This window comes from Ambystoma mexicanum, chromosome 1q, assembly GCF_040938575.1.
Source record: "Ambystoma mexicanum isolate Mex_15411 chromosome 1q, UKY_AmexF1_1, whole genome shotgun sequence".
In the NCBI taxonomy this organism is placed as follows: domain Eukaryota; kingdom Metazoa; phylum Chordata; class Amphibia; order Caudata; family Ambystomatidae; genus Ambystoma; species Ambystoma mexicanum.
This window is the reverse complement of record NC_090922.1, coordinates 873,827,315-873,971,493: the sequence shown is the minus strand read 5'-3', so window position 1 is coordinate 873,971,493 and position 144,179 is coordinate 873,827,315.

Below are 144,179 nucleotides of genomic sequence, written 5' to 3'. Positions count from 1 at the left end.
TTGCAGAGTGTGCCTGGGATGGCAACACTTTAGCTGATTAATATGGACCCACTTGTCTTCCCCCTCTGCCAAACTGCCCTTGGAGATGCGGATCTTGTAGGCGACTGGGGAGATCTTGTCTACAATTTCAAAAGGTCCCTTCCAAGTAGGCAGAAATTTCTGCTGTTTGGCCTGGTTTCTTTGGAAATTGTATAGATGAATCCGGTCTCCTACATTGTATTCTTTCCTGGTAGTTTTCAAATCGTAATGGGACTTAATGCTATCAGCTGATCTTTCTAGATTCCGCAGAACATAGGCAAAAGCATGTTGAAGGTGCTTTTGTAAATTCTCCACATACTCGTGAGTGGTGGCGGCATTGATTAATGTCTGCTCTTGGGTCCTGTAGAGCAAATGCTGGGGAAGCACCATCCTGCGTCCAGTCATCAGCTCAAATGGTGACATTTTAGTTGCAGATGAAGGGGTAGATCTGATGGCCATTAGGACCAGAGGTAATCGGATATCCCAACTTGGCCCAGAATCTGCCACAAACTTTTTTAAGATGCTCACAATTGTCTTGTTATAACTTTCTACTGCCCCAGAAGAAGCTGGTCGGTAAGCAATGTGTAGCTTCCTTTTAACCCCCAGTATCTCCCACATCTTAGTCATTACTTTGCTGGTGAAGTGGCTACCTCTGTCTGACTCAATCCTTTGGGGTAGGCCAAAACGCGAAAAGATGTGGTTGATAATCAGGGCAGCTGCTGTTTCTGCCTTGCATTTTGGGGCCGGGAGACATTCCACCCATTTAGCAAATAAACATGTCACCGTCAACATGTACTTATTTCCCCTAGAGGAGCGAATCACGGGGCCTATGAAGTCGACTTGCAAATCTGACCATGGCAGTGTCATCCCCCTCTTTTGGAGAGGCGCACGGTGTGTGAGGGATGTTGGCTGAAATTGTGCACACACCAGACACCCCTTCAAGTATTGGTCGAGGTCCTGCCTCATGTGTGGCCAGTATGCAACCTCTCTTAAGATCTCAAGTGTTGTATGAAACCCCCTATGACCGGCGGTGGCCGCATCATGGGCGTGACTCAACATCAGGCTTCGGAATGAGGTAGGGGCCACCCACTGATCATGGCCAGTTTGGGATTTCCTTACCAACAAACTGTCTTGGATTCAGAACATTTTTGGACATTTCATCAACACTCTAAGGTCCTCTTTCCCAATGTAATCGGTATCCGTCAGGGGAAAGTTCTCAGGGTCCTCAATGTGTTGGTAAAACTTCCCAATTATTGGATCCCCCTTCTGAGCCGTAATCAAATCAGCATCTGGGGTCTCCTTACTCCATTGTGCAGTTGAAAGATCATTGTGAGCATTTGTCTGGGACCTAGTGATAGCAGTGATCTGGATTTCCCCCAACAGGGACTCAATCTCTATTAGATCCCCTTGGATGGCCCCGGTCTTGGCCAGCTGATCAGCTAAGTCATTTCCAGTTTTGTCTGGTCCCTCTACTTTGGAATGACCCTTGATCTTTTTCCAGTAGATGGTCATCCCGTTCGAGGTGACCAGATCATCAATGTTTTGAATTAACTTCCCATGTTTCAAGGGTTTGTTATTAGCACATAACATGCAAACAAAGGGGGGTCTGGGAATCTCTCTACCAGCACGAACACAGCCCAATGACCTGTTCTTGGGTGAGTAACCCCTGGCAGAGACTCTACCAAGTCTTTAGCTCACTGTCCTTTTCACAGAGAAGAAATTTCCCCGCATATCAGCCTTTGTCCTGCCCAGGGGCAGTCCAGCGCCGAAATGCTAGGCAATTCTCCTCTGAACAAGAGTACCATCAGTAACCCCATACACGTGTTTCAGCCTTGTTGGGCATCATCAGTGAGGTGAAACTGTTGCCTCTCTAAGAACAGTGAACAAGGGGTCCACGTCTGGATTGCCCTGTTAACTTAGGGTGAAACCCAAAGTTAATGTATGCAAACAAAGGGGGTTCTGGGAATCTCTCTACCAGCAGGAACACAGCCCAATGACCTGTTCTTGGGTGAGTAACCCCTGGGAGAGACTCTACCAAGTCTTTAGCTCACTGTCCTTTTCACAGAGAAGAAATTTCCCCGCATATCAGCCTTTGTCCTGCCCAGGGGCAGTCCAGCGCAGAAATGCTAGGCAATTCTTCTCTGAACAAGAGTACCATCAGTAACCCCATACACGTGTTTCAGCCTTGTTGGGCATCATCAGTGAGGTGAAACTGTTGCCTCTCTAAGAACAGTGAACAAGGGGTCCACGTCTGGATTGCCCTGTTAACTTAGGGTGAAACAAAAAGTTAATGTATGCAAACAAAGGGGGGTCTGGGAATCTCTCTACCAGCACGAACACAGCCCAATGACCTGTTCTTGGGTGAGTAACCCCTGGGAGAGACTCTACCAAGTCTTTAGCTCACTGTCCTTTTCACAGAGAAGAAATTTCCCCGCATATCAGCCTTTGTCCTGCCCAGGGGCAGTCCAGTGCCGAAATGCTAGGCAATTCTCCTCTGAACAAGAGTACCATCAGTAACCCCATACACATGTTTCAGCCTTGTTGGGCATCATCAGTGAGGTGAAACTGTTGCCTCTCTAAGAACAGTGAACAAGGGGTCCACGTCTGGATTGCCCTGTTAACTTAGGGTGAAACCCAAAGTTAATGTATGCAAACAAAGGGGGGTCTGGGAATCTCTCTACCAGCACGAACACAGCCCAATGACCTGTTCTTGGGTGAGTAACCCCTGGGAGAGACTCTACCAAGTCTTTAGCTCACTGTCCTTTTCACAGAGAAGAAATTTCCCCGCATATCAGCCTTTGTCCTGCCCAGGGGCAGTCCAGCGCCGAAATGCTAGGCAATTCTCCTCTGAACAAGAGTACCATCAGTAACCCCATACACGTGTTTCAGCCTTGTTGGGCATCATCAGTGAGGTGAAACTGTTGCCTCTCTAAGAACAGTGAACAAGGGGTCCACGTCTGGATTGCCCTGTTAACTTAGGGTGAAACCCAAGGTTAATGTATGCAAACAAAGGGGGGTCTGGGAATCTCTCTACCAGCACGAACACAGCCCAATGACCTGTTCTTGGGTGAGTAACCCCTGGGAGAGACTCTACCAAGTCTTTAGCTCACTGTCCTTTTCACAGAGAAGAAATTTCCCCGCATATCAGCCTTTGTCCTGCCCAGGGGCAGTCTAGCGCCGAAATGCTAGGCAATTCTCCTCTGAACAAGAGTACCATCAGTAACCACATACACGTGTTTCAGCCTTGTTGGGCATCATCAGTGAGGTGAAACTGTTGCCTCTCTAAGAACAGTGAACAAAGGGTCCACGTCTGGATTGCCCTGTTAACTTAGGGTGAAACCCAAAGTTAATGTATGCAAACAAAGGGGGGGGTCTGGGAATCTCTCTACCAGCACGAACACAGCCCAATGACCTGTTCTTGGGTGAGTAACCCCTGGGAGAGACTCTACCAAGTCTTTAGCTCACTGTCCTTTTCACAGAGAAGAAATTTCCCCGCATATCAGCCTTTGTCCTGCCCAGGGGCAGTCCAGCGCCGAAATGCTAGGCCCCTTGCTCACTGTTCTTAGAGAGGCAACAGTTTCACCTCACTGATGATGCCCAACAAGGCTGAAACACGTGTATGGGGTTATTGATGGTACTCTTGTTCAGAGGAGAATTGCCTAGCATTTCGGCGCTGGACTGCCCCTGGGCAGGACAAAGGCTGATATGCGGGGAAATTTCTTCTTTGTGAAAAGGACAGTGAGCTAAAGACTTGGTTGAGTCTCTCCCAGGGGTTATTCACCCAAGAACAAGTCATTGGGCTGTGTTCGTGCTGGTAGAGAGATTCCCAGACCCCCCCTTTGTTTGCATACATTAACTTTGGGTTTCACCCTAAGTTAACAGGGCAATCCAGACGTGGACCCCTTGCTCACTGTTCTTAGAGAGGCAAAAGTTTCACCTCACTGATGATGCCCAACAAGGCTGAAACACGTGTATGGGGTTATTGATGGTACTCTTGTTCAGAGGAGAATTGCCTAGCATTTCGGCGCTGGACTGCCCCTGGGCAGGACAAAGGCTGATATGCGGGGAAATTTCTTCTCTGTGAAAAGGACAGTGAGCTAAAGACTTGGTTGAGTCTCTCCCAGGGGTTATTCACCCAAGAACAAGTCATTGGGCTGTGTTCGTGCTGGTAGAGAGATTCCCAGACCCCCCCTTTGTTTGCATACATTAACTTTGGGTTTCACCCTAAGTTAACAGGGCAATCCAGACGTGGACCCCTTGCTCACTGTTCTTAGAGAGGCAACAGTTTCACCTCACTGATGATGCCCAACAAGGCTGAAACACGTGTATGGGGTTATTGATGGTACTCTTGTTCAGAGGAGAATTGCTTAGCATTTTGGCGCTTGACTGCCCCTGGGCAGGACAAAGGCTGATATGCGGGGAAATTTCTTCTCTGTGAAAAGGACAGTGAGCTAAAGACTTGGTTGAGTCTCTCCCAGGGGTTATTCACCCAAGAACAAGTCATTGGGCTGTGTTCGTGCTGGTAGAGAGATTCCCAGACCCCCCCTTTGTTTGCATACATTAACTTTGGGTTTCACCCTAAGTTAACAGGGCAATCCATACGTGGACCCCTTGCTCACTGTTCTTAGAGAGGCAACAGTTTCACCTCACTGATGATGCCCAACAAGGCTGAAACACGTGTATGGGGTTATTGATGGTACACTTGTTCAGCGGAGAATTGCCTAGCATTTCGACGCTGGACTGCCCCTGGGCAGGACAAAGGCTGATATGCGGGGACATTTCTTCTCTGTGAAAAGGACAGTGAGCTAAAGACTTGGTTGAGTCTCTCCCAGGGGTTATTCACCCAAGAACAAGTCATTGGGCTGTGTTCGTGCTGGTAGAGAGATTCCCAGACCCCCCCTTTGTTTGCATACATTAACTTTGGGTTTCACCCTAAGTTAACAGGGCAATCCAGACGTGGACCCCTTGCTCACTGTTCTTAGAGAGGCAACAGTTTCACCTCACTGATGATGCCCAACAAGGCTGAAACACGTGTATGGGGTTATTGATGGTACTCTTGTTCAGAGGAGAATTGCCTAGCATTTCGGCGCTGGACTGCCCCTGGGCAGGACAAAGGCTGATATGCGGGGAAATTTCTTCTCTGTGAAAAGGACAGTGAGCTAAAGACTTGGTTGAGTCTCTCCCAGGGGTTATTCACCCAAGAACAAGTCATTGGGCTGTGTTCGTGCTGGTAGAGAGATTCCCAGACCCCCCCTTTGTTTGCATACATTAACTTTGGGTTTCACCCTAAGTTAACAGGGCAATCCAGACGTGGACCCCTTGCTCACTGTTCTTAGAGAGGCAACAGTTTCACCTCACTGATGATGCCCAACAGGGCTGAAGCACGTGTATGGGGTTATTGATGGTACTCTTGTTCAGAGGAGAATTGCTTAGCATTTTGGCGCTGGACTGCCCCTGGGCAGGACAAAGGCTGATATGCGGGGAAATTTCTTCTCTGTGAAAAGGACAGTGAGCTAAAGACTTGGTTGAGTCTCTCCCAGGGGTTATTCACCCAAGAACAAGTCATTGGGCTGTGTTCGTGCTGGTAGAGAGATTCCCAGACCCCCCCTTTGTTTGCATACATTAACTTTGGGTTTCACCCTAAGTTAACAGGGCAATCCAGACGTGGACCCCTTGCTCACTGTTCTTAGAGAGGCAACAGTTTCACCTCACTGATGATGCCCAACAAGGCTGAAACACGTGTATGGGGTTATTGATGGTACACTTGTTCAGCGGAGAATTGCCTAGCATTTCGACGCTGGACTGCCCCTGGGCAGGACAAAGGCTGATATGCGGGGACATTTCTTCTCTGTGAAAAGGACAGTGAGCTAAAGACTTGGTTGAGTCTCTCCCAGGGGTTATTCACCCAAGAACAAGTCATTGGGCTGTGTTCGTGCTGGTAGAGAGATTCCCAGACCCCCCCTTTGTTTGCATACATTAACTTTGGGTTTCACCCTAAGTTAACAGGGCAATCCAGACGTGGACCCCTTGCTCACTGTTCTTAGAGAGGCAACAGTTTCACCTCACTGATGATGCCCAACAAGGCTGAAACACGTGTATGGGGTTATTGATGGTACTCTTGTTCAGAGGAGAATTGCCTAGCATTTCGGCGCTGGACTGCCCCTGGGCAGGACAAAGGCTGATATGCGGGGAAATTTCTTCTCTGTGAAAAGGACAGTGAGCTAAAGACTTGGTTGAGTCTCTCCCAGGGGTTATTCACCCAAGAACAAGTCATTGGGCTGTGTTCGTGCTGGTAGAGAGATTCCCAGCCCCTCCCTTTGTTTGCATACATTAACTTTGGGTTTCACCCTAAGTTAACAGGGCAATCCAGACGTGGACCCCTTGCTCACTGTTCTTAGAGAGGCAACAGTTTCACCTCACTGATGATGCCCAACAAGGCTGAAACACGTGTATGGGGTAATTGATGGTACTCTTGTTCAGAGGAGAATTGCCTAGCATTTCGGCGCTGGACTGCCCCTGGGCAGGACAAAGGCTGATATGCGGGGAAATTTCTTCTCTGTGAAAAGGACAGTGAGCTAAAGACTTGGTTGAGTCTCTCCCAGGGGTTATTCACCCAAGAACAAGTCATTGGGCTGTGTTCGTGCTGGTAGAGAGATTCCCAGACCCCCCCTTTGTTTGCATACATTAACTTTGGGTTTCACCCTAAGTTAACAGGGCAATCCAGACGTGGACCCCTTGCTCACTGTTCTTAGAGAGGCAACAGTTTCACCTCACTGATGATGCCCAACAAGGCTGAAACACGTGTATGGGGTTATTGATGGTACTCTTGTTCAGAGGAGAATTGCCTAGCATTTCGGCGCTGGACTGCCCCTGGGCAGGACAAAGGCTGATATGCGGGGAAATTTCTTCTCTGTGAAAAGGACAGTGAGCTAAAGACTTGGTTGAGTCTCTCCCAGGGGTTATTCACCCAAGAACAAGTCATTGGGCTGTGTTCGTGCTGGTAGAGAGATTCCCAGACCCCCCCCTTTGTTTGCATACATTAACTTTGGGTTTCACCCTAAGTTAACAGGGCAATCCAGACGTGGACCCCTTGCTCACTGTTCTTAGAGAGGCAACAGTTTCACCTCACTGATGATGCCCAACAAGGCTGAAACACGTGTATGGGGTTATTGATGGTACTCTTGTTCAGAGGAGAATTGCCTAGCATTTCGGCGCTGGACTGCCCCTGGGCAGGACAAAGGCTGATATGCGGGGAAATTTCTTCTCTGTGAAAAGGACAGTGAGCTAAAGACTTGGTTGAGTCTCTCCCAGGGGTTATTCACCCAAGAACAAGTCATTGGGCTGTGTTCGTGCTGGTAGAGAGATTCCCAGACCCCCCCTTTGTTTGCATACATTAACTTTGGGTTTCACCCTAAGTTAACAGGGCAATCCAGACGTGGACCCCTTGCTCACTGTTCTTAGAGAGGCAACAGTTTCACCTCACTGATGATGCCCAACAAGGCTGAAACACGTGTATTGGGTTATTGATGGTACTCTTGTTCAGAGGAGAATTGCCTAGCATTTCGGCGCTGGACTGCCCCTGGGCAGGACAAAGGCTGATATGCGGGGAAATTTCTTCTCTGTGAAAAGGACACTGAGCTAAAGACTTGGTTGAGTCTCTCCCAGGGGTTATTCACCCAAGAACAAGTCATTGGGCTGTGTTCCTGCTGGTAGAGAGATTCCCAGACCCCCCCTTTGTTTGCATACATTAACTTTGGGTTTCACCCTAAGTTAACAGGGCAATCCAGACGTGGACCCCTTGCTCACTGTTCTTAGAGAGGCAACAGTTTCACCTCACTGATGATGCCCAACAAGGCTGAAACACGTGTATGGGGTTATTGATGGTACTCTTGTTCAGAGGAGAATTGCCTAGCATTTCGGCGCTGGACTGCCCCTGGGCAGGACAAAGGCTGATATGCGGGGAAATTTCTTCTCTGTGAAAAGGACAGTGAGCTAAAGACTTGGTTGAGTCTCTCCCAGGGGTTATTCACCCAAGAACAAGTCATTGGGCTGTGTTCGTGCTGGTAGAGAGATTCCCAAACCCCTCCTTTGTTTGCATACATTAACTTTGGGTTTCACCCTAAGTTAACAGGGCAATCCAGACGTGGACCCCTTGCTCACTGTTCTTAGAGAGGCAACAGTTTCACCTCACTGATGATGCCCAACAAGGCTGAAACACGTGTATGGGGTTATTGATGGTACTCTTGTTCAGAGGAGAATTGCCTAGCATTTCGGCGCTGGACTGCCCCTGGGCAGGACAAAGGCTGATATGCGGGGAAATTTCTTCTCTGTGAAAAGGACAGTGAGCTAAAGACTTGGTTGAGTCTCTCCCAGGGGTTATTCACCCAAGAACAAGTCATTGGGCTGTGTTCGTGCTGGTAGAGAGATTCCCAGCCCCTCCCTTTGTTTGCATACATTAACTTTGGGTTTCACCCTAAGTTAACAGGGCAATCCAGACGTGGACCCCTTGCTCACTGTTCTTAGAGAGGCAACAGTTTCACCTCACTGATGATGCCCAACAAGGCTGAAACACGTGTATGGGGTAATTGATGGTACTCTTGTTCAGAGGAGAATTGCCTAGCATTTCGGCGCTGGACTGCCCCTGGGCAGGACAAAGGCTGATATGCGGGGAAATTTCTTCTCTGTGAAAAGGACAGTGAGCTAAAGACTTGGTTGAGTCTCTCCCAGGGGTTATTCACCCAAGAACAAGTCATTGGGCTGTGTTCGTGCTGGTAGAGAGATTCCCAGACCCCCCCTTTGTTTGCATACATTAACTTTGGGTTTCACCCTAAGTTAACAGGGCAATCCAGACGTGGACCCCTTGCTCACTGTTCTTAGAGAGGCAACAGTTTCACCTCACTGATGATGCCCAACAAGGCTGAAACACGTGTATGGGGTTATTGATGGTACTCTTGTTCAGAGGAGAATTGCCTAGCATTTCGGCGCTGGACTGCCCCTGGGCAGGACAAAGGCTGATATGCGGGGAAATTTCTTCTCTGTGAAAAGGACAGTGAGCTAAAGACTTGGTTGAGTCTCTCCCAGGGGTTATTCACCCAAGAACAAGTCATTGGGCTGTGTTCGTGCTGGTAGAGAGATTCCCAGACCCCCCCCTTTGTTTGCATACATTAACTTTGGGTTTCACCCTAAGTTAACAGGGCAATCCAGACGTGGACCCCTTGCTCACTGTTCTTAGAGAGGCAACAGTTTCACCTCACTGATGATGCCCAACAAGGCTGAAACACGTGTATGGGGTTATTGATGGTACTCTTGTTCAGAGGAGAATTGCCTAGCATTTCGGCGCTGGACTGCCCCTGGGCAGGACAAAGGCTGATATGCGGGGAAATTTCTTCTCTGTGAAAAGGACAGTGAGCTAAAGACTTGGTTGAGTCTCTCCCAGGGGTTATTCACCCAAGAACAAGTCATTGGGCTGTGTTCGTGCTGGTAGAGAGATTCCCAGACCCCCCCTTTGTTTGCATACATTAACTTTGGGTTTCACCCTAAGTTAACAGGGCAATCCAGACGTGGACCCCTTGCTCACTGTTCTTAGAGAGGCAACAGTTTCACCTCACTGATGATGCCCAACAAGGCTGAAACACGTGTATTGGGTTATTGATGGTACTCTTGTTCAGAGGAGAATTGCCTAGCATTTCGGCGCTGGACTGCCCCTGGGCAGGACAAAGGCTGATATGCGGGGAAATTTCTTCTCTGTGAAAAGGACAGTGAGCTAAAGACTTGGTTGAGTCTCTCCCAGGGGTTATTCACCCAAGAACAAGTCATTGGGCTGTGTTCGTGCTGGTAGAGAGATTCCCAGACCCCCCCTTTGTTTGCATACATTAACTTTGGGTTTCACCCTAAGTTAACAGGGCAATCCAGACGTGGACCCCTTGCTCACTGTTCTTAGAGAGGCAACAGTTTCACCTCACTGATGATGCCCAACAAGGCTGAAACACGTGTATGGGGTTATTGATGGTACTCTTGTTCAGAGGAGAATTGCCTAGCATTTCGGCGCTGGACTGCCCCTGGGCAGGACAAAGGCTGATATGCGGGGAAATTTCTTCTCTGTGAAAAGGACAGTGAGCTAAAGACTTGGTTGAGTCTCTCCCAGGGGTTATTCACCCAAGAACAAGTCATTGGGCTGTGTTCGTGCTGGTAGAGAGATTCCCAGACCCCCCCTTTGTTTGCATACATTAACTTTGGGTTTCACCCTAAGTTAATAGGGCAATCTAGACGTGGACCCCTTGCTCACTGTTCTTAGAGAGGCAACAGTTTCACCTCACTGCTGATGCCCAACAAGGCTGAAACACGTGTATGGGGTTATTGATGGGGCTCTTGTTCAGAGGAGAATTGCCTAGCATTTCAGCGCTGGACTGCCCCTGGGCAGGACAAAGGCTGATATGCGGGGAAATTTCTTCTCTGTGAAAAGGACAGTGAGCTAAAGACTTGATTGAGTCTCTCCCAGGGGTTATTCACCCAAGAACAAGTCATTGGGCTGTGTTCGTGCTGGTAGAGAGATTCCCAGACCCCCCCTTTGTTTGCATACATTAACTTTGGGTTTCACCCTAAGTTAACAGGGCAATCCAGACGTGGACCCCTTGCTCACTGTTCTTAGAGAGGCAACAGTTTCACCTCACTGATGATGCCCAACAAGGCTGACACATGTGTATGGGGTTATTGATGGTACTCTTGTTCAGAGGAGAATTGCCTAGCATTTCGGCGCTGGACTGCCCCTGGGCAAGACAAAGGCTGATATGCGGGGAAATTTCTTCTCTGTGAAAAGGACAGTGAGCTAAAGACTTGGTTGAGTCTCTCCCAGGGGTTATTCACCCAAGAACAAGTCATTGGGCTGTGTTCGTGCTGGTAGAGAGATTCCCAGACCCCCCCTTTGTTTGCATACATTAACTTTGGGTTTCACCCTAAGTTAACAGGGCAATCCAGACATGGACCCCTTGCTCACTGTTCTTAGAGAGGCAACAGTTTCACCTCACTGATGATGCCCAACAAGGCTGAAACACGTGTATGGGGTTATTGATGGTACTCTTGTTCAGAGGAGAATTGCCTAGCATTTCGGCGCTGGACTGCCCCTGGGCAGGACAAAGGCTGATATGCGGGGAAATTTCTTCTCTGTGAAAAGGACAGTGAGCTAAAGACTTGGTTGAGTTTCTCCCAGGGGTTATTCACCCAAGAACAAGTCATTGGGCTGTGTTCGTGCTGGTAGAGAGATTCCCAGACCCCCCCTTTGTTAGCACATAACATGCCTCTGGTTTTCCAATTAAACAGGTGCTCCACGAACCCGTTCCGTACATAATCTGAATCTGTGATTATGACCAGTTCATGGAGTTGATGTTGGACAGCAGTGAGGATGGTCTGATGCACAGCCATCAACTCTGCCACCTGACTACTTCTTGACCAATTTTGTACCCAGCGGAGGGTTCTGGGGACACATTCACCCATGCATTCCCTACGCCGGCCACAAGTTCTTTTTCCCCGTTGTTGTCAACATGGTAAGAGCATCCATCCACATAGACAGTGGGCAGTCCCTCACACTTGTCTTCTTCAAAGACTTTGTGTGGGGAATTAAGGTATGCCTCCATGTTGTCCTTGATTTTTAGACTTTCGTCCTCGAGACAGTTTTCTCTGGCACAATCATGCAAGTCAGCCAGACCTTGCGCGAGGGGACTCTTCTTGTTTTGGCCATATCTGACCTCCACAGGAAAGCCTTTCATTGACAGAATCCAGGAAGTAATTTGGGAATTACTCTAATTTCCGGCCCGAATTCTGTCACTTTGGAGATATTGCAGAGGCTGGTGTGGAGTCTCCACTATGATGTTTTCCCCCTCGATAAACGAGTGGTAATTCTTCAATGCCCACACCGTTGCCAGGAGTGCCTTCTCACAATCGTTGAATTTTTCCTCCACAGAGGATAAAGTTTTGCTTGCATAGGAGATTACTTTATTGACCTTGTCATGCTTTTGATATAATACCGCAGTCAAGCATGTATTAGAGAACCCTGTCTCCAAGAAAAACTCCTTGTTTCTGACAGGGTAAGCTAGGCAAGGCGCTTGTGAGAGGCTTCTTTTGAGCTGTCTTACTGCCTCGGATTGTTCTGGACCCCATTCCCACTTGACCCCCCCTTCAAGAGATGAATCAGGGATCTGGTGATCTCTGCGTAGTCCTCAATGAACTTTCTGCTGTAATTGGTCAGTCCAAGGAGGCTCCTTAGTTCCCGCAGAGTTGTGTGGTCTTTCAGTTTCTGAAGTGCTTCCACTTTCTTTTCCTGGGGACAGAGACCCTGAGGAGTAATCTCATGCCCCAAGAAATTAACACAGGCTCTACACCACTGTGCTTTCTGAAAGGAAAGTTTTGCTCCGGCAGCCCTCAACTGTGTCAGAACATAACGGATCTCCGCTATGTGTTCCTCCACAGATGAACTTTTGATGAGGACATCATCTACATAAACCAGGTTACCCCTCGCACCCAGGTCGGGCATGGCCTTATGTAGGAAAATTTTGAATTCATTGAGGAGTTGAGGTATCCAAAGGGAGTCCGGGTCCATGTGTACTGCTGGCCCCCAAAGGTAAAAGCCAGCTTGTATTGGTCCTCCCTACTGACACGCATGGTCCAGTATCCATTGGTCAGGTCTATTGCAGTGAATACCTGTGACCCCTGGATCTGGGCCAGCCCTTGGTCAATGTATGGAAGAGGCCATTGGGAAGTATGAACCTGTTTCTTGAGCTCCCTAAGGTCGGCACAGAGTCTCCACTGGCCATTTGGCTTCAATATTCCCAGCACTGGATTATTGAAGGTGCTGTGGAGTAGACGGATCATTCCCCGGGACTCAAGGTTCTTATTTATTTCAGTCAGGGACTCAGTGGATGCGAGAGGCAAGCGATATTACTTCACAAACACTGGAGTCACGCCAGGGTCCATGGGAATTTTTGTTGTGTGGATGTCGGTGCGAACACAGTCATATGAGTGTACCGCAAAGAGATCTTGGAAATCAAAGAAAACTTGTTTCAACTTTTGCTTCTGTTCCAGAGTCACACAGGCATCAGCTAGGTTGACTCTCTCTTCCACCATCTGCCTGAAGCCAGGAAAGACTTCTGGTTTTGCTATTTCAGCGGCCTCCTGCAGCTGGGTGGAAAAGTCCCTGGTCAGCGTGCTGATTTGGACTGGAGGCTTCAGGTGGGAAAGTCAGCCATCATGGACCTGGAAAATCACCTCATCCCTTCTGAAGTCACAAGTCACATATTCCTTACCATAAGGGCAGGAAGTGTACACCAGGAAGTTCCCCCCATGCCGGGTAAAGATCCTGTCTGGTGTTGTATTGTCATCGCTATCACTGTCAAAACAGTCCTTGGGGATTGGTCCTAACAGTTAATTTCCTAAATCAATGGAAAAATGTCAGTCATCAACCGCCATTCCAATAATGGTGCCTGCGGCTAGAGTAATACTCTTTAAGTCGCTGTTATCCACCTCTATTGGAATGGTGTCATGTTCTATGTTGACGAATGGTGTTGGGTTTACACCCAACCCTTGCTGTTGGAGAGAAGTATTTAGATGAATATAAGCCTCAGGGTTTTTCAATTTTTGTCCTCTTTTAACTTTCACTTCCAGGGAGAATTGTTGGGTCCTTTCTGGGATGGTGACTTCCTCTTTAACCTGAATTTCAACTGCATAATGTAGCAATTGAGCTGACCTAAATGCTTTTTCTGGATCATCAAAGCCCATGGGATTATCCACTAATCGGGACCAACTTTGAAGTTTATTAGGTCCAAACTAATGGCAAAGCGATTGAGAATGTCACTGCCTAAGTAAAAGGCGTCAGTGACGTATCGCACGACCTAACCATTATGGACTATGCTCTTGTTGCCAATGGAGATTTTGAGCATACACCTGCTTGGCAGGAGATGTTTGGAATTGGGTGTTTCCAGATCCATTTCCCATTTGTCTATCAGTTTGAATGTGGAAATGGCTGGATCTTTTGGGAGTTGGCGGAACATGGCTTCACTGATGAAGCTCTTACCGTTGTTCACACACACTCGGGTGAGAACAGAGTCCTTCCCATCATTTAACTGAACAGGGATGAACAACTGTTCTCCAATTTGCTGAATATCAGCCAGGCTCTGAGCTGATTTCACATCTTTCTGGACTTTTGAAGTGGGAATGTCTGATTGTGGATTAGTAAAGTGTGGAATACCACCTTAAACTGGAAGGAAGGTTGATTTTCAGAAATAGAGAGGACCCCCCATCACCAGTCTGTTGTCCTACTGATATTACTGTCACGTCTGGGAATTTGTTGTTCTGGAAGTGAAATTCTACTTGGTCAGATTTTTGTTCAACCATGTGGCAGGTGCCGTTTAAACTAACATGGTTGATGCTCTGTTTTAATTTTATTGGTCGGCTAGTCTGGGTCCAGAGGACCTTGTTTACACAATCTATTAGGGGTGACAACCTTCTCAGGAGGTCATTCCCTAGTAAACAAGGGGTGCCCTCTGGAGTCACTAATATGACCGGGTGTTTCACCTTGTGTCGCCCAATTTTGATGTCCAAATCTGCAGTCCCCTCGACGGGAATTTCCTTCCTGTCAAAGTTCTGAAGTTGTCCAGGAAGAGAGGTGAGAGGAATTCAGTAATTCTCCCCCCTTCCTTCATTTAGTTCATCAAAGGCCCTTTTGGACAGAAGGGTAGCTTGGGATCCAGTGTCCACCAGTGCCAAAATTGTAACCTGCCCCTGTACTTGCACCGGGGCATAGTATCTTCCCTCCTTCTCCTCAAGGGGGCACAGATAATGCACATTTTTGGACAACTGGTGGGCTAATTTTCTGGTTTTGGACATTGAGAGAGAAGAGATTTGGGCAGAGTTCGGAAGGGAGTTTTGGGAATCTGAAAGAAAATGTTGGCAATTGGATATTGATGCGGTTTTGGGTTCCCCTGGTTCCGGTTCTGGGCCGCCCCCCGCCCTTTTTGGAGGCAGTCACCAGGATGGGTTTGAACCAGGGGTTTTCAGTATTGTTGGTTCTGGGATAGAATGATGGGTGGCGACAGCTCAATCCCCACATCTACCCAGTCTATGGATGCGGTTTTGGGTTCCCCTGGTTCCTGTTCTGGGCCGCCCTTCCCTATTTGGAGGCAGTCACCAGGATGGGTTTGAACCAGGGGTTTTCGGTATTGTTGGTTCTGGGATAGAATGATGGGCAGCGACAGCTCAATCCCCACATCTACCCAGTCTGGATTGGAATCCCTTGGGACCCATTTTTCCTTGGGAGGAGTTCTCCCATCTCTTAAGGAGAAGATCCTTTTCCCAGGATCCTCTGAGGATCCCTCTCCCTCAAATTGGAAGACCTGTACCTCCTCCACAAAATGGGTCTGTTTGGGTCCTTTGTTTCTCCTACCTCCTCTCTGCTCCTTGGGTGGCAGACTTTCAGGGGTAAGAGATTTTGTTTCCGGTTCCTGGGTTTCCAGGGGCTGTTTACAAGTGGGGAAGGAAGCTTCCTCCAAGTATTTACATCCCCCTTCCCCTTGTTCCTCCTCCCTGGGAACCGGTGGGTTATCGGGGTGCTGCCCCCGTCATTGTTCTGGAGCACCAGGTCCAGAGTTTGGGGTATTCTGCGCTGGCATGCTCATCTGAGGGTTCTGTGGAGCTGTCTGCATGTGACCCAGATCCCGTGTCATATTTTGGACCTGGCGCTCTAACTGTGAAACCCGCTCAGGCTGATACAGGGTTCTATTTTCTGCCCTGTGCTGATCCCGGGAAGGGTAGCTATCCCTTCTCTGGTAGTACCCCGGGTTGGGAAGATTTGGGTACCCCTCCACCCTTGGCCTCCCATCTCCCGGATTAGGTGGTCTGGCCTCAGGGAATTGGGGAAAGAAGGATGGATGATTTTGGGGCTGGAAATTGGGTGAATACCTGGGAAAAAAGTTCTGCCCAGGGTTTGGTGAATTTTTGCCCTCCTGTGGGAAGTTAGGAGGGAAGTTCCCTGGGTTGGGTGCCTGGTTGGATTCCCCCCTTGGGCTGGAGGAGTCCACACATACCCCAGGATGGGTCAGTTTCCCTTGTAGCTGGGACTTACATAGTCAGGGGAGCGAGGGACCCCATTTGTGGGACTACCTCCTTGACTCCCTGTCTGTGACTGGCCCGAGAGCCTTCTGGGCTGAGAATTATTCAGTGCAGGCAGGTTTTTAGACCCCCCCATCTCCAAATCTAAAATGGGGGCAACCTTTACCTATGCCACCTTGGCAGCAGCAGGGGTGCTGGTTGATTTGGGGCTTTTCTGGGCGTTATTTTTATTTTCTATTGGGCTTCTGCACCTCATAGATCCGGGTAGCCTGTTCAATGGACCAGTCTAGTGACCTTTTCTCATGAAAATCTCTCACTAGCTGGGTCATGATGTATTTGGGCAAGGCATGGAAAAACGTATTTACAAATTTTTTGCTGTCCGTGCGCACCCTTCTGGTAGTCTGCGCAAAAGCACGCTTCAATTCCTGCACAAATTCTTGTGGGGCTTGATCCTCCCCACATTGCAAATTGTAGGCTGCCTTGCGAGCCTCTTGGGAATTTCTGTGAACAGAAAAATCTTTCAAGATGGCCGCCCTATATGTGGACCACCTTGAATGGTTTTGGTCCTCCAGCCCCGCAAAGAAACTGGAGTATTCTGGGGAGAATGTCCATTTGACATACTGAATGCAGCTACTGCTGTCCTTCAAATGGAAAGTCTCCATCATTTGCTCATAAAGCTCCAAGTGTTCCCAAACAGAATACTTGGCGTTCTTGTGATAAGGGGGAATGACACTCCTTATTGCCTTAATCTGTTTTAAGGGGTCCTTAAGCAAGGCCCTTTTTGCCTTATTGGCCTTTTTGGTTCAGGTAACCCTGGTCCATTCATCCTCTGACTCAGAAGCACTGCTCCCAGAGGTGCCCGTCTGATCTTCCAGGTTTTCCCGGATTCTGCGAGCCTGGGAATGGCTGGCAGAATGTGGGGACCTGGTCTCCAGTGTCCTGTGACGTTCAGAGGAGTCTTCAGATTCCTCCTTGCTACCAGGATTTGATGAATATCCCCCCCACTGACCTAACTGGGAAGAGGTTTTCAGGATGCCCTTAGTGGGCCTACTCTCCTGGGGTTCCCCACTAAATTGCACTGTACCTAGGTGCCCATACCCGGATGCCCGCCCATCCATTCCTGGGTGCTACTGGCCTATGAGCCCCATACTTTTGGCTGGATAGTAATCTGCCATCCCCGTGGCCCTGGGCTCATGTGCGCCATGGGACATGGGGGTGGCAGAGTCCAAAGACTGGGAGAGAGGAAGGCCTCTGGTACTAGGGCTCCTGAGGTTATGCTCAGGTGTTTTCCTTTCCCAGCTAACCTCATCTCTATCAGCCCCTGCTCCCTGTTGCCATGCAAGAGCCTGTGCTTTCAGTTCCTCAGTTAAGGCCTTACTAGGCTCTATCAGTCTCTCCTGCATGGCTACCTGTTGCTGGAGCCTATCATTGTCCTGGCAGAGAGCCTCATTCTCTCTCTGTGCTTCCTGAACAGTCTTGGAGTACTGGGCCAGTCTTTGCTGCAGGAGGGTTACCTCCAGAGTCCCATCCCTATTGGCCTGTTCCTTTCTTGCCAGAGCATCTTCCACCCTCCTGGAGTGCTCTAACAAGTTCTGATGCTCTTTTTGGAGGTCACCCAGTCCCTGGAGGGCCAGGTGATTTTCTTCAATTTTTTCTTTAATTGGCAGACGTCCTGGCCTAAGGTGTCCCTTTCCTGACTAAAAGCCTGCATCTGTGCCGCCAGGTCGTCCCTCTGCCTTTGAAAGGCACCAGCTCTCTGGTGCTCCTGATCAAACTCTGCCTGGGTATCCAGGTATTTCAGAATCAGTTTGTTGCTCTCTGCCTTCTCCCTATCTAGATGACTTTGCAGGGTGGCTACCTGCTCTGTGCATGCCCTGTTGAAGTCTAGTTGTTGCTCCAGCTTTTTCTGGCTTTGCAGTAGGGAGTCCAGGCCTTCTTGGTGCTCCTTCTGCAAGGCCAGAAATCTGGTATCCTGGTCAGACTTTTCCTGTTGCAGGATACCCATATCCTCTTTTATTTTAATGATATACTGCCTACTATCATTTTCTGACTCCTGGCTCCTCTGCAGCCTCTGCTTGGAAGAGACCAGGTCAGATTGGGCCTTCTCTAATGCCATCAGTTGCCTATTTGCCAGATCTTGGCCTTCAGCACATTTGTCCTGTATGGCTCCCATATATAAATATAAATATGCCGCTACCCTGGCAATCTTGTTGTGCTCATCCTTGGCCTTAGGGGCCATATATAGTTCACTCAGGGCCACATGTAAGGGACCCTGAACTCTCCATGTATCTGACCCATTTACAGTGACCTGTTGCGCTATTGCCTGCAACCACACATTTTGGTCCTGTTCAGTCCACTCATCTCTCACAAATAGTTTATGTAAGTGGTGCTCTCTAGCTATTTTCATACCTACCAATGTCGTCATTCTGGAAATTGATTTCCTTCCTGATTTACAGAAGTTAGTATTTTATTTTGCAAAACAGACCGATTGCTTGGAGGAGTGTTTTTACAGTGTAATACAGCGTGGTGATCCAACAGGATTTATGTATCCTATCAATTAGCAGACTGTATCAAACTGCTCAAGTGGTAGATCTAATCCAGATGTCCTGGTTCGAGCCCCCACTCTGTTAAGGGACTTCAATTCAGCACTCCAACTAAGTCAACCCCTGGTCTGGGATGCCCAAGGGAAGCCCTTATTTATATATTTTTATGACAAGTTATAATCTGGATGATGAACCCTTATATAACCCTTATATATATAACACCCCTCTCTTAGAATCCCCCTGACCTCACTGAGCCAAGAAGTATATTTGTTTTGCAAATTAACAGATTTATTGAAAAATTAAACAAGATATATATATCACACTTTTATAATAAATTAATATTTGATATCACACTTAAGAATATGACAGTGGATAATATTACAATTGTACGCTTATTTAATTACTTAGGAGTTGGTATAGAGAGGATAAGGTAGCTGAGAATGCTTTTATGGATTCAAGGAAATGCAATGGTGGAAAAGAATGCAGCACAGAAATAAATTAGATGGTTTCAACAAGAGATAACATGATCACTTTTCCCCTTTTGACAATTCACTCCCCCCCTATGCAATATAAGGAGATGGAAGGAAAGCACACAATTTTCAGGAATACAAACACAATGCAATACACATTTCAGTTCTCCCCTAGCCAGCTTAGAGCACAGGGATGATTTTAAAACACAGGCAAAAATACTTTAAATGTGATTTGCAAAGAAGTGAAAATATGCTAAAAATGATTTTAATTCCCTATAGGAGATTCAGGGTAGGTGACAGCTATTTTGAATTAGTTCAGGTCAACCCTATCAGTGATTCATGAGGGATTATTAGGTTGAAAACGGATTTCAGCAATGCAAAGCAAAAGACAGCGATTTTTGACAGGTGGTGAAATGAGCTAGTTGCAATTCGCAGCACTTTTTATGAGTGTGTTGAGCGCGATTACGCAAAAACTCTAAGGAGTAGGAGGTTTAGGGCCTGTTGGAAAGCTGAGGATCGTAGCTTTCAAATGAAAGTTAAATCTCGTTCCTAGCACATGCAGTTCCAAAGATACAGACTATTTTGTGAAGGTAATTTTTCAGGAATTAAATAAGTATCAAAGAAAGGTAAATGGACCTGGTTTCGCAGCATCCTAACACCAGGGCGAGGAAAATAGCAATCATCGGGGGAGGAATTCCCAAGGATGTCTGCAACAGACTCGTCGATGATATCTTCAGAAAATGACATTCTAAATATAGCATCTTGGAACACCAGGGGATACGTACACCTTACCAACTCTGAGAGCAATGATCTCAGCCGCTATGACATCATATGCCTCCAAGAGACTTGGCTGTGTGAAAAACCAGCACTCGATGGATATTGTATTGAACTATCCCCGGCCCACAAAGGTCCACTTGGCCGTCCATCATCAGGCCTACTTACAGCGATCCGGATTGGCTCGGGGGTTGAAATCTTAACGGTAATAAAGAGGACGTACGAAATTTTGGCAACTCTGACTACATGGGATTCTAGAACTCTCAAGAACAAGCCTGGAACACAAGATGCGGTAGCTATAATAAACGTGTATTGGAACCCCCAAAAGACCTCAGCAGAAAATATTTGTAAAGAAATAACAAACACAATTGATGAAATTGCTATTAATTACAAATCCTTCGACATTATGATCTGTGGTGATCTTAACGCCAACTGTGCAGCGCCCATTACGAACCAAATAAACCCATCTACAATCTCGAATGCGATAAATAGGGGTGTGACATGGAACAGAATCATGAAATCTCGCAATATGTACAACTCGGCCACAGTGACGAACTCCGAAACTTTGCTTCCAACATGGGAACGCGACGCATCTGTGGCAACCCTGGATTACATTTTCGTCTCCGATTTTTTTCACCGTAACATTGTCTCTTTCAGTGTTACTAAAACTAAACAGAGCGATCATAATCTACTACATCTAAAACTCAAAAATAAGGCGATTGCATCGCAATTTTACATTCCAGAAATTGAGACAAACTCACAACACACCCGTTTACGAATGATTGCTTCAGATGTCTCCAAACTGAAAACTCAGTTTACAACCCTAATCTCGGATCGGACAGTGCAAGATGATGTGGCCAGATCAAGCTACATTCCTCTTCTTGTGGCCTTCAAGAAGCCAAGAAAACCACTGAATTTGCACTTGACTCAGCACACTCACGAATATAACGCAACGCTGGTTTTAAAGCGTAGAGCTCTACGGAAAAAAAGAAGAGAAGCTAAAATCTCAAATCTTTCATCACTTTGGGATATCCTAAAAGTGGAAACCAGAAACTACAAACAATGGTTGAAACACTCAAGAAACCTGCTATATCAAGCTGATGCAGAGGAGATGCTGAAGGCATTAGCTAACAAAAAGTCTCGTGACTTCTGGACATTGATAAATAAATCAAACAAGACATCAAATTCACATATGATAAATCCAGTTCCAGAGGTAAACTGGAATGCACACTTCACGATGCTGTTCCAACAACCGGAAGAAAACAAGGATGCGTTTATTAGAGAGGTGGAGTCACCATGGGTGGATTTATCTGACGTGAGTGACATCAAACTCACGATAATGAAATTAAATTCATCAAGAGCTGCGGGACCGGATGGCCTAGCAAACTGCAACTTAAAGGAACATCCAGATGAGTGGTCTAACCTCATCAGTGCAATCTTCAATCTATGCAGAGAACAAAGAACAGTGCCGGATTCATGGTCAAAAGCTTTGATCGTCCCTATTTTCAAAAATGGATCAAGAGCGGACCCTGCGAATTACAGGCCGATAGCTCTCTTGGACGTCATCGGAAAAATCTTCGCCTCCATGCTTCTGTCTCACTTTCGGAAATGGGCGCTCTCAGCAATTTGTTTTGATCCTTTACAGACTGGTTTCCAGAAGAACGCAAGCACCAGCGCAAACATCATGTGTTTGACGTTACTCAAAGAAAAAGTTCTGACTGGTGGTCCTCGAATTTTTCTTGCTTTTGTCGACCTATCTCAGGCCTTTGATCGAGTGGATAGGCAGAAACTCTGGGTAAAATTGAAGACCTGGGACTGTCCAAATGAAATCTTGGAACCCATAGTTAGCCTCCATACCGACACATGTATAAGAGTCCGCCTAAACAACGTAGGCCTCTTATCTAAATCCATCCCAACATGTCGTGGGGTAAAGCAAGGCTGCCCTTTGGCCCCGGCACTGTTTATATCCTTCTTGGGAGATTTTAAGGATAGTCAAAATAACATCAGAACATTTCCGCCTAAGATAGGTGTGACACCGATCCCAAGACTGCTGTACGCTGATGACCTAATTCGACTTGATCTAACCCAGGTGGGTCTCCAGCGCCAACTGGATAATCTGTCAACATACACACAAGAAAATAACCTGGAGATCAATAAAGCAAAAACTAAGATATTAATCTTACAAAAAACTGCCACCAAAAAAAAGTAGAGGTTTCATTGGCATCTCAACGGAACACAAATTGAAGTGGTAGACTCATTTAAATATCTGGGTGTCCACCTGGATACATCGAAGAAATCTGGAAGTATGCAAACCATCTTATGGGCGAAAACTAAAAATCTCACAGCACAGTTAAGATTGGTTGATCGGAAATATGGAAAGTTCTCACTTCAACCCGCTATAAGCTACTATAAAGCTAAGATTGTTCCATCACTGACTTATGGCATGGATGCCACACTCTCCATTCCACCTTCAATCTGCAAAAATTGGAAGGCCATATATGGAGAGCTGTCTTGGGTGTTCCAAATTCAACGCCGATTGCCCCAATCAGGCGGGAGCTTGGCCTACTCTCTCTGAAGGCCGTAGTGGATCATAGTTCTCTGCAACTATACAGGAAAATCATTCACCCTGAGAGTCCTAAAATCTACCAAATAATGGCAGCAGAACTGGAAAAAGGAGCAAATCAAACTATGAATCAGTGGGCCGCGGATCAAAAACAAAAACTACAGCAAATAGCATGTACTCAAGCAGAACTCAACGAAAATCCAACAAAGATAAAAAAAAAACTTGAATGTTGGGACTGGATCAATACGATTGATTTGGCTTCATCGTGCAAACTCCTAGTGCACCTTCCTTTGAATTCCAACAAACTAAAAGAACCGATGGCGTACTGTAAGAAATATCCCGACAAGCGACTGATGAGAACCCTTTTGAGAGCCCGTCTAAATGTCTTACCGACCGGAGAAATCTTAGCGATAAGAGCGGGTGTGGAGAAACCACCCTGCAGACTATGTGCAAATCCAGATGACTCAGAATCTATAAAACATCTATTGAGGAGATGCCCAGCTCTTCACCAGGCCAGGAGCACCTACTTCACCCCCCTGACGGCTACATCATTTGTAGGGAATGAAGATATTTGGTGGAAGCGCCTAATTACAGGCGAAAAGACTCGATGGCACATGGCGACCACTAAACTTTTAAACTTAGCTTTGGAAAGAATAAAACTTACTCCGGAAATTAGGATCTAGATGCACTGACAAGGAAGTAAAACGCAAGGCTTGAATCATCTATCAGGCAACATTAGAAAGGCTTTCATTCAGTCCAGAAAGCGCTCTTGTAAAAATCTTTTAATGATTAAATACAAGTAAATAAAAAAATAAAAAAAAATAAAAATAATGATTCAGAATGACAAAATGACACTTTTACAGGTTTAAGATCGGAGAATAGACACACAATTCTATAATGCAGTTCTGGAAAGGTTGAAATGGTGTGAATCAGATTATTTTAGACTAGAGATTGGTTCTGGCACAGTTTTTAGGATACTCACTCCTAGTCTTGGAAGGAATGGGCCTCCGTCACGGATCTGGTCAACATGTTTAGCTCCGGTTCTCTCGCCACGGACGGTCTCTGGTACCGGTTCTGCTCACAGCGATCTGGGTCAGCTCTGCTCTGCTGGTCTGGATCTCTGGTTCCGGCAAAAGTTCTTGGCACTGCATACAGCTCTGCTTTCTGGGTGTTTCTGGCACAAGGTTCTAGGCCAGAATCAAACAGCTCGCCCGGCTGTTGAATAGTTTGGTTATGTTGCTGGATTCTGAGGCCTGCTGAGAAGGATTCAGCTTTTGGACTAGGCCTCTCTGCTGCAAGTTCTGAAATCTGGAGTCTGGTTTTCTAAGTTCTGGTTCTGGAGTCTTCTGGATATTGTCTGGTCTGGCAAAATGCTTCGCAAGAAATCAGTTTGAAGGGGAAAGTGAATGCCCCTTCCTGGATCTTAGTGGCTCTTTTTATGTGTTTTGAAAGTGGGTGGGGAGACTGACTTCCTATGCCCCACCCTCTCATGATCCTGATAGGCTAGAGAAAGTAGTGAGTCAGGATGAGTCAGAGTGATGCTATTTTTATGGCTGGCTGAAGTCCCTCCCCTTTGCATTTACTTAGAAAAATGATTTTCATAACCACACATGCTTCCCAGATGCACAAGTTGTTGAAATTACATGTACACATCACAGATGAATTAAGGTACATTCTTGCCCAACTCTGATCTTCCTAAGAGCTTGGGTTCAGAAATGACAACTTATTTTCGTTTTTGATTGGTTTTCCAATATTGGACTTTTACCCAAATTTACACAGAGGTACACCCCCCTTCTGGGCATATTACAGTAATTTACTAGGTCTCTAGCATAAGCACAGTGTCTGTAAGATTAATAAATAGCGGGGTTCGGTCCCAAAACATCGTACGGAATTGAGTTTAGACTCAAATTGTAGGTACATTTTTCATATTAAGGATCTCCAAATTGTACATTTCTGTCATCTGGTTACAATTAGTTATCAGTTTTCTTATAAAACATTTATTTGCCTTCAATTAAATTCACAAAAGTGTCTGGGTCTGCCCCCATAAGCTTGGTGAGTCAGATGGTCACATGTCCTTCCTTCCAGGCAGAGCACTGTTTACAGATACACATCAAATCAGCATATTCTATTCAATTGAAAGAGCCTATTGTGTTGTTTCCTGCAGGCTGCAGGGAAGTCCCCTCCCTCCCAATCAACAGGGCCATGTGATATCCTGGGCTGCTGCTGGGAAGGGCAGGTGTGAATGTTTCCCATGGACAGGCAAGTCTTTTGAACTGTTAATTGAATTAAGCTGCCTTTTTGTGAGGGCCTGGGAACAGCAGGGGTTGAGAATTATCATTAATCAGCAAGCCTTTGAAGTCCCAGCTAGCTCAGTATCCTTTTGCAACTCCTGAAATACAGTTCTCCTATCAGAGTTTAGATCGCTAACGCCGGTTAGTGTCCAATGCCGGTACTGCACCTATTTTTGGGAGCTGTCTTGAATTAATACATTTAAAAAAGAAAGGATTTTACTTGATCGTATATGATCCTTGCTTGACATGGCATTGATGTGGATCTGCATTAGAGTAAGGTAGAACACTCAACCAGAGTTGGATTTTTGTTTAGTGGTTTCGTGCCCATGATCTTAGAAATTTTTGACCTTAATAAAACACATTTTTGAACAGCTTTGGGTGCAACCAAAGGATGGGTCTGGGAATTGTCAAAAGTGGATGGTGGCTTATCTGTCAGGTTTTCTTTGCACTTTTTCTGGTGGGCAGCATTGCTTTTTCTAAGTGGGCAGCATTGCTTTTTATGCTCCCAGCAACGCACAGTGATGTTGTAGGGCTCGGATGCATGCTTGAAAACATCCCACAGCCCCACTCGGAATGAGGCACAATCTCTTATGATGTCACCCCTCTACCTGTTAGCATCCCCCTTGGCTTTGTCCTGGGCCCCTTCTCTTTACACTAAATAACTCTTCTCTAGAGAAGGGCATCTACTTCTTTCCATTCTCTTATTGCCATTGATAGAACATCGTATTTGCAATTGTATAACGCGGGTAGCTATTCCAAGAACAAACCCTAAGCCAGGGTCACCTTTCTCTACTGTCTGAGACCAACAGCATATGCTCGTATAAGGAAGAGAAAAGAGAAAATGTAGACACAAACATAGTGGGCCTCATCACGAGTTGGGCGGTAACACTGGCGCTAATAGCGCTGGCGCTATCTGCCCTACCGCCAAACCCACCGGCGCTCTTAGCGCCGGATCACGGTTTTGGCGGATTTGGATATCCCCATTGAGCCCATTAGGGAATGCCCCATTCCCCATTGGGCTCAATGGGGAAATTTCGCACTTACACTGCCGGCGGATTTCCCGCCGGCGTTATGAGCGCGATTTTCGGCGGATTTCCCCCAGCTCAGAGCTAGTTGGTCAACTCTGAGTTTCCTAGGGGAGGGATGCTGGTAGAATGGCCGGCTGAGGCACTGAGGCAATCACAAAATATTTAAACTGTGGAAACAAGGCTGGTGGGCTGCTGCTGAAAGGCCTTTGCAGATCCTGTTCTATTTGTGGCTTCCATTGAGTTAGCACATGTGGTGTCACCCTTGTGACGCTTGCACACTGTATCATGATTGCTCAGACTCCTTGGGCTACTGCATGGTCAACAGTGGATTTGCCTTGTTCCGCCTTACTGTGGCCTTCACACTGCTGCCTTCACTATCACTCATTCACTTATTTTCTCATTCCTATTGATTCACCCATTTTTACACTCATGTATCTATCCATACAGGCATATTTCATAATACAGTCATCTTTTCATATATATTCACGCTAGCAAATGTCTGCAAACATTTATTCATTGATACATCTTCAAAATCTTTCATTCATCTCTGAAGTACTATACCCATGTCGATGTATCAATCCTTATAATCTTTTATTCATGCGTCCATTCTCACTCTCATTAATTAATTCATACACACCTTCTGGATGCTCTCTCCGCTCTCTGCCTTCCCCTAGACCCATCCCTCATCTGCCTACATCTGTTCCTTTTCTAGGTTATACAGAGTTGAGGTAGAGATGGTTACTGTTGAAACCATTTTTAGTTTGGACTATTAGGTGGCACTGAAGCGCTACCTTTAAATCCAAAACTATTGCCATTAACAAAAGAGCTTCAAATATGGGCTTTGAATGAGGGTTTTGAATGGAGATGGCATTTGAGGATGGATATACAGTTAGTATCCCTTTCATTCCCTGCCCAAAGCCAATGTACTCCCTATGGCTAATCCCACCCATTCCTGTCCATCTTGGAACTTTTTGATTTTGTGTGAGCTCTTCCATTGGGGCAGCCATCTTGGATGACTGTCTCTAAGGTAGCTCTCTGGAAAACAAGCTGGCCATCTTTGAATGGTAAATATGCCATGCATCTTCCAAATAAAATGATACATTGTTTAATATAGCTAAAGTAATTGGCATTTGGGAGCTTGTTTTGATTTGCAATTACTTTAAGGCTAGTTTTGGTAAGCTGCCACTATGGTGACTTGTTTTGTTCTGAGGGTGATACAGGGAGCAACATTGAGGCAGGTCATCCGACACACTCCAGCACCATAAGGCAACTGGCAGCATGACCGCTGCAATACTCAGCTAACGCTACATCATGGAGACCTTCACTCGTCTTGTCACAGCGGCACATACACAATCTGGGAATCTGCCTACACGTGAACGTAGCGTCTCGGCTAAGGAAACAAGCTCACCATGTGAATCTAGCCTCCAGAAAAGTCACAACGCCACCAGCTGTCTGTACACGGACCACCTTGTGCATCTGCCCAACTATTGCCCTCTATGCCCCAGGAATGCTTATTCCACAGTAAAGACGGGATGTAATGATTGTGTACTTCAATTATGGTGGTTTTGGGATGTATGCATACTGAGGCCCAAATCTCTGTTCTCTTACTGGAAATGCACAATCCTGCCCTGATCACTGGTTTGTGAGTGGGTGTCGAGGTTCTGCTTTTCAGCTGATTGGATGGAAGTTTTGTGTTTTGAACCACTTCTCTGTTAAAGTGGGACTTCCAAAGTGAACTTCATAATCCAGGGGCCTGCAACCTGCAAGTGCAAGACAGTAGTGTCACCCAAAATTACCACTAAATAAATGGGTGTTAATGGAACAGCATAGAATGGTACTTCCCTGGCACCGGATGAACTTTCATTATGAACATACAGTTTATCATGCCTGTGCATTATATCACTATGATAATAAATGCAGATTGTGCTTTAGTATAACCTTGAAACTTCAGCTGGCTGAAAGATGTAAAATAAGCATGTGTGCATGCAGGTCATTGATAGCCTCTGCAACATGACCACAAATCACTCTAAAGCAGCTGCTTAGGAAAAAAAAGCTAATAAGATGTCCAGTGGGTATAAAACATGACAAAATGGAGTCATCAAAACATGTCTGCTGTGCACAAATTTGCACTCTGTGCGAGTGTTCCCTACCTTTGCAGCCACTACATTATAATGGGTCATCATAGCACTGCACATTCAACTGTACTATTTATATGTAGCTGTTGTTAGTTGCATGATGCATATAGTAAAGTATGAGACAAACGACCTTACCATGACAGACATACCAACCATCCCATCTGTTAACCATCCCTTAATTCATTTAGAGCAGGGGTGTATAACCGAAGGCTCTCCAGATGTTTTGGACTACAACTCCTATGACCCCTCCCCATTGATTATGCGCAGTAGGCCTGGTGGGGGATCTTGTCCAAACATCTGGAGGGCAGACACCTGATCTAGAGGACACTGCAAAGTGGCAACCTCCACTTCTGCCAACAGAAACCGAGAAGACATCCCACAGGCCGTTGGTCCCTCTGAAAAGCATGGAGGGGTGTGCTATGGTGAACCACCCGCCATGCACCTCATGTATCAGAGTCACCTGTGCATCATTTCAGTGTAGACTTTCACTATAGAGAGGTTTGTATGGGAAGCCGTTCAGGTCAAAATTACACCTTTGAGAATATGACATATTGAAATGAATACAGCATGCAATGAAATGAGTAAGGCATACATTGAGATGACTATAATACGTATCGAAATGAGTATAATGTGTATTGAAATGAGTATTAAATGTCTTGAAATGAGTATGACATACACTGAAATTCAGTGAATAAGACATGCATTGAAATTAATATGACACATGTTGAAGTGAATACGATATGCAATGGAATTAATATGACACCCATTGAAATGAATATGACATACGTTGAAATAAATATTACACCCATTGAAATGAATATGACACACGTTGAAATAAATATGACACATGTTGAAGTGAATAGGACATGCAATGGAGTGAATATGACACCCATTGAAATGAATATGACACGCATTTATTGAATAGGACATGCAATGGAATGAATATGGCACCCATTGAAATGAATATGACACACGTTGAAGTGAATATGACACACTTTGAAGTGAATAGGACATGAAATGGAATGAATATGACTCACATTGAACTCAATGTAATATGCATTGAATTTATTATACCATGCATTGGAATGAAAAAGGCATGCATTGAAATAAATATGACACCGATTGAAATGAATATGACACACGTTGAAGTGTATTGGGCATGCAATGGAATTAATATGACACTGATTTAAATGAATATGACACACATTGAAGTGAATATAACATGCATTGGAATGAATATGACACCCGTTGAAATGAATATGAGGCACGTTGAAGTGACTATAACATGCATTGGAATGAATATGACACCCATTGAAATGAATATGACACACATTGAAGTGAATATAACATGCATTGGAATGAATAAGACACGCAGTGAAATGAATAGGACATGCATTGAAATAAATATGATACCCATTGAAATTAATATGACAAATGTTGAAGTGAATAGGACACACAATGGAATGAATATGACACCCATTGAAATGAATATGACACACGTTGAAGTGAATATGACACATTGAAGTGAATAAGATAAGCAATGGAATTAATAAAACATGCATTGGAATGAATATACCATGCATTGAAATGAATAAGACATTCATTGAAATAAATATGACACCCATTGAAATGAATATGACTCATGTTGAAGTGAATGTAATATATTTTAAATTGATATAACATCCATTTGAATGAATAAGAGATTACCTCCATGTCCCTCTTCCTCTTCACAGTACTTACCTTTGAGTACGTTCCGTGCTCACTTTAACTCTTTTCTTTTCAAGCTGGCCTCCTCCAATTGGAAGGAGTTGCCAGGTGTTATAAGGACTTTGGTGGTCTTCAGGTCTTCGATCCAGCGGAAGGATGTTCTGGAACGGACAGACAACCCCTCAGCTTTGGCTTACATCAACCATCAGAGGGTACAGGGTCCCGCTCTCTGGAGGATCTGGCTTTGTCCATTTGGACCTGGGCTGCGGCACAACTGGTCTCCTTGAGAGCGGTATGTATCCAGGGGGTGGACAATGTGACTGCGGACCAGCTCAGCAGGCTGTTTCCGGCCTCAAGGGAGATGTCTCTTCGTCCCAAGGTTTTTCAGGAGTTATGCCGGTTGTTCGGGCATCCCTGGATGAACCTATTTGGATCCCCCTGCAACTCTCAAATTTCCTGATTTTGCTTGAGGACTCTGCCCCCTGGGGGTTGGGGGGGTGAGCTCTTCCTTTGACTTGGCCCCCAGAGCTACTTTATGCCTTTCCTCCAAATCCCCTGATTCTGCAGATCATCAGCACAATCAGATAATTTCTGTGCGTGTTCATCCTGGTGGTCCTATACTGGCCTCAGAGGGGGTGGTTCCCAGGCCTTCTGGAGATACAGTTAGCTTCTCCTTGGGTGTTGCTCAGGTGGCCGTCTCCATTGCGGGAGGTCAATGTCCCTCTTCTCCTCTCTCATCCGTTGTGGGTTCTGGAAATGGAGAGGAGGGATCTCCTGGCATTAGGCCTTTCAGCTGCAATGGCTAGGATGGTTCAGAGGGCGCATCAGTCCTCTACACTTAAGCCCTCTGACTGTCATTGGGCTAATTGTCTGGCTTGGTGTTACCTGAAGTGTGTCCTGGCACTGGAGTGTGGCCTCCCAGACATTTTGCAATTTCTTCATGAAGGGGCGGAGTAGGAGTTGGTGGGTTCTACTTTCTGTTCTCAGTGGTCTGCCATTCGGGCTTTCCTGGTTTCCTGGTCCTCTCCAGTAGGGTGCGAGGCTCCGGTCTCAACAGTCTTGAAAGGGGTAGCAGGTACTCATCCTTTGGGCTCAGTTGGGGTTCCCTGTGGGACCTTCCTTTGGTCCTGTCCATATTGCAGAAGCCTCCATTTTAGCCCCAGGAGGAGGTGGAGATGAAAAAGTTGACGCTAAAGACTACCTTCCTGATTGCCATTACTTTGGCTCAGCATTTCAGGGAAATCAGGGCCCTCTTGCATAGGCAACTGTTTCTGGTGGTCCACGAGGAGGCTTTCGTGCTGGGCTGTGACCCCTCATTTGTGCCCAAGGTCGCCTCTTGGTTCCATTGGTCTGAGGAGGTGGTTCTCTCGGCTTTCTTTATTGCTCCGTCCTCTCCTAAGGAGCAGGCTTGGCCTTGTCTGGATGCCAAGCAGGTGGTCTTACATTATCTGTCCCATAGAGAGTCCTTTTGTCTCACTGGTCAGGGGGCAGGGAGCTGTGGTCACCAGGCTTCCATTCCAATGATTAGCCTGTGGATTAAATCTTTGATTCTTTGAGTCTGTGGGTCTCTGTACTGCAGGGTGGGTCCAGGGTCGGTCCACAAGCCTGCGGGGGCTACCTTTGTTCGATATTTGCCAAGCTGCCACATGGGCTACACCTAATACACCTAATACATTAATTCTATACTACCAACTCAACGTGGAGGGGCTCCAGTCTTCTTCCTTTGGCAGCCAAAGGAAGTAGACTGGAGCCAACCAGCCCACGGCAGTAATCCAAAGCCTGGACATGGGAACCTTCATTCAACGGGCGGAAAGGAAGAGTAAGACTAGTCTGGTATGGTATAGTATGGTAATGTTTATTTGTAAAGCGCCTATACACAAAACATGTGTTTCAAAGCACTCAAGGAGGGAGGGAACAAGGGGAAGAAGCAACTGTCATTTAGAGTCCTTGAATTTCTGAACGATACAAATCTGCACAGGCAGAGTAAGTGCATATAATACAATTAACAATGTAGATGACAGCAAACAGGTCTGACGACAATTCTGCAGTTTTTCCAAGTGCATTGAGGCGCCACCATGCAAGGAGGGGACAAGGGAAGACAGATGGATGAATTTTCATGGCATGGTATGTTCAGATCATGCAAGTGCAAGACAGTGCAGGATAGGGGAGGTGGGTGGGGGAGGACAAGTGCAGGGGGGAGGGGGAGTCCAAGTGCACCCAATCAGTAAGAAGCTGAGGTAAGTGCTGAGAGATGCCACTCTCATGGGTAATTGACCAAGTGCAGTAACAATGAGGCAAGTGTAAGGCCCAGAGGCAAGTGCGAGAGGACTGGCGAGGGTGCCCGAGACCTGTGAGACTCTGAGGTACGCCTGGCGGCCAGTCAGCAAACTGTGAAGAAAAGGAGGGAGAGAGGGATAGAGCGGAGAAAGAGGTTAGTAGGGTAGAGGGATAGAGAAGGAAGAGGAGAAGAGGAATGTCTTAAGGAGTTTCTGGGACTTAAGGAGATCAGGCTCAAGACGGAGGGCAGCAGGGAGGCCCCTGCTGAGTATAAAGATCTCCCTCCAAATCTCTGCTTGGAGAACCAGCTCACTCGCAGAAGGTTGGAGGTAGATGAGCAGAGCGCTCAGGAAGGAAAGTATTTAGGTAGGCATTGTTGCAGATAGGTAGGTCCCATGCCCCAGAAAGCCTTGTGGACAATGCAGAGGGTCTTGAACTTGATCCTTGCAGACTCAGGGAGCCAGTGGAGGAATTTCAGTGCCGGAGAGGTGCGGTTCGTGGGCTTGACGCCAAGTATAAATCTTGCATTTATGTTCTGGATGAGTTGCAGAGGGCACAGAGCAGAGGCAGGGTGGTTGAGAAAGAAGTTATTGCAGTAGTCCAGCCTTAAGAGAACCAGGGCTCTGGAGACAGTGAGTCACTGGGGGAGGGTGAGAAAAGGAAAAGTATCTCTGAGGAGGTGCAGCTGGTAGTTGGACTTTTTAGAGATGTCCGAAATGTGAGTTAAGAAGGAGAGAGTGCAGTCGAAGATTACCCCAAGGTTTGTTTCCTCACAGGTGGGTGCAGGTACAGGGCCAAGCGAGGCTGACCAGAAAGAGAGCGGGAACATGGGAGCAGGAATCCTGATGTGAACAATCTCAGTCTTACTGGCACTGAGGCAGAGGCAGCTTGCCGCACACCATGGCTGAATTGCGGACAGACAGTCAGATATGAGCAAGTTATAAGAGGTTGCTCAGGGTAGCCTGAAAGAGAGTTGCGTGTCATCAGCGTAACACTGGAAGTTAGACATGAAAGTGACCATCACACATGCCAGCGCAGCCATGTAGACATTGAAGAAATAGGGGGTTAAGTTAGAACCCTTTGAAACACCACAGGTTGAAAGAGTGATAGTAGAAAGAAATGACCCAAATTCCACCTGGGATGGACGGTCGGAAAGGAATGAGGTTGCCCACACCAGAGCATGACCTGTGATTCCCATGGTTTCACAGAGACATGCAATCGGGATGTGGTGGTTTACCATGTCAAAGGCAGAGAAGAGGTCAGTAAGAATGAGGACAGAGGGGTGTTAGTGTCGAGATTTAAGAGCAGGTCTTCACAGGTATTCAGAAGAGCGGTTTCCGTGCCTCTGTATGCTTTAAAGCCAGACTGATGGTTGTGGAGGCAACTAGCAGATTCAGTGTTGAGGGTGAGCTGAGAGATAGCGAGCTTCTCTAAGAGTTTGTCCAGGAAGGGGGTGATAGAGATAGGGTGGTAGTTTGCTGATATGGAGGGGTCGGCAGAGGGTTTCTTATGCAGAGGGCGCACAATGGAGTGCTTAAGAGAAGATTGGAACACTCAAGTGGCAAAAGAGAGATTGCAGAGATCAGCCAAGGCTGGAGCAAGAGAGTCAATATTCTACTTAATGGTTTTGGAGGGGCAGAGGTCCACCTGTGTGGATGAGGCCTTCATAGATCGGACTTGTCTGGTGACATCATCAGGTGTAATGGGATTGAGAGAAGAGGTAGAGTGGCAAAGGGAGCCTCCAGAAGTGTTTGTGTATGATGTGGTGTGGAAGTGAGAGAGAAAAGGATGTCTTGGGTTTTTTCAGTGAAGTGTGCCGCCAGGGCCGAGCAAAGGTCTTGGGTGGGTTTGACAGAGGAGGAGGAGGGGGAATATTGAAGATTACCAGTAAGTAATCTGAGTCTAACCTCTATGTCCCTCTTTCTCATCCAGGTACTTACCTTTGAGTTGTACCAAAGCAGAAACAGGAAGGGCGCCCATGCCCACCACAAAAGACACAGATACCAAGGGTAATGCAAAACCCACCCAACACCAATTTATTCAAGATACAGCAAAAAGTCAAAGGCATGCTGACCATGACTCCTATCACCACCTCAACCAGATACAGCCTCCAGAACACCCACACCAAAGGAAGTAGACTGGAGCCCCTCCACATTGAGTTGGTAATGCAGAATTAATGTATTAGGTGTAGCCCATATGGCATCTCCGCAAATATCCTACAAAGGTAGCCCCCGCAGGCGTGCCCAGGAGATGGTCACCCCTCTTGTGGACCGACCCTGGACCCACCCAGCAGTACAGAGGCCCATAGACTCATAGAATCAAAGATTTAATCCACTGGCTAATCACTGGAATGGAAGCCTGGTGACCGCAGCCCCCTGCCCTCTGATCAGTGAGTTAAAAGTACTCTCTCTGGGACAGATAATGTAAGACTGTCTGCTTGGCATCCAGACAATGCCAAGCCTCCTCCTTAGGAGAGGACGGAGCAAGAAAGAAAGCTGAGAGAACCACCCCCTGAGACCAATGGAACCAAGAGGCGACCTTGGGCACAAACGAAGGGTCACAGCCCAGCACCAAAGCCTCTTCCTGGACCAATAGAAATAGTGGCCTACGCAAGAGAGCCCTGATTTCCCCCAAATGCTGAACCAAAGTAATGGCAATCAGGAAGGTAGTCTTCAGCGTCAACTATTTCATCTCCACCTCCTCCTGGGGCTAAAATGGAGGCTCCTGCAATATGGACCAAAGGAAGGTCCCAATTGGGCCCAAATAATGAGTACCTGCTACCCCTTTCAAGAGCGTTGAGACCAGAGCCTCACCCCCTACCGGCGAGGACCAGGAAACCTGGAAAGCCCAAATGGCAGACCACTGAGAACAGAAAGTAGAGACCACCAACCCCTTCTCTGCCCCTTCATGAAGAAATTGCAAAATGTCTGAGAGGCCACACTCCAGTGCCAGGACACACTTCAGGTAACACCAAGCCAGAAAATTAGCCCAATGACCGTCAGAGGACTTAAGTGTAGAGGACTGACGCGTCCTCTGAACCATGCCAGCCATTGCAGCTGAAAGGCCTAATGCTAGGAGATCCATCCTCTCAGTTTCCAGAACCCACAACGGATGAGAGAGGAGAAGGGGGACATTGACCAGCCGCAATGGAGACGGCCACCTGAGCAACACCCAAGTCCTCAAGCAAAACTAGGAAAGTTGAGAGTTGCAGGGGGGTGCAAATAGGTCCATCAAGGGATGGCCGAACATCTGACACACCTCCTGAAAAACCTTGTGATGAAGAGACATCTCCCCTGAGACCGGAAACACCCTGCTGAGTTGGTCCACAGTCACATTGTCCACCCCCTGGATATGGACCGCTCTCAAGTAGACCAGTTGTGCCGCGGCCCAGGTCCAAATGGACAAAGCCAGATCCTCCAGACGGCTGGACCCTGTACCCTCTGATGGTGGATGTAAGCCAAAGCTGAGGGGTTGTCTGTCCATTCCAGACATCCTTCCATCGGATCGAAGACCTGAAGACCATCAAAGTCCTTATAACACCTGGCAACTCCTTCCATTTGGAGGAGGTCAGCATGAAAAGAAAAGAGTTCCAGTGAGGTAATCTCTTATTCATTCAAATGGATGTTATATTAATTTTAATATATATTACATTCACTTCAATATGTGTCATATTCATGTCAACGGGTTTCATATTCATTCCATTGCATGTCCTATTCACTTCAATGTGTCATATTAATTTCAATGTGTGTCATATTCATTTCAATGGTTTCATATTCATTCCATTGCATGTCGTATTCACTTCAACATGCGTCATATTCATTTCAATGGGTGTCATATTCATTCCAATGCAAGTCTTATTCATTCCTTTGCATGTCTTATTCACTTCAATGTATGTCATATTCACTTCAACGTGTGTCATATTCATTTCAATGGGTGTCATATTCATTCAATTGCATGTCCTATTCACTTCAGCTTTTTTGTCATATTCATTTCAATGGGCCTCATTACGACCCAGGCGGTAAGTTACCGCCTGGGCCGTGACTTTACCACCATGGCGTAAAATATGTTTACGCCATGGTGGTTGGCGGACTTACCGCCCCATTCTGACCTTGGCGGGGCGGTAAGTCCCCAATCCCCATTTACCCTTCCCCATTCCCATTTTTGCCCCTTAGGGCATAATGGGAGTGGGGAAGGCGTTAATTACGGTGGCGTAATTAACTCCATGGTCCCTTAGCGCCATGGATTTTAACACCTGCTAAAAGCAGGTGTTAAATCCGCCATGGCGCTAAGGGACCTCGTACTCAGGCGGTAAGGGTCGGCGCTGTTTACGCTGCCGTAAACCCCTTACCGCCTGGGTCGTAATGAGGCCCAACGTGTGTCATATTTATTTCAATGCATGTCCTACTCATTTCACTGCATGTCTTATTCATTCCAATGCATGTTATAGTCACTTCAACGTGTCATATTCATTTCAATCGGTGTCATATTAATTCCATTGCATGCCCAATACACTTCAATGAGTGTCATATTCATTTAAATTGGTGTAATATTTATTTAAATGAATGCCTTATGCATTCCAATGCATGGTATATTAATTTCAATGCATGTTACATTCACTTCAATGTGAGGCATATACATTTCAATATGTGTCATATTCATTACATTGCATGTCCTATTCACTAAATGCATGCCATATTTATTTCAATGGGTGTCATATGTATTTCAATGCATGCCCTTCTCATTTCAGTCCATGTTTTATTCATTCCAATGCATGTTAAATTCACATTAAGGTGGGTCATATTCATTTCAATGGGTGTCATATTCATTTCAATGGATGTCATATTCATTGCATTGCATGTTCTATTCACTCAACGTGTGTCATATCTATTTCAATGTGTGTCATATTCATTTCAATGGGTGTCATATTCATTCCATTGCATGTCACATTCACTTCAACGTGTGTCATATTAATTTCAATGGGTGTAATATTTATTTCAACGTGTGTCACATTATTTCAATGGGTGTCATATTTACTTCAACGTGTGTCATATTCATTTCAATGGATTTCATATTCATTCCATTGCATATCGTATTCACTTCAACATGTGTCATATTCATTTCAATGCATGTCTTATTCACTGAATTTCAGTGTATGTCATACTCATTTAAATACATGTAATACTCATTTCAATACATGTTATACTAATTTTGATACGTATTATAGTCATCTCAATGTATGCCTTACTCTTTTAATTGCATGTTGTATTCATTTCAAAATGTCACATTCTCAAAGGTGTTATTTTGACCTGAACGGCTTCCCATAGGTTTGTCACGTATAGGATCTACAATTAGGCCTCCTAGAAAAGCTCTGAATCGCCTATGTTATAAAGGATTGACAAACCGCAAATGAGGTGTGTGGCGTTCTGAATAAAACTATTTTCTAGTTCATACAGTGGCTTGGAAAACCAAAACAACATTACTTTCTCTGTCCCATTTCCTTTCCTATATGAAAGGGGGAGACTGGGATGGTTCAGAATCGGCCATGATCAGCACATGTTTAAAGATGTGAAGGCAGGTGCTCTGTTGCCAGTCTTTAGCTTCTCCTCCTAACGCACGTTTTCATGACTTCATCAATCTTCAGGGAGGCTGAGTTTCTTTGTTTTTTCAGGCGGGTCTGCATTTCTGTTTCAGGTGTGACAAGTTAATTAGCTCTGAGGATTCTGGTACTTTTATTTTTCGCACTTGATTTTGCTGGCAGGTGACTGGAAACAACTCCCTCCATAGCACAAATCTTCCCCTTGATAGGGGGAGGGGGAAAGCCATGGTTGTAGCTCTCCAATGTAAGGCATGATGGCCCTGCTGCACTGCCTTGTGAGCCCGGGACTCCTGGAACAATGTTTAAAGATGTGAAGGCAGGTGCTCTGTTACCAGTCTATGTTCAGCACGTGCCATGCTCCCTGGTGAAATCCTGTCACTCAGTACAGCTTGATTGGCCCGATAAATAGCCCCTGCAGCAATCTGTATCTGGTGATATGACATCTGGGGTTAGTTACTTCTGGCTTGTTACTTTGGAAGTAAATAAATGTCAAGTGTTTCCTCCCAGAAATGTGTGGCAAGCGGGAACGTGGTTGGTGAACGGAGAAAGGCGCGGTGAAGGGGAGCTGTAAAAAGGAAAGGGGGCAACTTGTATTAGTAATGCACCTGCCATGCTGTGTCTGCATGCAAGCATAGCCACTGATACGTTCCATCTGGGCTCTGGTCAACAGAAAAGAAGAGCTGCAGCAATGCAGAGACAAAATCCCCAGTGGTTTCCAAAAACAGTCTGTTGGTGTGAGTTGGAAGGCTTATGTGATATGCACTTTCAAAATCATGTATCACCTCATCGTCCCTCTCCCTCGTCCCAGTACTCGTTAATGATTAAGTACTGTGATGAGGAAGAGACAGTAGGACTCAGAGGCATTAGTGAATTGCAGTAGTAATAGTACAATGAACATGTTCTGCAGCAACGCTGTAAGGCTCCAGGATTCGAAAATATAGTTAGAGTTGTGAAGTTGAGAGCAACTTTAAAAGATCCCTTACACACATGTATATTGTAAATGTCTGCTTCTAAGGTTGATGTCAATTGAATGTACTTAACTTTAAATTACACAGATTTTTTGTTATTTAGACTAGATGAAGGCTGATTTCAGCACATTGTTTCTGGCACTTTAATAAACCACTGTTACAAAAAAAATGTAATTGCAGTGAAATGCTTTAAAAATTGCCCACAAATCAATCCAAATGTGTGTAGGGCTCCGGAAGTGTGCGGTTTGAGAACTGACAGAGCACGTCTTTTAAATGGGGGCATGTTTAGGAAAGGCACATTGCAAGGTAAATGCATTAGGTCTGTTCCACAGGAATTACTGCCAGATTCAGAAACCAACCATTACTCAGTCTGGCGGATTTAGTGCCAGATCACGAGTGGCGGTATGCCAGTGGAAGCCTAAATTATTGACGTCTTTCGACTCCATGGTGATTTTTCAGATTTACTGTGGGTGGTAATCCTGGGTAATTGGGCTGAAACTATTGCACCAGAGTACAGGTAGGGAGAAATGGCATACAAGGATGGACGCAAAGCTTGTAGGTGTTGTTTGGTTATTTGCCCACTCATTCACTTCCCATGCCCTGCTAATCCCTTTGGCCATGCACAAAGGGACGTCATTTCACCAAAATGCCTGGGGTAGCGGAAGTGACATCACATGACCCTTGAGATCTGATAACATTCCATAAAGTGATGCAATTTGACCCCATCAGAAGTGACATCATGGGAAGCGATGGAACACGACCTTTCACCCCTTGACAAAACAGGACGTGGCATCACATAGCATTGTTTCTAAGTACACTACGAAAAATATGGTTACGATATCACTGGTTGATATACATTTCATACAAGAATGGATAACCATATGTATCATTTCTAAGGGTAGCAAGGGAGACGACAGGGGTAGCATGGGATACCTAAGGGGTTGCAGGGCTTGCGATCCCTAAATGACGTCCCTGGATTCCTACCCGGTTCCTGCATCCCCTCATGCGTAAAATACCTCTCATGGGAATTATTTTAGCTCGTAGGTCTGCCTTCAGCTACTAGTTAAAAGCACCATGCTTGTCCTTCAGCGAAGTCTTGTTAAAAACAGCATTGTCATGTTTGTCTTGTGTTTAAGTAGCAGGTATTTGCCAGGCACTGCTATTAGATGCCCAGGTATTCGCACCGTTTTGCACCTGCTACTACCAATGGCCAGTTAATACCTAACGACCTTTCCAATGACGACAAAAAAAGCCCAAACAATTGGCATTGCCAATGCTTGTTGTCTTTTGGGTTTAGCAGAGAAAAGGTTTGATTCTGTGTTAGTCGGGTTTGATATGAATCAAACGTTTTGATAGCTTTCGTTGAACTGACTGAAAATAAAATGCTGAGATGGTAAAATGCACACCCTTCCAAAGTCCCAGACATGTCTTCTTCAAATGGTGGTCACACGATAAAGTAATGTAAAGCTTTCGAACCAGCATATCCAGTCAGATTTCAATCCCAGCTGGGGACCAATGCTACACTGACACTGGTGAAGAAGGTATTGTTTAAATTGCTCAACTAGTTCAAAACTGTGACATCAAACAGTGTTACCATATAATAAATCATATCCAATGTGTTTTGTGTTACAACAGTCTACAATTTCTTTGTGCTGTAATATGGCAATTCTTTATTCAGCGGATGATGGGAGTCCATACTAAATGCAGGAGGGGAGATACATTGGAGAGTGATACAATGACGTCAGTCAAATACTAAGTTAAACTGGAGATTAGCTTGTAATAGAGAGAAAATAGAGATACTGAGTGAAAGAGTACTCAATGGATGGACTCACCACATGAGGTGTAGCATTATCTTGTGCTATACTATTGGCAAAACAGAGAAAGAACAGACATGCATTTATTCTAGAGAGCAATGAAATGGACTGGGAAGGCACGGACATACAATAAAACCAGATGGGAAATCGTAGCTCAGCAAAATGCCACTAAAAGAATTATCCGCAATGTTGAGTTTAGCGGTGGAAATATCCAAAATAGGTTTGGTGAATGCGAGGTTACTTGAATTACTTATATTGTCAGTAGCTAGTTTAAATGTTGACATGACAACCCGAGCAATCTCCCTTCTTATCGAGTCAGGCGGTAGCCGTGCCGGAAAAACCGGCAGTCTGCCGCCGGACTGGTAATTCTATTCTGCCTCTGTGACTGCCGGATTCACTGGGTCATTACAACCCCAGTGACCCAGTAATTCTGGAGGCGGAATTCTGTTATGCCCCATTGCCATGGAGTCCCATAGGACTCCATGGGGATGGAGGCCATGGAATCACTGGTTCTGTCTATGACAGAGCCAGTGTTTCCATGTCCGCCTGCAGGTGGGTGGTGTTACTCCCACCAGGTCAGACCTGGCGGCAGTGACACCTCCCATCTGCAGAACTCGGAATCAGCCGGTCCGGAAACAACGGTGGCAGCGGATTTACTGCCACCATTGTTTCCGGACCAGCAGATGTGTAATGAGGCCCATTGACTTTTGGTGCATCGCCTTCTCATGCTAGACCTCCCCTGCATCTCGTACTCAGGGTGGCCCTGAATCATGCTGTGCCCATTATCCTCTCGAATCCTTACATACATGTTCTGTCCCCTGCAACATTATGTGTTTTACTGACCTATGCACTGTATTCGCTCTCCCCTTTGCTTCTCCATTCTTTTTCACTGTTTTAATCTCACTTCCCCTCTCCTCTCCCTTCTCCCTCTCTACTCCCACTCTCCCTTACTTTTTCTATGCACTTACTCTATCAGAATTGTCCCCGGACCTAGTATGATAGCAACAAATGTTTGTTTCCTCCCCTTACGTGTTTTCCCCCTCCCCCTCCAGCAGTATCTGAAATGTTGTGAGGCCTTGTACAATAGTCGCTTGTCTGTTCCCTTTTCCCTCACCCCTGCCCTTCCTATGTTCTAAGCTAAGCTCTTGCACTATCTGAAATGTCGCCAGGCCGAGCAGGAGAGTTAATTTCACATTCTTTCGTTCACGGCCTTGTAAGAATGTCATTGTATTTTCCCTTGTTCCCTCCCTTGCCTTGAAGCGCTTTGAAACACATTGTGTATAGGCGCTATATTAATAAACTATCATTTCATTTAATCTAAAGCCAGCAAGCATGTTAATGAACTCACCCCGACATATAAAGATTCCCCTTATAGGACCTAGTAAAGACATTTAAAATTGGTTTATGACTATGTCTGGCATGATCTCTGCTACACGTGTGAAAGTCAACCTTCTGGCCTATGAAGTGTAAGGAATATTTGCCCTTGCACGCTGTCAGTAAATGCAAAAGAAAATGAGGTGCTGAGAGGGGCTATCTATTATATTTGTGAGCACCAGCTTAAAGTACTCGCTGAGCTGCTATGGTTATAGTCTTTCTGCATTGTATGAGCAAGCCCATCTGCTATGTTCACAGGCATGCATTCGTCAAAGTACTCACCCCTCTGCCAGCACCGGAACTAATAATTGCTGTGTATTGCCTTTACCCATCAGGTCGCCTGAATCGAATCACTGTGGGTGAAGGCTCACATTTCTTGGCATCATCCAGTGTGGTGTGGGCATCTGAAGCATAGAAAAGTTTCTCCGCTTTAAATCTACTCCTTGCCCTTAATTCGGCAGCAGGAGGGGAGCATGACAGCAGCAGGACCTTAGTCCATTGAGAGAAGAGACCCAGTGAAAGATTGCAGAGTTCAGTAACTAAACTCATGAGTCCTGCACATCATTGTCTTTTGAACCATCACCATTGACTATGCTGGCTAAGACTAATGGGGGTTGTAGTCTAAAACATCTGGATAAGCAAAGGCTGTAAATACTTGGAGTAGATATTTCAGCAAATTCACACTAAAAGACCATCCTCCACAGGAACTTTTACAAGCGATCCAGAGGCTGGGAAGTAATATCAAATCACAAATGGGATAATTCCTTACATTAATTTCCATTGAATTTCATGGGTGAGCAGGATCTTATGGTATGAGAGAGTATCATATGTTTAGTTTGGGCTATTAGGTGGACCTAAAGCACCACCTGTAAGTCCAAACTATTGCATTAGAGTACATGTAGAGAGTAATGGCATATGAGGAGGGACACAAAACTTGTAGGTGTTCTTTGGTTATTTAACCCACCCATTGACTGCCCATGGCCATGCTAATCCCCATGGACATTCCCACCCAGTTCCCTTTCCCCTACCTGTCCAAAACACCTACTCCTGGGAACTCATTTAAGCTTGCTTAATTCTTGCCTTGCCATCAAACTTTGCACTCGGAGTGCCTGCTAGTGTTTTTTTTCATAGCAGTCTTCTGATAGTTAATGGCTCTTATAGATGTAAACACGTGCTGCTGGTGAGTACACATTTCTTAACCAGGTTTGCCTTCAGACACTATGGGGCTCATTATGAGTCTGGCGGTAACCGAGCCGCAAAAACCAGCAGTTTACCGCCGGACTCGTATTACCATTCCGCCTCCGTGATTCCCGGAATCACCAGGGTATTACGACCCCAGTGACCTGGTAATTCCAGAGGTGGAATTCGGTAAATCCCCATTTCCATGGAGTGCCATAGGACTCCTTGGGAATGGGGAAGTGGAAACACCAGCACCATACTGTAATGGTACTGATGTTTCCACGTCCGCCTGCATACGGGTGGTGTTAAACCCACCAGGTCAGACCTGGCGGGAGTGACACCTCCCGCCTGCAGGACTCTTAATCAGCCAGTCCGGAAAGAACGGTGGTGGCGGATTTACCACCACCGTTCTTTCCAGACCGGCAGGGTCGTAATGAGGCCCTATGTGTATTCTTCACTGAAGTCCTATCAAAAGCAAGCAGTGGCAAAGCCAACAGTTATGGCTTGTGTACAGCTGTTAGGCATTTGCCAGAGACTGCTATTAGATGCCCAGGTACTCGGACCTATGTTCTCACCTGCTACCATCAATGGACAATTAATACCAATACAGCTGTGCTTGGTAAGTGCCATTCCCATGACTACACAAAAGCCCAAACTGTTAGCATTACCAATGCTTGTTTATTTGGTCAGTCAACCAGAAGGTTGACATCTTGTTTTGTAGAGCATAATAGTTTAAGGGAGGATGATATGATATGATAAGGCATGTATAACGCGATTGTACACAAGTGTTTCTGGGTGCCACAAGAAAGGGAGGGAAAACATAGGGAGGACAAGCTAAACAATCCTACTAGGCCTTGTGTCTTTCGAATTATGCAAGTGCGACAATAGAAGTGCAGGGGCAAGGAGAGGGGGGAGTGCGATCAGGGCAGCATGGCCCTGAGTAAGTGCAGCCAAGCCAGTGCGGCTCTGGGTAAGTACTAGGCGGCAGGGGGGCTGTAGGGTTGCAGTTACAGCCCCTAAGTGCATGTTGGGTCAGGAGGCAGTACAAAGGGAGGCTTGTCGTGGAAGGGCCTGGTACCCAGTGAGACCCTAAGGGAACCAAGCAACCAGTCGGTGGAGCAGACAGGCAAGTTAACAAGGGAGCAAGCAAGAGAAGGCAGAGGAGAAAGGGAGGGTCTTGAGCTGCATCCAGAACTTCAGGTGGTCCGACTCAAGTCTGAGAGGGTCAAGGAGGCCGTTCCAGAGGGAGGCAACTGCAGAGGAGTGAGATCTACCACCACTCTCTGCCTGGAAAAGTGTCTGGCCCTCAGAGAATTGGAGGTAGCTGAGCGAAGGGCTCTAGAAGGAAGGTATTTTGGAAGTTGAATATAGTGTGTGCCCCAACCTCAGAAAGCCTTGTGGATGATGTAGGGGGTCTTGAACTTCATCCTTGCAGCCACCGGGAACCAGTGGAGAGATTTCAGGGCTGGATAGATATGGTCCCTTGGCTTGAGGCCAAGGATAAGTCTTGCAGTCCGATTCTGGATTAGTTGTAGGGGCGAAGAGTAGAAGTAGGCAGATTGAGAAAAAGGCTGTTGCAGTAGTTCAGCCTGGAGAGAACCAGGGCTCTGGAGACAGTGAACCTCTGGGGAAAAGTGAAAAGGGTAGAATACCTCTGAAGAGGTGCAACTGGAAGTGGGTCTTTTTAGGCAAGGTCCATGATGGGAGTAGAAAAGGTGAGAGTGGAGCCGAAGATGATACCAAGGTTTTTTTCTTCACAGGAAGCCGAGGGTGGAGGGCCCAAGGAGGGCAGCCAGAGTGAGAGAGGGAAAGCGGGAGTAGGGGTCCCAATGAGAAGGATCTCTATCGTATTGGCATTGACGCTAAGATATTTGGAGGCACACCAATCCTGAATCGCAGATAGACAGGAATGAGCGAAGTAGGATAGGAGGCTGAGGGAAGCCTGAAAGAGAGCTGAGTGTCATCCACATAACACTGAAAGTTAGAAGAGAATGTGGAGATCAGAGGGGCCAAAGGGGCCAGATAGATATTGAAGAGCCATGGTGAGAGGATAGAGCCCTCAGGGACACCAAATGTGGAGAGAGAGGTGGTGGAGAGAAAGGACCCAGGTTGGACCTGGGAGGGACGGTCCAGAAGGAAGGAGATCCGCCAAACCAGGCCTGATCTGTTAAACCCAGTTAACACAAAGTCAGTTGATCAGGGTGGCGTGATTGACCCTGTCAAAAGTAGAGGAAACATCAAGCAGATGAGGACATAGGGAGAGCTGAAGTCAGGGTTAGGGAGCAAATCTCCACGTGTGTTCCAGAGAGCAGTTTCCATGCCTCTGGCTGCTCTGAAGCCAGATTGATGGTCATTGAGGCAGCCAACAGATTCAATGTGGAGGGTACGCTGTGAGATGGCCAGCTTTTCCATACGTTTGCCAAGGAGAGGAGTGATACAAATATGGCGATAGTTTGCCAGACATGTAGGATCGGCAGATTGCTTTTTTAAGAGGATGTGCACAAGGGAGTGCTTGAGGAGAAAGGGGAAAGATCCAGTGGCAAAAGAGTGATTGCAGAAATCAGCCAAGGCTGGAGCAAGGGTGGCAATGTAGTTCTTAATGATTCTGGAGGAGCAGAGAAGCACCTGTTTGGATGACACTTTCTAGAGACATCGACAGGAAATAGGAAGTGGAGAGGAAGAGGAGGCCAAAGGGGGCCTGAGAGAGTTAGAGGAAGAGGAAAGTGGTTTAGTGGTGAAATGAGAGGCCTGAGCCTTACAGTGGGCTTGGGCAGTATCAGGAGAGGTGGAAACTACAGTAGGATTGGCTAGCTCCTTGCAGATTTGAACAGGTTTGGCCGTGTTGATGTAGGCCGCAGAGATGCAGGCTTGGATATGGACCCTCTTCTTGAAAAGGACTGAGTCTGTATTGCCTTTGTAGCAGGAAGCAGGCCAATTTGTCAGAGGATGCACCCAAAGCCCTCCACTTCCTCTCATCAAACCCTGTACTTGCGTTTCAGGGCGGCAAGGTCAAAGTTGTATCAAGAGTTGCACTTGGAGGTAGGCTTCAGATGGATTCTCATGACAGGGGCAAGGATGTCCAATATGTTGGAGATGGTTACAGGTCATTTGGTCGAAAATAAATGGTCGACAGGACAAATGGTCGACGCAATTTGGTCGAAAGACAAATGGTCGAATTTTTTTTGTTTTTTGTATTTTCACTTTTTATTTGTTTTTTTGTTGGGGGGTCCCCTCCAAAACCCCTTTTTTTGCTAAAAAACCCTTTTTTTTCCTAAACGAAAACCTGAAAAATATATATATAAATAAGAAAATTCGACCATTTGTCTTTCGATCAAATTGCATCGACCATTTGTCTGTCGACCATTTGTCTGTCGACCAAATGACTGGACAGCGTTGGAGATAGAAAGTTGCATGTTAGAGAGGGCTGTGTCAGAGTGTGAATCAGCCGCAGAAGTAGGTGGAGGAGAGGAAATAAAGGCAAAGGCGTCAACTGATACACGCCTCATGGGCCGATTGACTAAGAAAGAAGGTGGCAGTGCTGGTGTAGGCTTTGCTTGATGGGCAAGAAGTTTCAGGTGAGAGGAGAGCAAAATGTGGTCAGTCCAAGAGAGAGGGGTGGTGAGAGGGTTAGAGAGGGGGATGTCTGAGGAGATGAGAACATCCAAGTTGTGTCCAGCAGAGTGTGTCAGACCAGAGGGTAGAATGGAGAGAGAGAGTCACTTAGGTTGCGGAAGAGCCCAGATGAGGGACTAGAACATCCAGGTGGATAAATAGAAGTTGAGAGGCAGAGGCAAGGAGAGAACAAGAGAGGTCAGCCCAGTCTGAGAGGAAGAGGGTGACCTGGCCAGGTGCCCCGCAGATGGTGGCCACAGTCAGGGAAAGGCCAGGAGAGATAAAGAGCCTGCAGACTAGGCATTCGAAAGAGGAGTAGGCCTGCATGGGAATGACAGAAGCAAGGACCCACTCCCTAAAGATCAGGGCCTCTCCTCACTGGGGGCTAGTTAGTTCTGGGTTTAGGGAGGATGTTGTAGCCCTCAGGGATGACAGTGTCAAAACTTGTGACAGAGCTGGCCCTGAACCATGTCTCGGTGAGTGTGAGGACATCCAGGTCAAGGTCTTCAAGGAGGTGGAAGATGTCAAAGGAATGTTTGACAGCAGGGCGATAGTTAAGAGTTGGTATCTGGAACAGATTGCCAGATTTGAAAGATGTATGCAGTCAGGTGCACCCAGCTGAGGCAGCAGAAGGTCCAGAAAGTGGGCAGAGGAAGTACGCGGAGGTGGAATAGAGGCCAAAGCGGAGAAGGAGGTGGGTGCAGAGAGGCGGCAGCGAAGGAAGGAGGTGGCACAGGGGTGAGAGAGGGGTTAGAATAAGTCGCAGGAGAAGGGAGGAAATTGACAAGACTTGGGAAATGCCCATCAAGAAGGAGGAGATTGGACTGAGACCCCAACCATGAGGTTACCATTTAGATATACATTGATGATAGTCTTGGAGGATTGGAAGGGGGCCACAAGGACCTCCCACCGGGTTCCACCATTAATTGAAGAGGAGGAGAAAGGAGAGAGAACAGAGACCATATGAGGGTTCCTTAGGACTGAAGAGGAAACGACAAAGAGGATGTTGGTGATAGTGTGTCTGGAGGAAGCGCTGATGTGGGTATGACGAAGGAGTCAGGATCCTGGTACCACCACCCCTCCCACCAAGTTCATGACAAGACGGAAGGCCAGAAAACACTGCAATAATCCATTCTGTTTCGGACAAATCCCAAATGCACCATGGATCGACAAATACACTGAGAGATACCCACTCAGCCAGCCAAACAGACCAAGCGCGGTACAAATCTATCCATGCGTAGGAGAAGAGCCTGAAGTCATGGTCAGAGACACCTACATGGACTGCCTGGACTAGACACCAAGAAGGCATTTTACTGATGTCACTAGAGACAACATGACATAGCTTCATTAGACATGAAGTACATGTGCAGTCTGCACTGCACCACACAAACACACACTCAAATACATGAAGAACATGAGTGCACTGTTCTATAGTTGAGAACAGATACATATACATACTGTCATTGCTTTATTATTTTGTCATTAGCCAAATACAGTAATGTGGAAACTGCAAAGCAAAAGAGATCCTGTGCAAAGCTTGCAGATGCTTAATGCAAATAACTCTATGGAACTGCAGGAGCAGCTATAGAACCTGACAGAGCCAAGTGTGACTAACCTATGGAGAATGAAGTATAACATAGACAATGTAGAAACCGCATCATAAGGTTTAGGAACATTATATCAGGCCTCAAATCAATGAGCAGTGGACAAGCTGAGCCGATTCAGACTGGACAAAGAGCAAGACATGTGAGACAGGGCCCAAACCCAAGGCCAAGAGATAAACAAACATTCCAATCCCAATATGACAAAAGGACCAGCTGCAGAAAAATTGAATAAATCCTCATCATCAAGAGCGGCAGAGCTCACTTTTGTGGTCCCTAGACACATGGTACAGCCAAATGGAACAATTAACAGTTTTTCAGAGAGGGAAGAAGAAGCCAGTCTCAGCAGCAAGTCACAGATTGCTACAAATGTTGCTACCGGTAGGAGATATTCTAATAAGACAAAGGTAGTGTACACAAGTTACAATACAGACATATAATCATTCACATTACCTTGAAGAGGTACACTGCTAGCTGAGAACTCGATCGAGTCTCAGGCCTGGGGGGAATCAGCGCTAGCCAATCAGAGTTTAGTATCCAGGGGTGGATGGTGAAAGGGCACAAACCAATGGTAAGCCATCTACTCTGCAACAATGTAGTAGATACACATCATGGGGATGGAACAGGCCAGCCACCTGACAAGTAAGAGCCAGTAGAATAACAAGTATAGGTGACCATATAGGTTATTAGACTCCTGATGGCCAATCCCACACATCGATAGGTTTTTCGAGAAAGGCCCAAGTAATGACAGAGGAGAAGCTGAGACGTACTGGAATCCACCTGTATTCTTGTATCGATCCCTTTTGGTTTTATTTGCAATAAACCGCAGTTTGAACTTGCCGTTGACGGACTGAGTCTTTGGTGTACACTGGGGGAGGAAGTTGGGCTCTCCGAAGTCCGCAGACTTCCAGCATCACTCTGGCATACCTGGGAGTTCATTCCCAACAAGTTGGTAGCAGAACTGATGGTTGGCTGTGCCAGCCCGGCGCAAGGTCGTCACCGCTGCCGCAAACCTGAAAGGCTGTAGGACCCTCCCATATTTCGAGAAGATGGGGAATGCATGCCAGTGGAAAGGCCTTCAGGAGCCAGCTTGGAAAATGTCCTCCCCGAAGTCAGTGAGGAGTGCAGGTAGACCAGGACAGGGAAGTGGGCACCTTCTGGGGGACACAGAAGCCGAGCAGTGGCAGCAGACCACATAGTGTAAGTATTGACCCAGTCAAATGGCAACTGTGTGTTTGAGGGACGGTATTGAATATTGTGGAGTATTGTTTAGTATCGTCGAGTATTGTCAAAGTATTTTCTAGCATTGTCAAAGTGAGTAGCGACAGGAGCAGAGGTAGATGTCTTTTTTCTATGTTTAGGGCACATTTGAGTTTATAGGTAAACGGTTCTGTTGAACAACCAAGACCATTGACTCAAGGGTGCGGATGATAGAAGTATGTAAATAAGTGGATTTCCTATGGGTTGGGCATTCTAGTTTGGGTGATAGATGGTAGTATCCCTGTAAGGGTTAGCAAGGGAAGTTGGCCTAGATTGTGGAAGGTGAGTCGACTTATTAAGTCTCCTGGAGTAAGACGTTTTGCACGCAAGGCGATGCAGTGGGTACAGTTTGATCACGAGAGAATATTGGTATACTCTGCCTGGAGGCGGGAAGACAGCTGTGGGGATTTGTGCATTTTGGGAGTAACGGGCCATTAAAGTGTGCGTACAATATCCGACTTGTTAGCATTATCTTGTTTAGTAAATTGGTTACGTCACCCTTAGGTTTGCACATAGGACACAGAGTGCATGAGACGGTGAGGAGCTAGCATTGGAAACATGGGATTGGCAAACAATGTGAACCAGTGGCGGTGCGTGGGAGACCCATGCACAAGATTGTGGGTGTGCTTGAGTAGGCAGTGGTGGTGAGTTTGTAAACGGGCGGTGCATGACGCACGCCTGATTATTTGTGGAGCCAGAGAGGCTTGTGGTAACCTGAAAATCATTGTTATCACATATTGTACTTACATTGTACCTTACTCCCTAAACAGAAGATTGTCGAAACCCTTGACTTGATGTTAGGTAAAAGCAAGAAAAATGTATCAGGGGAAGTGTGGGGGTGACACGTGCCTACAGCACCGGTGTAAAACACTCCCACCTTAGAACTAAGAGCAGTGAAGAGGTACTCCAATCCAAAATATAAGCCCCCACCATATATAAAGAAGCAGGGGCTGAGGGGTGCAGGGTAGCAGCTACTGACGACAGACGAGTGGCTAAGCACAGAAGAGCATGAAGGAGCGGCTCGGGAGCATAGCCATGAATGGATGGATAGGAGGACAGATACTCCTGAAATTAGAGTGGAAGGCAGATGGGGAGAAGGAGGGGGCCATTAAGGCCATGGAAGATCAGAAGTGGAGCGGTCACGCGTTGGTTTGGGCTGAAACAATGGAGGAAGTGGACAAAATGGAGAAGGAAAGAGAGGAAGAACTAGAGAGGGAACACAGGGAGAGAAGGAGAAAGGGGAGACTAGAGACAGAGGACAGGCAAAGAAGGAAAGAGGAAGCGAGGGAACAGGTGCATAAAGAAAGAGAGGAGATGATCTAAAGAGATCACAGAGAAAGGAAGAGAGAGGAGCTAGAACAGCGGGATTAAAGGAGAAGTGGAAGATATCGAGAGGCAGAGGGAATTAGCAGAGCAGGGGAAACACAAGTTACTTGAGAGAGCAGTGGAAGTTGCAGGTGGACAGATTGGTAAGGGAGCGTGCACGCAAGTAGGCAGATGAACGGGCAATAAGGGCTGTGAGGTTGCAAGGGACAGCGGATCAGGAATTTGACAGGCTCAAGGAAGGTAGAGTCACTGAGCAAGATAGCACAACCTCACATGACAAGAGTATCACAGAAGGAGACAGACCAGGCCGAGGAGCCTGGGGGGGAGGCAGCAGGTACAATTTGCTGCACCTCAAGATAGTCATGAAACCCAAAACAGACATGACAAGCAGAAGGATGAGCTTCATAGATGACTTTTGTAGTAATATGGGCTCAGGCTCCGATAACGAAGGACGGAATAGCGGGGACGAGAGGGGAGAGCAAGGTAGGCTCCAGACCACAGAGACAGACAGAAACAACCAGATATCATGGGAGCATGGGACACAGATAGAGGGAGCAGGAGGAGGTAGCAGTAGGGATCGGTGGACACCAAGGTCAGTGGACAAATTGTTTATCATCGATGATCTGGCACACTATGTGAACAGTCACAGAGACCTCGCAGGACGAAGGAAGGAAGAGACAGCCATAGTATGCTTCAGAGGAAAGGTCCCTAAGGGACGCAATGGCAACATCTGAATACCCATAGCAAAACCAGTAGACATGTACGCAGGTATCTAAAGCGAGAACATGCAGGTTAGTCTGACAAGAAGTGCCCCTTGGGAGAGCGGGTTTGTGCAGATGCCCCTACTGGAAAAGGGAAGGGTGCGATCTCAGTACATGCAATGAAAACACGCTGACAAGGAGAGTGCGAGGTGTAGGCTACCATTGTTGAGCACCTGTGCTGGGAAATGGATTTACGAGATGGAAAGAATGACAGTGGGACAGAGGTTGGTGGCGGGAGATGTGAAGGGGCTACTTGTAGCAATCGTCAGGGACACTGCTCATGACATCTGGAAGAGGGAGGGGTTCCCTGGGGTGACAACCCAAAACACGCGCACAATGGTTCACCGTTCGCAAACTGCAGAACTGCCATATGGCGAGCAGTAAGGACAAAATACCCAGACACATCTGACATTGGTGTGATCATGTCCAGGAAAATGAGGGAAGACGAAGACCCCATACAGTATATTCAGGAGATTCAAGAGCTTTGGTGCCTTGAAACTCGAGAGCCGTGGGACAAAACAGTAGCAATATTCTATAACATACTAGTACAGGGGCTGCCAGAGCCCGTTCAGAAGCATCTAAGGAAGTTTGTAGGCATGCAAGCAAGGGGTTGGCCAGAGATACAGCTCACAATGGTTCACCATTGTAAGCTGTGTCAGAAGCTCAAGAAAAAAGGAGGAAGACAAAAAGATAGACGAAGCAAAACTATCACAGAAAAAACTATCAAAGAACGTAATGGAAGGGGTGGTACTAACCAGTCCCACCACTCAGGGATAGCAGCAGCTGCATCAACCACCAGAGCAGTTTGCATCAGCCATGAGGGGAGGGTTCATGGGCAGGGAACACAAAGCAAGGGTTACAGGGAAGATGGGGGCAACAGAGAGAACCAGGGTTTGGACCACAGATGAATCACAATCAAGGGGACTCTCCAGGAGGGTTTCAGGGATATGGGCAGCAGGTGCTGTAGGGCCCAGGGGATTTTTCAGGGGGTTCCCAAAGGTAAGGGAGGAAGCCAGCACAGGGTTGGATGTGTGGGCAAATAGGGCACAATTCGAGAGTGTGTAGAAGCAGGGGGATGAAGCAGAACTGGGTAGTACAGGGCCAGCAGCCATACCAATGGGATCAGGATGACTACTATACACACGACCAACAGCAGCAAGGACAGGTACAGGGAACACACCAACAGATGCCACAAACACACGTACAAGCACCACAGATGCAACTGCAGATACCCCAGATGCAAGGCCCATTACCACAGTATTTACAAGGACCACAGGCTCCCGGGAACAAACAGCAATTGACAAAGATATAGAGCAATGGCGCAGCAGCACACGTTGACTCCACAGCAATGGTCCCTACCAGACAAATGGGGGAAGTTTTTATGGTGAGGAACAACCCCTTTACTGGGAATGGGATATACCCTAAATAGGACAGCCCACAGACGAACTTGATGTGTCCCATCTTGTCGATCATACCGAACTCTGTGGAGGAACCTCTCATAGGGATGGTGATAGGTGGCAAGACTTTTTCCTTTCTAATAGACACAGAGACGACTAGGTCCTGCATTCGGGAAGCAACATTTAAATTGTCAGGCGATGCCATGAACACTCAAGGATTCGCTGGGGCTCGGGAAGTGGTTCCTTTCATAGACGACATCTCACTTTCTATAGGAGAACATGATCTATCCATGCCTTTTCTTTACTCTCCACAGACAACTGTAAGCATACTAGGATGGGACATTATGAGCAGACTAAAAATGACAATTTCATTCACACACAAAGTGATAGTGTGTTCCACACCAGGAAAACATATGCTCAGTGTAATAAAGATCATTCAAGTTTATTGTGGAAAGAGGGTGCAGAGGGGGGCGCCAGTGGACGAGGAGATGTTCCAGTATGGGACTGACATTACCATTGCATGGCTCCCAGGCATTACATGGAAATGTGGTGGGTTTCAAACGAGTACCTGTTTAGGCCTGAAATACTATTAGATGAGAAAGAGGTAACCATAGTGCCCATAGAAATCAAGGCAGTGGTTGTGAGAGAGGACTGGATAGCAGTGCATGGGATTGATGACACAGGACAATCAAAGTGGCAGAAGCGTGCAGGTTTACTTGTCATGATCTCTGCTTCCAAAAGATCAGGACTTGCCCGACTCCCTTGGAAGCGGACCCATAACCCCGGTTCCGAGTGCCAGCCAGTCCCAATTGGGACCTTTTGGACCCTGTCCTGGCGCCAGTGGCACCAGGCTCATAAAGATGCCCAGTCCCAGCGCTGGAAGCGCCGGGCTCATAATGCTTGGGTGGACTTACCTGCAGCAGACCATGCTGCTTACTTACCTGCCAGTTGAACCCCTGATCCTCTTCTGTTTGGGACTACTTTTCCTGTTGGGTGGGGCAGGAGCCACTCCCTAGGTTCAGAGCACTGGAACTCTTCTGGAAAGCAGGAACTCTTTTCTTACCTAGGAGTGGCTGTGGAAAGAGACACCTAAGCACTACAGGAGGCTATTTAAACCACACCCGATGGATGAATCTTGCTTTGCGTTATTCTGCATTCTCTGCAGCAGAACGCTCATCGTGTCTTCTGCTTCTGATCCTGGGCCTAAGGGAACAAAGGCTTACCATCCTGGAATCCAGTCTTCAGCAGCACCTGTAAAGACAAAGAAAGAACAGGTTAGCACTACAGTCTTCAGTGGCAGCGCATCTCTTACCTGGTCCATCGGCTGTCACCAACGCCTCGCGCTGCATTCCGGCATCTGAAAGACAAAGGCTTACCTACTCTTCGCATGCTCCGGAGGTCTTCACACTGCATTCCGGCATCTGAAAGACAAAAGCTTACCAGCTCTTTGCACGCTCCGGAGGCCTTCGGCGCTGCATCCCGCATCTGAAAGACAAAAGAAGGTGCGTTTAAAGACATTGGGCAACTTTATTACTCACGTGCCAATACTCCTTCCCACGCCGAATCCAGTGGGTATTCCAGCACCCTTCAGCTTCTCTAAAGCTCCAAACTTGTACCTGCAAGATAAAAGGGACAGTTAGTGCGCATCGTGAAGCAGGCTACAAGCGCTTACTTACGTGCTTCCAGGCGCTTCTATTCCTCACGCGGGTTCGATCCTCAACTCTCATCAGCCCGCCATCCGTCATCGCCGGAACCCTGCAAAACAAGAGATAGCATTACAAAAGACTTTTAAGACATTTGAAGTGCCCAGAACTTACCGTTCGTGCAGTTAACGACGGACAGCAGTCCTCTGAGGTCAAGAGGCCTGCACCCTTATCCAGTGAAGAAACTGGTTACGGCACCCTGCCCCGAGGCAGATGGAGAGCTCGGCGTTCACTTACCTAAGGTGAGGGCGTTAACCTTTGGGGTTCTACAGGAGAAGAGAAAGGGAAGAGGAGAGAGGCACCCAATAACCCCAGTTCATTAATCCCATATTTTCTATCTGCAGACATCTTACTCTTCGAGTCAGACATACAGTGCACAGAGGTCCAGCCCAAAGAGCCAACCGTGTGTTACACATCACCTTTGAAGATACGGCATTCACCCAGTCAAGACTGGCGCCTCTGCGGGAATCAGGTGAGCGTTACAGAACGCAAAGCCTACCGCAAAACTCCCACCCAGGCGCTATGGAAACCTCGGATACCGACCAGCTAGCCCAGTTACTTGGGGAACTAAGAGCAGAAGTGCATGCAGCCCGTCAGGAAACGAATGCTCTAAGAAGGGAACTGATTATTTCCAAGGAGCGAACAGACGATCTCGCTAGACAATTGCTACAGTCACAAGCCGGACAAACTCCGTTACCCGCATCAGGGGCAAATCTTCCTTCAACATCCTCTACGAACCCAGTGCAGATCAACCTACCTGGGAATGTACCTCTGGCTCCGCCCGAAAGATTTTCTGGTGACCCAAAGAGGTTTGCAGTATTTATTAATCAGTGCCGGTTGCACTTCTTATGCCGGCCAGCAGCCTTTCCAACTGATCAAGCTAAGGTAGCTTTCGTGCTTTCGTACCTTAGTGGCAATGCGGCAGACTGGTCGATCCCTCTAGTTAATCAAGATGATCCGGTTCTCCATGATTTTTAAGCTTTTCAGCTCAGTATGGAAAAACTGTTTGCAAGACATTCACAGGGGCAGGCCTTGGACAATGAGCTCCTTTCATTGCGACAGGGTAATCAAGACCTTTTGGCTTATATTGCGTCTTTCAACAGACTGATAGTGGAAACTCGATGGCCTGAGGACAAAAGGATTACGCTGTTTTATAGAGGTTTACGTGGAGAGCTCAAAGATGTGTTAGCCCAAGTAGTGAATCCCCCGCAAGACTGTTCGGACTATATTGACTTAGTCGTTCAAATTGACCACAGACTGCAGAACAGGAAGGCCGATCGTTCCAAGTTTGATGCTCGAGTATTTTCCAAACCACCAACTCCTACCAAAGGAGTAGACTCCGGGGAACCCATGCAAATAGGGGGCCTGAAAGGACCACTAACACAAAAGGAGCGGGAAAGGAGAAAACAGCTGCAATTATGCCTCTATTGCGGAAACTCGGGGCACTTTCTTCGAGATTGTCCGGTGAAACCAGCCAAGAAGGCAGTAGGAGCTGTAGTTACCAGGGTCACAAACTCTGAGCAGGGAAACGACCTCGCCCGACAAGAATAGAGGTCCTCTTGCCGAGCGTTAAAACCAGTTCCGTGACCTCGCATTTCGTGATACCTATGGTCCTCATTAGCCCTGAACATCCGGATCGATTACATGCGATTGAAGCTTACGTCGACAGCGGTGCCATCGGCAATTATGTGGATCATGAAATGGTTTTGAGGATGAATCTGACTCTTTGTCCAAAGGCTGTAAAGGACGTCATTACTACGGTGGATGGTACGGAGATAGCCTCCGGACCAGTAACGCATACCACCCAAGAAGTGACGCTAGTAAGTCAAGATGGACACCATGAGAAGATCGTGTTCGATGTGATCAAGGCCCCTCAGTTCCAGATTATTCTAGGAATTCCTTGGTTAGAGAAGCACAATCCTCAGATCGATTGGCGAGCAAGAACGGTTCAGTTTCCAGAATGTGTCTCTACTTGTCACCCTCGACCTGGTGTTGCACTGGCAGCAATTTCCTCGGAGGCTCCCCAGTTACCTCCTGAATACCTAGAATTCCAAGATGTTTTCCGGAAGGATCAGGCTAACTCTCTACCTCCTCATAGGTCTTATGACTGCCAGATAGACCTGATACCTGGATCTACTCCTCCTTGTAGTAGAATTTATGCCCTCACTGAGCCTGAGAATCTTCGCCTCCGACAATACCTGGATCAATACCTAGCGAATGGGTTTATTCGTCCTTCCAAGTCCCCTGCTTCCTCAGCTTTGTTCTTCGTTCCAAAAAAAGAAGGGGACCTTAGAACTTGTATAGATTATCGCGCCCTGAACCAGATCACCGTTAAGAATAGATATCCGTTACCTTTGATCCCTGAACTCCTGGACCAAGTCAGAAAAGCATGCATATATACAAAGCTGGATCTTAGAGGAGCCTACCACTTGGTACGAGTAAAAGAGGGAGATGAATGGAAGACGGCCTTCCGCACCAAGTATGGGCTATTTGAATATCAGGTCATGCCCTTCGGACTTTGCAATGCCCCGGCCGCCTTTCAATATTTTATGAACGATGTCCTCAGAGAGCTCATAGATGTGTGTGTTGTTGTTTACATTGACGACATCCTCGTTTATTCTTCATCGGAAATTGAACATCGGAAACACGTGAAAATAGTCCTCGAGAGATTGCGTCAACACAAACTTTTCGCTAAGTTGGAAAAATGTGTTTTCAACGTGACTGAAGATGAATTCTTGGGATTCGTATTATCACCTAGCGCAGTGCGTATGGATTCAAAGAAGGTCGATGCAATTCTCAAATGGCCATCGCCATCCTCCGTAAAAGGTGTTCAAAGCATGTTAGGCTTTGCTAACTTTTACCGCAGGTTTATCCCCGAAATCTCTCGAATAGTCCAGCCCATCAGCGCCTTGTTAAAGAAAAACAAACGTTTTGAATGGTCTACCGAGGCGGAACAAGCTTTCCAGAATTTGAAGACTAGATTTATCTCTGCACCGATCTTAAAACATCCTCGCCCAGAACTCCCCTACATCGTTGAAACTGATGCTTCGAGCCTTGCCATGGGGGCAGTTCTATCACAAAAGGACCCAGTAACCAATCAGTTGCATCCCGTGGCATTTTGGTCCCGCAAATTCTCGCCTCCTGAAATCAATTACACTATTACTGATAAGGAACTTCTAGCTATCAAGTCCGCCTTTAAGGCTTGGAGGCATTATCTTCTGGGGGCCCGACACACCGTTACTGTGATTACAGATCACCGAAACCTGCAATATTTGAAAACCGCAAAAGCTCAATCCTCTAGGCAACTCCGTTGGGCACTATTCTTTGCCGAGTTTGACTTCATAATTACCTATCGACCTGGTACAAAAAACGGTAAAGCTGATGCCCTTTCTCGGATGGGAGTGGAAGAACATTTGATCAATCCTAAACCTGTACCTATCATTCCCGAACAAAGAATTCTAGGTGTAATCGCCACACAATCCATAGAGGAAGTTAAGGATGAAGCCAGGCTACTGGTAACTCCAGCAGACATACAGAATTGGCATCTGCAGGGAAAGGACTTTACGGCGAAGGACAACCTATTATATTTCCAAGAACGGTTATACCTGCCCAGCACAGATTTACAGAAAAAGGCGGAACAAGCTTTCCAGAATTTGAAGACTAGATTTATCTCTGCACCGATATCAAAACTTCCTCGCCCAGAACTCCCCTACATCGTTGAAACTGATGCTTCGAGCCTTGCCATGGGGGCAGTTCTATCACAAAAGGACCCAGTAACCAATCAGGTGCATCCCGTGGCATTTTGGTCCCGCAAATTCTCGCCTCCTGAAATCAATTACACTATTACTGATAAGGAACTTCTAGCTATCAAGTCCGCCTTTAAGGCTTGGAGGCATTATCTTCTGGGGGCCCGACACACCGTTACTGTGATTACAGATCACCGAAACCTGCAATATTTGAAAACCGCAAAAGCTCAATCCTCTAGGCAACTCCGTTGGGCACTATTCTTTGCCGAGTTTGACTTCATAATTACCTATCGACCTGGTACAAAAAAAGGTAAAGCTGATGCCCTTTCTCGGATGGGAGTGGAAGAACATTTGATCAATCCTAAACCTGTACCTATCATTCCCGAACAAAGAATTCTAGGTGTAATCGCCACACAATCCATAGAGGAAGTTAAGGATAAAGCCAGGCTACTGGTAACTCCAGCAGACATACAGAATTGGCATCTGCAGGGAAAGGACTTTACGGTGAAGGACAACCTATTATATTTCCAAGAACGGTTATACCTGCCCAGCACAGATTTACAGAAAAAGGTAATCTCTTGTTATCACGATTCTTTAATGGAAGGACATCCCGGTATGACCAAGACCTCGGAAAAGATCAAGCGCTACTTCTGGTGGCCGTCTTGGAAAAAAGATATCAGAGACTTTATAATGTCCTGTGGAGTATGCGCCCAAAACAAGAGTCAAAAGGAAAAACCAGCCGGCCTCTTACGCCCTATTGACATCCCGCCTCGCCCTTGGCATACGATTTCTATGGACTTCATCACCGATCTACCTCCATGCTCCGGATACAATACGATCCTAGTAATCGTGGACCTATTCTCCAAGATGGCGCATTTCATTCCACTCAAAGGCTTACCAACAGCAGCAACTCTGGCCCGAGAATTTCTCGAAAACATCGTCTGACTGCACGGTTTTCCTTCAGTTCTAATTTCGGATCGAGGTAGTCAATTTATTTCTCATTTTTGGCGAAGTTGCTGTCGGTCGGCTCAAATTGATGTGAGACTTTCGACCAGCCACCACCCTCAAACCGACGGACAAACCGAGAGGACCACTCAAACTCTGGAACAGTATTTGCGCTGCATGCTACAACAAACTGAAAAAACTTGGAAAGATATCCTTTGGATAGCCGAATATGCCTACAATAACTCTGTCCACTCGGGAACTGTGAAGACCCCGTTTTTTCTTTTATACGGTAGTCACCCTCGAACCTCGGAGTTGGATCCACTCCAAGATCTTGGAACACCAGCAGTAGACCACCTGCATTCTACAATCACCCAAGCCTTTAAGGAAGCCGTTTCTCACCTTCAAAGGGCTAAAGAACAATACAAGAAAGGAGCAGACCAACATCGGAAGGAAGCCCCCCAATATCAAGTAGGAGATCAAGTCTGGTTATCCACCAAATATCTACCTCTAAAAGGACCACGCACATTCAACCCAAGATACCTTGGTCCCTATTCCATCACTACCATAGTAAATCCAGTAGCGGTCAAGTTGGACTTGCCCCCCGACTAACTACATCTCCAAAACCTATTCTAGTTGATGGAGAACTCGAGTTTGAAGTCAAAAGCATCCTGGATTCCAAGATCTTCAAATCTAAACTATTTTACCTGATTGACTGGAAAGGCTACGGTCCCCAAGAAAGATCCTGGGAACCTGCAGAATATGTCCATGCGCCTCGTCTAATCAAAGATTTCATCGAACATTTCCTAACAAGCCCAAACCCCCTGAGAAGCCCGGTTTGGGAGGGGCCTTGAGGGGGGGTGCTGTCATGATCTCTGCTTCCAAAAGATCAGGACTTGCCCGACTCCCTTGGAAGCAGACCCATAACCCCGGTTCCGAGTGCCAGCCAGTCCCAATTGGGACCTTTTGGACCCTGTCCTGGCGCCAGTGGCACCAGGCTCATAAAGATGCCCAGTCCCAGCGCTGGAAGCGCCGGGCTCATAATGCTTGGGTGGACTTACCTGCAGCAGACCATGCTGCTTACTTACCTGCCAGTTGAACCCCTGATCCTCTTCTGTTTGGGACTACTTTTCCTGTTGGGTGGGGCAGGAGCCACTCCCTAGGTTCAGAGCACTGGAACTCTTCTGGAAAGCAGGAACTCTTTTCTTACCTAGGCGTGGCTGTGGAAGGAGACACCTAAGCACTACAGGAGGCTATTTAAACCACACCCGATGGATGAATCTTGCTTTGCGTTATTCTGCATTCTCTGCAGCAGAACGCTCATCGTGTCTTCTGCTTCTGATCCTGGGCCTAAGGGAACAAAGGCTTACCATCCTGGAATCCAGTCTTCAGCAGCACCTGTAAAGACAAAGAAAGAACAGGTTAGCTCTACGGTCTTCAGTGGCAGCGCATCTCTTACCTGGTCCATCGGCTGTCACCAACGCCTCGCGCTGCATTCCGGCATCTGAAAGACAAAAGCTTACCAGCTCTTTGCACGCTCCGGAGGCCTTCGGTGCTGCATCCCGCATCTGAAAGACAAAAGAAGGTGCGTTTAAAGACATTGGGCAACTTTATTACTCACGTGCCAATACTCCTTCCCATGCCGAATCCAGTGGGTATTCCAGCACCCTTCAGCTTCTCTAAAGCTCCGAACTTGTACCTGCAAGATAAAAGGGACAGTTAGTGCGCATCGTGAAGCAGGCTACAAGCGCTTACTTATGTGCTTCCAGGCGCTTCTATTCCTCACGCGGGTTCGATCCTCAACTCTCATCAGCCCGCCATCCGCCATCGCCGGAACCCTGCAAAACAAGAGATAGCATTACAAAAGACTTTTAAGACATTTGAAGTGCCCAGAACTTACCGTTCGTGCAGTTAACGACGGACAGCAGTCCTCTGAGGTCAAGAGGCCTGCACCCTTATCCAGTGAAGAAACTGGTTACGGCACCCTGCCCCGAGGCAGATGGAGAGCTCGGCGTTCACTTACCTAAGGTGAGGGCGTTAACCTTTGGGGTTCTACAGGAGAAGAGAAAGGGAAGAGGAGAGAGGCACCCAATAACCCCAGTTCATTAATCCCATATTTTCTATCTGCAGACATCTTACTCTTCGAGTCAGACATGCAGTGCACAGAGGTCCAGCCCAAAGAGCCAACCGTGTGTTACACATCACCTTTGAAGATACGGCATTCACCCAGTCAAGACCGGCGCCTCTGCGGGAATCAGGTGAGCGTTACATTACTACAGTGACAGACAAAGAGCTATTCAGGGAAGGGAGCCTAGCGATAGAGATGGTCTTCGAGATGAGTGTGACGTACTGGTTAAGGATACACTACAGGGAGGTACCACAGAGGATGGCAATGGTGCTGGAAGCGCCACCCCCATTTTGCAAGGAGTATGTGGCCAAGGTGCCCAGCACCTTGTGGATGACAAGTCCCTATGATGTGGAGATTCTGAAAAGCATAGGGAGAGTGAAGATAAAACTAAAACTAGGAGCGATTTTACAAAGAGTAAAACAGTACCCACTCACAAAAGATGCGGATGAGGGCATTCATGAGACAATTTCAGCACTAATTGAGAGTGGCATCCTAGTGCCACCAGAGTCCCCATGCAGCACAGCGGTGTATCCAGTGACAAAGACGAAAGGGGGGTTGTAGCATTTTATACAGGACTTAAGGCCTCTTAACCACATTGTAGTAACAGAATATCCGTTGGTTGCAAATCCTGCGATGATCCTATGTAGCATTCCAGCAGAAGCTGCCTGCTTCACACTCATCAACTTGAGGAATGCATTCTTCTCAGTACCATTGCACCCAGACTCACCAGACTTGACTTCCTTTATGTATAGAAACCGGAAGTGAAAAAATGCAAGGCTTCCTCAGGGGTACTGCAAGTCACCATCTATGTTTAACAGAGTGATACAGATGGACCTGTGCAACATACAGATGGAGAGTACAGTGTTACAGTAAGTGGATGACATTTTGATTTGCAGCAAGACAGAAGATCAGTACAGACCAGACTCAGTGCACATGTTGACTGTGTTAGCTGACAGGGGATACAGGTGTACAAAACCAAGTTAAAATACTGTCAGATGGAAGTGCTGTACATTGGACAAACAATCTCAAAAAATGGCCCAGAGATTACCCAAGAAAGGGTGGAGACAATACGCAAGACAGCTAAGCCTATGACAGTGAGGGAGATGCAGCAGTTCTTAGCATTGTGTAACTACTGCAGAACATGGGTTTTTGACTACAGCACGTACACAAGGCCTCTACTGGGCGCTCTGAAGGAATCACAGAAGGGACACAAGCCACTGACACGGACCACAGAGATGGCTGATGATTTCGACATGCTAGAGGAGGAAATATGCACAACCCCAGTGTTAGGGAGTCAAACTACAAAAAGGAATTTTTCCTGTTCTCACACACTGAAGGTGTGGTGACAAAAGCAGTACTTACACAAAAGACAAGTTTGGGGACCCAAACACATATCCTACTACAGTGGAAAGCTTGACCCAGTAATGAGAGGAACTTATCAGGGCAAACAAGCTCTGGCTGCTGCGGCATTCGCGGTAGAAAAATCAGCAGCACTCACCATGCAGTGCATCACCACTCTTTACTTGGAGCATGCCCTCTTTGCGATACTGCTGAAGCCAAACAGCACTCTGAGGACACAAAGAGCATCACGATATGAAATGATACTATCCAACACTTCGCTGAATAAAGTGATGTGCAGAGTTGTCAAACCAGTATTTTTCCTAGCTGACGTCCTACAGGAAGAGGACTATGCCCATAAGCATATAGGCATTCAGTGACACTCGCGAAGTACATGAGGATGCACTTGAGGGGGGATACGTGCTGTACATTAATGGGTCATCAACAATCGATCAGGCAGATGGGGGTCAGGCATACCGAAACTGTGGTGGTGAGGTTAAGAGAAGATAGGACCAGTGAGATAGTAGCCAATGCGCGATTACCATCTCTTTATTCAGCATAAGTAGCAGAACTAGTGGCCCTAATACTAGCATTGGAACACAGCAGAGACAAGGCATTTACAGTGTAATATGACCTGGCCTGTGTGATGTCCACAGTACACGCAGGGTGGCACGATGGAGAAAGAGAGGATTCAGGAGGACAGACGGGTCACCAGTGCAACATGCACTTCTATTGGGCAAACTGATCAAAGTAATTGATTATCCAGCAAAGATAGCCATAGTGAAGTGTCAAGCACACACTAAAGGGAAAGATCCTATCTCAAGGGGGAATGAAGCAGCAGACTCTGAAACAAAATGTGCAGTATATTTTGGAGAGAAATTAGAAATGGAGGCAACATCAAATGCTCGAGATTCTGCAAGGGAGATGGTACTTAAGGAAGGGTACAATGCATTGCTAGAAACACAGATTATGGAGTTGTGGGGAGCTGCATCCAGGGAAGAGAAGGACTTGTGGATCACAAGGGGATGTACAGTATCTCCAACAAATGCCCTATGATGGCAGAATATCACTGGTATGGTGGTTATGCCACTAGCACTACTGAACATTGCATTGACACAATTGCACCACTCAACACACACAGGGAAAGAGGTCATTGTTAACCATATTGGAGAAACATATTTCTGTCTTAATTTGGTGGAACACATGGCAGAATTTGTAAGTAATTACCTGGCATGCAAGCAGTATACAGCAGAGCACACTTTGAGAGTTGTGAGAGGAGCCATACCTCGGCCAGTAGGCCCATTTCAGCATTTACATGTTGACTACGTTGATAAGATCCAAGTGTGTCAAGGATACCTCTAAATGCTAATGGTTGTATGCCCTTTCTCCAGGTGGATCGAGGCAGGTCTCTGTTTGCATCCTGATGCCCTCAGAGTAGCAAAACTCTTGGTCAGGGAGGTGTTCCCAAAATGGGGTGTGTGTCAGGTCCTGCGGTCTGATAATGGCCCTCACTTCACCAATGAAATGTTTCAGCACATCACAACGTTCCTGGGCATCCAACATAAGTTTGCTTGTGCATACCACCCGCAAGCAAATGGGATGTGTGAATGCCTGAATGGCCTCCTGAAGGAGTCCATAGCCAAAACACAGCAGAGCACAAAGAAAAGCTGGCTGCACTGCTTACCTCTTGCTTTGTTTGTACTGCGCAATGAGCCTGGGTCCCACCTCCATTTAACACCCTATGAGGTGGGGAGAGGACGGTGCATGTAACTCTCATTGGCTCCTCCCACCAGGGCACTGAAAGATCGTGAAAGTAGTGCAGATGTGTTAGGTCAGGAAATGTATGAGAACATTACTTCCTTGATTACTAGTGTCTCTTTTATCTCTCGCCAGATACAACATTGGGGGGGAGCAGAAGACAGTGGAGAGAACAACTGTGACAATGCACCAAGAGAATGAGGACTGCAGGGACATGTTAACGTGGGGGACCTAGTGTTATTGCAGAACTTGATCTGCTGCTGGAATGCACCACGATTTACATGCCCTCACACAGTGGAAAAGGTAGCAGACTCTGCGGTGAAGCTACAGGGCAAAGCGGTCTTGAACCACCTCTCAGACATCAAGCCCTACAAAGCTGCGGCCTCATCTGGCAACAAGCTTAACAGGGCCAACGATCAGCAGCAAGGAGAGAAACCCAACGATCCTGAACTTGAACTGCTGAGTGGAGGACACCCAGTGGTTATTCACTTAAGGGCAGCAGAGTTAAGGACTGGACTGCTAACTGATTTAGAGGGAGTATACACTGTCTGTTATTTTATTCTCTACATACACAGTCAACGTGAAAGCCACTGCAGTAATTGATGATTGTTCATGTTGCCTGATGATTATCACCCTGATACCTTCTCAGAGCAATTTTTCTAGCAAGTTAGGAGACCCAGTAGTTTCCAAGCACGACCTCCCAGAGTGTATTATCTTGCTTAATAGAATACTTGGCCCAAACCTACCCACAACTCGAACAAGGCGACCCTCTGATTCTTGCCACATTGAGAGACACAGCTGTGAGAGCAGTGTGGGAGCATGTGTTTATATTTGCATTGAATGATTATTTATTTCAGAGGGCTTAATGAGGTAACTAAAAATACTAAAACAATAACGCCTTGCTTCATGCATTTCAGGTGGGCAACTGTATCTTCAGGCTGCAAGGATCAAGCAGCAAAGGTAAAAATGAGTGAAATAATAAACAATGTGCCTATTATGTTGTGTCCCTTACTTCCAAGTGGGCTAATTGCATTCATATTTTGGAAAATATCCCTCGTTGCTAGTGCTACCACTGTGTCCTCTACTAACATTCACCTAACCCAAGGAGGTAGAACAACCATGTCAGGTGGACAGGAGAGCACTGCAGAAATGGTAAGGAGAGGTAAGCGCAGTGTTGACACAGACATGAAAGGGGTAAAGATATATCTCACTGACACTGCTCGATTGTCTAATAACATGTGGTACAAATACATGACCAAAGTAGGTAAGGAAACCACTGGGGAGAGCTGTTATGTCTGCTCACTCATCCCCTACACCATGAGTGCCTCGAGAACGTTCATAGCAACTGAAATACCAGCAGCAAGAGCACAATGCTTGATGCACTTGGCAATGGTGACAACTCGAGGAAGATTTCAAGGCAAGACACCAACACTAAGGTGGATGTCTTGAGCAACGTTCCCATACGAGGACAATTACATCAAGACTCTTGATATGATGAACAATTATTGGCAGCTAGATGAAGCAATACAGTATGTCACTGATGGACCCAAGAAGGGATAAACTAAGACTGTAAAATTGAACAGGTTGCCATGCCAATGGACAAGGGTGAAGGAGATAGGGTGAAGGAGATAGGGGGAGAACCCTGATGCTGGGACAGACCGCAGATACTTGGATATGGCCATGTGTACACAGAAGATGGATGGAAGGATGGAGTGGTCGGAAGCAAAACACTTACCCTAGCAAAGTCCCCACTGAACAAGATACAGGAAGAAAATGACAAGTGCCAGAAGGAGTGGGATGCCAGTGCAAAGTTACTGACATGAGTGGAAAATGAAACTGGAACAATGCCAATAATACCCTTGAAGACACCAGCACTATGCTACCAAAATAATGGCGAAGTGGAAGTTGTCGAGAATGTAGGATGATGAAGTATATAGAAGCATACATCAATGAAGACCAGCACAGCAGTACTGATGGACCACCTTCTAGGCCTGAGGGTCAAAGGAATATGAGAATCTGCCACCCAACTGGGGAGGGATTTGCTCATTAGTACACATCAATATGCCCTTGTTAGTTGTGCCATGAAAGGATATGAAGCTTGATGAATTCCCAAAGATGGACACTAACAGAAGAAAGAAGAGGTCGGTGGACGAGGAGCAAATAAGTGGCAGCAAGATGCCAGCTGAATTGCGCAGAGTAAAGAAAGGAGGTAATTACTTCTTAGAAGCATCAGAGAGATTGCTAGATGAAGTTCTGACAGAGCACAGATTGTTCAGCAGGACGCAAATGTTCTTTGCCGTGATAATACCATACTATCTATAAGCATACACAAATGCGAAGTGGCTGCAGATTACCCATTGGGAGCTGATGGTGACAATCAACTCGACCGTGAATGGGTTCAACACAATAAAAGAAGAGCTCCTAGCAGTGAGGTTGGTGACACTCCAGAATAGATACATTCTGGATCTGATCACAGCTATGGAAGGAGGATTTTGCGCAAAAATTGTGAGTTCATGTAGCACATTCATACTTACCAATGACAAAGACAACGGTACCCTGTCAGAAGCAGTATTGCAGCTATCCCAAATGCATGCCAAAATGGAAGAAGAAGTGAAGCGGACAGGAAAGGACCAGATCTGGATATGCTTATGGATTCTGTCATGGCTGTCAGATGGACTAAAGGTGATAATGGGTGCACTAAAACTGGAAGTGGTGTCAATGTGTAGAGTGAAGATTTGCATGGAAAAATTCCATAAGACGGTGGAAGAAGCCATTGCGATGCAGGTACTGATGGATGTGAACATAGGAGGAGCAAAAGAAAAGATTGTGGCAGAGAGAGGCAAGCTGAGAGAGAGAATAGTGACCTGTGAGTTGTTTCCACTTCGAGCGATGAAGTTGGGCAACCCATTTGATTCACAGTACTATGAAGGGAAGTGGGTTTGCTGCAACCCAGAAGGAGTGTGCTGTTGTATGAACTGGAAATTCGAAGATTAGGTAAATTACTATGGACACCTCAGAGGAATAACAAAGATAAGGCAGCAAAGAGTTAAAGGACAATCAGAGTGGGGACTGAAGAGTGAATCAGGATCCTGGGACCACTCCCAACTACCACCAAGTCCATGATGAGACAGAAGGTCAACAAGCACCACAATCATCCATTCTATTTCAGAAGAATCCCAAATGCACCAATGATCGACAAATGCAATGAGAAATACCCTCTCAGCCAGCCATACAGACCAAGGGCCTCATTACGACCCTGGCGCTGACGGAATGAAGGGGGCCGGTACAGGACCGGCCCCCTTCATTCCGTCAGGGCCGATTACGAGGTTCCCTTTGCAGGACCCGGATCAGACATCTGGTAAAACCAGACGTCTTTTCCGGGTCCCGCGAGGGGAAGAGGGAGGTAACAACGGGACACTTGTAATGTGCCCATTGTTACCTCCATCCCTATTCCCATTGAGCCCTATGGGGGCTCAAATGGGAATGGGGAATGGTTCCTGCAAGGAGGAATTACCGGGTCCTCCTATGACGGAATGACCCGGTTATTCCTCATTGCAGGAACCCGGTAATGGAGCCCGGTTTGGAGGCAGCCATGGCGCTAATAGCACCATGGCTGCCTCCAAACTTGTAATGAGGCCCCAAGTGTGGTACAAATCTATCCATGCGTCAGAGGAATGACTGAAGCCATGCTCAGAGACAGCTATATGGACAGCCTGGACTAGGCACCAAGACGCCATGTCACTGACGTCATTAGAGACACCACGACATATCAGCGTTAGACAACAAGTGCATGTGCAGTCCACACTGCACCACACAAACAAGCACTCGAATACATGAAGAATATGAGTGCACAGTTCTATAGTTAGAGGACAGATAAATATACATGCTGTCATTGCTTTATTATGTTGCCATTAGCCAAATGCAGTAACAAAGAAACTGCAAGGCACAAGAGATCCTAAGCAAAGCTTGCAGATGCTTAACACGAACAACTCAATGGAACTGCAGGAGCACCTATAGAACCTGACAGAGCCAAGTGTGACTAACCTATGGAGAATGTAGCATAACATGGATGATGTAGAAACCGCATTATAACGTTTAGATAAATTACAGCAGGCCTCAAATCATCGAGCCGGGGACAAGCTCAGCCAATTGAGGCTGGACAGAGAGCAAGACGTGTGAGACAGGGCCCACAGCCAAGGCCAAGAGATACACAGATATTCCAAATCCCAGACGCCAAAGGACCCAGCTGCGCAAAAACAGAATCAATCCTCATAATTAGGAGCATAAGAACTCGATTTTGTGGTCTCTAAACATGTGGTACAGCCGAATGGAACAATTAACAGTTTTCCCGGGTGGAAAGAAGAAGCCAGTCCCTGCAGCCAGCTGCAGATTACTACACGTGTTGCTACCATTAGGAGAATGTTATCATCAGGCAAAGTTGGTGTACACAAATTACAATACAGACACATAATCCTTCATATTACCTTGAAGAGGTACACTGCAAGCTGAGAACTTGATCGAGTCCCAGGCCTGGGGGAAATGAGACTTAGCCAATCACAGTTTAGTATCCAGGGGTGGATGGTGAAAGGGCACAAACCAATGGTAAACCCACTACTCTGCAACAATGTACTAAACGCCATGGGAATGGAACAGGCCAGCCACCTGACATGTAAGAACCAGCAGAATAACACATATAGATGACCATATAGGTTATTAGACTCCTGACAGCTAATACCACACATCGATAGGTTTTTGGAAAAAGGCCCAATTAACGACGGAGTAGTGATGCAATTTTACACTAAAACTGGCCTGCGAGCCAGGAGAAGCTGAGACACACTAGAATCCACCTGTGTTCTTGTATCATACCCTGCTGGTTTTATTTGCAATAAACCACAGTTTGAAATTGTTGTTCACTGAGTCATCTGTGTATACTGGCGGAGGGAGTTGGGCTCTCTGAAGTCTGCAGACTTCCACCATCGCTCTGGCATACCTGGGAGTTCATCCCCAACAGGTATCAGTGAAAGGAAGGCCTGGTTTGGAAACCAGGATAACCCTCTTGAACTTTTTCCTTCCAGACATAGTGATAGGGATAGGATATGAGATAGAGCAGCAGTTTGAGAAGAAGGGAGAGATTGAGAACACCATAGGGAGTGAGAGGAGGCAAGAGGGGAGATTGAGGGAGGAAAAGAAGAACAGCCCAGAGAAGCGCACCACAGGATGGGGGAACAAACATGTCTTGGATATCTGACATGTCATCTTGTTTTCTTTACTCATTAAAAACAGGTTCTTGTCTAATCCCACAGAGGGACATATTGGTAAACAGGAGTAATATGATCCTAATATTTAATGATGTTGTGTAAGATAATACACTGAAATGTTAGGCTTCTCATGTTTGCCTCATCTGATCTAGGGCGTCTCTCTTTTAGAGTTCAGTTTTAATGCCTTGTAGATGTCTGCAGGGACATGTTCATACTTTGAGATGTGTACTTCCAGGATCCAACCTCTACCCCATTAGCTCAAATATAGTTTACAGGGTGCTAAATGTATTTCTTCCTTCCCCATCTCATCCATCAATCTCTTGTTTAGCTCATTCATTTCTGCAAGACCAAATTTTATTTTGAATATTGATATCCACACGATGGCGTACCTTTTTCTACTGTCTATTTTTTCCAAGTGTGTGGAATCTTGCCCTCTTCTGTGCCGAAATCACAATAGCTCCTTTTCAAGTTTTCTTTCACATTAAGCTAGGCCTATGCAAGAACAGAAACAAAGTATCCGTGTCATGCATCCAAACTAAATTTCTGGCAATTCTGGCATCCTTGCTTAGATTTCTGCAAGCATAGTACAGCTGTGGGTGTGTGTATCAGAGTGTGTGGAGATCTCATGTGATTGCGTCTGGTGTTGTGGCTCAATGTATAAGTGAGGGAGTGAGTTGTGGGTTTGGTTGTGATGTAGATGGTAGGGGAAACATTGTTAATCTCCTTGGTCTATTTACTGTCTTTTTTTCTTATGCTCTAACTTACTTCTGGGCTAGCGGTGCATCTCACTACTGCCAAGCTGTGATACATGAACACTTCCCAGTCTCCACTTATGAAAGAGCTATAGATAGAGACCACATACCACTTTCATGTGGCCCCACCATGTGCCTGGTCTTGCTTCTTCATCTCTTTTCCTCGCAGGTACCTTTAGCTTTGGTTAGAGTTTCCTCGCTATCTTCTCATGCGAGGAAAGAGGACCTACATTTTTGCCTTAATGCAAATGTGCCTTAATTCAATTCTGCAATCATGCACTGAAATAACTAGTTTAAAATTGTATGCCATTGATCACAGCAATATTCTTGTGTGATTTATCATAACTGACTTTCGGATGCTGATATATTCTGTCCTGGATTCTCATAGGGGTGGAAATCAAACACACACACCATCGGTGCGCACCCCACCTCACCCACATCTTGGGCTTAGCACCTCATTGCTGTACTGGAACACAACCAGTTTCAACAACTCGCTCACATTTGGTTGCTGAAGTGAAGACTCCCTCCACTGCTAGGAGTCTCCCTCAGGGCTCCAGCAAAGTGACTTCTAAGGAAGCAAGAACACAGGATTTATAATCAATCCATGCTTTCCCACATGTACCATCCGACAATGTCTGTGACCCACCTCTCAGTGCGCACCATTCTTCAAAGGCATTCTCTTTTGCTATATCTTTATGTTGCATACGACCAACCTGTAGTCATCTGTGCCCTAGAGAGCCAACATTATCTCTCACTTGAATGGAATACTACACCTTTCACAGGACTTAATGACTGTCACCTGAGTCAACGAAAATGCCTCCTGCAACAACCGCTCTTTTCTTATCAGGACAATATCAATCATGAGCTATTCACCATTAAATATTAAGTGACCCCCTGCCACTCACAGCACATGCTAGTGTACACACTGCAGCCATAGGTTACACACAACAAGGGACCTCATTTGGGGGTCGCCAGCAGTCGCAGCTGCGACCCCTGAGGTCTCCCTTGCTGCCCGTGTGGTCTCCCTTGCTAACCTAAATAATATATTGATATATTTTTAAATGAAAGCTCTGGGGCTCTGGCCAGCACCATGTGGTTCTTTGTTTCTGGAGTGTCTGGTTTTCTTGTTCAGTCCTCTTTAAAAAAAAAAAAGGGTTCCACAAGTGTAACACTTTGAGCAGAGATCTTAAATAAGAAAGAATAGGAATAACAAATAATTTGTCTTACTTTAATTCTATACAATAGCTGCTACTCATAAAAGGCATATTTTAGGCACACTTCAGGGGTTGAGTCAATGATTTAGTATGTTCTTAAACACCTCAAATTCACATTGCAGACAAAATCTTCCAAAAAGCATTTAGAGTAGAATAAGCATCTATTTTCGACTATGTATTTTGGTTTTCGCAAGTGGCAGTTATAGCATTTTTTTCTGCCTTTGTCTCTGTTGACAAACTCCTTGTGCCTAAAAGCTTGTGTACAGTGTAGTAATGTTTGACCATAGCACGCACAGTGGCCCTTGATTTCATTGTGCCACAATTAATGCTTTGTTTTAATGTGTCTATCTTTCATATCTCCCTGGCATGCTGTTCAGGATGTTTGTTTGCATGTATGAGGTAACAAGTGCCCAGAGTACAGGATGCTGTGTGAGTGCACTGTTTTCCCTGCGCTACTCTAAATTCTTTAATACACAGTTATGAACCCTCCCAATGGTGTATGTTGCCAACCCCTGTGGCCTGGATAAGAGATCAACGCAGGTTAGGCATGTGGATAACTTTACAGCAGACCTGCACATTAACTGAATTGCTGTTAAATATCAGTTACTAGTTTAATGATATCCATTACTTCTTACTTTGAGAACATTCAGAATTGTAATTTCTCATTTTACTATAGCCGATAAGACAGCTATAGCCGGTCAGATAGCTCAGTGAGTTGAGGGCTCACTGCTGCGAAGTGTGTGTTTAGTTTAGTTTAGTTTAGTTTGTTTATTTGTAGAGCGCAGCCAAACCCTGGGGTAACCGGGCGCAAACACGTAGGATAAAACAGTGGTTACAGAATGTTGCACATACAAGTCAATGGCATAAGATAGAGTACAGTGAATGTTTCAGAGGACCAGGTTACAGGGTGGTCCAGGAAAGTGGTATAGAAAACTTATTGCGAGACCAAGGATTATGGTTGCCGCCTTAATCGGATACATATAATGCAGATAACATAGTGATAGACAAAGTGATAGACAAAATGGCTTAAAAGAGATTGTGGGCAAAGTGCAGATAGCTAAGTGCGGAAAGTCTGAACTATTGTTGGGTGGTGAGCAGTTCCTTAACTTTGGCTCTGAAGGTCCAGAATGAGGTTTCTGCTCTGATTGTCATGGGTAGTGCATTCCAATGTTTAGCTGCTAGCACTGGGAAGCTTACTCCTCCAGGTGTTTTCAAGTTGAACTTGGGTATGTTAAGTTGGTGTAGGTAGAGGGATCTAGTAGATCTGGTAGAGTTCTGCCACGTGAATTTGTCAGTAAGGTAGCAAAGGGCTGTCAAATATAGCCATTTGTGTGTAACAATCAGCGCCCACAGTTTAATTCTCTCGCGGATAGGGAGCCAGTGAGATTCCTTTCTAAAGGTGGACATATGGGCCTCGCGTGGAAGATTAAGTGCACATCAGAGAGCATTGTTTTGGAGTATCTGTAGTCTGTTTAGGTTTTGGTTCGAAGAACCAAGGAAAAGAGTGTTACAATAGTCCAACCTGGACAAAATGAGGGCTCTGGCCAATGTGAGGCAACTGTTGGTGGAGATAAACAGCTTACACGCGTTTATAAGTTTGTTGGTATACGTGGTGGAAGAGATAGTGGAGGTGATTTGTTTTTTGAGGGAATGTGTGGAGTCAAGATACACTCCCAAGGTTTTGACTTCCTTAGACACTTTTATAATGTTGACATCAATGACGAAGGCTTCATAGCTAGGGTTTAGCTTGTTGAGGCGTGCCTGGGAACCAACAATAAGCAGTTCCGTCTTGTCATCCTTTAAGCAGAGGCTATGGGTAGCCATCCATGCTTGGATATCCAAGTAGATCTCATTTAGCTTTGCCATAGCTTGGTCATAGCTCCCCGTGAGCATGATAAGGATCTGGGTGTCATCAGCATAATTAGTGTATGTGACGCCCAGATTATCCAGGTGGTCAAAGAAGAGCTTGGTGAAGACATTGTAAAGTGTGGGTGAGATACAAGAGCCTTGGGGAACTCCATATTGAATTGGAGCAGGGTCGGCAGCAGCGCCACCAGACGGGGCGAAGACCCTGGTTGATCTGTCCGATAAAAAGGACTGAATCCAATTGGTGGCATCCAGGGAGAATGCAGCAGCCAGGGACAAGTGTTTGGTGAGGATTTTGTGGTCGACTAAGCCGAAGGCTGCAGACAGATCCAACAAGAGCAGGATGGCCAGGTTGCCCTTATTTTTGGCTTCGTCCATTTGGATTTTTAGATCCAGGAGGGCTGTTTCAGTCCCGTGCCTGGGTCTAAAGCTGGATTTTCTCAGTTTTAGGAGATTGTTGTCTTCCAAATGTTGTTGTATTTGGAGATAGGCTACTCTATCTAGAATTTTTAAGAGGAAGGGTACCGTGGTGATGGGCCTGTAATTAGTGGGCGTGTTGGGGTATAAGTTGGGTTTTTTGAGCAGAGGTAGGAACCAAGCCTCTTTGAGGTTGTTGGGGACGACCGCATTTTTTAATGATGCATTAATCAGCGCTGTGATGAAGGGAGCAAGCTCTCTGGCTCCGTCCTTAATGACTGTGGTGGGGCAGAGGTCGCCTAGGCAGTTGGATGGTTTAAGGCTAGCAATTATCTTTATTACTTCTTCCTCTGTGATGGGAGAGAAATGGAAGCGTGGGCAGTTGGGGTGAGGGGGGCTGTGCGAGTCACTAGTGTGGTGTTTAGATGAGAGGCTATCTTTTTTGCTTCGATTTTAGATTTTAATAGGGCAATTTTGTTGGAGAGCGCTTGCTGGATGTTGTTTCACAAGGTTTTGTCCTTGATGCAGTTGTCTGTAGTTGGGACAGGTGATTCCAGTTCTCGTAGGATAGAGAAAAGCTCTTTGGTGCCCAATTTGGCGTTGCAAATTCTAGAATTGTAGATCTCTTTTTTGCCATTCGTGATAGCAGTTTTATAGGTGGCAGCTGTCTGGGAGAAATTATCCTTGATAGTGATCGAAGGGGCTTTTCTCCAGCAGGATTCAGCTGTTCTCTTGAGGTTACGAAGTGCCTTTAGTTCTGCTGAGAACCATTTATTTACGTGCGCAATGGGTTTAGGTTTTCTGAGTTTGAGAGGGGCTATTTGGTTCAGGGCTTGTTCTAGTGTGTTGTTGTAAAGTTCCTCTAGTGCTGAAGAGTCAGTGTTATAGGAATAAGCGAAGTCAGAGGTGATAGGTTTTATCAGAGGTCTCAGGTTTTCAATAGTTATGTTGCAAGTATTACTGGTTAGAGTTTTAGGGGTCTCAGTAGTGAGTTTACTTTTTAAGCATATTTTAGGTATCGAGAAGGTAGTAAAATGGTGGTCGGTCCAGGCACATGGTGTGATGTCAGAGACAGATATATCGCAGTTGACTTCGGCAAGCCAGTCTAGTGTTCTGCCTTTTAAATGTGTGGGTTTGTTGATATGTTGAGATAGTCCTAGTTGTGTGATGGTGTCATTAATCAAAGAAGCATTTGCATCATTCAGGTCTTGTAAGTCAAGGTTGAAATCTCCTAGTAGGACGATTTGGGAACCTGGTTTTCAGTTATTAGTCAAAAGGTGGGAAATATCCTCCTCAAAGGATGTGATAGCTCCTGGAGGTCTGTAAATTAGATGGAATAGTATTGTTTGGGTGCTAGATAGTGGAAGTTTGAAGGATAACAGTTCAGCGGATGACGGTGTGTCTATGTTGCTGACTTCTCTAATGTTTAGACTGGTTTTGGCGATGACTGCTACCCCACCCCCTAACCCTGTTGCTCTGTCAGTTCTGATTACAGAGTAGTTTTCTGGGACTGCAATAGACAGGGCTGGTCTGGCAGCAGAGTGTAGCCATGTTTCGGTTACTGCAAGGAAGTCTAGTTTGTTGGAGGTGATCACGTCTGCAATGTCAGGAGAGTGTGCTACTAAGGAGCGTGCGTTGATGAGTGCGCCTTTGATAGTAGTAGCTGTCTCTGGGCACTCCAGAGATTGGGTGGATTAGGACCCTGAGATATCCTGGTGTTGGTGGTTGTGTTTGCTGCTGAAGTGAAGTGGTGTGGCAAGGTGTAGTGTTTTGCAAGCCTTAAGTTGTGGCGAGGTGGTTCTGGAGTGTATATGAAATGGTACGTGTGCGAGAGCTGAGTCTGGCATTACTTAATTGCAAGGGGCAGGCTATGTCAAGGTTAGGTAAATTTGGAGAGTTAGTACGGGCAGTTAAATTGGAGAGAGTCAGGCGGGGTATGAGGGGTGTGGGCGGGGTGGCATATTTGGCAATCAATTCTGTAGGTGATAGGGGAGGTTGGGTGGTGCAGGAGGTAGCAGTGGAATCAGTGGGCAGCGTTTTGATCATGGTGTTGGCCGAGAGGTTGGATGGTGCTATATCATGGAATAGCGGGAGGAAAGTGGCCATAGTAAGAGTCACACATTTGTGATCTGCAGGTTACAGGTTCGAATCCCCGCAAGGCCAACTCAGCCTTTGATCCTTCTGAGGTCCCTAAATGTTGATGTTGTATGTATGTTATTTTGATATAAAGTGCTTGAGAGTAAGTGCTTTATAATAGCACATCATTATCATTTGGCCTTGAATGTCTACTTGCATTCACAGTACTTTGGTAATATTGGCCTATACACACTGATATTAACGATACGTCTGGTGATCCATTCGTGTATGAAATGTATATCACATTACAGTGATATCCTAACTATATTTTTCATAATGCCATCTGATGCCACTTCCTTTTTTGTCCAGGGGCGAAAAGTCGTGTTCCATCACTTCCCATGATGTCACTTGGGGGCGAGGGAGGGTCGTGATGTCATCAGAGGTCAAGGACCGTGTGATTTTACTTCTGCTACCACTGGCATTTGGGTGAAACGACGTCCCTGCTCAAAACTCGTTTTTCAGATCACGAGAAAAGGTCTTCTATGCGTTCAAAATAGTTTAATCATAAAGATGGGTTCTGGGGATGCGGATGGAAAGAAATCCAGAATTCACAGGCGTCCAAGAACTTGCGAATATGTAAATACTATCTTCCAAACCAGCTGCAGTTTATTATCGTATAAATCAACAGTCTTTACGGTCCCATTACGTGTCAGGTCGGTATTTTACATTTATTTTGCTTGAAATTCTAACTCGCAAAAACATCTGAATATCCAAATTAGGATTTGCGTATGTTATTAAAAGAATGAGATGTCCTGTATCCAAGCTGGTAACCAATACGAGAATACAGTGGGGATTATGGTCTATCAGGCTCTTAATAACTTGTGAACTTTGAAGCTTTTGGCAGCTGTTTCAGGTTTTTCCAGTGAAAACGGACAGGATTTGGTTACACATTCAAATGAAATCACAATGAGGACAAGCAATGAGAATACATTATTGAGTCTTTTACGACAAAGAAATAACAAGGTCTTATCGATACACTAATCAAATGGGCATACATGTTCCCCAAAATCATGATTTACCATAATTAACATGGTTATAAATGCCCACAGCATTATGCATCACTGTGTGTGTATTTGCGACAGAAGTCAAAAGCTGTGGCTCTGGTAGCCAACACACTTTTAAGGAATGCTAGCGATAAAGGACATTTCACAGACAAACACAAGTCCAAGATGATAGTGATCACTCATTATTTCATTTATTACTAATGTTTAATTGCTTGCTGTAATTCTTGCTCGTACGTTAACTTGACTAAACTGTGGAATTTCCTACCCACACGATTCCGACTTCGTCTCCTTCAAAAAACACTGCAAACATATCTTTTTACAGGAGCAGATGAATACTAGACCCCCAAAAACGTGATAAGCTCTACAGAAGTTGATCAAAGTGACTTTCAGGTCAAACCTAAACAATAGGATGCTAGAAACCTTACAGATGGGCTACAAATGATTGAGGACCTTGTCCCTGAGTCAGTGACGAACATTTCAATATTATTGTCTCTTCTTGAACCTACACCAGGTGAGGGCCTTCACAGTTGCACCCTGAACCACAGCCACTCTCAGGCAACCTAATCACACTTATAGGGCACATCTTGCACTTTGCAGATGCATGCTTCAACTGTCTTGTGGTAACTGGGCCTAACCTATTAAGTACAAATGGGCCTCATGTACACTTAGACATTTTTAGATAAGTGTGTCCTGGTAACCTGTGATGGTATGCACACCTGAAATTTGGAAAGATATGTAGAAAGAGTACCATTAGGAACTTGCGCATGATCACAGGTATATATATATATATTCAGTGAAAACAACTTTGTCAAAGGGGCGTTATGGTTAAGTTGCGCTTGTTATGGTAAGCTAAGCAACCATAACTCACGGCACCACTGTGACTGCTAAGAATAACACCCAGGACAACAAAGATGACATCACAAATGTCAGCATCACATGTCTGGCTCCCTCTTTTTTCCTTTACTGACATATCTAGGCCACATTGTTGTCTTCAGTAACAGTCAGGAACTAAAAATTCAAAAGGTACTATATTTGTAGACTTGTCCTTCAAGTATGTTTTTACAGTAATTCCCTTAGGGTCCAGTCACATAATATGAAACATATGAAACATATACATAGAGGAAGACACAGGCTTGAAAGACAGCAATCCTGTCTGTGCATGAAGATAATCAGTAGGGTTATCAGCACTTTCTGATAGTTGTTTTTTATTACTGTAGTTTCCCTGTATATGCTCATATTTGTATACATTGTACTCACACTACTTTCCTTAGGGTCCAGTCACATTATGAGATACATATACATAGGGGAAGTACCAGCTTTCAAACAGAGCAATCATTTCTCTGCATAAAGATGAGTTAGGTTATGAACATTTTCTGGTGCTACTGCTGCTGTTTTGCTTACTTCTCTTGCCCTGTATATACTCATATTTGTATGTGTTGCTGTGTCTTTGTGTTATGTATGTAATAATGAAATTATGTAGTAAGTGGTTTTTATTAGCTACTTATTGCATGCTGCACAGTATGCACAACTCTAATAAGAAAGCATTTATCATTTCACTATTCAACATGGTAAGATTATGAATATTGCACCTCCATCATGTATGCTGCACACACTGCTTATGTTTATACATGAGTAGCTTAGTATACTGGAAAGAACTAAATAATGGAATGCTATTTATATCAATGCATTGCTTAATGCACTACGTAGCTCATGATATTTATTCCAATGATCCTTGACACTTTTTTGTCAACATTATAATAAGAATCCCTTGTACAGTCTTTTCATGAAAAGTAAATGCACATGTGATGACATCAGTGATGTCATCAATGACATTTGTGATGTCATCTTTGATGTCCTGGGTGTTAGTCTTAGCAGTGCACAGTGGTGGCGCGAGTTATGGTTGCTTAGCTTACCATAACTAGCGAATTTCTAAGGTTTTACGGTTTTACTTGTAACAATAACGTCCCTGTAACAATGTTTTTCCTTTGAATTTCATAGGTTTTTAGTAGCACAACTTAACCATAACGTTTTTTTCACTGATTTTAATTTATAAACTTTCTGTATTAGGTACAGTAAAAATAATATATATATTTCTTTTTGCACAGAAATGTCTACTACTTTGGAATGGCTGGAAGAAATATTTCCTTGTGATGAAATAAGTGAAAACATTGATACTAATGGACAGGGCCAGTCTTTGCATCAGGTCATGCAGGCGCCTGCCTGATGTACCAGCCTCCAGGTGGCGCCACCACCAGTAGGTGTTAATGGGAGTGTGAACGAGGTGTGAATGGGAAGCAAAATTAACACGCAGGATTAAAAGAAGTGCTTTTAATCCTGCAAGTTAATATTGACATTTCAAAAATACATGGCCTGATGTAAAGACCAGCATTGCTCGTGCGCGCGCACGCACGCACGCACGCACACACACACACACACTCTCTCTCTCTCTCTCTCTCTCTCAGACAAACGCACGCTTGACGCACTTCAAAACACTGGAGCCTATGCTGAACCTTCAGGCACCCAGGGACACCTGTGGCATAGGAGTAAAACACTGTGGGGAGACTTGGGATGTAGCACCAGACCACACGTGTGTCTGGGGAGCAGGACTGGGTGCCCGTCAGGTTGCCTAGTCACTCGTCTCGTAGCACTTAATTTAGATCTCTGTGCCTTCTAGAAAATGTACTATCATTCATGTATAAACGGAATTGAAAAACCTAAGAACCTGAATTAAAACTGATAGGATTTAAGAAAATAACCATTTGCTGGATGTCTCACTACTGTGGGCACCATGAGGTGTTCTAGAAATAAGGGACAGTCTTCTTAAAAATATAGGGCACACACATGCTTTAGTTTACCTAAAAACCCACACGTGGTAACACATCTGCTACAGGAGCATTTAAAAGCACACGACTGGGCATAGCAGAGTGTGAAGAGCAGTCACAAAAGTTGAGTTTTTGATGGGCACTTGCATAGCTGTCAAGTGGTCCCATATCATGCCCGATAACCCAAGCCTGTTCTTGCTTTTGACTTTACATGCTGCAATTTGTAGGCCCATACTTAGCAAGGGAAACATGAAACTACAAATCCAATCATGCAAGTAGAAAAGCCAGGAATGGCTCTTAGTGGCTCACATGGCAGCTATGCACTTGGACATCAACTAGTGGCAGGGTGTTTGGAAATGCAAGCAAGGCTCAAAAGTGCACTAACTGGACAGCAGGATTGGAAGACGACCATTAAATGTAGCGTGAAGCATATCGGACTGAAACCAATGTTTGGCAGCCTAGTTACTGATACAGTGATTGGAATCATGTGTGTATTTATGCATTGAAACAACTTCCTTTATAACACAGAAATCTTCCTTCGTCGTGTTTGAAAATGCCAGCATAGTCAGTTGTATACAACCTCTTAGCAGAAGTCTGCTAAGTAGGCTCAAGTGTGCACCCCCTCAACCTACAACTCGTGGCATTCCTTTTGTAAATGCCTGCGCATTGTAAAGGTATGTGGACATTGGACCCATCAAACACCTGTGATGACGCTTGTATCACAGTATTGCCAAGCAATATGTTTTACCCATACCTGTTACCGCTCTCCATCTTACTAACCTTACATTTAGTTCGTGTAAGATCCACATTTGTATAGTGAACTATAGAATTTAAGTCATACTAACATGCCTCTTTTTATAACCAGTTTTCAAGACAATGGATAACATATTTATGGTGGTGAATAATGCATTGTGTAGTGGGAATATTCTGCAGGGAAGGTCATGCAGGTGTAATTAGTTTATTAATTCTAAATATAGCCCACCCTGAATCACGCCCCCAAAATACTAACGTAAGAGGGTCTGTGCTCATCTGCACCCAGCTTATGTTGTTGTCATTTTTTGTTGTGGGGAGGGGCGCCAATGATGCTTCCTGCCTGGGCTACAATCCGGTGTAAGACCGGCCCTCCTAATGGAAGACACCAGACTTCTCTATTTAAACAAAAAAATTATTACCCATTACTGTATGCGTACTTTCCTAATTATTTTCTTTTAAACACACCATACAGACATTAAAATTTAATACAAAAACAGACCAAAATCATCTGCAACGAATGCATCAACAAATGGATCTACTAAAATAATAGTGCACTCAGAAATATTATTTTCCCCAAGTGTTCGGGCATGTACTTCTAAGCATACATTGATCGATCGTACAAACATTTCCTATGCACCTTACTGTAATTTTCCTCTTTTTTACACATGCGAAATCAGGCAGCAGGGCGTGGCCATCTTGTGATAATCTTATCCGTTCCTGCATCGCCCAAGGTGGACTGCCCTGGCGGCACTAATTCAGCAACACCAAACCTAGTGATATTTCCACCTATCTCCAGAACATTACTATACAGCATAGTAAAACGCACCCAATCATCACCTACGTGATAACGTTACTTGACGCAGAACCCGGAATATCAACACACATCATCTCACAGCACAGCGCGTCCCAATTTTGAATATGAAACCATACTCTTAAAGGAAATAGCAAACCAGTACAATTTGTAAAGTACTTTTATTTCACAATAAACGCTCCGAGAACATCCAGAGACTTACATATGCAAGCAAATAGGAAATTGTTTTCTTCGTTCTCGATCCACAAATGTTTATCGTGAGTCACGCAGTGTTCCTTTTTGATATAAGAACGCATTGGACGCACTGTGAATGCAAGACTTTGGCATGAACTTCGGCTACGCCACCATAAAAGATATCAAGTTGCTTCTTATTGCTGGTATGGCGTACGGGCATATGGGCCTGTGTCGATCATCCCAAAAAAGCATCACTGTGATCCACCCACTCATGTATATCTGTAGCTGACGGTTAAAAAAACCGTCAGTTGGTATCTGGAATCCATAAAAATCGCAGAAAGTCAAGATATAGCTGTTTAAAAAAAGATAACAGAAATGTGTCTCAGTAACCGATTTTATTACAGTTTATCATTTTAACCATTCATTTGGGCCCCTGTTACAACTACTGGTAAACATGGACGTCAAACAATGATAACTCATACCAAACAACATACAAAGTACTCTTCAGTTTGCTGTACAAGTTACTGCAACAGAGTATGGTCAGCTCCAAATGTGATGCTAAGACTGACGCTGCAATCAGAGAGTTAAATAAAACCAAGAAGAATACATACACAGAATTCTAATTAAATATTAGTGTTGAATTACGCGTTTGTGAACCTGGGGGAACCCACTACTGAACCACACACATCTCGATGCTGCACTGCCCATGTCCCCACGACAAAACAATCTACACACACAAGTTGTAATTGCGTGTCATTGCAATATACTACACACAACAAAAAATACAATGTACCCCACCAATAATGTCAGTGAATGATAATTTAACTAGTTTGTGTATAAAATCATCCAAAATAAACTTACATAATATTCGCCATTTCCATTCTATCGGTGTAAAACACACACTCTGTTCACTTCAACACATTTTCACAAAATTAAATTACATGTTCCTTTGTCCAATCTTTGAATGGTGAACATTATCATATGTGAAAGTCTTACATCCCTCCCTTCATGCATTCCGTTCGCAATACTCCCTTTGTTTCGAGGTCAAAAAACAACTGAACCTTATTCTGTGTACCATGCAAGGGTTTGCTCAGCTAGGAAACAAAAATTCAATAGCGCTGGCCTTCACTCAGAATGGGAGCCGATAGCACTTCATACCTCAGTGGCATTACAAATATTTTTGAAAAAAATATGAATTGTTTGCTACCATTCACCAATGCGGACGACATTTGTACGGATTTATTTTGTTTCTCTGGAGAACTTCACACTCTCCCAGCAGCTCCCACAGTCAGGCCACACCACCTGTCACCTCATCGCATCTCCTCTGCACACGGCAACTAACGTAAACATTTTTGAAAGGAGCAAGTCTCAGCCCTGACAAAAGGTGGTCACATGAGAATGTCCGAACAAACCCTTCTACAAACCCCCTCCGGCCACGCCGCCGACCCTGGCCCCAATGATCGCACTTATATATTAATGGCCTATAATTTGCACCCGTGTATTTGTATTATCCCACTTTTGGTCACTGTACAAATACAGACACATAGTAAATACATAATAGTAATGCTTTCACGTTAGAATGCAAACGGTACCAAAAACTACTGCAAGCTAACTGGATTTACAAATATCACTTGATAAAAAAAAAAACCTTCCAACCATTAGGCATATTCTACTACACAGAAGCCACAACCAATACATGTCACTACACTGCATATATAGAAAAGAATTGTGGATCGGTCAAATATAATGATACCAACATTACTGTAAAACAGAGAATGAGAAGTTCTGCCACCTACCTCAATACACCCAACCTACATCTTCTTCTTTCAATCTGCTGAGCACAAAAAACAAAACTATTGTCCCATATAGCCCTAGGTACTAAACCAGAAAAAAATAACCTTGATGTTTGGAATTATTTTCATTACTGCCTGAAACAAAAATTCAAAATCTGCCAACAAAGTAGAGGCACTGACATACCCCAAATACAAAGCACCACAGTGCAAAACAACTACATGTGCAATGTTTACCCTGCCCATATCTCCACAAACTTGACCAATTCCATGCGCATTAAAATCAGGCATAGTGCTCCACATCATCCCACTCCTTTAACATCAACATTTTTACCACATTCCTACATTTAGCATACCACTCCAAACCATGCACAAACATATCTCTGACCAGCAACACCCTGATTTTCTCCACCTCTACCATCTTCACTACACACAGCCTCTTTCAACACAAACCACAACCTCAACATCTGATTGGCTCATCCCTACAGTCCCCTTTACATGCTGCATTTGCTGAGAAACCCCAGATGTAGCACACTCTGCCCGCAGACACCCACGATGTTCGAGGAGTGCGTAACACTGGGCAGCCCTTCTACCCTTTTCACTTCACTCTCTGCACCATTTACTATTTGACTACTGTTAAACAGTCACACAGTCATCCACCAATCAGATCCAAGAACCCTACATCTAACTCTAGCATCACACATCAGCACTTTAGATGTACTATTGATCAATCTCATTACAAATGTCACTGCAACAGACCTACAGCAACAACTACTATAAAACTGGCCAATATTTCTACTTGAGATTCATCCACATGCATGAACACAGACTACAGGCATGAATATTTTCTACACAGTACATGTACAGCTCTTCTAAGAATACATATAAGCAGAGTAACTTCCACTTACCCTGTATAAACTGTAAAATTACCTTACTTCATTTATCCCATTATGGGAGGGATACACGAGGCATGAGCAGGGGGTGGGGGTTAAAACGAGGGAGACACTGGGCATGAGCGGGGGGTATGGGGGAACAGGGGAGACACAGGGCATGACCGAGGGTGGGGGGGAACAGGGGAGATATGGGGCATGAGCGGGGAGTGGGTGGGAAAGGAGAGAGACACGGGGCATGAGCGGGGGGTGGGGGGGAAAGAGGAGAGACGGGGATGAGCGGAGGGTGGGGGGGAAAAGGAGGGAGACACGGGGCATGAGCGGGGAGTGGGGGGGATGGGAGGTAGACACGGGGCATGAGTGGGGGGTGGGGGGGACGGGAGGGATACACGGGGCATGAGCAGGGGGGAAGGGGGAAAGGAGGGAGACACAGGGCATGAGCGGGGGGTGGGGGGGACAGGAGGGAGACACGGGGCATGAGCGGGGGGTGGGGGGAAAGGAGGGAGACACGGGGCATGAGCAGGGGGTGGTGGGGAACAAGAGAGAGACACGGGGCATGAGCAGGGGGCGGGGGGAACAGGGGAGACACGGGGCATGAGCGGGGGTAGGGGGGAACAGGGGAGACACGAGGCATGAGCGGGGGGTGGGGAGAAAAGGAGGGAGATGCGGGGGGTGGGGGGAACGGGAGGGAGACACGGGGCATGAGTGGGGGGTGGGGGGAAAGGAGACAGACAAGGGGCATGAGCGGGGGGTGGGGAGGAAAGGAGGGAGACACGGGGCATGAGCAAGGGGTGGGGGGAACAAGAGAGAGACACGGGGCATGAGCAGTGGGGTGGGGGAACAGGGGAGACACAGGGCATGATCGGGAGGTGGGGGGAAAAGGAGGGAGTCACGGGGCATGTGTGGGGGAAAGGAGGGAGACACGGGGCATGAGCGGGGGGTGGGGGGGAAAAGGAGGGAGACACAGGGCATGAGCAGGGGGTGGGGATGATAAGGAGGGAGACACGGGGCATGAGCGGGGGGTGGGGTAGATAAGGAGGGAGACACGGGGCATGAGCGGGTGGTCGGGGGAACAGGGGAGACACAGGGCATGACCAGGGTGGAGGGGACAGGGGAGACATGGGGCATGAGCGGGGGGTGGGGGGGAAAGGAGGGAGGCACGGGGCATGAGCGGGGGGTGGGGGGGAATGGGAGGTAGACACAGGGCATGAGTGGGGATGGGGGAATAGGAGGGATAAACGGGGCATGAGCGGGGGGTGGGGGAAAGGAGGGAGACATGGGGCATGAGCAGGGGGTGGGGGGGAAAGGAGGGAGACACAGGGCATGAGCGGACAGTGGGGGGGAAAGGAGGTAGACACAGGGCCTGAGCAGGGGGAGGGGGGACAAGAGAGAAACACGGGCCATGAGCAGGGGGTGTGGGGGGAACAGGGGAGACACAGGGCATGAGCGGGGGGTAGGGGAAAAAGGAGGGAGACACGGGGCATGAGCGGGGGGTGGGGGGAAAGGAGGGAGACATGGGCATGAGCGGGGGTGGGGGGAAAAGGAGGGAGACACAGGGCATGAGCGGGGGTGAAAAGGAGGGAGACACAGGGCAGGAGCAGGGGTGGGGGGAAAAGGAGGGAGACACAGGGCATGAGCGGGGGGTAGCGGAAAAAGGAGGGAGACACGGGGCATGAGCGGGGGGTGGGGGGAAAGGAGGGAGACATGGGGCATGAGCGGGTGGTGGGGGGAAAAGGAGGGAGACACAGGGCATGAGCGGACGGTGGGGGGGAAAGGAGGGAGACACGGGGCATGAGCGGGCGGTGGGGGGGAAAGGAGGGTGACATGGGGCATGAGCAGAGGGTGGGAGGAAAAGGAGGGAGACACAGGGCATGAGCGGGGGGTAGCGGAAAAAGGAGGGAGACACGGGGCATGAGCGGGGGGTGGGGGGAAAGGAGGGAGACATGGGGCATGAGCGGGTGGTGGGGGGAAAAGGAGGGAGACACAGGGCATGAGCGGACGGTGGGGGGGAAAGGAGGGAGACACAGGGCATGCGCGGGGGGTGGGGGTGAAAAGGAGAGAGACACGGGGAAGGAGTGTGGGGAAAAGGAGGGAGACACAGGGCATGAGTGGGCGGTGGGGGGGAAAGGAGGGAGACACGGGGCATGAGCACACTCTGCCCGCAGACACCCACGATGTTCGAGGAGTGCGTAACACTGGGCAGCCCTTCTACCCTTTTCACTTCACTCTCTGCACCATTTACTATTTGACTACTGTTAAACAGTCACACAGTCATCCACCAATCAGATCCAAGAACCCTACATCTAACTCTAGCATCACACATCAGCACTTTAGATGTACTATTGATCAATCTCATTACAAATGTCACTGCAACAGACCTACAGCAACAACTACTATAAAACTGGCCAATATTTCTACTTGAGATTCATCCACATGCATGAACACAGACTACAGGCATGAATATTTTCTACACAGTACATGTACAGCTCTTCTAAGAATACATATAAGCAGAGTAACTTCCACTTACCCTGTATAAACTGTAAAATTACCTTACTTCATTTATCCCATTATGGGAGGGATACACGAGGCATGAGCAGGGGGTGGGGGTTAAAACGAGGGAGACACTGGGCATGAGCGGGGGGTATGGGGGAACAGGGGAGACACAGGGCATGACCGAGGGTGGGGGGGAACAGGGGAGATATGGGGCATGAGCGGGGAGTGGGTGGGAAAGGAGAGAGACACGGGGCATGAGCGGGGGGTGGGGGGGAAAAGAGGAGAGACGGGGATGAGCGGAGGGTGGGGGGGAAAAGGAGGGAGACACGGGGCATGAGCGGGGAGTGGGGGGGATGGGAGGTAGACACGGGGCATGAGCAGGGGGGAAGGGGGAAAGGAGGGAGACACAGGGCATGAGCGGGGGGTGGGGGGGACAGGAGGGAGACACGGGGCATGAGCGGGGGGTGGGGGAAAGGAGGGAAACACGGGGCATGAGCGGGGGTGGGGGGAAAGGAGGGAGACACGGGGCATGAGCAGGGGGTGGTGGGGAACAAGAGAGAGACACGGGGCATGAGCAGGGGGCGGGGGGAACAGGGGAGACACGGGGCATGAGCGGGGGTAGGGGGGAACAGGGGAGACACGAGGCATGAGCGGGGGGTGGGGAGAAAAGGAGGGAGATGCGGGGGGTGGGGGGAACGGGAGGGAGACACGGGGCATGAGTGGGGGGTGGGGGGAAAGGAGACAGACAAGGGGCATGAGCGGGGGGGTGGGGAGGAAAGGAGGGAGACACGGGGCATGAGCAAGGGGTGGGGGGAACAAGAGAGAGACACGGGGCATGAGCAGTGGGGTGGGGGAACAGGGGAGACACAGGGCATGATCGGGAGGTGGGGGGAAAAGGAGGGAGTCACGGGGCATGTGTGGGGGAAAGGAGGGAGACACGGGGCATGAGCAGGGGGTGGGGGGGAAAAGGAGGGAGACACAGGGCATGAGCGGGGGGTGGGGATGATAAGGAGGGAGACACGGGGCATGAGCGGGGGGTGGGGTAGATAAGGAGGGAGACACGGGGCATGAGCGGGTGGTCGGGGGAACAGGGGAGACACAGGGCATGACCAGGGTGGAGGGGACAGGGGAGACATGGGGCATGAGCGGGGGGTGGGGGGGAAAGGAGGGAGGCACGGGGCATGAGCGGGGGGTGGGGGGGAATGATAGGTAGACACAGGGCATGAGTGGGGATGGGGGAATAGGAGGGATAAACGGGGCATGAGCGGGGGGTGGGGGGAAAGGAGGGAGACATGGGGCATGAGCAGGGGGTGGGGGGGAAAGGAGGGAGACACAGGGCATGAGCGGACAGTGGGGGGGAAAGGAGGTAGACACAGGGCCTGAGCAGGGGGAGGGGGGACAAGAGAGAAACACGGGCCATGAGCAGGGGGTGTGGGGGGAACAGGGGAGACACAGGGCATGAGCGGGGGGTAGGGGAAAAAGGAGGGAGACACGGGGCATGAGCGGGGGGTGGGGGGAAAGGAGGGAGACATGGGCATGAGCGGGGGTGGGGGGAAAAGGAGGGAGACACAGGGCATGAGCGGGGGTGAAAAGGAGGGAGACACAGGGCAGGAGCAGGGGTGGGGGGAAAAGGAGGGAGACACAGGGCATGAGCGGGGGGTAGCGGAAAAAAGAGGGAGACACGGGGCATGAGCGGGGGGTGGGGGGAAAGGAGGGAGACATGGGGCATGAGCGGGTGGTGGGGGGAAAAGGAGGGAGACACAGGGCATGAGCAGGGGGTGGGGGTGAAAAGGAGGGAGACACAGGGCAGGAGCAGGGGTGGGGGGAAAAGGAGGGAGACACAGGGCATGAGCGGACGGTGGGGGGGAAAGGAGGGAGACACGGGGCATGAGCGGGCGGTGGGGGGGAAAGGAGGGTGACATGGGGCATGAGCAGAGGGTGGGAGGAAAAGGAGGGAGACACAGGGCATGAGCGGGGGGTGGGGGTGAAAAGGAGAGAGACACGGGGCAGGAGTGGGGGGAAAAGGAGGGAGACACAGGGCATGAGTGGGCGGTGGGGGGGAAAGGAGGGAGACACGGGGCATGAGCGGGGGGTGGGGAGGAAAAGGAGGGAGACACGGGGCATGAGGGGGTAGTCTGGGGGAACAGGGGAGACACAGGGCATGACCGGGGTGGGGGTGACAGGCTAGACATGGGGCATGAGCGGGGGTAGGGGTAAAGGAGGGAGACATTGGGCATGAGCAGGGGGTGGGGGAACAGGGGAGACATGGGGGATGAGCAGAGGGTGGGGGGGAACAGGGGTTACACGGTGTATGAGCGAGGGGTGTGGTGGAACAGGGGAGACACAGGGCATGAGCGGGGGGTCGGGGGGAAAGGAGGGAGACACGGGGCATGAGCGGGGGTTGGGGGGAACAGGGGAGACACGGGACATGAGCGGGGGGTGGGGGAAAAGGAGGGAGACACAGGGCATGTGCGGGGGTGGGGGGAAAAGGGGAGACACGGGCATGAGCGGGGGGTGGGGGGAAAAGGAGGGAGACACTGGGCATTAGCGGGGGGTATGGGGGAACAGGGGAGACACAGGGCATGACCGAGGGTTGGGGGGAACAGGGGAGATATGGGGCATGAGCGGGGAGTGGGGGGGAAAGGAAGGAGACACAGGGCATAAGCGGGGGGTGGGGGGGAAAAGAGGAGAGACGGGGGATGAGCGGAGGGTGGGGGGGAACAGGGGAGACACGGGCATGAGTGGGGGGTGGGGGGAACAGGGGAGACACGGGGCATGAGCCAGGGTGGGGGGAAAAGGAGGGAGACACGGGGCATGAGCGGGGAGTGGGGGGGAATGGGAGGTAGACACGGGGCATGAGTGGGGGGTGGGGGGAACGGGAGGGATACACGGGGCATGAGCAGGGGGGAAGGGGGAAAGGAGGGAGACACAGGGCATGAGCGGGGGGTGGGGGGTCAGGAGGGAGACACGGGGCATGAGCGGGGGGTGGGGGGAAAGGAGGGAGACACGGGGCATGAGCGGGGGTGGGGGGAAAGGAGGGAGTCACGGGGCATGAGCAGGGGGTGGTGGGAACAAGAGAGAGACACGGGGCATGAGCAGGAGGGTGGGGGGAACAGGGGAGACAAAGGGCTTGAGCGGGAGGTGGGGGGAAAAGGAGGGAGTCACGGGGCATGAGCGGGGGGTGGGGGGAAAGGAGGGAGACACGGGGCATGAGCGGAGGGTGGGGGGAAAAAGGAGGGAGACACAGGGCATGAGCGGGGGGTGGGGATGAAAAGGAGGGAGACACGGGGCAGGAGCGGGGAGGGGGGAAATGTAGGGAGACACGGGGCATGAGCAAGGGTGGGGGAGAAAAGGAGGGAGACACGGGGCATGAGTGGGGGGTGGGGACGAAAAGGAGGGAGACACGGGGCATGAGTGGGGGGTGGGGGAAAAAAGGAGGGAGACACGGGGCATGAGCAGGTAGTCGGAGGGAACGGGGAGACACAGGGAATGACCAGGGTGGTGGGGACAGAGGAGACATGGTGCATGAGCGGGGGGTGGGGTGGAAAGGAGGGAGGCACGGGACATGAGCGGGAGGTGGGGGGGAATGGGAGGTAGACACAGGGAATGAGTGGGGATGGGGGAATGGGAGGGATACACTGGGCATGAGCAGGGTGGGGGGGACAGAGCAGACATGGTGCATGAGCCAGGGTGGGGGGAAAAGGAGGGAGACACGGGGCATGAGCGGGGAGTGGGGGGGAATGGGAGGTAGACACGGGGCATGAGTGGGGGGTGGGGGGAACGGGAGGGATACACGGGGCATGAGCAGGGGGGAAGGGGGAAAGGAGGGAGACACAGGGCATGAGCGGGGGGTGGGGGGTCAGGAGGGAGACACGGGGCATGAGCGGGGGGTGGGGGGAAAGGAGGGAGACACGGGGCATGAGCGGGGGTGGGGGGAAAGGAGGGAGTCACGGGGCATGAGCAGGGGGTGGTGGGAACAAGAGAGAGACACGGGGCATGAGCAGGAGGGTGGGGGGAACAGGGGAGACAAAGGGCTTGAGCGGGAGGTGGGGGGAAAAGGAGGGAGTCACGGGGCATGAGCGGGGGGTGGGGGGAAAGGAGGGAGACACGGGGCATGAGCGGAGGGTGGGGGGAAAAAGGAGGGAGACACAGGGCATGAGCGGGGGGTGGGGATGAAAAGGAGGGAGACACGGGGCAGGAGCGGGGAGGGGGGAAATGTAGGGAGACACGGGGCATGAGCAAGGGTGGGGGAGAAAAGGAGGGAGACACGGGGCATGAGTGGGGGGTGGGGACGAAAAGGAGGGAGACACGGGGCATGAGTGGGGGGTGGGGGAAAAAAGGAGGGAGACACGGGGCATGAGCAGGTAGTCGGAGGGAACGGGGAGACACAGGGAATGACCAGGGTGGTGGGGACAGAGGAGACATGGTGCATGAGCGGGGGGTGGGGTGGAAAGGAGGGAGGCACGGGACATGAGCGGGAGGTGGGGGGGAATGGGAGGTAGACACAGGGAATGAGTGGGGATGGGGGAATGGGAGGGATACACTGGGCATGAGCAGGGTGGGGGGGACAGAGCAGACATGGTGCATGAGCGGGGGTGGGGTGGAAAGGAGGGAGGCACGGGACATGAGCGGGAGGTGGGGGGGAATGGGAGGTAGACACAGGGAATGAGTGGGGATGGGGGAATGGGAGGGATACACGAGGCATGAGCAGGGGGTGGGGGTTAAAACGAGGGAGACACTGGGCATGAGCGGGGGGTATGGGGGAACAGGGGAGACACAGGGCATGACCGAGGGTGGGGGGGAACAGGGGAGATATGGGGCATGAGCGGGGAGTGGGTGGGAAAGGAGAGAGACACGGGGCATGAGCGGGGGGTGGGGGGGAAAAGAGGAGAGACGGGGATGAGCGGAGGGTGGGGGGGAACAGGGGAGACAGGGGCATGAGTGGGGGGTGGGGGGGAACAGGGGAGACACAGGGCATGAGCCGGGGGTGGGGGGGAAAAGGAGGGAGACACGGGGCATGAGCGGGGAGTGGGGGGGATGGGAGGTAGACACGGGGCATGAGTGGGGGGTGGGGGGGACGGGAGGGATACACGGGGCATGAGCAGGGGGGAAGGGGGAAAGGAGGGAGACACAGGGCATGAGCGGGGGGTGGGGGGGACAGGAGGGAGACACGGGGCATGAGCGGGGGGTGGGGGGAAAGGAGGGAAACACGGGGCATGAGCGGGGGTGGGGGGAAAGGAGGGAGACACGGGGCATGAGCAGGGGGTGGTGGGGAACAAGAGAGAGACACGGGGCATGAGCAGGGGGCGGGGGCAACAGGGGAGACACGGGGCATGAGCGGGGGTAGGGGGGAACAGGGGAGACACGAGGCATGAGCGGGGGGTGGGGAGAAAAGGAGGGAGATGCGGGGGGTGGGGGGAACGGGAGGGAGACACGGGGCATGAGTGGGGGGTGGGGGGAAAGGAGACAGACAAGGGGCATGAGCGGGGGGTGGGGAGGAAAGGAGGGAGACACGGGGCATGAGCAAGGGGTGGGGGGAACAAGAGAGAGACACGGGGCATGAGCAGTGGGGTGGGGGAACAGGGGAGACACAGGGCATGATCGGGAGGTGGGGGAAAAGGAGGGAGTCACGGGGCATGTGTGGGGGAAAGGAGGGAGACACGGGGCATGAGCGGGGGGTAGGGGGGAAAAGGAGGGAGACACAGGGCATGAGCGGGGGGTGGGGATGATAAGGAGGGAGACACGGGGCATGAGCGGGGGGTGGGGGAGATAAGGAGGGAGACACGGGGCATGAGCGGGTGGTCGGGGGAACAGGGGAGACACAGGGCATGACCAGGGTGGAGGGGACAGGGGAGACATGGGGCATGAGCGGGGGGTGGGGGGGAAAGGAGGGAGGCACGGGGCATGAGCGGGGGGTGGAGGGGAATTGGAGGTAGACACAGGGCATGAGTGGGGATGGGGGAATAGGAGGGATAAACGGGGCATGAGCGGGGGGTGGGGGGAAAGGAGGGAGACATGGGGCATGAGCAGGGGGTGGGGGGGAAAGGAGGGAGACACAGGGCATGAGCGGACAGTGGGGGGGAAAGGAGGTAGACACGGGGCCTGAGCAGGGGGAGGGGGGACAAGAGAGAAACACGGGCCATGAGCAGGGGGTGTGGGGGGAACAGGGGAGACACAGGGCATGAGCGGGGGGTAGGGGAAAAAGGAGGGAGACACGGGGCATGAGCGGGGGGTGGGGGGAAAGGAGGGAGACATGGGCATGAGCGGGGGTGGGGGGAAAAGGAGGGAGACACAGGGCATGAGCGGGGGTGAAAAGGAGGGAGACACAGGGCAGGAGCAGGGGTGGGGGGAAAAGGAGGGAGACACAGGGCATGAGCGGGGGGTAGCGGAAAAAGGAGGGAGACACGGGGCATGAGCGGGGGGTGGGGGGAAAGGAGGGAGACATGGGGCATGAGCGGGTGGTGGGGGGAAAAGGAGGGAGACACAGGGCATGAGCAGGGGGTGGGGGTGAAAAGGAGGGAGACACGGGGCAGGAGCAGGGGTGGGGGGAAAAGGAGGGAGACACAGGGCATGAGCGGACGGTGGGGGGGAAAGGAGGGAGACACGGGGCATGAGCGGGCGGTGGGGGGGAAAGGAGGGTGACATGGGGCATGAGCAGAGGGTGGGGGAAAAGGAGGGAGACACAGGGCATGAGCGGGGGGTGGGGGTGAAAAGGAGAGAGACACGGGGCAGGAGTGGGGGGAAAAGGAGGGAGACACAGGGCATGAGTGGGCGGTGGGGGGGAAAGGAGGGAGACACGGGGCATGAGCAGGGGGTGGGGAGGAAAAGGAGGGAGACACGGGGCATGAGGGGGTAGTCGGGGGGAACAGGGGAGACACAGGGCATGACCGGGGGTGGGGGTGACAGGCTAGACATGGGGCATGAGCGGGGGTAGGGGTAAAGGAGGGAGACATTGGGCATGAGCAGGGGGTGGGGGAACAGGGGAGACATGGGGGATGAGCAGAGGGTGGGGGGAACAGGGGTTACACGGGGTATGAGCGAGGGGTGTGGTGGAACAGGGGAGACACAGGGCATGAGCGGGGGGTCGGGGGGAAAGGAGGGAGACACGGGGCATGAGCGGGGGTTGGGGGGAACAGGGGAGACACGGGGCATGAGCGGGGGGTGGGGGGAAAAGGAGGGAGACACAGGGGATGTGCGGGGGTGGGGGGAAAAGGGGAGACACGGGCATGAGCGGGGGATCGGGGAAAAGGAGGGAGACACGGGGCATGAGAGAGGGGTGGGGGAATGGGAGGGAGACACGGGCATGAGCAGGGGGTGGGGGAATGGGAGGGAGACACGGGGCATGAGCGGGGCGGTGGGGGGAATGGGAGGGAGACACAGGGTATGAGCGGGGGTGGGGGTGAACAGGGGAGAACAGGGGGAATGGGAGGGAGACACGGGGCATGAGTGGGGGGTGGGGGGAAAGGAGACAGACAAGGGGCATGAGCGGGGGGTGGGGAGGAAAGGAGGGAGACACGGGGCATGAGCAAGGGGTGGGGGGAACAAGAGAGAGACACGGGGCATGAGCAGTGGGGTGGGGGAACAGGGGAGACACAGGGCATGATCGGGAGGTGGGGGAAAAGGAGGGAGTCACGGGGCATGTGTGGGGGAAAGGAGGGAGACACGGGGCATGAGCGGGGGGTGGGGGGGAAAAGGAGGGAGACACAGGGCATGAGCGGGGGGTGGGGATGATAAGGAGGGAGACACGGGGCATGAGCGGGGGGTGGGGGAGATAAGGAGGGAGACACGGGGCATGAGCGGGTGGTCGGGGGAACAGGGGAGACACAGGGCATGACCAGGGTGGAGGGGACAGGGGAGACATGGGGCATGAGCGGGGGGTGGGGGGGAAAGGAGGGAGGCACGGGGCATGAGCGGGGGGTGGGGGGGAATGGGAGGTAGACACAGGGCATGAGTGGGGATGGGGGAATAGGAGGGATAAACGGGGCATGAGCGGGGGGTGGGGGAAAGGAGGGAGACATGGGGCATGAGCAGGGGGTGGGGGGAAAGGAGGGAGACACAGGGATTGAGCGGACAGTGGGGGGGAAAGGAGGTAGACACGGGGCCTGAGCAGGGGGAGGGGGGACAAGAGAGAAACACGGGCCATGAGCAGGGGGTGTGGGGGGAACAGGGGAGACACAGGGCATGAGCGGGGGTAGGGGAAAAAGGAGGGAGACACGGGGCATGAGCGGGGGGTGGGGGGAAAGGAGGGAGACATGGGCATGAGCGGGGGTGGGGGGAAAAGGAGGGAGACACAGGGCATGAGCGGGGGTGAAAAGGAGGGAGACACAGGGCAGGAGCAGGGGTGGGGGGAAAAGGAGGGAGACACAGGGCATGAGCGGGGGGTAGCGGAAAAAGGAGGGAGACACGGGGCATGAGCGGGGGGTGGGGGGAAAGGAGGGAGACATGGGGCATGAGCGGGTGGTGGGGGGAAAAGGAGGGAGACACAGGGCATGAGCAGGGGGTGGGGGTGAAAAGGAGGGAGACACGGGGCAGGAGCAGGGGTGGGGGGAAAAGGAGGGAGACACAGGGCATGAGCGGACGGTGGGGGGGAAAGGAGGGAGACACGGGGCATGAGCGGGCGGTGGGGGGAAAGGAGGGTGACATGGGGCATGAGCAGAGGGTGGGGGGAAAAGGAGGGAGACACAGGGCATGAGCGGGGGGTGGGGGTGAAAAGGAGAGAGACACGGGGCAGGAGTGGGGGGAAAAGGAGGGAGACACAGGGCATGAGTGGGTGGTGGGGGGGAAAGGAGGGAGACACGGGGCATGAGCGGGGGGTGGGGAGGAAAAGGAGGGAGACACGGGGCATGAGGGGGTAGTCGGGGGGAACAGGGGAGACACAGGGCATGACCGGGGGTGGGGGTGACAGGCTAGACATGGGGCATGAGCGGGGGTAGGGGTAAAGGAGGGAGACATTGGGCATGAGCAGGGGGTGGGGGAACAGGGGAGACATGGGGGATGAGCAGAGGGTGGGGGGGAACAGGGGTTACACGGGGTATGAGCGAGGGGTGTGGTGGAACAGGGGAGACACAGGGCATGAGCGGGGGGTCGGGGGGAAAGGAGGGAGACACGGGGCATGAGCGGGGGTTGGGGGGAACAGGGGAGACACGGGGCATGAGCGGGGGGTGGGGGGAAAAGGAGGGAGACACAGGGCATGTGCGGGGGTGGGGGGAAAAGGGGAGACACGGGCATGAGCGGGGGATCGGGGAAAAGGAGGGAGACACGGGGCATGAGAGAGGGGTGGGGGAATGGGAGGGAGACACGGGCATGAGCAGGGGGTGGGGGAATGGGAGGGAGACACGGGGCATGAGCGGGGCGGTGGGGGGAATGGGAGGGAGACACAGGGTATAAGCGGGGGTGGGGGTGAACAGGGGAGACACGGGGCATGAGTGGGGGTCGGGGGGAAGGGTGGAGACACGGGGCATGAGTGGGGAGTGGGAGGGGAACGGGAGGGAGACACGGGCATGAGCAGGGGGTGTGGGGAACAGGGGAGACACGGGGCATGAGCCGGAGGTGGGGGGAACAGGGGAGACACGGGGCATGAGCGGGGGGTGGGGGGGAACGGGAGCTTGACACGGGGCATGAGCAGGGGTGGGAGGGACAGGAGAGACACAGGGCATGAGCGGGGGGTGGGGGGTAAAAGGAGGGAGACACGGGGCATGAGCGGGGGGTGGGGGAGAACAGGGGAGACAAGGGGCATGAGCGGGGGGTAGGGGAGAAAAGGAGGGAGACACCGGACATGAGCTTGGGGTGGGGGGGAACAGGCGGGAGATACGGGGCAGGAGCGGGGGGTGGGGGGAACAGGAACAGGTGAGACACGGGGCATGAGCGGGGGGTCGGGGGAACGGGAGGGAGACACGGGGCATGAGTGGGGATTGGGGGTAACGGGAGGGAGACCCTGGGCATGAGCGGGGGGTGGGTGGGAACAGCGGAGACACAGGGCATGAGCGGGGGGTGGGGGGGAAAGGAGGGAGACACAGGGCATGAGCGGGGGGTGGGGGGGAACAGGACGGAGATATGGGTCATGAGTGGGGGGTGAGGAGGAAAAGGAGGGAGACACGGGGCATGAGCGGGGGGTGGGAGGAAAAGGAGGAAGACACAGGGCATGAGCAGGGGGGTGGGGGGAAAAGGGGAGACACATGCATGAGCGGGGGGTGGGGGAACGGGAGGGAGACATGGGCATGAGCGGGGGGTGGGGGAATGGGAGGGAGACACAGGGCATGAGCGGGGGGTGGGGGGAACGGGAGGGAGACACAGGGTATGAGCGGGGGTGGGGGTGAACAGGGGAGACACAGGGCATGAGCGGGGGGTGGGGGGAAAAGGAGGGAGACACAGGGCATGAGCGGGGAGTGGGGGGAAAGGAGGGAGACATGGGTCATGAGCGGGAGGTGGGGGACAAAGGAGGGAGACACAGGGCATGAGCGGGGGGTGAAAAGGAGGGAGACATGGGGCCGGAGCAGGGTTGGGGGAAAAGGAGGGAGACACAGGGCATGAGCGAGGGGTGGGGGGGAAAGGAGGGAGACACGGGGCATGAGCGGGGGGTGGGGAGGAAAAGGAGGGAGACACGGGGGATGAGCGGGGGGTCGGGGGGGAACAGGGGAGACACAGGGCATGTCCGGGGGTGGGGGGGACAGGGGAGACATGGGGCATGAGCGGGGGGTAGGGGCAAAGGAGGGAGACACGGGGCATGAGCAGGGGGTGGGGGGAACAGGGGAGACATGGGGGATGAGCGGAGGATGTGGGGGAACAGGGGAGACACAGGGTATGAGCGGGGGATGGGGGGAACAGGGGAGACACGGGGCATGGGCGGGGGTGGGGGGAACGGGAGGGAGACACGGGGTATGAGCGGGGGTGGGGGTGAACAGGGGAGACACAGGGCATGAGCGGTGGTGGGGGAAAAAGGAGGGAGACACAGGGCATGAGCGGGGGTGAGGGGAAAGGAGGGAGACATGTGGCATGAGCGGGGAGTGGGGGAAAAGGAGGGAGACACAGGGCATGAGCGGGGGGGTGAAAAGGAGGGAGACATGGGGCAGGAGCAGGGGTGGGGGGAAAAGGAGGGAGACACGGGGCATGAGCGAGGGGTGGGGGGAAAGGAGGGAGACACGGGGCATGAGCAGGGGGTGGGGAGGAAAAGGAGGGAGACACGGGGCATGAGCGGGGGTGGGGGGGACAGGGGAGACATGGGGCATGAGCGGAGGATGTGGGGGAACAGGGGAGACACAGGGTATGAGCGGGGGATGGGGGGGAACAGGGGAGACACGGGGCATGGGCGGGGGGTGGGGGAGAAAAGGAGGGAGACACGGGGCATGAGCAGGGGGTGGGGGGGCACAGGGGAGAAACGGGGCATGAGCGGGGGCTGGGGGGAAAAGGAGGGAGACACAGGGCATGAGCGGAGGGTGGGGGGAAAAGGGGAGACACAGGCATGAGCGGGGGATCGGGGAAAAAGGACGAAGACACGGGGCATGAGTGAGGGGTGGGGGAACGGGAGGGAGACACGGGCATGAGCGGGGGGTTGGGGAATGGGAGGGAGACACGGGGCATGAGCGGGGGGTGGGGGGAACGGGAGGGAGACACGGGGTGTGAGCGGGGGTGAACAGGGGAGACACGGGGCATGAGTTGGGATCGGGGGGAAGGATGGAGGCACGGGGCATGAGTGGGGGGTCGGGGGAACGGGAGATAGACACGGGGCATGAGCGGGGGGTGGAAGGGGAACGGGAGGGAGACACGGCGCATGAGCAGGTGGTGTGGGGAACAGGGGAGACACGGGCATGAGCTTGAGGTGGGGGAACAGGGGAGACATGGGGCATGAGCGCGGGGTGGTTGGAACGGGAGCTTGACACGGGGCATGAGTGGGGGTGGGGGGAACAGGGGAGACACAGGGCATGAGCGGGGGGTGGGGGGTAAAAGGAGGGAGACACGGGGCATGAGCGGGAGGTGGGGGAGAACAGGGGATACAAGGGGCATGAGCGGGGGGTGGGGGGAAAAGGAGGGAGACACCAGACATGAGCTTGGGGTGGGGGGGAACAGGCAGGAGATACGGGGCATGAGTGGGGGGTGGGGGGAACAGGAACAGGTGAGACACGGGGCATGAGCGGGGGTGGGGGGTACGGGAGGGAGACACAGGGCATGAGTGGGGATTGGGGGGAACTGGAGGGAGACACAGGGCATGAACGGGGGTGGGGGGGAACAGTGGAGACACAGGGCATGAGCGGGGGTAGGGGGAAAAGGAGGGAGACACGGGGCATGAGCAGGGGGTAAGGGGGAACGGGACGGGGATATGGGGCATGAGAGGGGGATGGGGAGGAAAAGGAGGGAGACACGGGGCATGAGCGGGGGGTCGGGGGGAACAGGGGAGACACAGGGCATGACTGGGGGTGAGGGGGACAGGGGAGACATGGGGCATGAGTGGGGGGTAGGGGGAAAGGAGGGAGACACGGGGCATGAGCAGGGGTGGGGGGAGCAGGGGAGACATGGGGGATGAGGGGAGGGTGGGAGGGAAGAGGGGAGACACGGGGTATGAGCGGGGGGTGGGGGGAACAGGGGAGACACGGGGCATGAGCGGGGGGTGGCGGGAACAGAGGAGACACGGGGCATGAGTGGTGGGTGGGGGGAAAGGAGGGAGACACAGGGCATGAGCGGGGGGTGGGGGGAAAAGGGGAGACACGGGCATGAGCGGGGGATCGGGGAAAAGGAGGGAGACACGGGGAATGAGCGGGGGGTGGGAGGGAACAGGGGAGACATGGGGCATGAGCAGGGGGTGGGGAGGAAAAGGAGGGAGACACGGGGCATGAGCGGGGCGTGGGGGGAACAGGGGAGACACGGGGCATGAGTGGGGGGTGGGGGGAAAAGGAGGGAGACACGGGGCATGAGCGGTGGTGTGGGGGGAAAAGTGGAGACACGGGCATGAGCGGGGGATCGGGGAAAAGGAGGGAGACACGGGGCATGAGTGAAGGGTGGGGGAACGGGAGGGAGACACAGGCATGAGCAGGGGTGGGGGAATGGGAGGGAGACACGGGGCATGAGCGGGGGGTGGGGGGGAACAGGAGGGAGACACGGGGTATGAGCGGGGGTGGGGGTGAACAGGCGAGTCACGGGGCATGAGTGGGCGTCGGGGGGAAGGATGGAGACACGGGGCATGAGTGGGGGGTGGGGGGAACGGGAGGTAGACACGGGGCATGAGCGGGGGTGGGAGGGGAATGGGAGGGAGACACGGGGCATGAGCGGGGGGGGTGGGGAACAGGGGAGACACGGGGCATGAGGGGGAGGTGGGGGCAACAGGGGAGACTCGGGGCATGAGCGGGGGGTGGGGGGAATGGGAGCTTGACACGGGGCATGTGGGGGGACAGGGGAGACACATGGCATGAGCGGGGGGTGGGCAATTGGCCAGGAACAGAGATTTGGGTTCTGGTTGTTTGACCCCTTTTTGGGACAGCTGTCCTAGGAGCACAATCCTCACCAGCCCAAAAAGAAAATCTATTTAACTGTGCAATAGTCCAATAAGAGACTCAAGGATCTACCAGAATTGATCAAATAGCCATGGGATTTCTTGTTAGGAGAAAATAAAATAAAGTTTGAGGTCTGCCTTCCCCAGAAGAGAGGAGCCCATCAGAAGTGGGGAGATATGTGATTGTGTACTCTGCTTGGTTTTGGGGGCTAGCAAGGCAGTGACCAATGGAGCCAGTAACCACCCCAAGTCAGTGAATGTTCCAGGGAAATTATGGAGAGGGTCCCCTGGTCACCTTGCTTTGGTCCCTGTCACACAGCCACAGGAAAGCCACTCTAACAGGCCTGGAGGATTCTCGCTCCATCAGACAGTTATGGCTGGTATCCTAAACATCTTCACACTTCCAAAACCCAGATGAGACGTTGCAGGGCAATGATAACACATATCTTCCCCAACTGAGAGAGTCAGAAGCTCTCTCTGAGCAAACATAAAGCCCCAACATAGAAAAATAAATGTTTTCCTTTAAGAGGAATTGTTTCCCTTCCCTTGTCACCCGACAGTTGTATAGTGTGTTTAGATACATGTTCAGGTTCACGTGATACATCAAAGAAGTAATGTCACCCATTTTTCTGGACCCTTAGTGAAATCTGCAGTACTGCAGATACAATTTTGGAAATCTATTACTTCCTGATGGGCGACTCATTGCAGTGAACAAAATGATTTAAGCATTCTTCCTTGGTAAAATATTCTCTTAATGAGGATGTAATGCATCAATTTTACTGTGCACTCAATGAAAAGACAGCAAAACACTGATCAAGATGCTTATACAGAGTGTTTCCAGCTCCTGAGTCCCATGGTGGAAACACAGGACACCTTAGCACAGCATATCCATTAGTGGGGAGGGCCAGGAGACTGCAACTTACATTTTAGATGGGCTGGTTTTTGGATTGGTACACTCTTAAACCCAAGGTAGCCATAGGTGCCCCCAAGGACATCAATCAATACCCGTCCTCACCCAGTTATAATCCACGGGTGCAGATCATTACTGAAAGTCCCGCCCAAGGAGAGGAGGGAACACAATTTAAAAGCACATGGCCCCATTTGCTGATTGTGAGTTGCAGGAGATAGATTGGTCAGTGATAGGCTTGGTCCATACCTTTGAGCTGAAAGTAGGCCCATTTGATCTCATCAGCTGATATTAGCGCTCCCCCAGTTATATGCCACAGGTAAAGACCATCACAGAAAGTCCCACACATAGGTAGGAGGGAACAGAGAATTTAAGCACCCAGAGGGAAAGAGTACAAAGAAGAAATTGCTGAGAGTTTAGGGTTGAAGAGAAGGTAGCAACATCAAAGGATGAGAAAATACAGGAAGAGATGGTGAGAGTTGAAAATATGAAGGAGGAGGCAGTCACATCAGATGGATGACAGTTGTGAGACGAGGTGATAACATCAGAGTAAACAAGTAAACGCCAACTAGAGGTAATAATACTTAAGGTGCAGAAGAAGTTGGATTCTTGGGTACAGCACCACATACATCATGTCCCTAGATAAGACACGAAAGAGCCACAATGGGGTGAGGCAACAGCACTTGGACTATACAAATTGGTACAAATGAGCTGGGCAAAAAAGCCTATGGGCCAGTAACCAGCTAATGAGACATTGGACAAGGGGAGGGAAACCAGACCCAATCACATCTAGATAAAACCATCCAGACATTGTTTTTGGGATGATCCTATTTTCAATTAAATTGCCCCCATTTTTAACATATTCCCCAATAATAAATAGCAAACTACAACATATGTTCTTGGCATACTCCTTGGAAGAACCCTCTGAAATCACTAACTAGTATTTTGTATCATCACAAAAGGTTCATTCATTTACAGACACTCATCCGGCCTATCACACATTTTAAGACAGGTCACTGCAATTGGCATTTGGTAGGTGGCCCGAATATGATAAACACAATTACTTACACTGACTGCACTCAGATACCTCAATCAAACTCTACAGTGTCATTTTAAATATAATTCTAACTGCATGCAGGGGAACACCACCATTAGCACATATGCGCTGTTGCCTCCACTGCATGCAATTTTTTAAAAAGTTACAAAGCGTAGCACAACACTGAAGATTAAAAACAGGTAAAATCACCTTTACTATTTGATCTTATTGGGGTTTACTCTCTGCTTTGTAAAATAGTAAACCCTTCCTGAAAATGATGCCTTGCAGGAGACTTTTTCAAATGGATTGATATGGAATACACCTTCTCAGTGGCAGGTGCTCATCTGAGGCGGATTCCATTGGAATTAATTTGTTTTACATCTGCATGAAAATCTCATGCAGGCATCAAAGGTTCTGCTCTTGCAAGAGAGAGGAGGAAAGGGAAGCAGAAATGCAGACACTTCTTTGTGTCCCTCTTATGTCTTGGAAGAGCATGAAAATGAGCTGGAACACACAATCACTCACTGGAGTTTGCTATCTGCAACTTCCCACACTTTTGGTTTTAGCACTCACAGCTTACTTATTCAATCACGTAAAACATGCAGTGACCGAATATACTCTTGCCTACCAGGAGTTCTAGGAATTCTTTCTAGCAACTGCTCACTAGTATTTATGTGGCCCCTAATGGATAGTTAAGTCACATCTAGTCAGTGAATATAATCTCTTTCAGTTTACCAAAATATATAAGATATGTTCCAAGCAATAAGTATTTGGTATGACTACTAAAAGACAACCCATTCAGTTACAAACAATGAATGCATTCTCTTGCCTGAAGAGATTTTGAAGATTGTGTATGGGCAATTTGAAACAAGTAATTGGTCTGGCGACTAAAATATGAGGATGCCACTTACAGTCCTTGAATATAAGCACCACCTGCCTACATGGAATTATAAGACATTTATTCATAAACTACTTACTAGTTTTGGTATGATCACTGAAAGATGAAACACTTAGTTACAGAGAATGCAAACACTCCATTGCCATAAATAAATTCTAAGCTGTGTTATTCTCAATTTTAAACAAGTATTTCATCTAGTCATTAAACAATTAAACAGTCAGTTACAGCAAATCATTTGCAGCTCCCCCTGCATGGCGAAAATAAGAGCTTTTTCTCTGCAAACACTTACTGGGTCATCTCTCAACTTATCCACCTCACTGAATCTGTTGGTTGTCTCCACGACAACCAGTGTGGCTTCATTTGAATGGAAACTGCACTCCTGAACACCCGTGAAGACTTGCCCTCTAATCTCAATTCCAACTCTCCTTCCGTTGTCATCCTTCTTGACCTTTCTTCTGCCTTTGATACAGTCAATCATGCCACCCTTATAAATTGTGTCTGTGAGACCCTTGGCAACACGGACATGGCTCTGGACTGGTTGACCTCCTTCCTCTCTGACCGACCTTCAACTGGGCCCTTTTCTCTTCTCCATTTCACTCCCCACCTGTGGTGTGCCTCAGGACTCTATCCTCTCGCATTTTCCACATCTACCTTGCCCCTCTGGCCCATTTGATCTCTGCCTTCTCTCCTAACTTCCAGTGTTATGCGGACAACACACAGCTCTCCTTCAAGCTTCTCTCCTCTGCCTCCTCCTCTTCCTCTCTCATACTTGACTGTCTATCTGCTATTCAAACATGGTGCACTTCTAACAATCTCTGCCTTAATGCCAGTAACACTGAGCTCCTTCTCACTGGGACCCCATCTCCCTTCCCTCCTACATTCTGTCCGCCCTCCATGGGCCTCCTCCCATCACCGTATTGTGAGTCAAAAATCTTGGTGTCATCTTCGACTCCTCTCTCCTTCTTTTCTCAGATCATGGACCTTGCCATCCCCATCCTCTGCTAACGTCTCCCTGTGCATCTTTGACTGGCTGCCTGGCTCCTTCAGATTCTTACAGGACACTAGACCGTCCTTAACCAGTCTACCCCTGCACTTGGTCTCCCCTGACCCCCCATCTGTACTTGCCCTTCTGGTCTCCCTCCAAAGCATTAGCCTGGCTGGGCCTGCACCCCTTGCACCCTTCCAGACTTTTCCTCGCACTTAGCATGTGGACCTTCTTCCCCTGCACGCTCTGCTTTCCCCTGGCACTGTCCACCTAGCCCCCCCTGTCACTTGCTTAACCCACGGCTCTTCCTCCCTGTCTGGCCCTTCTCTTCTAGTAGGACCGTTTTTTGTTTTTCATCCCTGTCTACCCCCCTCTTGTCTTGTTGTGCCTTGAAACACATTGTCTATAGGTGCATTATAAATACCCAATAAATAAATACATTAATACAAATTCAATATATATTTGTTCTCTTCAAGTAGTATTTGGTATGCACACTAAAAGAGAGAACGTTCAGTTACAGACATTAAATGATGTCTCAAAATAATTCTAAACTTTATTATCCGCAACTTCACAACTTGCAACATATATTTGGTCTTCCCAATTAAAGATGGTGCAGTCACTTCCAGACACTGAATATAATCTCTTCCTGCCTACCAAAAATAATAAGAATGTTTTCTCTGGAACTGCTGACTAGTATCTGTATGGTCTCTTAAAGATTGTGTAGTCACATACAGCCATGTCATATAATTCGTTCATTCTATACTACTGAGTCAGAGTCAGGAGATGGAAAAGCAGATATGATTTTCAAAAGGTTTATTTTCTCATCTGATTCAAAAAGACCTAATCTTTTCCTAAACCCTGCTCTATACAAAGGAAGGGAAAAGGGGTGCATGTCAGTGTATCAAGTTGATCAAACCCGATTAAAGGCCTCTGTCCAGAAATCCTATTCTAACTTAATTTCTCCCCATAAAGCTCAAATCAAAATATTAAACAACCAAGACATACTTGAGGGCCTTTCCCAAGGAAATATGATGACTGTTGGCTTCTGACCCCCACTTGTGTATCTTCATAAGCCCTTGCCTATGTTCACACCCCAAAACATATAATTTTTGTACAACTGGAGTGCCGTTCTGGGGTTGTAGACAGGTATATCTGCTTCTCCTTGAAACTTGTGTGTCTCACAGTTCTTTGTCTTTGGGGAGACTTTTCTGTTTACCCTTCCCACAGTTTGGAGTTCTCTCGATCTCTTCTTCTCCTACTTTGGGGCTCACTCTTGATTATTTCCCACTCTGGGCCCTTTCACCCACACCAGGCTTCTCTCTGTCATGTGTCTACACTCTGGGTTTCTTGCTTTTTCTCTCCCAACTCCGGGCTTCATGAATTTTATCCCACATTGGGGGTTCTCTCGGTTTCTCTCCCCACTCTGGAGCTTTTCAGTTGCTCCCCTACCATGGGGCTTTTTTCAGTTGCTCTCCCCAATCTGGGCTTCTCCTTCTCACTCTCCACCCTGGTGTTTTCTCAGTCTCTCCTCACTCTGGGGCTCTTCTACAAAATCTGCACTCTTTGGTGTTCTCAGGCTCTCACTACTGTGCGGCTCTTCTCCTTCAGACTCCCCACTCTAGGGTGTTTATCAATCTCTCCCCACTCTGCGGCACCTCTCCTTCTTACATCCCACTCTGGGTTGTTCTCAGTCTCTCTGCGTTCTTGGGCTTTTCCGCTTCACACTCCCCTTCTCTGGGGTATGTTTATTATTTCTCCATTCTGGGGTTCTTTTCCCTCTTTCTCGCCATTCTGTTTTTTCTCCTTCTTCCTCCCCACTCAGAGGCTCCTTCCTCTGACCTTGATGCCTCTTCCCATTCCTCTGAAGCCACTGCACACCTTTATCCGATCTGCAGTGCTCACAAGGAGAGAAACATAGGCTGACTACCTATCATTTCGCTGCTGAGCCATGTATGCAACTTTCCAACTGGAATATACAGCAGTGGATATCTCATCATGGTTACCGCTTACTCATTGCCACAGCTTGTGGGCAGTTCCTCCTGCAGGCTCTGCCTTGGCCCACTGAGGTGCTCCATTCTCACTCAGGTTGTCATGCCACACGGCTCCAGTATCTCACCAGTTGGGCCCACGTTGCACTTTTGTAGTGCCGACCGCGAGGTGCAACGCCATGTCCAGCATTCTGTCTTTTCGAGTGTCTCTCTCCTCAATATGTGCTGCAACATAATTAAACTGTGCATGCTGCATTGATACTCCTTTTTGTTTGGTTCCTCGTCTAACGTGACTTCTGCAGGCTGGGTTTTCAGTCATTCTGCTATTTTCACTAAAGAGGATGAAATGAAATTTGGTTCAGATGCTTAGAATTGTTAAAGGGTTCTCACACATCTTAGTTCCTCCATACTCCATAAAGGAGGTAGTTTCAGGAGAGGGAAGGATGGTGACCTAAGTCTCGCCCTGGGGTTTCCATGCCCCTTAAGGTGGAGTCACCTCCAGAAGGATCCCACTTACCCTGTGCCCTAAGGGGTGTTAAGCAAAGTGGTCTCAACTTCCTAGTCCCAAAGTGGGTGGCTCTCCCTTGGGAGAGGTGACAAACTCCTCGGATTCGTCACAGTGCCTACCAGGAAATATAGGACACTGTCTCTGCAACTAGTATTTGGTATAACCACTAAAAGATGACAAGTTCAGTTACAAACAATACATATATTCTCCTTGTGCCTTCCAAGAATTATAAGACTTTTTTTCTTCATGTAATACATTTTCAATTGTAACGGCCACTTTCTAGGAAATAAATCCCTGTGAGCCAATTTAAAGGTTTCTTTAACTGAAAACTATGTAACATGGACTACCTTTAAAGTTGATATAATCATGAAGTTTGTAGTGGACTATCTCACAGGGGAAGATGTATTAATTAAAGTTCTGAACTTTCTGCAGTTTATTGGCTGATTAATTTAAGGCATTAATGGGAAAATTCAACTCCTTACCTCGAAATAGAGGTAATGTCTAGTTATCTTTATTTTGATAAACAAATATCGATGAGAAAATTGCAAGTGAAACATGAATTTAAATCTCTTCTGCCTTCAGGCAATTGGGAATGGTATATTCTGAACAACAACACAAAATGTGCAACAATACAAAAATGTGATAACATATTGTAATAAAACTAAGCAGAGTGCTGAATGGTGAACAGATGCTTCATGTTTTAGTGGCTATCAATGCTAAATGATTCTGGGCCTAATTGACTGATAGTGGGGTATTACAGTCAACACTACAACTAAATTCAACATCAGAGGAAGGGTGGATCCAACATTCTATCAAACTGTAAAATCGGAAAGTGTCTAATGCATTGTTTAGCACTACATCTGCATTGTTCTAGAATTTAGGGCAACAACAAAAATGCTGAGTGTAAGGGAAACAGATCGGATGGAACTTTTGGCCATGACACCATTTCATCTGTATTAGCAAACTGGAACATTCAAGAGCAGTTGACCTGGGAGGCCTGTAAAACATATGTCTAAAGGCAGACATTCAATGCTGGTCTCAGATATTGGAAATGTTGTTCCTTGACATTCTCAATACATATACTTTCTCCATCACATGGACTGTTTCCTACATTTTCCCCATTTACAAGAAAGAGTGTTATAGTTCTTCGACTAACTATCACCCCATTGCCTTACTGGACATTTTTTTTTTAGATCAGCTACTAAATTGGACACAAAGGAGTAGCATCCTCCCAATAAACCAAGCTGGTTTTAGGAAAGGTTCCAATACTTTGTGGATTACAGTTAAACATGTTGAAGCACCAAGATCTAAAAGTCAAGTCACAGTTTTTATATGTTGCGTTCCTAGATTTTCAAGCTGCTTCAACAGCATGGGCCAAAGCAGCCTATGGCAGAAAGTCTCTTACAGGGGTATTCCAAATGATATATATTTTTTTTAATTATGTTTCATGTGGACACCACAGTAAAGGTTAGAATTGACACCTCGGATACTGTATCAAGGGTTATTCCAACCTTCAAGGAGCTCAAGCAGGGGTGTGTTCTTGCCCTTCATTTAGTCAACGTATATACTGCAGATATAGGACAGTCTCTTGATCATGTTCAACATGTTCTGCTTAAGCTGGAGGGATTTCTATAGACGTGGCTCGTCTATGCTGACGATTTACTGTTACAAGACAGCATTCTGAAAGGCCTGTAACAAAATATAAAAGCGTTCTGTGATTAGAATTTAACACACATATGACACATGTAATGTGATTCCGTAAGCCCACACACTTAAGAAAGGGTGTTGTTTGGAATGATGTTGGTTCTCTCTTGAAAATAGTGGATAACACCAGCCTTTTGGCGTTCACATCACTTAATCTTATGACAAGAAGACTTTCTATTTGCCCAACGATAATGTGATTAGCCTACTTGTAAGCCTTACCTAAAGGTTTAACTACAGTTATAGGGATTTTTCCTTGTTGAGGATGATAAAGCTTTACAACAAAAGATACATCGAGCTGATAATTCCAGCACTGGCATATGTTATTGAGATTATACTGTGGCAGACTGACTGTAACTTGAAAATCTGGGAAGGAAACATTTGAAATGTCCTGCGAAGTCTGTTGCTATTCGGGTCATATAAGCAGAACTAGGAATTGCATCCTTATGTACAAGAGCAATGTGGGGAGGGTCCTGAATCTGTATGTCAGGATTCTGACAGCCAAGCACACTACAACTTTCTACCAGATAAAAATCAAGTACCTTCTTGGATGAATACATAAACATTTTTGGGACTTTCTAACTAAAAACAGGGTTTGTTTATTAGATATTAATGGTAGTAACATTTTAGAACTAAAAAACGAATTTATGGCACTTGTATAATAACTTGTTGTGTGAGAATCACCTTCTAACTTCCTATCTTGATTGTGTATCCAAGTCTGTTATATAAGCAATCTTATATCAATTAATGCCCAGCTTGTAATCAGTTAAGGTGTTGTATGTGTTTTAGATTGAATGTATGGCCCACTCATGAAGTTATGGGGTTGCAAAATGGAATACTGCAACGTTTCTCTGATGTGTTGCAAACGTATTCCATATTTATATCAAATGCCCACAGTTAAGACATTTCAGATTATGGTATTTGAATCTTTAGTATTTTCTTTATATCAAATCGAAACTGATCAATTGTGGGCTTGCTTGATGGTTGGGAAATAAGGTATTTTCTATATTTGTCTTTGTCTCTGTGTTATCAGTTAATGACTGATTCGCAATCCTCAAATTAACATCTAGAATGGAGATGAAAGTCTGACTGTGTGTCTCTGTGAAACTAAGGTTGTTGGTATTCTGATTCAGTAGCTTGACAAAGTCTAAACATCCTTATTTTGATCCCTTCCAGATTAAAAACAGGTCATCTATATATCGAAGCAATAGAACAACATTCTCTGTTGTCTCTTGATTTAAATCAGACCACACCTCTTGTTCCTCCCAGGCACCCATGGTTAGCTTTGGGTAACGTGGCGCAAAGATTGTGCCCATGGCAGTTCCCTGCACCTGTCTGAAGTATTCATTGTTGAAAAGAAAAACATTGTTTGTAAGACAGAGGTCTATCATTTCCAGGACCATTTGAGCGTGTTCAAGATAGTCTAGGGATCTAGTGCTCAAGTAATGTTGACAAGCCTGTTTTCTATATTCATGACCTATTGATGTGTATAAGGACACAACATCCATTGTTACCGTCATATAATTAGTTTCCCAAGGTATATCGTTGATGCGTGCCAAGAAATCTGTAGTATCTTTCATATAGGACGGGAGAGAGGAGACAAATGGGAAAAGGACTTTGTCTATATATTTCAACATATTTTCCAGAACTGAACCTATTAAAGACAAAATAGGTCTCTCTGGTGGCATTCTGAATGTTCTTGTGAATCTTTGGGAGAAAATAAATTGTTGGTGCGATTGAATTAGTGGTCAGCAGGAATTTACAATTGTCTTCCGTCAGTATTCCTTTCTGTTCCCATTCCACAAGAATTTTGTTTTTGCCTTACTCTCTAATTCTTTGATGGGATTAGTATTGATCATTTCATATTATTTCCTGTCATTAAGCTGTTTGTATGCCTTATTTCTGTAATCAATTTTATTCATTAGGACTATGTTTCATCCTTTGGCGGAGGGTTTAATGATACAGTTTGTCAGATCATGTAATTCTTGCAATGCTATCCTGTCTTTTACTGACATGTTCTCTTTAGATCTTTGTTTATTTGGCCTTTGCATGTTTTTAAAATCTTCAATCACAAGAGTTTGAAAAGCCTTGATGTTGCTCCCAGTGTTAATCATTGGATTGATTTTCGACTTTTGTTTCAGTTTACTCTTTGTTGTTCAATCCGTTCTTAATTTTAATTCAGCAAGATCTATAGGTTCCTGTTCCGTACCCACATCTAATCCTTTTTCCAATTCAATTAAATCTGATAATGTACCCTAATTCGCCAATTGTTATCTCTGTTTTTCCTGTTGCTTCACGAGTTGGCCTTGTAGTATGAACATTTGTAGCAAAGAACTTTTTTAGACGTATTTTGCGTATAAAATGGACAAAATTAATTTGGGTTTGCCCATAGTCATTTTGGCCAGTTGGACAGAAATGTAGGCCCAAACTTAGTATCTTATGTTGGTTGGCAGTAAGGAAATGATGTGATAGATTAATGATTTTGAAACTACTATGCGGGTCTGGACATGTGTCATTTACTTGCCAGGGCGTAGCGATCTGGCCAGGATATTGTTCATGGCATTTGCCGCCCCTCTGCCCCCTCCTTCATTTTTTTCGGCCACCTCTGCCTCTTCCTTGACTTTGATTTCCTCCTCTTGTTTGTTTTTGTATTCTGCCATCCTGGCATAGTAAATGCATTTCGTCTAAAAAATGTAAGCAAATACTTGGTTCTTCACTTTCACTGCCTGTAATGTCTCACTCTGTGGCTGATGAATTTGCACTTATGTCGCTCTCACTTTCCTCTGTAGATGTCATTAATTTATTAATGGAGGTTTGTCGTAGTTATTTAAATCTGTGGGCAAAAGTGTAGACCTGCCCTTTTTCACAGTCTTCCTTCTCCCATAGCAATTTCCTCTGCTTTCGCTGTTTGATTTCTTCTTCATAATTCACAAGGTTTTTCTCCATGTTGTTCTTTAGTTTCTTTCCATCTTCACTCTCAGGTATCAGTTTAAGTTTATCTTCAACTTCACTGATTTTCTCAAGTATCTTTGCCCGGTTCCCTCCAGCATATTTAACCTACAATTGCAAAAAGGTTTTGGAACATCCATTCGTTGCATCACTTCATTCTTTCAACATTAGTGGGCCTAGTTCCTTGAATTAAGGAATGATGAGAATCCTTAGACCATGTGGGATCCTCCCCACATCAATGTAATTTTTTTAAAGAATGCTCTTCCCACCATTTGCTTACTTCTTTACACTGCAGATTTTCCAATTCCTTAAGTAAACCAATTTCATTGTCACTTTGAGTTTCTGTGGTGATGCTGGGTAAACTTTTGCTAATTTGTAACGTTTCATTAAACAAAGTAGTGGCTTGTGCCTTCCTTGTTTGCTTGGAAGTTAGCCATGATGTGTCACACTTTAGGCAGTGTTGTGGTATCCCGGCTCAGGAATTTGATTCAAGTCACCAATTGTTCATATAAGCAGGAATCTTAGAGCTCAGCTACGGAACTGAAATGCACAGTTGAGCTAATCTGTGCTAGTCGTAGATATATTGCAGGGTTGCACAGTATTCATCAAGTCACAGACTACAAATGCAGCAATTATAAACACAGACAAAACAGTGAAGGTACTCACCCAGCTCTGTTTTGCCGGTCATTCTACAACGCTCAGATCCAACGCTTTTGTCTCTGCGAAAATGTTTGCCTTCTTTGATTACAACCCGAGTTGCAACGTGTCATTCATCATACAAAGACGTGATTCAGCCGTGCGCTCTTATGCAAGTTGCCACTGGTGCTCACTCCGCACTGTCACGTAACAGCGTGTGAGCATCTTCTTGTTACTGATTTTTCACCAGTCAAATGAGTGGCACTCTCCATAGAGATTTCGGCATAGTAATCAGGATAGCAATTCTTCAATACATACTTTCTTTATTGTCAGTTTGTAGAAAAGTCACAGCAATCAATTGTTAAAAGCCATAAGAGAATGGCACTCCCATAGTGTATCACCAAGAATTCGGTAGCGTTGCCGCGTTTCGCGGCTACCTCACCGCTTGTTCACAACAAATACCCCCTTCAAACGTGCACATTAAAATATCCAGTGTGTGGCAGGATCAAAGGTAGAACGGGGACTGGATTCACCCATTTTTCTTGTCGCCCATCTTGGACCGGTTACTGCTATACGTATCTAGCCACAAATATTTTCGAGATCTGCATACTGCAATGTATACCAGATAAAAGTGTCCTCTTCATTCATTTTGTTCTTTTTTGCTCATATTCTTTTGAAAGTCAGTAATTTGCTGTATATTTCACATTTTTGTCACAAATCAAGTACATTGCAATTCGTCCTATGTGAACCTCATATTTTGCATTCCAATTGTATACATGTACTGTTCTGCGCAAATTGTTTGTAAATGGACATATTTATCTCATTAGTCCAAAAACGGTCAATACAAAGTGCTTGGTGCCTAACACTGATATGTCTCAATGTCTGCCCGAGAACACATATGGTACATACTGCTCCACATTTAAAGTGCATAGTTCCTAGCAGCATGTTTTCAGTGCATATCAAAGAATTGTAAGTGCATAGTGCTTAGCAGCATATTCCTCAGTGCATATCAGAACAATCTAAAGTGCATTATGCCCAGCAGCATTGATGTTAAGCACATACAATTGAGTATGACGTGCTATCACATATAGCATAACAGAAATATATAAAGATGCATAATGTTCAGCATATAGAGTACATAATACCTAACTATGTTTACTCCCAGTGCATAGCCGCATAATGTAGACGGGCTAACGCACAACAGCATTAATATTTAGCACATAGGATTATAATTAACACACTGCCTCTCACAGTATATCAACACTTTACATAGTGTATAATTCTAGAAAGATAAATATAGGATTTTGTCCAAGTTTTAACATTTAAATTCTTTTATATATTTAAGAATTTATATGCATGTTTTGTAATATAAATGTTTACATTTTCATGCAAGGTTTATCCAAACTATGTACATTTAATAAATACAAGAAAATAGTGTTTACTAGGGACGCTAAAAGAAAACATACCTACGCATACACTCTGAACATAACGTCTTTTTGCCTACAAAGAAATATAACACTTTTTCTCTTCAAGTAGTATTTGGTATGGGCACTAAAAGAGGGCACACTCAGTTACAGGCACTGAATGCAGTCTTATGCCTCAAAATAATTCTATGATTTGTAATCCACAACTTCACAACTTGCGACAAATGTTTTATCATTCCAATTAAAAGTGGTATTGGGTGCTGTCTCTCATGGAAGCAAGTCACTACATGAATCCTGCTGGTACACGGTTGTTGTTTTAATTGAAAAAGTATTTATGTACACAGGGGAATTAAAAAGGCATTATTCTATCAACCCTTGAATTTTCCCTACAGTGCCTACAGTCCCTGCAACCAGTATATGGGATAACCTCCAAAAGATGACATGCTCAGTTACAGTCAACGAATACACCTCTTACCTCAAGAAAATTCTAAGATGCATTATTCATAACTTGCAATAGGTATTTGTTATGGCCACTGAATGGTAATTCCCAGTAAATACTAACTTGCATTTCATATGGCCATTAAAACACAACACACTTTGTTTAAAAGATTAATTATAACTCCCCACTGCTCACCAAGAAACAACTAAGGCTTGCTATAGGGAATCAAACACCACAAATTCAGTAACAGACAGTGAATGCCCCATGGGCCATTATGTGAAATCGTAAGATTTGTTTTTGTCAAATGAAACAAGTATTTCATCTGGCCACTAAAATATAGCATAGCCACTTCCAGCCGTTTAATGCAACATACTCCTGCCGATCAAGATTTATAAAAACGTTTAACTGCAATTACTTACTGAAATATGTTATGTAAACTAAAACACAATACACTGAGTTACAGAAAAGGGCGCACACTTTTCCGTCAATAAGAAGTGTAAGCTATTTCCTTTTTTTTGCCCAGACTGCACACATGTACAAAGGGCTGCAGTTAAGTATATAGAACTAAGGGTTATGCTGTATGAGGGTGAGAATGGAAGGGGCTTTGCTTATTTGAGCCCAGGAGGGACATAGAAAGAAACTTAAACTAATTGATATTGTTCCAATGCCAACTCACTCATCTCACTCTTGCACAAAAGCTCAGAGTCCTAAACATAAAGAGAGGAACTTACATAAAAAGAGTCCTCAGAAGAAATGTATAAAAACAAGGTACGGTGCCGATTACAGGAGGGGAGACACCCACTTTGGGAGTAGGAATGTTAGCCTGCTATGCTTAACACCACCCTAAGGGACAGGATTAGCAGAATCCCTGTGGAGGTGGGTCTGACTTAGAGGATAGAGACTCTGACAGGGCGGATAGGTCACCATCCTTCCCCACCAGGCACTAACACCTTTGTAGGGCATGTAAGGGTTGAGTTGTGCGATAACTATATACACCCTTCACTAATGTATGGCGTGGCATCTGATCCTATGAATGTCCAATTTGTTATGAAAAATAAGGAAAGGCAAGTGAGCCAGCCCACTGAAGGAGTGTCCCTCACACAACCAATCACTGAAGAATCTCATCAGGCCCTCCGGGAGTTCAAACACACCATAGAGGTGTGAGGGATCAGAAATGCGAGGCAGACAAGTAGATCGAGTTTTCTCGCAAGTAGGTATCTTTATTTAAATAATAAGGGAGAGAAAAAGGCCTCAATTCCCCTAATGCCTCAATTCCCCTAACCTAACAAGGATTTCCCTACCTATTAAACTGAGACAAAAGAAAAACACCCAAAAAAGGTGTCTGTCCCTCACAAGTTTACACACAACAAAACATACAGGTATTAGATGACTGATTAGAACTCAACAATATACTACATATTTAAAAACACATCTTTATAACCAAGGTTCCTTGTAATCTGATCTGTTTCCCCTTCCCCAGGATTGAAGCATGATTCTTAGATCAAAGTTCTAGTCAGGAAAGGTCTTTTCAAAATCCAAAGTCTGTTTAAAAGTGTACTGCAAAGTTCTCTTCACTTCATGTGTTTTCCAATTGGCACTTGGATCAAATACAACAAAATGTTATCTTCCAACGTGATTATTTAAAGTGTTCACAATAGTCTGCTACAACAAACCCACAAGACATTTATCGTCTTATTCTTTGCTTGTTTGCTTTCTCTTCTTACACAATAGGTTTTTGTCAAGACAAATTTTTATCACAGTACAAATGATCACATTCTAGTGGCCTTGCCACTTTCCATTAACCTTCAACCACAATGCAGTACTTCAATGGGCCTCATTAGAAGTTTGGCAGTAGCCTTGCCGGTAAAACCGGCAGGTTGCCACCAAACTTCCGAAAATTTCCAGCACTCGCGAATGGGCAATGATCGGGTCATTACTGCCATGCCAGACCTGGTAATTGCCCATTCGCAGGAGCCGTAACAGAACGCTCCCCATTCCCATTTGAGGCCCATAGTGCTCAATGGGAATTGGGAGGTCAGATGCACTGGCACCGTTATAAATGGTGCTGGTGCCTCCGACATGCTGTACCACTCTAACTGCCAGGCCAGACCTGGCGGCAAGAAAGCCACCCGTGAGCACAACTCGTAGTTTGCAGGTCCGGGAACTACAGTACCGGCAAGCTTACCGCTACCGTAGTTCCCGGACCAGCAAACTTATAATGAGGCCCCTTTTCTTCCTGGGTCACTAACCTGCCAGGACTAACCCCTAAAAGGTCCCTTTCTTGGTATACTAGACTGCCAGGATAACACTCCTACTACAGCCAGTAAACCTCATAAAGGTATTTAACCTTCAACAACATTCAGATATATAACTTCTTTCAAATGGACATAATACCCATTGATGCCATTTGCTCCTTTGACTCGTTTGTCACATGCTATGCAGGTTAATTTCCTCTGCTCCTTAATAATTATTGCAAGGAGGGCTTCTTTCCTGCCAACTTTGGATTTCTTCTGCTTCACCGAATAACTGCTGTTAATGTCTCTGATTTAGCTTTCTTTCTCAAGGAAAATTGTATTCCCTCTTTTTTATTATTGCCTCTATTTGGCTTAGGCAACGCTGGTTTTCCTCATCAAGTACTGCCCCCTCTCCACTTTGGCAATGGTAGTTATAAATATTTGATTTCACATTTCTCTTATTGTAAGAATTATTCCAAAAGTACTTTAATCCATTAGTTCGGTATTCAAAATATCTATTTCCAGACCCAGCGGTCTGTCACAGAGTACCCCGGGGTCACCTTGCATAGGCAAACTCACTGGTCTTCCTTTGTGCTTCTTTCCAACCCACTGCTGGTTCAGCTTCTGCTTCCCCCATTGGGATTTAAATGCCTGACCGCTCTGGCCAAATCTTCACTGCTTGTGCCTTCGGTGCAGGGAGTCTGCTTCACTATTAGCGTAGTCTGATGCTTGCCAGCCACCGAAGCACTGCACAGAACTGGGAGGGCTCCTATCTGCCATGGAACAGTCAGCCTCTACATTGCAATCCACTGCACAAACTCTGCACCTCAAGGCCACAACTTTGATGGCTCTCCCATGGCTGCAATGCTAAAGAAAAGCAGAGGCGGTCCTGGGGTCTTCTCTTTGCTTCTGCTGGTAACACGTTTGATGATTTCTCTTGGCCTGCACCTGAGAAGGCCTTAAGTAGTCAAAAGTCCCGCTCAGGTGCGGGCCACCAGAGGCATAATACAAAAAAGGTAGCAGGCACCCTTCACTAGAAAGAACATGGCATGATAACCTGTTCAGTGTTTTTTACCCACTTTAAGAGTCTGCAGCCATCGCATTTTGCTCACTGTACTTTTTCACAAAGGATGAATATCTATTTGCATATCAGTCTTTGTCCCGCCCACAAGGGCAGTCCAGCACTGAAATACCAGGCAAACAACAGCAAGCCCAGACACGTGTTTCAGCCTTGTTGGGCCTCATCAGCGGGCTGAAGCTGTGCCTCTGTGAGCACAGTGAGCAAGGGGTCCATGTCTGGTTTCCCCCAAGTAACTTAGGGTGACCAACCCCAAGTTCTTTGCAAAAATACAAAAAAGGTAGCAGGTGCCGCTCTTTAGAAAGAACATGGCATGATAACCTGTTCAGAGCCATCAGGTGGCACATCAGAGTTCTGCACCTCTGAACTCCTCTTCAAGCAACAATCTGAAATGACAAAATGAAATGTATATCAACAAAGTTATCAAGCAGCAATAAATGAAATAGCATATGTAACAGAATGAATGAACACGTCCTCATATTTTCTCCATGTATCTCCTCTTTGCATGTTCTACTATATGGCGCTTAACCGGGCCTGTGAATTCCTGGTGAATCATCAGTGTCACTAGATTCGAGCTGCAGCAATAACTTAAACATGCGCCTACATGTGCCCTGTCAAACACTGGACTGCTTTACAGATATTGCTCATATAAGGGTTGCAGTTGTGGTCTTAGTGCACAGTCATTTATTGTCAGGAGGGTTAGAATAATTGGACAACTTAACCTTGCACTGTCAAAGGCGATAGCAGCAGAAGAGCTCTGAAAGTGAGTTCAATAGCTTTGGCACTAGGATACCTGTTGCTTGTGGCTTTGATATCAACTGGCATTGTTAAAATAAAACTGCAAATTCAAGACAACTGTGTGGTGATGCCCACTGCATCAATTCTATCTCGAGAGTCTCTCATCACTGACACAAAAGGCAACCGGTGAAACACTTGAAAAAACACTGATGAGTGAGACTATAAGGGCAATTCTTCACTCTGGGTTTTTAGTTCCTCACTGAGAGAAACCAAAGATCTGATCCAAGGCCATACAAATATCTTTGGACACCAACCTGTGAACTTTTCCCATGATAGCCATCTGTGTGACCACTGCCATGGGGAAACCAGCAAGGGTTCTCTCAAATAAAATCTGTGTCAGTGGTTCTTACTTTAGATATCTTTTGTTACTAGCCCAGAATGAGATAATTACACTGAAATATCGATAAATTCGTAGGGCAGGTTTGATTAGCAGTCCTAAATTACATGTAAGTCCAGTGGGGCCAACTAATGTTGCAACCTTACCTAGAATTTCGGTGCTGGACTGCCCCAGGGCAGGACAAAGACTGATATGTTTAGGATATTTCTCCTCTGTGAAAGATAGTGAGCTAAAGACTCTGGGTAAGGCTCTTGTAACCAGGACTCATGTCTGGCAGAGAGTCTCCCAGGACCCCCCTTGTTATTTGCAACCTTACCCTTAAACATGATGCATCTAAAAAAACGTTCAACCACATTTAGAAAAATGTATGATCACTTTCCTTTTCCAATATACATCCATTGCCACTCAGGATATTCCAATATCATATAGGTTCAATTAACTTAAATTATACAATAGTTATTTTATTTGCCTCATTTTTACTGTCGATCACTTACTGGAATTTAAGTTACAAAAGTGTTTCTATTTTAAATTACCTTTTTGGGGGCCCTACTTTATTTTCTCTTAATTAGTTTGAAATCTACTAATCTATTACTTTTACTCCACTATAATGTAACATCTCAGACAGAGATAAGCCTTTAGTACTGTCAGTGTTACCAAAAGCAGAGGACACATTAATTTCAGGCAGATTGTGTGTGTGTGTATACACACAGTTCGAGGTTAAGTATAGCATTCTAAGTTTATATTCCTCTGCCTTTTTACTCCCCAATTGCTTTTTCACTGGGCACAGTTATCCCTAGTTATAAAAAAAGGATTTGTGAAAAGGTTTTGTCTTAAAACCTAGATGCATGAATCTGGCATAATTCACAAAGATTTGCATTGTAGTAAATCAGGAGGCGTGCATGATCATCTCAGATATTGCAACTGCCACATTGTACATGATTCACAATGCTAAAAGGGCAAATCTTTCTGAATTAAATTTCCATGTAATCATATCAAAGATGTTTCAGACATTTCCAAATTTTCTGTCGTTTTAGATGTTGTGAAACGGGTAGTTTTAAGGTAGGTGGTACAAGTGTGAGCTACCAAACTGCACTTGCGTTTTTGCTCTAGCTCAAATTATTGTGAATCAGCCCAATTGTGTCAGAGCTATAGTAACTCAATTCGCGACTTTAAAATATATCTAGTTGTATGCAAATAAAGAGTTAAAACGAATGTGATATTGCTGTGGATTATCAAAGGAACATCTGTTAAACCATTCAAAGCAAGTGCAAATTGTGATCAATTTAGCCCAGCATTCTAAGCTATCGAACCTCACCTGTAAATGAATCTAAATATGTATAGTGTTGAATCCACATGATGCTCTGCAGCGAATATATGGTCTCCAACTCTAGCCACTATCTAGGTCTTTCCAAGTTCAGGCGTCCAATGGAAAAGTCCACTTCTTGATTTCAGGATTTCGAAACAAAATGGGCCTCATTACGACCTCGGCGGTAGCCATGCCGCTATTGGCGGCATGGCTGCCGCCGAAATCGCGTCCGGGTTCCCAGAATGAGGAATTACCGGGCCATTCCAAGTTCGGAGGGCCCGGTAATTCCTCCTTCTAGGAACCCGGACCTTCCCCATTCCAATTTCAGCCCCCATAGGGCTGAATGGGAATGGGCGAGGGAGCAAACAACGGGCCGATTACGAGCGCCCCGTTGTTTGCTCCCTCCTCCCCTCGCTGGATCCGCTCTGCACGTCTGGTGAAACCAGATGTGCAGAACGGGTGCGCGAGGGGGACCTCGTAATCAGGTGGGACGGGGTTGACGGTGCCAGCACCTTTACCGGCGCCGTTAACCCCATCCCGCCTGGGTTATAAAGAGGCCCAATGTGTTTGAATGCAGTGGCCTATATTCGCAGAAAATGGAGCATCTAAAAATAGCGCAGAGGATGTATTTTTTTAGCTGCCACATTTTTGAAAATGTTCTGCTGTTCTGCACTACAAATGATGTGCTGACTATCCCCCTTGCATACATTAGTGTCAGGAGAATGTATAACTGGCTTTTCCTGTGCAAACGTGGGAACTAGAATAGCCCGTCATAGTGAAATGTAAGTTTTAAAAAAAAAAAGCATTTCTATCCCTGTTGGGGTTATTGAAATGAAAGTGTGGCACGAGAGGTGTCTATCATTGGTGTCACACTTCAGACAAAATGCACGACAGGGTCAGAAATTACCCTGTCATGCATTGCGTCTTCCCCTTCTCCTGTACTGAACAGCCATAGGGAAATGCGACTATTTTCTGTGCATTTCAATTTGCATCACATTTGTGGATTCAGGAAAAACATTGAAATTTGCAGCAACGCCACCACATTTGTGCAAATGTGTGAAGGGAGTCTGGATGTATTCATCTAAAATGCAGACATTTTATTTTTTGGGGGCCGCAAGTGAGCATCTCAGCACTCACACCAAAAAGGTTTTGAGAATTTGACCCCGTAAATCTGAATTCGTTTTTTTACAAAGTCATTTCTTATTCTGAAAAATGACTTGTGTTTCAGGTCTGCAGGACCAGATTCAGAGGTCCCTGCAATATACAAATGGCCAATTGCACATAGTTTGTGCTTTCATTAATTTAGACTCCAGCGGCCTCATTACACGGATGGCGTTAGGGATTTACCGGTACCGGTAAAATACAGGTACCGGTAAATCCCTACCGCCTTACTACGAGGTCCCTTTGCGGGTTGGGGGATTTAACGCCTGCTTTTTGCAGGCGTTAAAATCCAACCCGCTAAGGCACCTCGTAGCTAATTACGGCACCGCAAAATTGCGGTGCCGTAATTAGCGCCTTCCCCATTCCCATAGAGCCCTATGAGGCAGAAATGGGAATGGGTAAGGGCAATGGCGGAAAGGGGATTTACCGCCCCTCCAACCTTGGAATGGGGCGGTGAATCCCCTTTCCGCCAAGGCGGTGCCGATATTTGACCGGCATGAGCCATGGCGCTAATAGCGCCATGGCTCACCGCCTACCGGGTAATGAGGCCCAAAGTCTGACTGAATAGGTTGCCTTTGTGACATATTACAACCTAAACTCAACAAAAGTAAAGCAAGGAGATAAAATAAATAAAATAGAATAGTTCATTACATTACAGACACCAGTAATAATTTTGCCTGCAGTGTACTGAGTTTGGAAATATCATAAAATGGAGGATACATGAATAATAATAAAACCCTGCAGCTGTCAACATTAGAAATTGAGACACATTATGAAGCTAAACATGCAGCTTAAAGACACTGTCAAAGACTTAATGTGTTGTTTTACTTGACAACAAAGTAAGATAACCCCCGTCCCTCAGATTAGGTATGCTTTAAAAAGCCATATTTATTTACTAAAAGGCAGGGGACGTGGGTGAAAGAGAGAGCGTGTGTGTCTGTTTGACTAAATTAATATTATTGTTAACATATGATAATTGTTGTTAAGGAAAATTCTAATTTCTGAGCTAATTCCTTTCATCCTTAGAGAACCCCAACTCTTTTGATGGACTTTAGGACTTTTTAATTTTAACCCTGGAGTCAGCGAGCCCTTTTTCTCACTCTCTCATGCATTTTGACCCGATTTGTATTATGTGTTTCCTTTGTATTTGGAGTCTGACAAACTCCATATGCATCTGCTTTTTTTATGGTGACACACAGCACCTTCAGTGCAGTGTCACAGAGAAATCCTTTAGATTTCTCATAAGGTTTAAATATCTTTTCTTGTGTGAACCACTGTTCCCAAGAATAGTAAAGGGAAATTAACTTTATTTACCTTTTCTCTTTGTAAGTCCAGCACAACCCATTTTATGTCGAGTGCTGGGCGGTCACTTAGTAGCCCCTTATCCTACATTCTCATGTAACATTTTTGATGCTACCCTCACTACTTTAAATGACTGTTGACAGTGGTTTAATTTTCCTACCATTGTGCTTTCCTACCGCAGGATGAATCCTCAGCTGCAGTATAGCACCGATGGGTTACCATTTTGTCAAAATGGCCCTGGTCTTCTTTTTTGGCATTTTCTGTTTGTCAGGTCTTTCTTGGGTTTTACTCTGTGCGCCAAACCAGGTTTGAGCCTTTTGTTCATTTTGCCTTTGACAGGCTTCAGTACTGAAACCCGCCTGTGGCTCCAGTGTGTCCGGTATGGCAGGAAGTGAAGGAGGTTCCTGGAACTCCCCTGTCCTTTGTCTTTAGGAATGCCTTAATGTACGTAGTCGTGTTTGGCTGGCTGGCTGTCCTTTGACTGTCCTTTAGCTGGCTAGGCTGTGCATGAATCGGAGAAACCTGCTTAAAAGGCGAGGGTTTTGGGACTGAAGATAGAGTCAACCACTGGGAAGAACAACCCGATGAAGAAAGCATGAACAAAGCTTGCTGCATCCTCCTGGACCTTTGAATTGCCCTGTGAAGCCCCGCTGCTGTGCTGAAACTCCTTCTTCTGATCGACAAGAGAAGCTCTGGAAGTGACGACTTCTTCCCTTGGGTTAGTGGGACCAACTAACCCCGAGACAAACTCCACTGGACCATCTTCCCCAACTGGCTGTACTTCTTTGCTGCTGCAGGAACTGAGTGCCAGGGGTCGAGAAATATGTAGTCAAGTGCAATGTCTGACAGCCGGCCAGAAACTCCAGGAGTCTCCCCAGGACCCTCCAGAAGCAGGATGATCAGAGCTTGAGTCCCCTCGCCATTGTGCAGGACTCAAGGAGTGAAGAAAGCCCAACGGGTTTCCAAGATCGGCAGTGGTTCTGTTTACCAAGCGCTAAAACCGTGAAGTGCTTGCGATCTGAAAAGAGTCCGTAGGTGCCGCAGGCCTCCGAATTGCTACCACAGAAGTCCTCCAGACGTCCTCCCTCTTTTCCCCATGACTGAGGCCCAGGAACCCAGGATCTGCATCATTATAACCAGACAGAAGCCAGCTGGACCACTCTTCTTCTAGCCAAAGGTACTGTTCCAACTTGGGGTACTTACCTCAGTGTCTTTAGATTTGCTCTTCTCAGTTGATACTTGCAGCAGCTACTTTGCTAGAGTTGATTTCAGCTCTACCCTTCACAAGTGTAACAGCTTGTGGCCCTACAGTGATTTTTCTTAAACAAACTCTCTAACTTTGTGCAAGACTTTCTTATATAAGAAGTGCCTCAGCTCCATATACTGTGCTCCAATTGATTTTGGGATTCTAGCCCATTTGAGGTGATAACTTAGTTTTTAACTATTATTGCTGGGGAAAAGATGTATCTAAACTTCATTGCGAGATTTAAGTGCTCACATGCTCTGAGAACCTCTTTAACATGTTTCCTTCCCTTAACCACTACTTTCTACAAACCTCAGAATCTACCAAGTGTACTAGTGATATATAAATGCCATTACTGTCACTAGTTAGTGAAGTCACCTCAGGGTGTAGTTAGTATGTAAGAAGCATCTCTAAAGATGATCTACTAGCTTTGTGTTGATTCTGGAAATGTATTATAAAGTATCTTTGATCGTTACATACATTGCCCTTTTTAAAGTATGCTTGTTTAAAAAATACTGTTAAATAAATAAATAATGAGTCATAACAAAAACCTTGAGTGTGTTACTTGGCTACTTCATTTGTGGATTTCATTGCTACAGCTCTATTGCTCAAATGTACCCCTCCTGGGATAATCCTGGCTGCTCAGTCACACTACCAACTTGTGTAGTACAGGCCTATACCAAAAGGTGGGTAACCTAATGCCAAGAGGACAAAGGTTGTGTAGTCTCACACAGGGTTACAAAATCAATTCTTCCCTAACAATTGGGTATTCATTGTTACACATAATAGCTGGACATTTTGCTCCCCTGCCTTGCATAGCCCATTGAGGATGCAGGGTTGTGTAGTGCAGGCCTGAATTGCAAGGAAGCACTCTTGCACCTCCTCACATATCCCAAAGCCTTAGGGGGCATTGTAATCAAAGCACTCTGGCTTCCCTTTGCAAAGGCAGGAGTCAGAAAGCACTCTCTGCTTCCTGGTTCCGGTTATATTGGAAGAGGAGCCAGATGGTCTTCATTACAGAAGGCAGCGCAAAACCGTAAGGACTGAAATCTGGAGTGGGGCTTAAGGTAAGACAATTAAATTATATGTATATTTGTTCGTGTATGAAAGGGTTTGTTATGTGTGAGTGGCTGCACGAATGAGAGAGTGTATGTTGCTTGGGTGCCGCGTGTTTATGTGAGTTCACAGAATTGTGTATGAGCGCGACGATGAGTGTGAATGAAAATGAATGCTGCATGAATGCTGTGTGCGCGTACGTGAATGTGAGAGTGAATGAAAAATGGATGATGCTTTGAAAATGCTGATGCCTGTGTTTGAATCTGTGAGTGAAGAAAGAATGAACTCTGTTTAAATAAAACATGCTGACGCATCTGTTTAAATATGAGAGTGAATGAAGAATAAATGCTTTAAAATTTATGAATGATGATGTGTGTTGTGATGAATTGCAGGTATGTGTCCTTTTTCCCCAGGACAGAGCCACCCCCTTTGAGGCTAGGGAGGTAATCCTGCTCTGATTGACCCTCCCTAGGGGCCTGGGCAAGCGGGCATTCACTGGCAGTGACTTCCCCTTTGTGGACAAAGAACCCTCCTTCCCACAAGGGTCTCTCTGGACCAACCACCACCATATCTGCATATATGGGACTGCATTCCATGAACCCTTGTCCTCCTTCTATTTGTCTTCAGAATATGTTGAGTTAAACAAGTAATTACAAAAAAAATAGGATATCTCTTTATGAAGAGATGTGTTGATAACTGGAATGAGTGGATCACAGGAGGAGGGACAGTACAGTGCACAGGGGAAGCCCCCTGACAGAATCACGCCTTGGAGAGGCAGAACCAAGGGAAGCCGCAGAACACCAGCTCAAGAAACTGGAGGAGCGGCGAAAAAGAGGAAAGCAAAGCCATATTGAGGATGTGGAGAGAAAACCTGTTCGACAGGGGGGGGTTACCATGACCATAGCATGGTTGCTAGGCGGCTGTCAAACTATGCCGAGACCATAGGAGTGGGAAATGCTAACAGCTCCCACCTGACCGCCTCCGTTGAGCAGAGCAGCCCACAAAGACACCAGAAATGAGAATTGTAAGAAGGTTGAAACTGAGAAGCGACCAAGCAAAGCAGATTAGCTGTGCCAGTGCCGAAATCCGCAAAGTCACCCTGGACAAATGAGGGTACAAGGGTGAACGAGAGAAGTGGGAGGCCACCGGGGTACCCTATTATGTGAAAGCCAAGGCAGTGACGTTTGAGCAGTAAACTAGAGTGACTAGTTGTATGAGGTACGAGTAAAGAATGTAACAAACTGGGAAAATCTGGAAACAAATACCCTGGGGAGGAGGGAAATAGCCATCTGAACTCAGGGTTGAAGTGTAGGGAAGACATTCCCTTCCAAATTGTTATGAGGGATGTAAATTGAGACTTGGGAGTGAATTGAATAACATGACAAGAAACCCAGTAGAGAGAATCCAGGAGAAGGGGATTCTTAATAAGGATCAAGTCATACCAAACCAAAGAAAGGTTGGATCTCAAGGATGTGAGAAACCCAAACCAAGACAAGGGGCCTCATTACAACATTGGAGGTAGCCATGCCGCTATTTGCGGCATGGCTACCCCCATTCCGGGTATCGGGTCTGGGTTCCCTGAATGGGGAAATACTGGGCCATTCCGATCTTGGAGGGCCCGGCATTTCCCCATTTAGGGAACCTGGACCGTTACATCCCCATTCCCATTCGAGCCCCCATAGGGCTCAATGGGAATGGGGAGGATGTAAACAACGAGCCAGTTAATAACAGGCCCGTTGTTTGCATTCTGGTCTGCTCGCGGGACCCGCTTAGGGCACCTGGTTTTACCAGGCATCCACCGTGTCCTACGAGCAAACCTCGTAATGAGGCGGTAGGGGGTTAACGGGGCCCGCAGCTCTACCGGCCGTGTTAACCCCTTACCGCCAGGGTCATAATGAAGCCCAAGGACTGTGGGACAATATCACAAGGAAAGTAGATGTAAGCATAAAAAGAAAGAGTGCAAAACTGATGAACAGTTGGCATGAGCTACAAGAGCTCATGAGGAAAACCCCAAAAAGATGTCAAAGAAGATCAACGTAAGAACTATATTTCTAAACAAAGACATTTGCATTATTGACAATAAAAGGAACCAAAATAAAAGCCCTTACAACCAAGAAGGCATAAAGGGAAATAACTAAGAGATGAGCGACACTCTTTTGGCCTACTTTAGTTGTTCATATTAGTGGTAGGGTCATGTAGTATTAGGTTTGGGAGTGAGGGCACTTACATTGGACTTTCTGATGACAGGCGGGCATCTTTAGTTACCATGTCCAGAGTGTGTCCACTCCTCCTTCCAACCTGCCACAGTGTGCTTGAATGTGAGAGTGAATTCAGAATGAATGATGCATAAAGAATGAATGCTGATGCTGTGTTTGAATCAGATCATGAATGTTGAAAAAGATATATAAATGCTGAAAGCTGACATGTATTTGAATCTGAAAGTGACTGAAGAATAAAAGTATATAAATGATTAATTTGTGTGCTTGTGTTAGAATGTGAGATGAATGAAGAATGAATTCTGTATGAATGATCATTGATGAATACTTATGTTAATGTTATGTTAATGTTAAAGGATATTTGTACCGCGCACTATCACCACCGGAGTGGTCCCCTGGCGCTCTGGCGGCTCTGAAAGAGGGAGGGGGGGTGAATTAGTGGGAATAAGCTGGAAAAGTGCAAGAGAGCAGTTATGTACTGATGGCAGTCTCAGCCCGGTGGGTCCGTCGGCTGGGCTTGGGGTGTTTTACGGTCGGTAGTCATTGTGTGCTGTTGTGCAAGTCTAAGTGGGGTTTGTTTTGTTATTGCAGTGTAGTGAAGTTAGTGCGGATTGCTGCGTTTTAGGCTTGTGGTTTTGTTTGGTTAGAGTTTGAGAAGTGTATGCATAGGGATGAAATTGGGCAAGCTGGGCAACAGGTACCTTATTTGGAAGGTGGGGTGACAGCCAGGAGGACTTTATTTTTATTTGTGGAGATGAATATTTGTCTGAATTGGAAAAAACAATTTGATGTTTCCAGTTTGAACACATATTCACTGTGGCATGGCATTATTTCTCTGGGCAATAAGGGGGATGGCATCAGAATGAGAAGTGTTACTGGTACAGGCCCAAATTGGTGGGCCCAGTCTGGACATGTTGCTTTAATGTGGCATGGCATTTTCTACTGGCTGTCAAGGTTGAAGTAAATTCCTACTGGGCCTCGGAATGAAGTCATCATAATGAGTTTTCCTACATGCTACTGACACACATTGGTGGGTCCAGTCTGCAGATATTTCTGTGGCTTAATACGTATTACTGGGCATCAAGGGTGAAGGCAGCATGACGATTGTTCCTATGGGGGTCCTGGTTTATTTAATTTATTTATTTATTAATTTCTATTGCACCGTTAACTTGCAAATCTCGGGGCGCAGATACATGGACACAAAAGACAAACATGAAGTAAGACAGGACAGCTCTACGAGTGGATCTAAATGTCAGCGGAATCTAGGAGTGTTGGTTTAGTCAAAGAGATGAGTTTTCACTAGTTTACGAAAGCATAGGTAGTTCAGCTCTTTCCTTGTGTTCGACGGCAGGTTATTCCAGATATCTGCTGTGATGACTGGGAAGGATTTACCCAGTCCTAGCTTACGTTTGTGTATGGTTACTGCAATCTTGTTTTGGTCCATTGATCTAAGGCTGTGACTGGGAACATGGGTGTACATTTTGGATTTTAGGTAATCAGGGGCTTTCCCATGAATACATCTATGGGCTATTGTGAGGGCCTTAAAGTGGGTGGTTCTGCTTTCCACTTTGAGCCAGTGTAGCTCCTTCCTAGAATTACTGATGTGGTCAGATTTTGTTTTGCATTTGATGATCCTGACCGCATTGTTTTGAATGATCTGATATGCCTGTAAACTTTTTCTGTTAGCTCCTACCATTAATGCATTACCGTAGTCTAGGCGGGATGAGATAGTTGCCCTAGCCACGGTAGCACAGTTTTTCTCTGAGAGGTATGGTCTGATGGATTTGAGAAGCCTTCGAAAGTAATTACATGATTTTTTTTGTATGTATTTTGTCTGAGCGTCTGCTCCTAGCGATGCTTCCATCATCATACCTAAGATTTTCACTTTCTCAAGTACTTTGATGTTAGTGTCTTCAATCTGAAAATGGGTGTAGTCTGGGGAGAGAGAATTTCTGGCTTGAGTGGACCCAAAAACCATCAGCTCAGTTTTCTTGCCATTCAGGAACATCCAGTTAGAGTCCATCTATTTTTCGATGATATTGTATATTCTGAGTAAATTTTTGTTGTCTTGTTTGTGGTCTCCACTGAGTTCTAGCACTAGCTGCGTATCGTCCGCATAATTAGTGAAAAACACATCTACATGGACTAATACGTAGCATAGAAATCTGATGTAAAGATTAAATAGTAGTGTTGACATACTGGCTCCTTGAGGAACCCCACAAAGTAATTCTCTTTCCATGGAGAATGTGTCTCCCCAGTGGACTCGAGATGTCCTGATCTTTAGGAAGGCAATTATGCATGTCTTTGCTGCTGGTCAACAGTTAGCCGTTTTGCCTAGCGCTACTTCAAGCAGATTATGATCAAGCAGATCAAATTCTGCACTGAGGTCCAATAAGATAAGGAGGCCTGCCTTTCCCTTACCCATGATGCTGAGCATCTTAGTCTGATGATCTAGCATGGCTGATTCGGTACTGTGTGCCGGTCTAAACCCTGACTGTGGGTGGAGTGAATTTGAGGCATCTGTGTGTGGCTGTAATTGTGCTGTAGCAACTTTGTCCATAATTTTTGAAAGGAAGTTACAGTTTGTGATTGGTCTAAGGTTGCTTGGGTCTCAGGGATCTAGGCTTGGCTTTTTTATCAGGGGGGGTTACAGTGACCTTGTTATGGCTTGTGGGACTAACTGGTCCCTAAAGGAGATATTGACGATTTTCGCCAGTATGGGGGTGAAGATGTCTGAGTGTTGAAGTATTCATTTGGCTGGTAGGATGTTTTCAGCGCATAATGTCGGTTTCATGGAAGCAATTGTTTTTTTATCTCCTCTACGGTGATATTTGAGAAATTGAAGGTTTGAATATTTTCAAGTGCTTTTTCTAAGGGCATTTTTATGTTGTTAGGTTTATTTAGTTGGGATTGTGTAATTTGGTCTCTGTTTTTTTCAATTTTCTCCAAACATGCTTTCTGTGTGTTATCGCATTCCTGTTGTGAGGGTGTGAAGGGAGGCGAGATTGCCGTTGGTTTGTCTATTGACTTCAAGATATTAAATAATTTGCTTGACGCATTATCGGCTGCTGTAATTTGGTTATTGAAGTATTGCTTTTTGGCCTCAGTTATATCCTTCTTGTAACAGATTTCTGCAGTCTTCCATTTTCCTTTATTTTCTGCTGTGGGTTTTTTTTTCCAAGCGTTTTCAAGTTTTCTCTTTGTTCCTTTTAGCTGAGACAGTTCCTTAGAGAACCATGCTTGCGTTTTGTTTTTGGTTCTAAAAGTTTTAGTCTGGTTCACATTGACGGGTCCAGTCTGGTATATTTCTTTACTGTGGGATGCCATTTTCTACTGGGCATCAGCAGTTAGTATTGCTATGTGGTGGGTCCAGTCTAAACAAATCTTCACTGTGGAATGATATGTTTACTGGGCATCATGGGTCAAGGCAGCATGATGAGTGTTCCAATATGGTGTTGGAGCTTGGACTTTCTTTGGCCGAAATGCATTTAACACTTCCCATTCTGTCTCCTAATTAATGATTTTATATACAAATGGTTTCAAAAGACTTTTGTCATCTATTACTTTGATTGAATGTTTACAAATGGCAGCATATTTTTGCAAGGATTTAGACAGCACCTGGGTGTTTTGCCCATCGGTCCTGATTGTACATGTTCATTCTCCTCTGTCTGCGACACTGGTTTTCCCTTCTGGTCAAAATACTTTGCATTCTCACTCTATTTATCAGAGTATTAACCTAAGGTGGTGCCCACTTCCACAGTCGTCTCCTATATGGTATTGGCCCTCCTTGGTGGGTCCAGTCTGGACATATTTCTTTACTGTGGAAGTGCATTTTTGAGTGGGCCTTAAGGGTGGAGGCAGCATGATAAGAGTTCCTACATGGCACTGGCCCACATTGGTGGGCCCATTCTGGAGATATGTTCTTACTGTGTCATGGAATTTGGTACTGGTAAAGCCAATATGAGTATATTCTAATATGGTGATACTGGCATTAACCAGTGGAGCCAAGAAATGGGTGACTGTTACCCATATTATGTTTCCCAATGATTACTGAAACATTGTGTAGGTGTTGGCAATAAAAAGGTTGTAGGTTTTTCTTGTATTGCGTAATATTACACAAAATAATAGTCATAATAATAACAACCATATCATAAATGATGTACACCTTTGGGCACGAGGTCCAGGGTTGTGCCCCCTGGCAAGTGCCACCATCCTCTTCCCACAGCTATGGGGGCCCTGTTTGTGGCCCTGTGACATGGGCCCCATTCGTGGCCCTGTATTTCTTTTCTCTTCCCCTTTTCTTCTTCTTTTCTTGGGTGGGTGGGTTCTCGGGAAAAGAGAAGGTATCTGCCTAAGCATATCACTTGTGGTGCTTTGTACAGAGCACACACGTTTGTGCTGTTTGCTGTCCCGGCAGCCCCTTATATCCCATCAGAACTGCCCCTTGCACTGCTTGTGTGTGGAGGTGGTTTTCCCCACCCGCAGCCGGCTGGCAAACACAGCAGTTAGTGCCTGCTTGTGACCATTATAGGTCATCAGTTATTGTTTCCTGCCCCTTAGATCTTTCTTGTTGGTGCTCCACATTTAAATGTGCTTTGACACCTTGCTGGGACCCTTTCCTGTCATCTGTCTCTGTGCAGCCATGTTGTCCCTTTGTTTTCTAATGGCACATCATTTCTGGCACTCCTCATCAAAATCTGTTTGAGTGTGGAGATCCTTCACTATTAATTTATTATTTTCCTCCTTCATTTCATCAATCTGATTTTCTAGGGCAACTATTTGCCCTGCGCAGGCTCTATTATAATTTACTTGCTGGAGGGGAGGTGCAGACTATGTGTCCAGCAGCATGTGTTCTTCCCCTACTCCTTACGGCCTCCTTGCCCCCCAAGTTACTTGTCCACGCTTTCAAGCTGCGGTGTGCGCTGTCAGCAGCGCTGCCTATAACCAGTGGAGCCAAGATGTTGGCGACTGTTACCCATATTATGTTTCCCAATGATTACTGACAACTTGTGTAAGCCTTGGCTGTAAAAAGGCTGTGTTTTTTTTTGTACATTACGTAATATTACACATAATAATAGTCATAATAATAATAACCATATCATACATAATGTACACTTTTGGGCATGAGGTCCAGGGTTGAGCCCCTGGCTCGTGCTGCCACACCTGGATGGGTTACTGGCCATCCAGGTTCCCCCAAAAGTTGCTCATCTACTTCTACCAGCAGCCAAGCTGTCTGCCAGTTACAATTGGGGTTTGCCCCTCCCCTATGACCGGTACTGACCCTTGTGAGGATTTTGTTATTACCTGGTCTTGCTTGTGCGGGGTTTCATTCTAAATGCTGCAACCATTCACCCCGTTATCGCTCCAGCTCTTTGCTATGACTATAGCCTGGTATGTTCTTAGGCCTTATTTGTTGGTCTCATTTTTACCCTTGCTCAGATATGTGCTCTTTTATTAACTTTCTGCTTCTTTAAAGTTGGTTATCCCTTGTTCCCCCATGAGCCCTGGTGGCTGTTGCTCTCACTGATTCTGCTTTAACCAGTTATGAGCACCTTTCTGTACTTTCTTCTGACCCCCAAGCCCTTCAGCCGGGTTTATGACTTTCCTGGCCCTCTCCCTGCACCCATTCTACATGCGCAGTGTTTGAGGTCTGCTGCCTTAGTTTGACTTTATACCTTTTTTTAAAATGTGATCTGGCCCTGTATTTTCTATTAATTCACTTACTGCAATTGTGCTAGGGTTTGCGCATTTTATTTTAGCGAGCCCCCAACTACCAATATAGCATCAGTATGGTGAAGGTCTAGGAATTGGTTTCTGCAGCTGCAGGCTCTTCAAAACTAAGCAGATACCTCAAATGAAGACTATAAAGTATTAGTCAGAGAAGTGATTAGGTATGCAAATTCAAGACTGTGGAACAAAGGCGTTCATGCTTCTAGCCAGGCTTCCCCAGCAGACGATACAGTGATCCAGTACGAATCAACTTATTTCAATGAAATTACTGTACTGTCTTCCTTTCTTGCCTTCTCCCATTCTGGGGGTATTGTTTAGTCCATTCATTACCTGATCTGACTTTTTCTGTAGATCATTTCAGCCCAAGGGGTCCTAGACAGAAGAGACCGGATCAGATATTGCAGGCCTGTGTCAAGCATATTTTAAGGTCTGCTTTTGGCACAAAAAATTGTTTGCTTTTTTGGTTTTTGTGTATGTTTACAAAAAACAATTTCACAAACCTGTGTTTTGGCCAATTTAAAGCATTAAAATACAAAAGAGAAACCCAGATGTAATCTTTTAGGATCAAGTCAAAAAGTAGGTTGGTACCTATATACTTCCCTTGATGATCGAGACAGTGAAGCTAGAATCATTCCCATTTTGCATAATGAGCTTCTATAAATTTTTGTTTTTAAAATTGTCATCTTAGGTTATGTGATTTGTCTGCTTTCTAAGTCAGATCTTTAAAATGGGATTATTTTAGTCCATGGTACATACTAGAAAAGCAAGTGATAAAGTGCAGAAATTGCAGAGTGGGTGCAAATCCCAGCTCCACCTTTTAACCAACGTGTAATCCTGGGCATCTCATTTAATCTTGCATTGCCTAATATGTCACAATTGGCAGTCCCTAAATCATTCACAATTGTCACCCTTCTGAGTGATTTTGTTCTCAGGGTATGATCTTCAAAATAGCTTCAAACACGGTTTAAATGGCTATAGTGTTGCTTCCTCTATACTAATAGTGAGAATAGATATATTGCACGCCACAACCAGTTGTTTCTTTGCTCTGTAATGGCAACCCTACTTGAAAACCATGTCCCTCTTCTAATCTCATTCTGTTGTATGGTAGGTGTATCTTTCTCCTTGATTCCAATTGGTCACCCATATCCATGCGTCAACATTTTTGCATTCTATGAGGGAGCTAATCTGAGTCTGTCTATTCTGGATTATGTGTGCCTTTTACATACGATCTGTGCCCTGAATGTATACTATGACTGGTGTACCTTCCTCGTTACGGCTAATCATGAAAAATGGCCTGTACCTATGCTAGAATGCAAGTAGCCTTGTCGTGGACTGCTGATGTTGGCCTTGAAATGCTACTTCTGTATCATTATTATTACAGCAAGAAAGAAGAGGGTAAGGGGTCTGAAAGGGAGTACCAATGGCTATTTTAATGGTATGATGTAATTTCATCGCCGGATGTTTTTTCACAGGGTTTTTTGCCGCAGATTTTTTTCCCTAAAAAAATCGTAGAATTTTTGGGGGGGGGTTAAAAAATTATATGAATTGTCTGTGGGTGTACGGGGTTATTAAAATAATTAAAGGGGATGGGGTTTAAGGGGGTAACACCCCAAAAAAAAAAGATTTTTTTCGAAAAAAATCTGCAGTAAAAAAACCCTGCGATGAAACTGCAGGCGATGAAATCACATGGAACCATTTTAATAGAGGTGAGATAACATGCCAAGCTATGTGTTGTGATTGCGATGAGAGGTGTACGACCAGATATTCTGGATACCTTAATTAATTTGGCTTGATGGAGGATGGCCCCCAAAGATGTCCGTGCCCCGGGCCCTCAAAGTGCTTAAGATGGCCCTGCAGAGCCTAATAGACTTACTAAGAGCTGATTTAGAAGTAACAGAAGGCAGAGTCATGCGCGGGCGAAACCCACGAAGGCTAGAGTCATATCACGAAGCATGACTCCAGTGACTATATGAAAAATAAACAAAGCCCTTCGATAGCGTGAATGGGTGACTGAAGCCTCAAAGAATCCGAAAGGCAGTGGAAGCAGGCACAAGAACGGCAAGGGCAGACTCATAGAACACAGGAAGGTGCACAAGAGAGGGATATGGCACATGAGGGCTAAAGAAATAACTGAGGCGGAAGACCATATTGAGCACGGGGAGCCAAATTAGGGAGAAATCAGCGACTAAGGGAGTCGAGTGATCAGGCCACCCGAGGTTGTAGAGCGTGCCGGAAGAAGGAAGGCAAAGCACAGATTTAGGTTGATATATAATACTGGATCCCAAAAACAATAAAGGAAAGTACCAGAATGTGCAAATATCACCTGGAGCAAATCAGCAATTGGCGATTAGTGTGGACCTTTACTGGTGCGTGGGCAGCTTCTCAACAGACCTCACTACATTGAAGGGCCAGGAAACTAACGCCAACTATGGTGAACAAATGTACTAGGGGGCGCCAGAATGGCTTCCAAACTACCCAAAGCAAAAGGCAAACAAGCAACGTTGGAGGACTTCACCGAAACACCCAGTCAACAGAGGGGGCCAGGAAGAAGGATACGAACCCACAACCAGATAACACACCAGGGGCAATGACCAGCAGATCCTAGACGCAATTGCGGACTTGAAAACGGTGTGGGAAACTAAGCTGGAGGCAGCCATGGCTGAACTTAAAATATCATTAGATCTCAAAATTGGAGCGGTGCAAGAAGATGTGAATATACTGAGACAGGACATAAGGCAATGAGGACACCAGATCACTCTCCCTTCCCTTCCCCCTGTCCATCCCCTTACCTCAAATCCCACACCGTAACTCCCTTCTCCCACCCCCTCTTCTACCCTAACCCCCCTTGATCCCCCCTTGTAAATAGTTCTACTTATTGTTCTAATGACCTGTTCATGCCTGTATATATGCTTCCTCTTCTGCTCGCCCTACCTCAAATCCTACACCGTTACTCCCTTCTCCTATCCCCTCCTCTGCCCTACCCCCACCCCCTCTTGTAAATAGTTCTACCTATTGTTGCAATTACCTGTTCATGCTTGTATATAGGTTTCTCTCACTTTTGTACCTGTTGTTATATTGTAAAGCGCTTTGGCTTAAAGCGCTATATAAATTCAATAAACATAAACATAAAAATAAACTGGAGAAGGTGACAAACTCAAACACAGCGGCCTGCACGTTGCACGCCTTGAAGATCCATACACTGCGGCAGCATGTGAGCAATCTAGAAAACAGGGTGGAGGAAGCCGAAGGGCAGACCCGTAGAAACAACATATGCATTGCAGGGGCACCCGGAAGGCGAAGAAGGGTCAAACCCCACAGACTATATAAATACCATGCTGCTGCAAGAAATAGAGGGAGGGGCACTCGCCCAAGGGTTTTGCGGTGGAGAGAGCGCATAGGGCCCTCATGAGGAAACCACCGCCAGGAGCCCCCCCCCCCCCCCAAGACCGATAATCGCCAAAATCTTCAACTATCGGGACAGGCAGAAGATCCTTGAATTCTTCTGAAAAGGAGGAACAATACGAAGGGCAGCCGCATCCATCACGGTGTACCCAGACTATACACTCCTGGTGCAGAGGAAACGACTGAACTACGGGACTGTGAAGAAGAGGCTGCAAGACGCGGGCTACAGGTACATGCTGAAGTATCCGGGAAAGCTGAAAGTGCTCCACAAGAACAGAGCCCTCTTTTTTGGAACTCCAGAGGAGGCGACAGATTGGCTGGATGGTCAGAGTTGCCCGTACGGGGCAGACACGCAGAAGACGGATGGAACAGAGAAGTGAAGCTGTGACCCCGAAGGTCTAAGACAATGTATGCTCTAAGACAATGGGACTTGATTATAGGATAGAGCACACAGAAGTAGGGAATAATCTGGGTCTAAAATAAGAGAAGATTAGCACTCGAAATATATGGAGTATAATTGCAGGAATACAGAGGACCCACTTACATACCCCAATAGTTTAGATTAGAGAGGTTGTCGGTAGTGTGGTAACCGCCCCGCTGAGTTCCTAGTATCGGCAAGCCGAGACAGGACTAAATGCAGGGTCGTCTGAGATCCAGGGATGTAGCTGGGCAACAGTCGGGGATGGGAAGGGCGGAGGGCGGGGGGAAGTTGAGGTACATGTTTTTTTATTTGTTAAGGGACAAGCTTACAAACATGCGCGCCTGGGACAAAGAGGGGGATCGGGTATGGCCGAAATATGGGGGAGCTTAGGATATTGACCTGGAATGTCAGGGGGATCAACAGTTATCTGAAAAGGAACAAAATCATGATGTATCTGAGAAGGCAGAAAATAGATCTCATGAGAGAGAAACAAGAGGTAGTACAGAGGAAATGGAAGGGGACAACCATAGGCGCAACTTATTCGGCTTATGCTAGAGGGGTGATCACTTGGATAGCACCACATGTCCCTTTCCAGCTGCTACAGACCAGAGTGGATACAGATGGGAGGATGGTGGCAACACGGGGGTTGATATAAAACAGAGAGATATGCATTATCAACACATACGCCCCAAATCAAGACACAGTGGCCTACTTCAAAACCCTATATAATTAAATGAGTCCATATCTGGGGGGCACAGTTATATGGGGAGGAGACTTCAATTGCACGCTGAACCCAAGGGTAGACAGATCAGACGGGAAATAGTTATATAAAAGTGAGACCCCCAGACCAGTGATTAGAGCAGTAATGGGGGAGGAAGGACGGATACTTGACACCCAAGAGGGCGTGAACCGGGAGTTCCTTGAATTCTATAAACAATTATATGGAGACACTGGTGGGGGTGAAGGGAGCGAGATTAAGGAAACACTAGAGGATATTGGCCTGCCGAAGCTAAGCGCGGAGGACCAGGAGCACCTAGATGCATTGGAGGAACTAGAAACAGTGGTCGAGCAACTACCCACCTGCAAGACCCCAGGTGCAGACGGACTCCCCAGCAAATTTTACAAAATGTATAAGAAAGAAGTGCTTCCCCCATTGCTGGCAATGTTAAATGAAGCTTTTGAAACAGGGATGTTCTCAGAATCTCTAAGAGAGGCGATCATTATTCCGCTCCCCAAACCTAACAAGCCGAGTATGGACTGTGGGTCGTATAGACCATTGTCAATGCTGAACCAGGACAGTAAGATACTGACGGCTGTATTGGCAAATAGAATGAGACGGGTCATAAGTAAATTAATACACCACGACCAGACGGATATGTCCCATGTAGAAGCATATCTCACAACCTGAGACGACTCCACCGGGTTGTAGAGCACACAGAAGGGGACTCAAGTGAGATTGCAATTATATCACTAGATGCAGTGAAGGCCTTCGACTCCGTCAAATGGCCTTGGTTATTTGCAGCCCTGTAGGAATATGTGATGGGACCTGGGTACATTAAATGGGCGAAATTACTTTACGGTTCACCGCTGGCAAGAGTTAAGATGGGAGGGATCATCTCAGAAAGGTGGCAGCTCAGCAGGGGCACTAGGCATGGATACCCTTGGTCCCGGATATTCTAGCTTTAGAACCCCTGGCAATATACTTGAGACAACACTATGAAGAAGTAGGGATCTACACAAAAGAGGGACCACATCTAATTTCACTATACATAGATGACATGTTACTGTCGGGGGGAAATTCTGCCGTGGTCGGCCGGGCCGTCCGTAGACCTCCGGGCAGGGAGGCCCCAACTCTTCCCGTATATCCCAAAAGAGATAGAGTATGAGACACACGCAAGAAGCAAGGTGACTCTGCTGTTTATTAGACAAAACAGCAGGGATGGGTCAAGGATCGTACACGTCCGTCCTGACACACACAATCGTGGGGCTCGCAGGCCCTTTTTACCTTAGTATGACGCGCTACTTGCGTCACCTTGGAAAGTTTAGCAAAAAACCTATTTCCACTCTGGATTGGTTACTCGAGTGGTAGGGTTAGTATAGCATACATATAGAGAACGGTGCTAGTGGTTGAGGGTTAGTCAGGTGGTATACTTGGGCTGTCCCTTCAATTTGATACATGAAAATTGTTACATGAAGACCTCTGAGGATTGGTCAATGTTAATGGCGTCAGTGATAAGAGCCCCATGTTCTGATTGGTCCGCTTGCGAGCCTCCCAGTCTGAGACTATCGCTGTTCCCAGCTCGCGGTGCACCTGTCATTTGCAACAATGTTTTACTATGGGTAGGTGTAAACAATGTGAGGATGTATTCATATGTTGGGAGGTCGACTACTCCCACTGCTGCAGATGTCCAATGAGTCTTTTAATTGTATCTGCCTGTGTCTTGAAACGTGGGATTCAGGCGTCTCCTTCCTCCTGGGCTTGGCATCCTGTCAAGTTTGGCTTTGTCACGTGAGGTGGGACCGTGTTTGAGGCAAAATTCAGCACAATTAATATTGTTTTTCCCACTGTGTGCCTGGTTTATCTTGCAGGTGCGACCTTGGCGTCGGCTTGCGGCGTGCGAGATTGCAACATCGTGCCCTTGGCGGTGTGCTTTCGCCGGGCTCATTCTGCAGGGTCAGCAACCGAGCTCTTGCTCATTCAATGTTCATGGAAGCTTTTGCTTGCGGCCTACTTGGGCCTGGTGCATAGGTGGAACCGTTTGATGCAGAGCGCTTTAGGTTACGGTATCATAGTGCTCTATCCTCAGTATTGTGTCTCCGTTATATTCTTCATTATGGTACATGGTTCTTAGAAGAAGCGTGAGCAAGCCTTTTTAGATAAGTTCATTATGCGTCTTGCGTTTCTGCATTTTGAGAGCCTATGTGGAAAATAATAAAGATGCACGTCCGTGGGTATGTCTGTCGCCTACGTCATAGCACTGAGTATGTTCTTCGTGTGGATTGGTGTGGGAGTGTCCGGTGTGCATGTTTGCACAGGTGTGCTGACCATTGGCTAGGTCGTCCTGGCATCTCTAAAGACGTGTAGGTTTAGTCGAGTTGATCCATGCCGCAGGTGTCGGCATGGACAGGGCAGGCTGCTGGGCAGGTAGGTGGGCACATCCGTATGTTCCTGTACCAGGGTATTTGGTCGTCTGGTAGATAGGCAAACTCCTCTCGTGGCGGGTGTCTAGGCCGTGATCCTCTAGGCCAAGCGCGAGAGGGGAAGGGCGGGAGCCTGTTCTTCCATTCTCCCACTTCATTACTATACTTGAGGTACCCAGAGGAAAATCTCCAATATATCTTGGAAGCGATGGAGCGATTTGCATCTCTCTCTGGCATTGCAGTTAACCCTAGGAAATTGCGTATATTCCCCTTGGGGATGTATATAGGGGTCCCGCGAGAACAACTGCCAGCCTTACAGATACCTTGGGAGACACGCACTTTCAGATACCTGGGCATAGTTATATATCACACGGTGGAAACAGAACATAAGCATAATACCATGAAAGCGATAGCGAACATTGAAAATAGCATTAGGTTCTGGACTAAGGTTCCACTAGCTAGATGAGGAGAGGGGCACTGCTGAAGATGGTTGTATTGCCTTAGCTACTACACTTTTTTGGGAACATACCATATATGATACCAAAGCGCTTTTTTGTTAAACTCCATAGCATATGCAGGGGCTTCATTTGGCATGGAACCAGGAACAGAATTGCTCTGTGGAAATTACAAAACACGTATGATAAAAGGGGTATAAATCTACCTAACTTTGAAATGTACTATCTGGCTAGCCAATTGCAATACGTGGCCAAATAGCTGACGGAATACCACACATCAGAGTCTAGACTATTGAGATCAGAGTGGGCCCCATACTTTTTGAAAGAATTGATATGGCAGCCCAACCTGAGCTAAAAGGGCGCCCGGGGATGTTGGAAATGGGATGGAAAACATGGCGCAAAGCCGGCCAGGTCATGGGCAACCCAACCCTGTGTTCTCCACAAGTGCCGCTAGTGGCACTGACTGCAGGGAACGTGCAACTAAGGAATATGATCCGCAAGTACTGGGAGTTTGTGGGAATTGCAACAGTGGGAGACATATGGCAGGAGGGAGAAGTAAAGGAATTTGGGGAGTTGGTAGCGGAAACGGGTTTACATGTAGGGCAGTATATCACTCACACTTGATTGATACGGTGGATTAGAGAGACATAGTCCGAAATAACGCTGGAAGACCAACCCGACGAGGCCATAGAAACGATGAATGACATAGCAGAGGGAGGGCATGAGGTGTCTCGAATCTATGAGCTGCTGATGTCAAGAGTGAGCAAAGAAGTGACCCAATTAAGACAAGATTGGGAGGAGGAAGCCGGAGAAATTATGAGTGATGGGGCATGGGGGCGGGCCCAAGGTTATCATAAAAAAAGTGTCCAGGAATTCAAATACAATTATACATAACCCACAGGGCATACATGACTCCCCAAAGAATAGCCCGGTTTGAGAATGCTGGAAGGCAAACATGACCCAAATGCGGGGAAGAAAACGCAGGGATGACACACATGTTTTTGAAAAACTTAGTGGCTACTCTGTTTGGCTCCACCCAAGATTGCTTAAGCGATCAAGACATCCCTGAGAATACAGATGGGGAGGTTCCCCCAGAGGAGAGGAGGATAGTGCACGAAAAAGGGTAAGTGCGGACTGGGGGGAGGCAAGGGGCAAGCAGCAGATACCAAAACGATATGAACATGATGCTAATGTATATAGATAAGTATTGCTGGTTTTGTTAAAAAGTTGATTGTTTGTTGTAAAAACCAGTAAAAATTGTTTAAAAAAGAATATCTAGCTGTCTACGTGTCCCTTATTAACTTTCGGCGTATTCTTTATAGTACTTCACACCCATACTTTGCTGCAGTTCTTCATTGCTGCAGTCCACCTTCTTGTACCACATAACACGTGCCAAAGCAGGAGTATGACTGGTTCGAATTGGCTGTGAGTTTGCTGCCCGTATTATCTTCCCCCACTTTTTCCTGCTCTAACGCTGTTTTGTGGTAATGTCTATGTTATTGGAATCTCTCTCTCCCACTGCCCCTTTGGCTGCCCGTTGGTAAGAGCCTCGATCTCTTGTTCAGGCTCAAACCTTGGTTGTTTGTGCGCTGCTTTCTTAAACTGTTGGGTCTAGCCTGTTTCTTTACTCTGTCCTCTGTGTAAGCTCTTAACAAGAAACCTTGTAAACAATGTTACATCATTTGCATGATGCTTTTACCAAAGCATTGTACATAATTAAATGTAATTAGCAGTAAACCGGATTCAGAACTCATTTATTGTCCTTGGACGGCTGAAACACGTAGTTGTCCTTGCCGTGATCTTAAACTGGAAACTGATCTCCCTATCACGCACCTTGTGGAGCATAATGGGCACTCATCACATTGAGCTATAATACTGGCTCCTTAATCCATACCCATTCCTTTATCTTGTGCTTATACAGGGACAGGCCTGCTGTCTGGGCGCAGTTTGTTATTACAATGGGTTGGTGGGATTGGGTTTGGTCTTGCCTGGCTCGGCTTTGTGTCTCGCCATACTAACCACCCGCTTGCAGTACTTTTCTTTTATTCATTGTTCTTCCACTTAGATGACCCTTATATTTATGTGGGGCCTTTCCACTTTGTTTGGCACTCATCTCAGAGTCCCAACACTGACTATACTTTCATGCTGCTTGTTCAGCTCTCATAAATTTTCAGGGACTAGCCCTGGCTTTTGTCTGCCTGTGTGGGTTCTTTCCAGCCCCTGGCTGGCTGGTGCTAACGGCCTTTCGCACATTGTGTGCCTTCTTTTTTCCAACCCTTGAGTGTTTTCTTGCTTACATTGGCCTTGGTGTTTGGCACCGTCTCTACTTCTTCTCATGGCTTGTTACCGTCTTCTAGCTGCCAGTTGTCCTGCCAGTTTCTGTGCTTCTTTGCCGGATTGTCGTCGCCTCATTTGGGTTCTGTGTACCCAGCTTGCTTTTGTTGCCCTCTTTATGGAGTGTTGTGTGGAACTGGGTCCCCTGTTTACTGGTTCTCCTTACATTGCGGCAACAACTACACCATGCAGTGCTCTAAACCCTGTTTTCAGGGCTCTTTTCTTTATTCTGTGTACACAGAAATATTTTGCTGTGTTTCTTTCGGATTGCTGCATGGAATGGAGGCTCCTCTTTTCGGGTTCTCCCTTTATTTGCCCTCCATTGTCTGCCTGGCATGTTTTTGCTCCCCTTAATTGTCCGGAAAATATTTTACACGTGTTTGCTCTCTTGTTGCGGGTGTTGTAGCTGCCTTCTGTTGCGTGTTGGTTGCAACTTTTCGTTCATCATTGCCGCAGTCCACCTTCTTGTACCGCATAACACGTGCCAAAGCAGGAGTATGACTGGTTCGAATTGGCTGTGAGTTTGCTGCCCGTATTATTTGACCACCTCCTAATAATTTGGCTGCATTCCATGTGGAGTGCTGCATAAAAACTGGAGATTCCTTCTCCTGGGTTCGCCCCTTACCAGCCTCCCCTTGTCTGGATGTCTTCCTCTGAGATTTTGCTCCCTTATTGGTTCCGGAAAATGTTTGCCCTGCATGTGAGTTTTTTGTTGCAGCTGTTGAAGCTGACTTCTGTTGTGGTTGTAGTCCCACTCATGCATTGCCTTCAAGGTGTGTCATCCCGGGATATGCCGGGCTGTCTCTCCTTTCACCGTGAGCTCCCCGTTCCTGTCAAAAACGGCCGTTTTTGTATGAATTGTTAGTTGGGTGTGTTCTGTTGCTTGTGTCGTTGCTTTTCTCTCTATTCTTTTCTCTATGCTTGCGACTCTTGCCTTGCATGGCCAGTGCTGAAGCTGTCACATCTTCTCCCGTGTGCATTGCCCTGGATTACCAGCAATAACACACATTCCTTTTGTAAAGTTTTGTTTTAGCAGGGCTGGTGGTGCTGTGATCAGCTGGTCTAATTCGGCTTCTGGCCTTGCATTATTCGACTTGAAATTCTGCCGTCTCCTTCGCTTCCCCTTGTGCTTAAAGCTGACTCCTTTTTGTTTTCTTTTCTGTATTTAGGCTTTTCTTATTGCTTCAAGCTCCACTGCTCTGCGTGGTCTTGCTTCCAAGACCATCGTGCTGTACTTTGTCCATCCGAGAATATATTAGTTTTGTCCTATAGTTTCAGGCCGTTGCTAAAAAAATCTATTTTCCCTTAACTGTTTCTGCCTGTCCTGCAACTTGTTTATTAATAATTGCTGCCTTTGTGGTTTATTCCACGTGAAAAAAGCTTTTTTCCCTTAAACGAAGGTGTATTTTTTAAATCGAGCATCAACTACCAAACATATGTCTGCATTAATTTGAAAAATGTACAGGTTCTGCGTACTCTTTGATCGCTGGGAGTTGCTTCTGTATGCTAATCACCATTATGCACAGGCTGCTTTTGTTCTGCCCATGGATGCTGCTGTGTGAGTGCCGTCTGCACCTGCGCACGCTGTTCTACTTGCTTTTTGGTCTGTTAATGATTAAACCCGCTGAGTCACCCCATGTTCTGTCTTGCACACAATGTGCTACTTGGTGGGCCTTTCTTGGAACATCGGTTTTACAAAATATAACGTTTTTCGGGCCTTGCTTATTTGTAGAATGCCCCTCACTCTGCGCCCTGAGTGTGGCGCAGGTTCTGCGTTCACAAAACTCGCTGCTTGCTGTTCTTTACTTATGGCTGAAAATCGTTTCTTCCATCAAAATGTATGCGTGTTCAGCCTCTTTTCTTGTTGCAGCAAAATGTACCCGTGGGATTCAAACCCGAGATGCTGGCACTCAATTAAAGCGTTTAATTCTCTAAGCTATTGCGCTGGTTTATACACATTTTTATCATAAACAAAATTGCTAGCCCACTTGTCCTGACTTTTGCACCATTTAATCTGGCCCAGCCTTGTAACGTGTGTCTATTCCTGTTCTGTGTCACTGTTCTTGTAGGCCCGCTGGAGCTTCTTCGTGTGTGTAGCTGTTTTACGCGCTGGCTGTCGCAGCAGTTGGCGCCTCCTTGTGACCATCGCTGGTCACCAGTTGTTGGTTCCTGTCCCTTAGGTCTTTCTTGTTGGTGCTTCAGATGTTAATGTGCTTTTGCACCTCGAGGG